At 44.3% G+C, this 144,179-nt stretch overlaps 2 long non-coding RNA genes across 3 annotated transcripts; one reads left to right on the top strand and one right to left on the bottom strand.

Moving 5' to 3' along the window:
• Nucleotides 1–78,883: 78,883 nt before the first annotated feature.
• LOC309376604 lies at nt 78,884–138,685 on the bottom strand. 2 transcript variants are annotated; one of them, XR_014171251.1, is made up of 3 exons: nt 138,565–138,685; nt 116,614–116,696; nt 78,884–79,148 (listed from the first exon to the last, which is right to left on the bottom strand). It is a non-coding gene; the product is annotated as an uncharacterized lncRNA (long non-coding RNA). The 2 variants fall into 2 exon arrangements; XR_014171252.1 differs by lacking the exon at nt 78,884–79,148 and adding an exon at nt 94,740–94,803.
• A 1,587-nt stretch (nt 138,686–140,272) lies between these two features.
• Nucleotides 140,273–142,319, top strand: LOC309375486. Its single transcript, XR_014170934.1, has 3 exons — nt 140,273–140,598; nt 140,719–140,858; nt 141,444–142,319. It is a non-coding gene; the product is annotated as an uncharacterized lncRNA (long non-coding RNA).
• The last annotated feature ends 1,860 nt before the right edge of the window (nt 142,320–144,179 follow it).

Genomic DNA, 144,179 nt, shown 5'->3' with positions numbered 1-144,179 from the left:
GCATGCAAAACAGAGAAGAGGGAGGTTCTTTGGACACACGTTGCTGATTTATGGCAGGCCGGGCTTGGTGGTACCAAAGGGAAATGCCGCAATCGCTTCCATGTGTGGAAGTTACACTGCTAAGGACATTCAAAGAAACCTGGAGCTCCAGCATCCCTTTGGAGGCTATGCAAGGCCTCTGCCCCAGTTCTAGAGGGAAAGACTTCTTGGGGAGAAAGTTCCCTCTGTCTGTTTCCTAAATAGGGATCTGTAGTTTTTGACCGCTTATCTTGAACCAGTATCAGAAATCCTGCTGGTTTCTCCTCTCATGTGACCTCCCTGGTGCATCATCTCCTAGTCCCTCTGACACCTTACCACTCTCTACACCTCCTGAGCTTATAGAATCATAGAATCATAGAATTGTAGAGTTGGAAGGGAACCAAGGGTCATGTAGTCCAACCCTCTGCAATGCTTATTCCTCAACCTCCTTGACCTTCCACTTATGTCACAGCCTGGATAACTCCAAGGTTGCAGGTTTGATCCCCATATGGGACAGCTGCATATTCCTGCATTGCAGGGGGTTGAACTAGATGATCCTCAGGGTCTCTTGCAACTATACATTTCTATGATTCTATGATTCTTTGTCACAGAAGCAGCATGCAAAGGGCCATAGCTCAGTAGCAGGACATCTGCTTTGCATGCAGAAGGTCCCGAGTTCAAGCCAATTTATCAGATGGAGGGTTGGGCACAGTGCTGCTACATGCTGACATTAGAGAACTTGAGTGTTGTAGTGAGTAGAATGTTGGACAAGGACCTGGGAGAGACCAGGGTTCAAATACTCACTCAGCCATGAAGCTCACTGAGAGACCTTGTATGCCAGTCACTGCCTCACTGCCTAAATATTCTCACAGGGGATTGAAAACAAGGCAAAGGAGAACCATCAATGCCAACTAGAGCTCCTTGAAGGAAAATATGAGATGTAAATGCAGTAGATAGATGATAGATAGATAGAGATAGATAGATGATAGATAGATAGATGATAGATAGATGATGATAGATAGATAGATGATAGATAGATGGCCTCTTCCCTCAGTACTTAACCATTTATTCACAGTTTGGGGGCTTCTTTCCTTCTCTCTCCCCCCTCGCCCATATTGACAGTACTGAGTTAGATGGTCTGACTCATACATTCCTATGGAAACAGCAGGGAATGGGCATTTGAAATCAAACTGGAAGTTGGTGATGGAGAGGTAGATCCTGTGCTCCTACCGATATAACTCTGAACTATAGAGGATAAAGTTGACGAAGCTTCTGGATCTGCCAGGAATATTCAGGACTTGCCTCGTTAGCCAACCAGGAGTGAGAAATGTCATTAGCTGCATTGCAGCTCTTAATGGAATGGAGGTGACAGGAGAACCCCCCTGAGCACCTTTCATATCCTGACAGGAACAGCCCTCTTTCAACTCTGCTGTATGAATTTATCATGGGGCATTTGATCAGCCATAGTTTTATTCTGGGCTCTCTAAAATAGGCCAAGTAACTAATGGCATTTAAGAGAAGTGTAGGGGTGTGTGTGTGTGTGTGTGTGAGAGAGAGAGAGAGAGAGAGAGAGAGAATGAATGAATGAATGAATGAGAACCTCTTTCCTGATCTGACTTTAAGTATGTTTCATCTCCTTTGATCTTAAAATAAGAAGAGAAATTGCACTCACCTTCACTTTGTGTCATCCTGACAAGCTGTTTAATAGGAGATGTGACATTTGCCAAACTTTGAAATGTCTTAGGCTACAGCAGAGGTGGAGAGCATCTGAGTCTGACGATACCTAGGTATTCTGGGATTCCATCAGTCCTAGCCAGCTTAGCCAATGGTCAAGGATGATAGGGGTCAATGTCCTGAGGACCACAGAGTCTTCAAACCGCATGAAGAGTCTAGACTAAACATTCCCAGACTTTTTGGGACACCACCCATGAACTCATCCCCAGTGCCCCTTACCCTATAAAATGCATTATTCAGAATGGTGGTTTGCATGACCCATTAAGGAAGATAACAACACAGTAAAAATCAAAACAGTAACAATTAATTGCCCAGTTATGCAAAATCCAATTGAAACCATTTAGCTTAATTAATTCAACAAAACTGATGAACTTGATCCAGTGATACCAGCTTTTCAAAGTCTGATAGTCATTTATACCTCCAGTACCCCCAGGGCACCTTCTTTCCTCTAAGCACCCCTAGGTAATCCCACCTGCATCTCAGAAGGCAGTACTGCCTACTTTGGGAACCACTGGTCTAGAGTCTAGACCCTCACATACATTTTTTTTTATGGCTTCACCTTCAAGTACAGTACTACAGATTTATGGGAGGGGGGCTAAATCCCCCAAAACTATTTTGGTTTGCATCTAAGATTGTGGTTCAAAAATACTAGGGTTTTTTATAGTGCAATTGTGTTGGGAAACCAGTTTAACCTTCCAAGCCTAGATTAAATTCTAACACTTACTGAATCTGAGGATTATTAGGAGTCTGGCATGCATAAACTCATACATATGTGATAGCATACAACTCACACATACAGAGGTTATAGTGATGCAAGATGATAGTGATGCAGCACCTTCAACATGTCTTGTGATTCATGAAAAATAACAGGATACATCCCTGCCTCCAGCAGCTGACATGATAAAATTATATACAGTACGATCATGATTTGCATAGGGGAAGGGGGTATGTTCTGGGGATTGTAAAGGTAAAGGGACCCCTGACCGTCAGGTCCAGTCATGGACGACTCTGGGGTTGCGGCGCTCATCTCGCTTTACTGGCCGAGAAGCTTCTGGGTCATGTGGCCAGCATGACTAAGCTGCTTCTGGCAAACCAGAGCAGCTCACGGAAACGCCGTTTACCTTCCCACCGGAGGTCCCTTCCCTTCCCTTCCCTATTTATCTATTATTTATCTATTTATCTATTTATCTATTTGCACTTTGACATGCTTTCGAACTGCTAAGTTGGCAGAAGCAGGGACCTCAGGGATGCTCTTGCTTGGGCTGGGAGGCTCTCAAGGGATCTTGTGGGGCTGTCCTAGTTCGCATAAGATCTTGCCAAAGCATTCCAGAACTTGCTTGAGAGCATCCCAGAGCCTGGTAGGCATTTAATTTGTGTGATTTCAACCAAACAGCCTTCAACCATGTAAGGCTGAAATCTTCACAACAGCCCTGTGAGGTGGGCTAAGCTGAGAGACAGGTTACAATACGTTGCTGTTTATTTATAAGCTGCCTTTCTTCCAAAAAGGCTCCCATGGTGGCTCCCAAAAATAAGTACAGACATACAAATGCAATAAGGCAAACACAAAATAATGAGAATGCAGACAATACAAAGGATGTAAACGAAAAAACATTTCAATAGCATTGAGAAGCAAACAGATTCCTGTTCCTGAAAAAAAGGCGAATAACATTTCGTACAAAAATGTTAATAGAAGACAAGAATTTATAAGCAACATTTTCGCCTTATCAGGTCTGAGTGACTGGCCCAAGGTCACCCAGTGACCTCCATGGTCAGGTGGGGATTTGAACCCTGGTCTCCCAGATCCTAGTTTGACATTCTAACTACTATGCCACTGCTGAACCTGTATAGCCCCTCTGGGCCTGTGTAGCACTCCTTCAGTTATAGCATTTGGGTCCCCAGGATTATAAACTCTGTTCCCAGCAGAGAAAATGTAAATTCTAGAAAAAACCCTTTAAAGTTACTAAATTTTAATTACTAAATTGCTTTTTAAAATTACAAAAGGTAATCTCATTCCACAAAGATAATTGCACCTATACACATAAAACATAAAATGAATGTCACAATACAAATAATACATAGCCAACTTAAAGCTCAGGAAGCATAAATTTGTGACTTACTAGGTATCCTTGGTTACTGTTATTACTCATAAGAGAAATGTCAAGTAACAGAAGTGGAAAAAATTGTATAAGATTGACCTTTATCTTGGAAGTTTATAATCTAATGATTAACAAACAAGCTCCATATTTGCAATAAATATATTTTGTGCTTGTCCTTCAGGTATCATTTGTGGAAAGTTTTGTAACAATGCTGTCCCAAACCTTCCCGCACCATTGCAATATGGTTCATCTGATATCCAATTCTTTATTAAGTTCTAGCTTAATTAAGTTTTATCCCCCATCGCCCTCCTTACGATTTAGGGGATGTCCTGCCTGAGTCCTCCCACTTTTGCCTTGCATCTGTCGACCTCAACTTTGTCTCCTGCCTTTTCGCCTCCCTTGGGCAAATGGATGCCCCAGAAACATTAAGGTTTATGACGCGTTTGTCAATAAAAGGAAAGGGAATGACAAATCTCCCCCAATGAAGTATGCTCTGAGCCGTATAAGAAGGGGTGTTGCACATAATGAAAGCGGACAGTTGATCAATAAGGAGTAACACAGAGGGAACCATTCATCTGGCAAAAGAGAGGCCAGAGTGGCCTTCTCAGAGCCAAAGCCATTTTCCTGTCCTTTGTCAGGACTTTTGACTTTTGTCTTGGCTTTTGCATAGGAACATAGGAAGAGCCCTGCATCTGCATCAGGACCATGACCCATCTTGTCCAGCATCCTCTTCTCGCAGTGGCCAACCAGATGTCTCAGTGGAAAGTGCCTTCTACCAACTGCGGTTGGTTTGGCAGCTCCGGCCCTTCCTGGACTGGGAAAGCCTGGCCATAGTAGTTCATGCCTTGGTTACTTCAAGATTGGATTACTGCGACATGCTCTATGTAGGGTTTCTCTTGGGCTTGACCAGGAAGCTGCTCTTTGTGCAGAATGCTGCAGCACGATTGCTGACAGGAGTGAGGCCTGTGCTCAGAGAGCTGCGTGGGTTGCCAATCTGCTATTGGGCCAGGTTCAAGGTGTTACTATTAGTATATAAAGCCGTTTACAACTTGGGACCAGTTTAACTGCAAGATTGCCTTAACTGCAAGAATTGGCACTGTCACAGATACCACATAATGCCCATTCCATATTTGTAATACATTTGTAAAGAACTTTTACTGTGGCAGCATCTACACTTTGGCAGCATCTACCCTTTGGGATACCAGGCAGGTGCCTTCGCTGTACTCTCTTCAGTGTCTGTTGAAAACCTTTTTGTTTAGACAAGCCTACCAAGATGTTTAGAAAGTTGTGTCCATTTTAATCTATTTTTAGTCTATTGCTTTTTTAAAAAAACTTTCTGAAAGTCTTAAATGATCATTGTTAACTTTTATTATGTTTTATCCTTTTCATAAACTGCTTTGGGTTTTTCTTTTTACAATCAAGTACTGGGTGAAAATTATGAAATAAATAATAATGGGAAACCTCCAACAGCGGAGGCACTGACATCATGGCTAGAAGCCAGTCATAGCCTTATATTCCATGAATTTATCTAAACCTCTTTTAAAGCTGTCCAAGTTGGGTGGCCATCACTACACCTTATAATAGCAAATTTCATAGTTTAGCTATGCACTGTGTTAATAAGTCCTCCCCCCATCCTGATATCACGAATGCAAATGTTTCTCTAAAGGCAGCTGTGGCTGGGAAGTGGCTTCGGTGGGCTCATCAGACCTCATCTTGCAGCAGCTCAGTGGCATCATTATTGCTAAAGGAATCGGGGGAAATTTTGTCGCTAAGAAACTTTGTCACTTCAGCACAACACAAAGCACGGCCTTAACATATCTGCCTGTCAGCAGAAAAAGGAGAGGGAGGGGAATTGAGGCAGAGGAGAGGAGGTAGCTTTTGAGGGAAGTCTGTAATGAAAAGGTTAGGTGATCTATTGAGGATAGAAGATAGGATGAGAGGACATCATGTACCGCTCAATTTTAGCGAAAGTTGCATTTAACAAGGTAACCTGGGGAACCAGACCTGAGGAGCTATCGTTTGCTGTGGATGAGCTATTGATTGCGGCAAATGAAGGACAGAAACAAACGAGGGACCAGTGGATGCTGGAGGTGACTTTGGGACCACAAAGAACATCCCAAACTGAGAAGATGCTAGTCTTGCAGAAGAGGGCGAGGTTGGCTTTGGGCTCTGTGAAATGAAATAATTCTGATCCCACTTATATAACTTCCTAGTGCCCTACCAAGCAGATTTAGGTAGATATACATGCAGTGTTTTGCTTCCGGGGAAAATATGCTTGTTATTACATGGAGTGGTTTGAGAAAGGAGGGTGGAAATCAGTGAATGCCCTGTGGATGGTGATTTGAAGTCCATGGAAAATCAAAATGAACACTTTATTTATTTATACTTGTCTCCCCAACCAGATGTTTTGGAAAACAATTCCCATCAGCCCTGGCTAGCAAATGCTGGAAGAATGGTGTTAAAGTCCAAAAGAAAGACTAGTTTGAGACAAATCTTGCTAACATTGCCAGGAGATGGGCCCTGAGACAGCTGATCTTGTCCATTCCACCCCAGCCTGACCACCGGCTGTTCTGATCAAACCTGGGAGAGGCTTCACCAATATCCTTTCTGTGCCACCACTGAGGGCACTTATCCCACCCTGGCTCCACAGAGGAGTGAATCCTTCCTTTGCTCCCTGGGAGTTTGCTGGCAGCTGCTCAGTTCAGACCAAGAGGGATGCAAACTCTGTTAGAACCAGTTCATCTCTAATTCTAATATAAATTCAAGAGGATTCCAGCAGGGCTGTGTTTGCTAATTTGAATGACTGACAGCCAAGTGTTAGCTGGAAATGCTCTTCGTTTCAATAAACTGTCACGCTGACTCTTGAAAGGAAAACAATTGTACCTGTCACATCACCTGAGATAACCTTCAGTGGCGAGAGTGTTCCTCTTTTGTCAGGGCGATAAAGCCGGTGTTGATATGTAATATACTGAGCCCGTCAAACAGCCTTGCGGATTGTCTCTCCATTTGCTAATTAATTTTATCAGGCTCGTCATCTTTTTTGCTCGAGCCCAGGCAATCCTAAGCCTTGCAGAATTGATTTTTTTTTTTTACTAGCTGAGGAATGGTGGAGAAACTTCTTTGTGCTAGGCAGGCAGCTGACAAGATTGCTGAGAGGCTGCTCTCTGTGTGCAAAGTTGTGGTGCAGCAGGAAACTCTCCAGAGCTCCCAGCACTCTACGCTTGTGTAATAGGGCACAGCCCCGTAAAGCAAAAGCATGGGTCCTTTGAGCGGGTGCTTGAGAGGTGGCCCTTTCCTTATCGCAGGGCTACCTGGACTCCAGATGGTGGCTGGAGCAGCATTCTGAGCTCATTGCTTTGTAGCCGACCTAGCAGAGAGCTCTCCATGGTCCTGACCATCAGCAAGTGAGCCTGCAGTGAGCTTCTGACTTGCCAGGACATCCCTGTGGGCTTCAGCTTGGAACTGGACAGTTTGGCAGCTTGACTTGTAGTCCAGGCAGGGAGGATTATCCTGGCCAGAAGCTGTCCCACAAAGCTGAGAAAGAGCCAACTATCTGTCAGCGTTTGGGCCTGTGAGGCATTCTGTAACCACATTGTCCAGGAAGGATGGTGGTGTTTTGGAGGCCCTGCTAGCTAACTTTAAATTAGCTCTCAGATTCTCCAGATGTGCTTCCTGCCTGCCTTCCAAATTTATCCATAAGCTCCTTAAAAAACACCATTGCTCTGGGACTCATCTGGATGACAGCTTTTTGGACTGTTGATTTGGCAGTGCAGCACACAAGCTGGAGCATTGCTGGCCCCAGCTGGGACACCTCTGTGGGGAGGACTGTGGAAAACTGCTCCCCTCTCAGCAGTGACCCTCAGTGAGCAGCGACAGCAGTGTGCTAATTCTTGGAACTAGATTCATCAGTCATCCCCCCCCCCTCCTTTCTTTCTGATTTCTGCTCCCAGGAAAGTTTTTGCCAGCTTTTCCTATTTGTTTTTTTTTTAAAGAAACTGTCCACTTGGAAGATTTATGGCTTCCAGGGTTTCACTCCCCCCTCCTACTTGTTCTTTCTTTGCTTTTGCATTGCACAAAACATCTGCTTCCATTCAGTCCTGTGTCAGCCTCCTGCGCATGTTGTTGTCGCAAAATGGTGCTTGCTGCCTTTTACAAAGCAGCTGGAGGCAGGATCCAGGAGGAGCACCTCATACCGCAGCAGAAGCAGATTCCTCATCCAGCTGGTGAAGCAGGCACTTTTGCTGTGCAATTGTCTACTCCACAATAAAGAGCGGGGGGTGGGTAAGACCACAAAATTGCTATGGTTACAGTTGCTAAATGTATCACTGGTCCTAAGAAGCAAAGATGTATTAAAAGTCGGCCGCAGGTGCATGAGACCTAGATGAGACAGAGGGACAAGTAGAATTGGTGGCTTGAGGATAGTTCAGAGGCAAAGGTGGAAGAGGTTCAGATGAGACTGGAAGGTGGTCCAGGAAAGGACTTGAAGCAGAGTAAATGACAAAGAGAGAATGAATGGAGGAAAGTCTCTCTCTCTCTCTCTCTCTCTCTCTCTCTCTCTCTCTCTCTCTCTCTCTCTCTCTCTTCTATCACTAGAACTTCTGGACATTGCAACAAAGCTGAATGTTTGAAGATTCAGGGCACATAAAAGAAGTACCACTGGAATGCTTATCAATACCAGTTGCTTAAAACCACAGGAGATCCTGCTTGCTGGTTTCCAATAGGCATCTGGCTGACCATTGTTAGAAGAGGATGCTGGACTAGATGGGCCATTGGCCTGAGACAGCAGGCTGTTCTTACATTCATGCATTCTTATGTTTTTAGAGGACTTAACTCTCAGGGGTCCTTTACCTTTATGTTCTTATAAAGGAGACTAATGCTGCCTATGATGGATCAGATGGAGGTGGGTCCAGATCATAGAATCGTAGAGTTGGAAGGGTCATCTAGTCTAATTCCCTGCAATGCAGGAATCTCAACTAAAGCATCCATGACAGATGACCATCTAACCTCACCTTAAAAACCTCCATTGAAGGAAAGTCCACAAACTTCTGAGGGAGTCTTTTCCACTGTTAAATAGCTCTTACTGTCAAAAAGTTATTCCTGTTTAGTTGTAATCTCCTTTCTGAGATTACTGAGTAATCTCCTTTCTGAGATTACTGAGAAACTTGCAAGTAAACCAACAAGGAGAAAGCCCTTCATTGTCACTTGCCCGTAGCACCTGGGGACCAGAAGTAGGGAAAGCTGCTGAAGATGGAGGTTGCGTTTTGATGACTAATAGTTTAGGTGACTAATGCATAGACCCATCACCCCAATATATGAAGGAAGGCCATTGTATCCCAGATATGAGGAGTGAAGGAGGCTTTGGAGGAAAGGGAGAGGAGGGTCCCTATGTTTGAGCAGGAAGGTAGGAGACAGAAGATGCACATGAGAAGTGGAAGAAAGGAAGCCAACACCAGTTGGGAAATCTGGAAAGCTAGGCCTGGGTCCATGATATCAATGCAAAGGCATCTTGGGCACAATGTGGCTCCTGTCCAACTGGTCACTGTGAGAACAGGATGCTGGACTGGATGGGCTATTGGCCTCATCCAGCAGGGCACTTCTTATGTTCTTACCACAGTGGTGGCCCTACCATTAGGGAGGGTGAAGCAGCCACTTCAGGTGGCAGATGCTGAGGGTGCGGAGGCAAGATGTTGGGAGGACAGAACTGGGTGGGCCATGGGCCCTTCCCTGCCCTGTTTCAGCTAACCTGTGCAGTGGAAGATGCTGACCAGAGCTCAGCATCAGAGGAAGACTCAGCTGACAGTCTGTTTGGAATGGAAGAGTGGTGCATCACTGTGTCCTTTGCCTTAGTCTGCAAAGCATATTGGGTCAGCTCCAGAATGCTGAGTCATGGCTGGGAGTGAGCCAGCTGACATCCTATTCCTCTCCCTCCCTCTCCCACCACTCCCCCAAACCATAGGGCTCGTCATGTGGCCTCTGGCACACAACCCAGGAGGGGCACATCCTGACCCTTGGTGTAATTACATTGATGGTGGCTGCTCCAGAGGACCCTGCTGGCTTGCAAAGGGGAGAGAAAACTCATTGCAATGACATGACGTTTCTGTCAGAAAGCTGAAACTTGATCAATAGCTGATTAATCTGGTGGAGAAATTAATGTATTAAAAGTTGTGATTGATGTCAAATACATTTTCTCTTGCCTATCGATCTTCCCTTACTTTTAGGCTAGACGTGCCAAAATGGTAGAGCCCAGAGACGGCAAGAGCCGCAAGTACATTCATCTCCTTAATTCTTATGGGTATAATTTACTAAGCACTGCAATGGACTGAGTTAAATGTGGTGCCATTGATCTGACTGCTGAATTGTCTGATTTGATTGGCGCTATGTCCAACTCAATAGAAAACACTACTGGGTCAATAAGTAATGCTAGTAATTGGATAGCTGTTTTCTGAAGAAAGATTGCCTGTGTTTAATGAAAGAGAGGCCACTCGCTCCCCTTATTCTCTCTCTACAGGGATTTCATGAATTTATTTTGGATTTGCTTGTGTGTCAGGAGAGATCTTAAAATGCATCAAAAGGCAGCTTGGTCTAACCCAGTGTTTCCCAACCTTTTTTGGGCAAAGGCACACTTGTTTCATGAAAAAAATCTCGAGGCACACCACCATTAGAAAATGTTTAAAAAATTAACTCTGTGCCTATATTGACTATATATAAAGTAACTCTCTTTAATAGGAATCAAATAAACACAAAGAAAGTATTTTATAATTACTTTATTATGAAATAGTAAGTAAACAGAAATATGAAAAATTATAAAATACTTTATTCAGTGCGCAACCTGGGCCACAGCCCCCCCTTCCTCCCGACCCAAATATTGTCTCTGTCGGGAAGCACTTTAAAATGACTGGCTGATTCCAAAAAGCCCCCCCCCCCTTCCCGCCAACAGCAAGCAGATGGGAAATTCCTGGGCCCCCGAAAGCAAGATCGTCCTTCAAACTACACCCCGCCCCGCAATCACCTTGGGTGCAACTTCCGTAATGCTTGTGCAAACCTCCTTTTCCTGGCCGTTTTGCCCGTCTAAACGGCGCACCTCTCCCCCTCCCGCGTCAGTGACACCAGTGACAAAACGGCAGCCCCTGGAAGCTGGCAGTCATCACGCACGCACGCACGGCGGAGGGAGGCAGGCGGGCGGGCGGCTGCCCCCTTTGGCTCCGAGGCGGCTAAGCGCCACCGTCCATCCCCCCACCCCGTCCGTTCCCGTGATCGGAGCCCAAGCGTGCGCACGGGGGGGGGGGAAGGAGGGCGCGGGGTGGGTGGAGGCGCTTCCCTGCTTCTCTCTCTCTCTCGCTCGCTCGCTCTGCTGCTCCCGCCGCCCGGGAAGGAATAGGTAACCTTCTGCCCATGAATTATGCACCGCGCGCAGAGATTCCTGCGGGCGGCCGCCGCGATCCACAGACACTCCCCCGCCCAGCTTAAGAACGAGCATGTCCCCCCCCATATTTTTTTGTTTTGTTTTCTAAGCGTCCGTGCAGATTGCGTTCTCCTCCTCCTCCTCGCGCGGATCCAGAGGGCTCCTCCGCTTCCCAGCCCAGCCTCTTCTCTCCTTTGCAGTTCGACGGGGGGGGGGGGAGATGGCGCCGTGTCCTACTTCGGAGTGAGTGTGTGTGGCCAGCGCCAGCGAGGAGACCCAAGTTAGGCAGAGGCTTTCCGCGGGGCGGAGGCAGAGAGAGAGAGAGAGACACCGAGGAGTGCGCTCTTCCCCCGGAGCTCCCGACCCACAAGCAAGGCGGCTCCGGCGTCCCCACGAGCGCACACACAAAACACGCCCGCGGCCAGAGACGTGTCTGCCCGCACAAGCCTTAGTGACTCACACGGCACACCAGGCAACGTCTCGCGGCACACTAGTGTGCCGCGGAACACCGGTTGGGAAACACTGGTCTAACCCCAGTGCTGAGTGTCTACCTCCTCCTCCATCACTAGGCCCACCTCCATGCACTCTGGAGATGGGGTTGTCATCTACTGGCTTTTACTCACCCACTGATATTAAGACCAGCACCATTATTTTCAATGGGTCTACTCTGAGTAAAACATAGCTGAAAACAACCTCCCCCCTTTTTGTTTTGTTAATAAAGTGTTAATAATAGTTAATAAAGTGTTTTTTTAAAATCATCATCATCATCATCACTATTCTATTTTGTCACTGGATGAAAAACTGGGAGGCTTAAATTTACCATACCATTCACTCCGGAAGCAGCACATCTGGGAGATCATTTTTATACCACTGTACAGTAAAAAGGAAAAAGGCAAGGCATAATGGACATCAAAGCCTGTTTCCATTTGCTGCTGCAGCATAGATGGCCCTATCAACACCACTTTCTAAATTATGATAAATTGGAACACTCTGGTGAGCAGCATGGGGTTGAGAAAACTGTGGGGAAATGGCATATCTGGGAGGTTTCTGCTTTTTAGTGGTGATGATTGTCACCTGCAGGTGAAGTGTGTTAATTATTTATTTCGGCTGATGGCTCTCCTTGCTCTCTAGCTTGAATGTGATGTTTTTAAGAAATCATAATGGACACTGATGGCACCAGTGACCTTTGGAGTGGGGTAGAGGGAAGTGAAGGCTCTTTTTAGCGCCCCCCCATACCTTCCAACGCACAGAGCCAGCTCATAGGCCCTGGTAGTGTTGGTCTGAAGCTGCCTGTCTCAAACAGCCCACAGCAGCCACTTAATTGGTGTTCAGACAATTGTGACAACGTGCCTGGTTGTGACAGCAAGAAAAAGCTCTTAGAGGTGTCACTCCCCTCTCTGGGCTGCCTCTTGCCAAGAGCTGAGGCCTTCATTTACCACCAGCAAGGCAGGCTCCTTGTCCGGGCCTGTGGAAATGTCAACTCTGGTCGAGCCTCTCAAAGGAAGGATTTCCCAAGAAAACACACAGTCTTGAAATCAATTTACTTCTTGGGCTTTTTGCAGTTTCTTCTTAAGCTGTTAGCTGGGTCCAGTTGGGAATTCATCCACCAGGCTTAAAGAACTGTCAGTCTGTAGCTTGTCGGGCTGCAGCAACCTCTCATTCCTTTCTGTCCTTGGCAGTCCAAATGGTGGCGTTGTTCCTGTTAGTGTCAGACAGCGGTGCCTGGGCTGAGTGTCACTACAACGACAACAGCGACAAATATGGTGCCTTAATTGCAAATAGAGAGCGGGATAGGGAGAAGGCTGTTACAGGCAGGCAAGGAAAAGAGCCACTCTCCCATAAAAATTACCTCCTCTGACACCCTCATTCAAACAAATGACTGGATTCCTCCTCCACCTCAGTCTGTTAAAAGTTACTTCTTCCTATTAAGGCTTACACAGGGTTGAAGAAGTAGAATTACAGAAACTGTTACCTATAATGTGTATTACAGCAATACCTATTTACACCTTACAGCAAGGAAAACTACCAACAACATTCATCTAGTTCTGGGTAAACATACCTAAAATGATTACATTTCCACACACCACCAGAGTGTTCCAGTGATGGGAGGACCTGACTGTAAAATCACAGTGGAACATCCCATGAAAATTAACTCTGTTCAGAAAGGAGTGTGCATAATCTGTTGATTTTGCTTCCTCTGAGATTCTCATTTCCTCAAGTTTTATTTCTGATTTCCACACTAGTTTGCAAATTATTATTATTATTATTATTATTATTATTATTATTATTATTATTGGGGAAAGTCATGGTGAAATTTCATCAGCATTTGCATTTACATTTCTCCTAAGACCACATCTGTACTATGCATTTTTATTGATTTAATACAGTAAAACTCATGGACATCCAGTGAAGGTGAAGGTTGGAAGATTCAGGAAATACTTTTTCATGCAGTGCATAGTTAAACTACGGAACTCATTTTCACAGGCAGTGATGGCGACCAAGTCAGATGCCTTTAAAAGACTATGAACAAATTTATGGAGGAGAAGGCTATCAATGGCTACTATCATAACTATAATCATCATGATTATATATTCCCTCCATTATCAGAGGTACCATTGCTCTGAACACCAGCTTCTAGGGAACACAAATGGGTGAGGGGAACTATTGTGCTCATGTCCTGTTTGTGGGCTTTGCAGGAGCACCTGGCTTGCTACTGTGAGAAAAGGACTATGCAGGTTTTGCTCTGGACCAGCAGCCTCTTATGTCTTCTTTATGAGATTGCCTGTCAAGAGGAAAAGCCAGGCTCAAAAGAGTCAAAAGACTCCGTTTGAGAGCAACAATGTCAGAAAACATGAATTTGTGAAATGCAGATTAAGCATATTCTCCTCTCTTTTCACCACAATGCTGCTCACTCATGAATGCTCATTTTCTGAGGGCTGGTTGTCTCCCATACACACACTCACTGCTTGACCGCTGCAACATGATGGCTTGCTTGTATGAGGGGCCACAAGGGAGTACTTTCATATCACTTCAAACCTGACACTGTTCAATAAGTCACTTTCCATGCTCAGCAGCTGCTCATAATGTTAGCAAGTACACAGCAATCAAGGGAAGAGATGTCAAGGATTGGACATGCATCATTTATTTATTTATTGCATTTATCTCCCTCATTTTTCTCCAAGGAACTCAAGGTGATATACATGGTCCCCCCCATTTAAACCCCACAACCACCCCTGTGAGGTAGGTTAGGTTGAGAGACAGTGATTGGCCCAAGGTGAGCTTCATGGCCAAGTGGGAATTTGAACCCTGATCTCTCCCAGCTCCTAGTCCGACACTCGGACCACCACACCACAGTGGCTCTGTGTGAACCACGCCCTAACTCTTGTCCCCATCACACCCCTGCTGCTGAAGTAACACGTGGATTGCCAGCAGTAGAAGATTTCTGTATCAGATGATGGTCAGGGGAACAGCTGGCTGGGCATCATCACCAAGGACCCTCTTCTGCCATAAGCTGCCTGTTATCAGTGGCGTAGCAAGGTCAGGTGTGGTACCCGGTGCGAAAAATTTATTGTCACTTATTAAAAGAAGGGAAAATAAGATACAGTTGCAAGTGCTATTATCTGGTTTATTTACTTAACATTGTGAGCATTAGCACTTAAAACATTTCCCCCTCCTAACTTTGTCCTCTGTGCTTGAGCAGGGCTGTGTGGGCACGGGTCTGGCTGTGGCTGAAGCCCGTGCTGGGCAGGTGCCTTGCTCGCCAAGCCCGCCTCACCTTTCCCTCACTAAGCCACCAGGGCGAGAGAGGGGTCTGCTGGCGTGCCTTTGCCCAGGCAGGAGCCACCGCAGCTGTGAGGCGCATATAGACAGGGAGGCAAGATGGTGCTCTGAGTGTTTGTCGCTTCCTTCTTGGGCTCCGCGGCAGTGAGTGGAGAAGAGGTGGAAAGGGACGGAGGATGGGAGGACGAATGAAGGCAGGTGGGAGCCACCTTGCGCTGCACTTCTGAGGGAACTTCCTTGGAGGAAGCCCCATGGGCGACTTGCAGCTGAGCCCAAGGGGGATGCTGCGTCCCCTCAGCTCGAAACCAGACGCACCAGAATTGCCGCCTTGTCTCTTTGCCCCGTAGGTGAGGAAGGAGGGAGGGGAATCCCAGAGAAAATAGGCTTGTGACACATATTTTTGCCATTTTGTCACCCTCCTCAGTGATGACACCTGGGGCGGCCTGCACCCACCGCACCCCTCTTCTTATGCCACTGCCTGTCATGGGTCCTATGGCACCAACTGGGATGAGGCAGGGCAGACGAGATATGGCAGAGAAGTAGAACCCAAAGCTGGGGGCAAGGAAAGCCCAAGCAGAAAGATGTCCACTGCTTTGTTGCCAGATAGCAGAGAAGGAGAGAGGGGCCTCTCTGAGTCAGCCTCTGTTCTGTCCCTTGAGAGTGATGTTCCCACAGTAGCCAAGGAGGAAGCTGGCCAATCAGCAGGGCTGGCTGAGTCAGAGGTTGATGGAGAGTTCAAAGGAATGACTCAGGTCCTGTCTCCTAGGATGCACCACTGATTGTCAGAGTTGAGGTAGAAATTCTGCAAACTCATTATCAGTGAGGCCAGTTTCAGCCTGACCACAAAACCCATTTTGGAGGAACCTAGTGCTGACTGTTAGAGTGAAAAACAACTCTAGATAAGGTGCAAGGAGGGCTCTGCATGTATAGTAAAAAAAAAAAAAAAGTTGAGTAAGTGTTTTCAAGGACTTTAGTTGGATGATAAATAGTGAGCTGCTAGGTGGTTGGCTACAGAATAAACAGCCAAGATGACATATTTTTCCCATATAGGGTTTGTGGTAATGGAAATGCTCTTGCAGGCTCTTTGAACCCTTTCTTGGAATGCATTAGTGAATAAAGTCTGAGTAATTGGGAATTTGGTGTGACCCTTAAAGGAAATTTTATCCCATGCTGTGAACAGACTTGCCCGCCCACCCAAAGCAGGGCATGCTAGCAAGCACAGTCTTCTTGCTAGGGGTGAGAATTGTGTGAAGGACTGAGCCCACCCTGCTCTTCAAAAGTCAAACAGGAGGGGAATGTCAAGTGCTAGGAATGTCTTAGCTCCCACCTAGCCATGAATCTGAGAACTTATATATCATGTACCCTGTACTTTGAACTAGTGCTCATGCTGAAGTCATGTGCTGATTTCTTGACTAAAGCTTTCTGGTTTTCTCAAGCTGAGAGCAAGAACTCCATGCCTAATGGAGGGAGCCAGGACATCACTTCACACCCTCAGAGGTGCTGCTGTCCCCCATGGACAGCCACATTCTCTCTCCTCCCTCAACTACCACATTCCCATTCAGAAGAAACCCACAACCGGCTTTCTAGGCATTTTTGCTGGGAAGAAAGCCTTCCCTCCCAGCCCTTGTCTCCTTTGATGGCATTCAGCTCGGAGGCAGAGGTGTCATTCTCATGCAAGAGATTTTTGCTGCTCTTCATAATGTTCTGTATTGCAATTGAAAGGGGAACAAGCCACAGCTTTGGCAGCAGAAAATTGAATTAGCTTGGCAGCACCATGACACAAAATAAGACAGATATTGTACAGAAATATAATTGAAGCCGTATTATTCAGCCATCCTGCGAGGTTATTTGTCAGCATACGGGCTGCACGTTACAAATTAAAATGGCTATTGATTCTAAAGTTGTTTTAAAGTATTTTCTACCTCCAGCTCCTTTGAAACAATTATCTTGAACTGTCACCAAAGAGCTGAATCTCGGTTTTAACCAGGCCCTGGGAAGATAATGTATTTTCACTACATCTTGGCGCTTGGCGGACAACTCAGATTATACGCTTTTAATAGGTTGCTTGTTCTGCTCGGGACAATGAGGAGAAATGAAGATGAAATGCCATGATATGGAGGGGGCTGGCTGAGGCTGGGAGGAAGCAGGGTGGAACGCTGCATAGTTTGCACTCAAGGCAACCCCCCACCTCCCGCCAAGCCAGAAACTATTGCTCTCTGCTCGTCTCCCTTTGTTCTGCTGAACAGGAACAGCAGGAAGATGGGGAGCTGCCTTACACTGAGTCAGACCCTTTGATCCATCTATCTCAGTACTGGCTGCAGCATCTCCGCAGGATTTCAGGCCAGGATTTCTCCCAGCCCAACTTAGAGATGCCGGGGGGGGGGTTTGAACCCAGGACATTCTGCATGCACAGCAGGTGCTTTGACACTGAGAGGCCCTTGTCAAAGTTTTGCAGGACTGTGGATTTTGTGGAAGCTTTTGCTCTCTTGATAACCACTCAGGGGTGGTGTTGTTGTTTTGTCGTTTAGTCGTGTCCGACTCTTCGTGACCCCATGGACCAGAGCACGCCAGGCACTCCTGTCTTCCATTGCCTCCTGCAGTTTGGTCATACTCATGCTGGTAGCTTCGTGAACACTATCCAACCATCTCATCCTCTGTCGTCCTCTTCTCCTTGTGCCCTCCATCTTTCCCAACATCAGGGTCTTTTCCAGGGAGTCTTCTCTTCTCATGAGGTGGCCAAAGTATGGGGTGTCTTGGTCTAATAAATCTCCAGGAGGCAGTAAGTTTCTTCAGGGTCTGCCCTAAAGATTTTGGTGCCTGAGATAAAAAACCTAAACTCACCGGAAGCAGGGGTGGATTATGGGGAGCGCAACCAGGTCAGTCAAACTGGACACAGAGCCTTGAGGGGTGCTACACGTATTATGTAGAATGGAAGGCGAGAGGCGGGGTGGGGGTACTGAATTTTGGTGTCACACAGGGTGCCGCTGAAATTTGAGATCCACCACTGCAGGAAGTCCCCCTATGCAAATTCTCCTATGGCAATGAGTTTGCTCTGTACCTCAGCTGGGTTCTTCCTCTGCTTCTGCCCCTCAAAATTCCCCCACCTCTAATTCACCATCTACACTTGAGCTGCATTTCTGGGGAGTTTCTTCCCACATGGGCATCTTACTTAAATTATCATTATTTATTACGTTTATACTCCCTTCCTCCCAGAAGGGTAGTTATTCCACTCTTTTAAGCTGTAATCAACCCTGTGAGGCAGGCTAGGCTGAGAGAAGATGGTGAGGGCTTGCCCAAGTCTAACCAATGTTCTTTGTGCCTTCAATCCTATACACTAGGTGGCTACACTGGCTACATTTTTCAAAAAGCAAAGGCTGAAAGTCTCACGAGGTCAGCCTTTCCCAACGCAGTACCCTCCAGATGTTGTTGACTACAACTCCCATCATTCCCTGTCGTCTGATGGGAGTAGCAGTCCAACAGCTGGAGGACACCAGATTGGCAAAGGCTGATGTGGATGAAAAGGTCTGTCCTTGTAGTGTTAAGACTATACAGAAGTCTAGCGTCCAGATCAAGAGAAATAATGGCATCACTCTATTCTGTTTTGGTCAGACTCCACCTGGAGTCCAGTGTCTAGTTCTTAAACCACAGTTCAAGAAGGATATTGACAAGTTGGAATGTGTGCAGAGGATGGCAACCAAGATGATAATGGATATGGAAAAGAAGTCTTATGAGAAACGGTTGGGGGAACTGGGTATGTTTAGCCTGGAGAAGAGAAGACAGAGGTGATATGAGAGCCACCTTCAAATATCTGAAGGGCTGTCGCATGGAAGATGGAGCAAGCTTGTTCCCTGCTGCTCCAGATGGTAGGACCAAATGAAAGGATTCAAATTACAAGGAAGGAGATTCCAACTAAACATTACGAAGAGCTTTCTGATGATAAGAGCTGTTCAACAGTGGAATGGACTACCTTGAAGGTGGTGGACTCTCCTTCGCTGGAGGTCTGGAGAGTTTGAATGACCATCTGCCAGGGATTCTTTAACTGTGATTCCTGTATTGCGGGGGGTTGGACTAGATGACCCTTGGGGACCGTTCCAACTCTACAATTCTATCATTCTATCTGTAGGGCACCAGCTTGGCAAAGGCTCATGTAGATGAAACGGTTTGTCAGTGTAGCTATAAGGGGGCTGATAGTGGACAGCTAAAAAAAAGGGGGGGAGGAGAGAACAAATCTTGTCCCCACTTCATGGTAACTGACTTTAATACATGCTCTTTCCGTCAGGATTTTGATTAGAGCCCCCTCCCACTTATTACTCTATAATTTACACACTGGGTTGAAGCAACAAAAGTGCTAACAGACATCATTAAACTTTTACCCATCTAATGGCACCTGAGATTTACTGCCCCCCCCCGGTTGGATTACCTTGCCCCATAAGAGGAAGAAAAAGGGAGAGAAGAGACAGGCCTTGCAGGATGCCAAATTAGTTTTTAGAAAGTATTAGAGCTGAGGATTTTAAAGGAAGATAAAGCTTGCAGATAGCAGCTGCTGGGTAGAAAATAATGGAGTTCCAGAGGCAGTTTCAGGGTTTGAGTGAGCGCGAGAGAAGCAGGTGGAATGTGTTCGACAGGCACGGGAGGACGGATAAAACAGGGCCCTGACAGGCTCTTTGAAGAAATAAATAGCATTTCAGAAGATGGACAGCAGCAGGCTCCACACCGGAATTGTTGGCCCCTGGATCCCTTTACAAGGGGAGGAAAGCTACCAAACTGCAAGCATGTGGGGTGTAGGGACCACAGCAGTAGCAAATGGTTAAAGCTGCCCCACATACGCACACTGGATCCCCATACAACTCATTCCCCAGTGCCACCTAGTTCTTTAAGAATAATTAACCAAGGAAGGGGTAAACATTGCAAATAACATCACATTTAGTTTAGGAATGAACAATTCTTGCCATTTAGGGTTTCTCTAAACATTTGCTATGATAGCCACCTTCAAATATCTAAAGGGCTGCCACATGGAAGATGGAACAAGATTGCTTTCTGCTGCTCCAGGGGGTAGAACCTGAACCATTGGATTGATTCAAATGACAAGGAAGGAGATTCCAACTCAATATTAGGAAGAACTTTGCTATGGCAAGAGCTGACAGTGGAAGAGACTCCCTCAGAAGGTCCCAATGGTCCCAAACAAACATCTGTCCAGCATCCCACCTAAACTGTCACATAGAACCCTACCTTTAGCCCCAATTTCTGTCTCCCTTTCTTGCCAAACATTGCAGAGGGTGGGGCTACAACTTCTGTTGCATGTAGAAGGTCATAGGTTCAATCTCTGCCATCTCCAGGTAAGTGCTGCCAATCAGCCTAGATACTGAGCTACCAGTAGTCTCGCTTGGTATACGGCAGCTATTTGTGTGTTCCTTTCAGCACCCAAGCTGTAGGCAGATGTAGCTCCAAGTATCTTCCATGATGGTTTGTTACTAGGTAAAGATTAGCCTACGCGGGTGACGCTGTGGACGCGGGTGGCGCTGTGGGTAAAACCTCAGTGCCTAGGACTTGCCAATCGTATGGTCGGCGGTTCAAATCCCCATGGCAGGGTGAGCTCCCGTCGTTCGGTCCCAGCTCCTGCCCACCTAGCAGTTCGAAAGCACCCTTAAGTGCAAGTAGATAAATAGGCACTGCTTTATAGCGGGAAGGTAAACAGCATTTCCATGTGCTGTGCTGGTGCAGACTCGCCAGAGCAGCTTTGTCACACTGGCCATGTGACCCGAAAGTGTCTTCAGACAGTGCTGGCCCCCGGCCTCTTAAGCGAGATGGGCGTGCAACCCCAGAGTTGGTCACGACTGGCCCGTAGGGGCAGGGGTACCTTTACCTTTATAGATTAGCCTGGTGGACCACTAGTCCGGGCAAGGCTGTACCAGAACTTGGAAACTGAGAAGACCATGCTTGGACTTGAATCAGGCATGTCCAAAGTCTGTTTCAGGGACCTAATCCAGCTTATCAGTTGGTTTAATCTGGCCCCTGTGGCAGTTTATTTCCTGGGGTAAAATCCTAAAAAAACCCCTCACCAACTTCAACCCTAATAAAAGCTCAACAAATCCTAAAAAGGTCAACAACTGTGGTTGGCCCTTTGGTTGGCCCTCACGGCCCTTCACTTCATCAAATCTGGCCCTCTTTGAAAAAAGTTTGGACACCACTGGACTAGATAGAACAATCTGCATGTAAGCAAACTGATAATCTTGAAGAAAACAATCCAGTCTCTTCTCCTCCAAGCTGTCGTCATAGCAGTTATAACCAAACCCTTCTCATCTGGAGCTCAGAAAGCCAGGTTGATAGTGATTAACTTTGGGTCTTGTTTCAATTGATGTCTTGCAAACTTTTAGCCACAAATAAACTCTTGTGATTAGCCAGGACTTAATTGTGCATTAATCCAACTCTCAACGTGCAGAGAACTAATGAAGTAATTAAAGGGACTTCATCACCTCTCACCAAGCCCGATCAATACCTTATCGTGTTTTTCCAGGGCAGGAGAAGAAAAAGGAAATGCTTCGGGAGGGAAGATCATGAAATCCAGAAAGCCCTGGGTGGGTTGCCTTTGAAGTTTGCTTTTTGAAAGGGTGAAGAAAAGTCTTAAGCATTCTGTGGGAAATGAAGCACCAGGAACAATTTGTAAATAGGAATGCCATATTTCTGGGCATTCAAAAAATAAAATTCACCTGTCTCATTACAATCATTTATTTCTGTTTTAGCAATCACCCTGGAAAACCTGTTGAAGTTTTTCTTTATTTATGAGACAGGTATCAAAGATATTTTCCTTTAACTGATGGGTGAATGACCCATAATATTCTTAGATACACATTCTGCATCATGGCACACACCTAAAAAACCCATGACGTGTGAAAGCAGCAGACATATATCATGCAGGTGCACTCGCTGATGGATAGGATTGGCTGCTGCTCTCTGCCAACAACATTTTACCAATTTCAAAGCCTTGTTTCAAATTCAACCCCTTGAAATGAACATCCTCACCATACTTGTGCCAGCAGTGGGTAGCCCTTCCTTCCTTCCTTCCTTCCTTCCTTCCTTCCTTCCTTCCTTCCTTCCTTCCTTCCTTCCTTCCTTCCTTCCTTCCTTCCTTCCTTCCTAGATCCAGTATAAAGCCTGTGATTCTTGTATGTGTCAAGTAAGCCCATAGGGTGTATTTGAGGGTGAGGAGGGCCCCCCTTTTCATTTACAAAATAAACTGGAGAGAGAGAGAGAGAGAGAGAGAGAGAGAGAGAGAGAGAGCGCCAACATCCAGACTCTGCCATGTTTCCACCATTCTTCTCGGGGTCCTCTGAGCCTCTTTTCCTTTGAGTTAAAGCTCCTTGCATAAAGTTTACGACTCCGGCTGGGGTATTTCCAGCAGATTACATTCAACCCAGCCAGCGTAGTGTGCACCAAGAGAAGCCAGTAAATCAGCGGCTGGCCTCATAATCGCCTCAATGGGTCTCTGCGCTGAAGCTGAGCCCCTTGTTAACAGCTGGCATCTGGTGAACAAAACAAAGATTTGGCTTTCCAGACACTTTGCACATCCGTAAAGAGGGAATGGTGGGCCCGCTCACTTTTGGAAAACCCTAGAGGGAGTTATCTTCCTAATTTCGAAAGGCTCCTATTTTTCCAAGTCCATATTGCAGATATTTTAATATCCTCACATCCCCAAAGGCCTTGAGATTATGGCACTGGCAGAGAAGAACTTTTGTAATGATTTTCAATGGAAACTTTGTTATTCACCAGCTTTTGAACTTCCTGGATGTTCCAATGCACCACTCAAAGCTGTTATGTTTAAACCTTTTTAATATATTCATTTTTTATCAATTTTATTGTTTTGCTGCTTTGGTATTTGCTTCCCTGGGCACCTTTGGGAGGAAGGTAGAAATTTAATAGTCAAATAACTGTGTACCAAAATGTGCTTGGAAATACATATTTTGTCAGTAAATATGTTTTGAAACATTTTAAATCTGTAGCAGGGTTTTGGGTTTTGTTTTTAGAAAACAGGCAGATTGTGCAACAGACTAATGGAAAAACACAAGGAGCATGGACCAGGGACAAACTCAACCCTCTTGTCAACTCATCTGAATTTTATTCTCCTTTAACCTAACCAAGGAGGTCTGTCCTTATTATCCAAGGGTGGTGGCTTCACTTTTTCACTGCATATTCATGATTTGTGCTTGTGATGGTACAGGGGCAGTTATGTGTGAGCCTGCTTTCAACACTGTTCTTGCAAAAGTTTTATGGCTGACACTCTGCTTTGCTTCAAATCAGTGCACATCCCATAACTTCTTGCTGAAACCCTGTGCCTTCTTATACCATAAATGTTCTAGTTTATTTTTCGTCCCACTTTTGTTGAGCTCTAGCACATCAGTTCCCTCCAGCTGGCAATAATGCAGCAACTCTGGGGAACCATCACAGAACAGCTAATAAAGTAGAACAAAGTGTGAGTGGTCCAATATAAACCCACCGCCAAGGCAACAATTGCTGCATCAGTGGTGTGTTGCAGAATATACCCACAATAGCCTCGACTGGAATGCTAATCTCTGTGCACTTTACAGGTCTCTGTGTGCTGAAGCTGCCTTCTTTCCCTTTCGGCAGAGATGTCTCCATCTTGAATTTGTCTGAGGAATTAAATACTGGATTGCAGAGATCACTTTATGTTTAAGCACCCCGCCTCCTATTACACAAGTGCAGAAAGAGAAGGAACCTGGTTCAGCGGCTCCGATTCTATTTAGTTTGAAGACAATGAAATAATTCTCTGGGTTTGTGGTTACAGTTGGCGTATGATTTGCAAAATGTGTCCTCGGTAAATCACCTTTCCACCAACATTTTTATATAAATCAACTGAACTCTGAGTTGTTTGCTGTGCTTTAATTACTGAAGAAAGAGAGCACGGCACTCTGATATTACCCAAATCCTTTGATTTATAATTACCACCGTTTGTGTACTTTGCATTTCAGTCCTGTGCGCCAGAACTCAGCTTTCCAGCCTCTTGAGCTAAGAACTTCAGCCTTAAATTAAATGTAAATAGACTGATATCTTGCTTTCTTTCTCTTTCTCCCCCCTCTGTCTCATTTTCCATTTCAATTCTCACTGCAAAGCCGGCTTAGAAGATGGAAAGGGGGACAATGTAGAACACCTCCTTTGAAAAGATGAAATCCTTTAATACAAAAATTCTTTTTCCCCCCTCTAAGGGTGTTTACTTGCAAACTCAATACTTTTTGAACTTCATGGAGGAGGGAATAATGCCAGATGTTGGAAGCAAATTTCTAAATTGGGACAGAGAGGGTTGCACACTGTTGTAGAGGGATCGGGGAGTTGGTCACAGTGCATCCTTGAAAACTCCAACAGTCCCTACCCGATGGTGTGAGTTAATAATTTCTGCACCATATGCTGGCTGGCTACTAGAGGAGGCAATGCAAACTATGAAATGACGAGCCTTCTTTGCAGCCTGCACTGCCACAGAGTAGGCACAATTAGGTGCACTAGTCAGTGCTAAGTTGGCTTCGGAGCAAGACTTGAATACCTGAAGGGGCATCTCCACCCCCATCATTCAGCCTGGTCACTGAGGTCCAGCACCGAGGGCCTTCTGGCGGTTCCCTCACTGCAAGAAGCGAGGTTACAGGGAACCAGGCAGAGTGCCTTCTCGGTAGTGGCACCCACCCTGTGGAACACCCTCCCATCAGATGTCAAGGAAATCAACAACTATCTGACTTTTAGAAGACAGTCCTGCTTAGGGAAGTTTTTAATGTTTGATGTTCTATCGTGTTTTTAATATTCTGTTGTGAGCTGCACAGAGTGGCTGGGGAAACCCAGCCAGAATGGGCGGGGTATAAATAAATAAATTATTCTTATTATCATCATCACTTGCACTCTAGTCTTCATCCAGCTTGCTTCATAGTTCATAGCTTCCCAGAATGCCAAGCAGCCACTCAGGCGCCACAGTGCCGGAGAGGACTCCCGAAGTGATCATGTCAGCCACTTGTTTCATCTTGCTAGATCAGGACAATGACAGGATTATCAGCTTTCTCTGCTGGAAAATCTCCCAGACATTCAGAAACACTCTAGGTTCCATCAGACTGAGGGCAGGCCATCCAAACAGGCCCACCACCCTTACAGGGGAGAATTGCAGCTACAAATTCCAGCATTCTTGCATTGCAGGGCATTGGACTAGATGATCATGGATCCCTTCCAACTCTACGATTTTATGCTTCTATAAAACCAAAACTCCACCAGATAATGGTCTGACCATGATAATTGAGGGCAGTGCCTTTGGTCCTGTTTCCTCATGGCAGGCAGAGCTGCAGCCTTTTCTGGCTGTCCCTCTCTGTCCCATGCAGTTGGACTAGGTGACCCTTGGTGTCTCATCCCGTTCTACAATTCCATGAAATAAATAAACGTGGGAGCTAGAGGAGTGCAATATAGCGGTCACACCCACACGCTGCCCTTGAGACGGGATCGTCCGCACATCTCAATAGACTTTGAAGTTCTGTCAAATGCTCAGCTGCAATTAGGATTTTTCTCACATCTGCAAGGTATTGGAGCACTTCAGCATCCGGATTTACCAAGACTTTATGGTTCTGACTCTAATCTTTCCCTGTCGATTTTGACAGCGGGGAATTTAGGAGGAGACGCAGCAGCCGTCTTGCACGTGGCTCTCCTTGATGAGGCTGGAGGCAGGTGGCTGGCTTGGCAGCCTTGGGCCGGCTAATCTGGGAGTTCATGACTCTGTGATGGCAGGTTCATTACGGAAATCCGTGAGTATGTGTATAAGAGCAGCACAAAACCTTCAGGATAAGGAAGAATAAAACACATTAGGTTGCAGTCAACTCAGTTTTACTCAGAATAGATCCATGGAAATGAACTAAGGCTGCAATGCTAATCCCTACTTTCCTGGAAATAGGCATCACTAAACTCAGTCTACTTCTGAGTAGACAAGGCCAGGATTGTGCTATTAGGAGGAAATGCTTCTGCAGACCAGTTTCTGGAAGCCACAGGAGTGAAGAATTTTCTTGCGCTCGACTCCTGCTTGCAGGTTTCCCTTGGGGCATATGGTTGGCTACTGTGTGAAGAGGATGTTGGAGTACATGAGCCCACTTTGGCCTGATCCAGGATGCTCTTATGTTCTTAGTCGTGTTCATTCTTTTCAATGGACATGTTCTGAGTAGAAGAAGAAGAATTTGGATTTGATATTCCGCTTTATCACTACCCAAAGGAGTCTCAAAGCGGCTAACATTCTCCTTTCCCTTCCTCCTCCACAACAAACACTCTGTGAGGTGAGTGGGGCTGAGAGACGTCAGAGAAGTGTGACTAGCCCAAGGTCACCCAGCAGCTGCATGTGGAGGAGCGGAGACGCGAACCCAGTTCACCAGATTACGAGTCCACCGCTCATAACCACTACACCACACTGGCTCTGGGGACCAGCATTTTGTGGGATGTAAAACACAGGAGCAGTCAATGACAACATTCCTAGAGTGTACATGTTAGAACATGGGGAGGGATGTCTGTCCAGCATGCAGGTAAACTTCCTGGGGACGGACTTCCTCCGCATGTGACCAGAGGTGGGTGTGGCCTCACCTGTGCAGGTAAATGATAAAAGCACAGGGCAGGCAGCCATCTCTCTCTTGCCTCTTGCCTCTCTCTCTTGCCTCTCGCTGCCATCTTCCTTCCATGAGGAACATCTAAGGATGCTCTCTTGGCTCCCAGCCAAGAGAGGAGATAAGGACTATCTTGCTACAAGATAGATTCTAAATGTATTTTACCTTTTTAAGTCTGTGTGCCTTCTGGGATCATATTGTGAACAGAACGTGAGTAAACTCTTTTATACTTTTATAAAGACTGTGTTGTGTCTTGTATTTTAAGAGGGAACAAAGGGGAAATTACCAGAGTAATTATTATAGAGGTTCTAGCGAACCTGTGCACACGTTACCGTTGCGAACTAAAAGGGGAATGTTTATAAACTCTGCTGATATTTTGGGAACTTGTTAGCACAAGTTGGATTAGGATATAATCTTACAATATATCCTCTCCTGCACCCCTGAACATTCCCACAAAGGGTTAGTGGCCCCAGTATTGCATATTTCTGCGTATTTTTGAAGGATTGCTTTGGATTGTGATTTTGAGTTGAGTAGTATTTTTCTGAGTTAACTTCCTGGTAAGCACATGGTCCTTTGTTCCATTGTGCAGTGGGGATTAAGCAACCCCCCCCCTTCCCTCAGAGTTCACAGTGACCCAAGGCAGTGAAGAATTATTTTGAGATTTTTGAGATTTTGATTTTAAAATTTTGAGAAATTTTGAAATTTTGAAGAATTTTCAAATTTTTGGATTTTAAGATGGCTAGAGCAGCTTTTGATAGTGATGCAAAGCTAGGAATGCCTGTGCTGAATGAACACAATTTCATACACTGGAAGCAGCGCTTGATAGCATGTTTAGATTATAAGCACATTTTGGAAGCTTTAAAGCCTCAGCCTACAGGATCGTCTGAGGAGGATTTAGCCAAGATAAGTGCTTGGAAACGCATGAACAGCGAAGCTAGACACATAATTTTGAGTGGACTTCGCGATGAGCAGCTATCATTAATAAATAGTACAGATGATGCATCTCAAATCTTAAGAGATATTGAGCGCGTGTATGGAGAATCTAGCATAAACTGCTTCAGAAACTTGGTGTGTAAATTAACCAGATTGAGGATGAATTCAAAAGAGGAATTCACAGAGCACATCAACAAGTTTACTGAGATTATTCAAAGAATTGATTTGACTCCCAAAGCTTTTGATGAAGATACAAAGATAGCATTTTTGTTATCATCACTTGGACCACGCTTTAGCGCATTTGTAAGTTTGATGGATCATAGACAAGGTCTGACTTTTAAAGACTTGATTGGTTATTTAAAAGAAGAATGCAGAGATAGAGCTGAATCTCCAGTGAGAAATGCTAGAAGCAAAGACAGTAGTTATGCATCTAGGCAATTTACAAAGTCGAAAGAGATGCCTAAGAAAGTGATTTGTTTCAATTGTAACAAAGAAGGACACATTGCAAAGAATTGCAGGGCTCCTAAAGCAAAGAAACCCCACCCCTTTCAGCCAAAAGGAGAAAAGAAGGGGAAATGTGAATGCACATGGCTACTGCAAGAAAGGAATTTAACAGTCCAGAATCGTGAGAATAGACGTAATAAATGGATTTTAGATTCAGGTGCCAGTTCACATTTTTCATATAAAAAGGACTATTTTAATGAGATAAATGATGAAGAAGGATCTGAAATTGAGATTGCAGATGGCAACATTGTTAAAGCAAAAGGTGCAGGTTCCATGAGTCTGAAATGCAATATAAACAATGAATGCATTGAGAACACAATCTCTAGAGTTTTGTATGTTCCAGAGCTGAGCTGCAATTTAATTAGCGTGTCCACATTGGACAAGAAAGGTTTCCAGATCACATTTGGAAATGGAGAATGTAAAGTGACTAGAAATGGCAAAGTGTTTGCTCAAGCAAAGCTAATCAATGGTGTATATGAGCTTGATCTTTCAGAGAATCAGTCTGCAAAAGTGGCACATTCCAGCCAGAAGGATGAAGCAGATCTGGACCTATGGCACAGAAGGCTTGGACATAGAGACACCAACGTCATTCTGGATCTACAGAAAAGAGATCTTGTAAGAGGTTTGCAGGTAAAGCAGAGCAACAAAGCTCCAGCAAAATGCATAAGCTGTATTACTGAGAAGGCTGTAAAACCTTCATTTCCACGTTGTGCAGAACAAAGAAGCAACAAAGTGCTTGACATAGTGCACACTGACATATGTGGACCCATGAATGTTCCCTCACTGGGAAAGAATAGATATATTTTAATATTTCTGGATGACTTTTCAAGATTTTGTGTTGTATATTTCCTCAAAGAGAAGAGTGAGACAGTGGACAAGCTCCAGGAATACATTGCCATGGTCAAGAATAAATTCCAAAGAGCTCCAGCTGTGCTAATGAGTGACAATGGAGGTGAGTACTGCTCAAATGAAACGCAGGCTCTCCTGGCCAAGGAAGGAATTGCACACGTAACCACAATTCCTTACACACCACAGCAGAATGCCATAGCTGAGAGAAAGTTTAGGTCCATTATGGACATGACAAGGTGCATGCTAAAGGATGCATGTTTGCCACAGAAGCTGTGGGCCGAAGGAGTGTACACGTCGGTCTATTTGCAGAATAGACTGCCAACTAAAGGTGCAGAGCGCACACCATTTGAACTTTGGCATGGGAAAGCTCCCAATCTTTCGCACATACGTGTGTTTGGAAGTCCGTGTTACTTCCACGTGCCCAAAGAACACAGACACAAGCTTGACTCCAGGGCAAAAGCAGGTATCCTTGTGGGATATGCCTCTGGAGGCAAAGGATACAGAATTCTGGACTTACAAACTGGTAAGACAAATGCATACCATGCGGTTTATTTTGATGAATATGGAAAAGTAGACACTAAGAACACTGTTGTGGATTCTTCAGATGAGTCAGAAAGGACTCAAGAGTTTGTATATTTCCCTTTTGAGACCCCACAAAGTAATAATCTGCCTTCGAGTGTTACAGCGCCCCCTACAGGCAACACACTAGAAGACGCAGAGGACCAGAACCCTGGCAGCACCAGAGACGAAGATGAGGACTCAGATGGGGACATGCCTGCATTGGAGGAGGATGAGGAAGCTGATGCGGTTGCAGAACCAGAGGTCAGACGCTCGTCCAGAACCAACAAAGGTGTCCCACCATTACGGTTGTCCTACTTTGCAGGGTCGGCGTTTCCACAGGAACCTTCCACTTGGGAAGAGATACAGGAGATGCCAGCTGCAGAAGCCAGTCTCTGGAGGAAGGCCGCGCAGGAGGAGATGGATGCACTGCATCAGAACAAGACCTGGACACTCACTGAGCTGCCTCCCGGTAAGAAGGCCATTGGCAGTAAATGGGTTTTCAAGGTTAAGAAGGGGTCAGAAGGAGAAGTGCAGCGCTACAAAGCTAGACTTGTAGCACAGGGATTTTCACAGCGTTTTGGTGAAGACTATGATGAAGTTTTTGCACCAACCGTGAGGTACAGCAGTGTAAGAATGCTTTTAAGCATTGCAGCCTCCAAGAAAATGAGAGTGAAACACATAGACATTGCTACCGCTTTTCTACATGGGCAGATTTCAGAAGAAATTTATATGAAACAGCCCAAAGGTTTTGTGAAACCACATGAGGCGCATTTAGTGTGCAAACTCCAGAAAGGACTTTATGGACTTAAACAGGCTGCTAGAGCCTGGAACCAGAAGTTGCATAAAATGCTGACGCAACTTGGGTACAAGCAAGGCGACGCTGACAAGTGCTTGTACAGTAAGTCAAATAATGGACAATTCTCATATATTCTAGCATTTGTTGATGACCTGATTATTGCCACAGCAAGTGAGAAAGACTATACACAGATAGTAAAACACCTTAGCAAAGAGGTGGAGGTCAAGGAGCTAGGAGATGTCCAGTACTACCTCGGGATCCAGGTGGAAAGAGAAGAGGACGGTTCATTTCTTCTCAGCCAAAGACAGAAGATCCACGAGCTAATTGAGCACATGCAGATGCAAGACGCACATCCAGTTGCTACACCGATGGCTACTGACTTCCTGAAGAATCAGCAGGATTCGAAGCAGTTGCCAGACAACAATGACTACAGGTCGGCGATTGGTAAACTTTTGTATTTAGTTACCACATGTAGACCTGACTTAGCTAATGCTGTGGGGATTCTTAGCAGAAAAGTGAATTCTCCCACTGAGCATGATTGGGCAGGTGTAAAGAGGGTGGTGCGATATTTGAAGGGTACCATGAATTGTAAATTAAGGTTACCAGCCGTCAGAGACCCTAAGTTGGTTGGGTATACTGATGCGGATTGGGCTGGGGATAATGCTGATTATAAATCAACAAGTGGTCATGTTTTCATGTTTGGTGATGGACCTGTTGCATGGGGCAGTTATAAACAGAGCTGTGTAGCATTATCTTCCACAGAATCAGAATACGTTGCAGCAACAGAAGCCTGCAGAGAGATCGCCTGGCTTGATCAACTCATAAAGGACTTTGGGTTGGTGAGAAAAGGGCCTGTCAGCTTGCTGGAGGACAATCAAAGTTGCCTGAAGCTGACACAGAGTGAGAAGTTCCTGGCCAGAACAAAACACATTGGGGTTAAATACCACTACATACGCCAGATGATCCAGGATGGACTTGTGGAGCTATCCTACTGCAGCACCCAAGAGATGACTGCTGACATCCTGACGAAACCCCTACCAAGAGAGAGTTTCCAGAATCTACGTGTCAAGCTGGGACTCTGGGTGGTTGAATAAAGTTGTTTATATTTTGTGTATGTTGTATTGCCTGAGAAGGGGTATGTGGGATGTAAAACACAGGAGCAGTCAATGACAACATTCCTAGAGTGTACATGTTAGAACATGGGGAGGGATGTCTGTCCAGCATGCAGGTAAACTTCCTGGGGACGGACTTCCTCCGCATGTGACCAGAGGTGGGTGTGGCCTCACCTGTGCAGGTAAATGATAAAAGCACAGGGCAGGCAGCCATCTCTCTCTTGCCTCTTGCCTCTCTCTCTTGCCTCTCGCTGCCATCTTCCTTCCATGAGGAACATCTAAGGATGCTCTCTTGGCTCCCAGCCAAGAGAGGAGATAAGGACTATCTTGCTACAAGATAGATTCTAAATGTATTTTACCTTTTTAAGTCTGTGTGCCTTCTGGGATCATATTGTGAACAGAACGTGAGTAAACTCTTTTATACTTTTATAAAGACTGTGTTGTGTCTTGTATTTTAAGAGGGAACAAAGGGGAAATTACCAGAGTAATTATTATAGAGGTTCTAGCGAACCTGTGCACACGTTACCGTTGCGAACTAAAAGGGGAATGTTTATAAACTCTGCTGATATTTTGGGAACTTGTTAGCACAAGTTGGATTAGGATATAATCTTACAATATATCCTCTCCTGCACCCCTGAACATTCCCACACATTTGATACAACCCCATTTGCAGTTGAATCTGGTCACTGGCTCAGCTATCTCAGCATAGTTTGATCTGATTGGTGATGGTTCTCCCGGGTTTATCAAAACTAGAAAGAATTTTTTTTGTATCTGGGAGGGTCTACATGCGGACTGCAGAATCTGTTGCACAAATCATACAGCATGTCTTTGCTGTCAAGATCAGGACATTTGTTCCTAGACAAGGATTTAGCACATCATCAACATCCTTTCTAACCCTCTGATGTCAAAGGAATGGTTTGTTCATCCTCTGGAAGAAAGTGATGAAGAGAGACACCACCAAACCCTTGATATTTTACGTTTACTTCAGTGAGCAAGTATTCAGTTTTATTTATCTGCATATTTTAAAAATCTGTATCCCACTTCCTTCCCATAAAAAGGCTGAAAGTGGCTTACAATAAAATGTACAAACTCTTCAACCCTAAAAGGGCTTCCAGAGCTCAAAACTGAAAACAGCAGCCAGCATGTTAAAGCAATAAAACAAAAATGCTCTGTGTGGCTCAACTGCCCAAAGGGGAATTTTTTTTATAGAAGTACAAGTCCCCAACAATTCTTATAGCAAAATTAGTGTGGTGCACACTTAGACTGGAATGAAAGCACAGCAAGAGCCTGGTTGCAGGATCAGGCTGGTGGCCCACCCAGCCCAGTGTTCTCACAGTGGCCAACCAGATGGCAGAAAGGAGTGAATCAACCCTTCCCAGCTTGTGGCAATATGAAGTTAGGGAAAGTATTTGCTTTTTTAAAACTCCCAAGTGATAAACCCTGCAATTATTTGTAGCCTAATAAATCATCTGTCTTTTTGTGCAAAAAGAAATAACAAACTAATTAAAAAAGTTTCGTCCTCCCCAAATGGGCAATCAATACCTTATCTTAGTTCTGTAGAGAGAAATTGGAAACATTTCACAGGATGGAGAGTCCCCCCCCCCCCAAGATTGTATTGTTATAAGTTGGGCAGGGGAAACTCCTCTAAAATATCTGGATTCAGTAAAGAGTTAGAATTTAAGCAAACCCCTGAGTTTCTGTGTCTAGTGTGGGCTGGTTTAGTTTTTATGTGTTCACGAATACACCTGGAAAGAACCATCAAGAAGTAATCAGTGGAATGGCTGAGCCATTATCCCATTAGAAAGGCCATTAACAGAGACTCTCTGGGTGGGATGGAAAATGGGGAAAGCCCCTCCCAGAGGTGAGAGATAGCAGAGACAAAAGGCCAGAGTTTCAGGAGGGAGGGGCAGAACTGCAGTGGGTGATGAGGTAAGCAAACAGGAAAAAAGTGTCTCTTTTGCAAATGGGGGGGGGGCAGAGCACAATGCGGACAGTTTGTTTTATACTGCAGAGAGAGTCAGATGTGATGATTGGAGCCTCTTGGAATCAGAATTTGTAGCAATAGCAGGAGCAGGACCCTCTTGGGATGTGACTGCTCTGTACTCTCTCCACCTAGATGCAGCTCGCATATAGGTGTAAATAAACCATATATCATGATGACCCCACAGACTCCATTGTGCCTCATTGTTCCAAAAAGAAACGCAGACCCTGGTAAGAATGTCTTGTACTTTTAGAATCTCATCCTGCTTGGAAAGGGGGGGTATGTACGGTATTGTGGGGATGGAGGGGCATAGTTTATATGGGGCAGAAAAGGCAGAAAATGTGGGAGAAATGGGGCAGAACAATCTAATGACGTCCCCTCCCACTAATTCATCTGGAGCACAATCCACCCTTCAGATCTCCTAGTGCTGCCTCATAGAAATGAATGGAAATTGTGCTGCTATGGTTTTTGCCGTGTAGGAGAAAGTCCTGGGATGGAGCCTGTGCCAGGGGAATGTGTTCTCTGTCTCCTGGGCTTCCGCCCTTCACAGAGCCAAACTTCCCTGCCAAATTCATACGTTGTTCTTTCCTCCTTTGACATACTGGAACTTAATGCATAAGTGCATTCCTTTCTCCAAATTGAGAAAGTTGAGTCTCTTTTCATGTATTTGAAATCCCTTTTGAACCTCGCCCAGCTCTTGGCTCCCTCCACCCTTCCTTTCCAGAACATTTTGTTCTCTCGCTCACAAAGATCTCAGGAGTGTTAATATTGTTGCTGCAGTGACTGACAGTTGCTGCAAATATGGCTGATGGAAAGTGAAATGACTGTGCTTTGGAAGCTGTACAAAGTCATGGTGCTCAGTCACATCTGCCAGGGAAAGGGCAGGATTTGAGAGGTGTCCACCAATTTCATGGAGAGCTTCTGATCTGCCCCTATACCAAGGGAGACTATTAAAAGGCAGCCTCTCCACCACCACCCCATTTCTTCTTTGGTGCTGACTGAGACATTTTCAATCCCCATTCTTTGTCCTCTGGCCTCTTCCCCCTCGTTTTCTCTCCAGTGGAGGTGAGTGTTGTAGCTTGGTTATCTTGCAAGAACAGCCATTGGGGAAATAAATGCAGGACACAGACGCCAGTGATGTACATCAGTTTGGTGTGAGGCATCCAGTCTGCAGTTCCTTATCTCATCTCTGCACCTTCTTCTGAAATGATGCTGCCGAAACTTTGTTGGGAAACTGTGATTAGCTTTGCTGGTGTTTGGCTGTCACAGAAGAAGAAACCGAAAGGGATGTGGGGAGGCACCGTATTAAGTAAACTAAGGCCACCCACACAATGTACTTTTATACCGCTTTAAAAGTCATGGTTTCCCCCAAAAAAACTCTGGAGAGAAGGCTTCAGGCACAAGGCCCACTGGCAGACCAGCTCTGCAGTACAAACTAGCAGTGGTGTGCAGCAAATTTTTTTTGTAGGGGGCCAGGGGTGCCAGCTTGCAAGGGAGATTGAGGAAAATGTCACATTCATGACGTTGTGACGTCCTGACATCTCATTCAAAGCCAGGCAGGTTTTGGGAAGGTGGAGGGTGGGCACTTGGACCCTTTAGGGGACTAGCCTAGCCCCCCTAGTTCACTGACCGAACACCACTGCAAACAAGTCTGCAAATGTGACACAAAGGCTGGCAACTTTGTTGTTGTTAGGAAAAATATTGGCAATTAAAATGAATGTGTTGTCAAAAATACTATTTCTTTTTCAGTCAATACCAGTCATCCTGAAATATGAATGTTTTAAAAAATGGCAGAAAGAGATTTCAAAATTTATCCTGGGGGTGGGGCAAAAGGCCAAGGATAAAACATAAAATACAGACGTAAAAGACAGAGGCAGGTTTGCCCTCCCAGACCTTAAATTGTATTATGAATCTGCTTCTTTGGTATGGATCAGGAACTGGATGAGATGGGATAAGCAAGAGGCATTAGAACTAGAAGGACATGACAACAGATTTGACTGGCATGCATACTTATGGTATGGGAAAGGGAAGGTACATAGAAGTTTTTATAACCATATAATCAGGAAATCACTAATGAGAGTATGGGAGAGATACAAAGACTTATTGGAGCAAAAGACCACCACATGAAGCATTACTGCTCAAACCACTTGGAAAGAAAGGAAAATGGCTCACATATGTTGATTTATTAGAGGACCATGAAATTAAGAGATTACGATGAGATCAAAGACCACTTTCAGAGTTGGTTGCATTATCGACAACTATATGAAACATATAAAGAAGACAGCAAGAAAGGATTCAGTTATACAAGATCTAGGTTTCAAACGGAAGTGATCGAAGTGAAAGTGAAATTACTGAAGGCCGCATACAGCATACTATTAGAATGGGAGACGAAAGATGAAGAGATAAAATCAGTTATGATTAAATGGGCACAAGATGTAGGTCACAACATTATGATGGAAGATTGGGAAAAATTATGGAAAACTTATTTAAAATTTACAGATTGCTCCCTACTGAAGGAGAATTACATGAAGATGATGTACAGATGGTACACGACACCAGTGCAGTTAGGGAAAATGTACAAAACTAGTTCAAATATATGTTGGAAGTGTAAGGAAAAGGAGGGGACATTTTATCATATGTGATGGGATTGCAATGTAATTTTAAAAAATTGGGAAATGATATACAATGAATTGAAGAAAATGTTCCATTTAACATTTGTTAAAAAACCTGAAGCATTTTGTTAGGGATTGTAGGGAAAGATCTGCCAAAAAGCTGAAAAACATCTTCATGTATGTGACAACGGCCACGAGAGTTCTAATAGCACAAGGATGGAAGACTGAAGAAACCCCAACTAAAGACTCATGGCAAGAAAAATTGATGGACTATGCAGAACTGGCAAAACTGATATATAAGCTATGGGGCAAGGATAACTGTGACTTTAAAGATGAATGGGAAGCCTTTACAAAGTATTTGAAGACGCAACAAAGCGAACTGGACTCCTTGGCTGGCTTTGAATAAACATTCACAAATTTTTATTGATAATAATCAGCTAAATAGTTTGAGGAGCTATAAAACTGTGTAACATGCAGAAAACAGCATTTTTAGAGAAACCAAAGACTGGAACTGAGGGAAGCTGGGGTGTGGGTGTGGGTGGGTTTCGTGTGGGAGGGTGGGGGGAGGGAGGAAAAATGGGGGGGGAATAAGGATGATATGTTTTTGGATAATATATTTTGTTTTAATTTTGAATAAAAAACAAAAACAAAGGCTGGCAACTTTTAACTCCTCCATGTGGGAATCCCTTGCAATGCCTGGAGAAGATCATTCAGGTCGTGTATCCACAGCAGTGGCCAGAGGAGGAGGAATGACTTCTGGGAGGAGTGCAGAAAGAAGAAACACCATAGTGTTCCTCTCTTCAGTTACAAACTTTATTGAAAGAAGGAAAACAATTACCAAGCATAAAGTGCTGTTTTTCAGGACAAATACATGTGCAGATGTTAAATTTCAGCTGAGAGGTGACAAATGATATTTTATTCGTTTGCTTGTTAAATTTCTATACCTCCCTTCATCTGAGGATCACAGGGTGGTTTGCAATATAAAAACACAAAAATACAGAACATAGTAACACACAAACACACCCAATTAAAAGCCCAAGGATTGTTGGCCAAAGGCCTGTGAGAAGAGGAATGTTTTTGCCTGGCGCCTAAAGATATATAACAAAGGCACCAGGTGAGCCTCTCTGAGGAGAGCATTGCACAAGCCTTCCTTGGGACACGTATGAAATCCTGGGAAGATCCCCCCTCCCTGTTTTTATATACATTTCTCTCCACCCTACCCCTGATCCTTCAAAATGTCCACAGATTTCATATCTCTAAACAGCCCTGAGAGGGATATGTTTTGCAATGTACTTCTAAATCACAATAATTGGCAAATGCCTTTTGGGAAACTGTGTAAGAAGAGGGACTACAAACAGAGTGGGGGCTGCTGCCGCTGCTGCTAAAAAGTCATATTTTTAATTAAATTGTGGGCATTTTTAACTGATAAGAGGCTCCTTTGGCTGGTGGTTAATGCCATTTAGCTGCATTAATTGGGATGTTTATACTTGGAGTTTTGCGGGAAGAAAAAGATACTAAAGCTGTGGAAATGGATCAGAGAGGCTTAAAAACCTGGCATTGGTCCAGCTCAGTTGTCCGCATTATGAAATAGAAACTATCTTATCAGCTTGCATAAAACAGCTTGTTTCGGGAAGATTGCAAGGACCACATTTAATTAACTGAGCTTTGGGAACAGTAGAGTCTTATTGTTGAGAAATGTGCCTTTGCAGGGAAAATAAAGGCGTTTTCATTTAAGGGAAACAAAAGCGGGGTTTATCAGAACATTGCTTAATTGTCAGGCAAGCTAAAGAGCTTTGCTTTTGCCATAATTTATGAACTCACATTTATCAGTGCACCAACAAACAGGTGCTTCTCTTTGGGCTGAGGAAAGGCAGGGAAGCCTTGCTGCAAATCGCAATAAAACAGGCCAAAATAAATGAGCGCTATTTCCCCATAAATCGTGTCCTCCCTAAAAGAGGGCATGTGTTGCAGTGAGACCTGGAGACTGACCTCCTGGTTGTGGGTGGGTCTATTGGATAGCCACAACACCCGATTGGTAGGTCCCTTGTTGCTGGGTTTAATCTGGCCAGTGGGGTGAAGTCTAAATGGATTGAGGGACCTATATAAACCCATGCATGTGTCCCAGAGCTTCCTCTTTCAGCTCGTGCATTGGAACACTCGTGTGTTGTCTGTCGTTGGGACAGGGGCACGGCAGGAATTCCCTCCACTTGGCTGATTGGCTGTAGCCATTTGGGTTTCACCTGCCGCGTAGCAATTCGTCACAACTTGTAAGGTTGCGGATAGGCACTAGTTCATGGGATAGGGATGGGAGAACGGTCTTGCCATCCCTATGTGAAGGGTATTCTGTTAAAGGAATCCAGGGACTCAACTTAGTTTGGTCAGCCCCCGGAAGGGAGTTGTACCCGTGCCTGAGTCCAGGGGAGCATCTGGGGAGTGAACAGAGTCTGTTCCCAGGCTTTTCACCTGCCTCAGGTATTCACCCTTGGCTGACCTATGATAGAGCTCTGGGTCAGAGCTACCTGCAAGGGTGTAGGGAGCTAGTCGAACCAGAGCCTATGTAACTACTCACTTTTCTGTAATCAATAAAGTTGTGGCCTAAATTCTGCCAAAACCCAAAACTAAAATTTGAGTCAAATGTGTCTTTATTTAGGGGGGAGGTCTCTGTGTCTGAACACACAAATGTTTCATGCCTGCCTTCAGGCAATACATGGGAAGCTGCTTTACTCCTCCAAGTGAGACTGCTGGTCCTTCAGCCTTGCTCCTTTCTCTCCTGTGACTTGGCCTGCACACATTTCTCTTTACTCTCTCCTCTGCACATCTTCCAGCTGGTCAATATCCTTTTTAAACAGTAGTGCCCAGAACTAGACACGGGACTCAAGGCAGGGTCTGACCAAGCCAGCTTCAATGTAACTTGAGCACAGTTTCTTTAATTAAGTTGCATCAAATCCCAGGTGTATACTGTACACTTGCAAAGCCTTCCATTCTGCCTGGGTTTCTGGGGGTCGGGGACAGGGTGGGGGAAGCAACCAGGCAATTCCATCACCTCCTGGTCTCTGCCCATTGGCAGGGACCCACAGTGGGTGACTTCGATGCACTTCAACCTGTGCTGATATGTACTGCAGTGGGCAAATTTGCAATGGGCAGCAAGAAATTGTATGTTTGCAACAAATAGCGACAGTGTATGCAGTTGTGAGATGGCTAGAACATCACTATCAATGATCCTGATAAATAATTGCATGAGGTGTAAAATGTGGGTGGAAGGGTGTGTGAGAGAGCTGTCTCTTGATCTCTCATATCTATAGCCTGGGATGCATGTGCAGCTGAACCCAAGGACAGCAACACTCTGAGATAGCAAAACATAATACCTATATTGGCTACCAGTACGTTTCCGAGCACAATTCAAAGTGTTGGTGCTGACCTTTAAAGCCCTAAACAGCCTTGGCCCTGTAGACCTGAAGGAGCGTCTCCACCCCCATCGTTCAACCTGGACACTGAGGTAAACCTCCGAGGGTCTTCTGGCAGTTCCCTCCCTGTGAGAAGTGAGATTACAGGGAACCAGGCAGAGGGCCTTCTGGGTAGTGGTGCCCACCCTGTGGACTGCCCTCCCACCAGATGTCAAGGAAATAAGCAACTACTGTATCTGACTTTTAGAAGACATCTGAAGGCAGCCCTGTTTAGGGAAGCTTTTTATGTTTGAAGTTTTATTCTGTTTTTAATCCTCTGTTGGGAGCTGTCCAGAGTGGCTGGGGAAACCCAGCCAGATGGGCGGGGTATAATATTATTATTATTATTATTATTATTATTATTATTATTATTATTAGTAGTAGTAGTAGTATAGAAGGGGCCCCAATTATTCATGTTTTCCTCTTGCAGGCAGATGTTTATTTGTCTTAAATGTAGGGCACCATTACAAAGTTGTGATCTTTCACCAGCAGTCTGAAACTGTACAGTCCACCTCACTTCCATGATGTCACTGTACTCCACAGGGGCGTGCATGCATTTTGGAACAAGAAAAGCCAATAGGGTCAATTTTCATTTGATCCTAAATTAATGTGCATGGATAGGAATGAGGCTCCCATCTGTTCCCATTCATGTCTCTAGAGGTGGCGGCGGCAGCAGCAGCAGCAGCAGGGCTAATTTCTCTCGCTGTTCCTCCTGCTTGCCATTTTATTTACCCACAATGTGCCGGATGTGGTGCATTGTTCCAGGGTCTACAAGGCGAAAAATACCCGGCCTCTCAGTTGCATACATTGAAAGGCAACCCCGTTGGTATTCATTTTTTGCTGTGTGGTAGCCACCATTTCTCAGAGCAAGGAAATATTTCAGAATAAATAAAAGGATGCCGTCTCTCCCCATGGGACAACTTTTGCTATAACTTCCAAACACAGTCCCCTGTAAACAATTGGGTTAAAAAAAATAGAACATGAGCATGGATGTCATAAAACAAATCTAATTTGTGAAAATGACTAATGAAATGATGTGCTGCTTAATAACAAAAATGATCTAAATAAATAACTGGTGCAAACACCTCTGCTGTTATGTGAGTAGATAACAGCCAACAGTGGTGATCCCTTTCCTGAATTCACCCAGACCTGGACTATGAGATCCTTTTCAGGTGTGACTTTTAGGGGCCGAAATTTGAGTTTCAAATGCCCAGGATTTGTACACACTTTGTGATTTTCACCTCATTTTTTTCTGGTTTCTGAAGAGCAATACCACCACCTCATTCAAGTCCCTGGAACGAGATGGGCTGTCCTGAAATTTAACAAGCAAACCAGAGACGAAATAATTGCAAGTTTAAAATAAGCAGTAATAAGCCTTCTTCTTCTTTGCTAAAGGAGGAAAGTGGCATAATGTGCGTGAAGCATTTTGAAGGTTTGAAATGCTCTACATAAATGCTCTGATTATTATTAATTTGCAGAAGCTCATTTCAAGTTGCTACGTTTAAATATATTACTTGAATGCATCCATGTGTTTCTAAAGCGAGGTAGGAGCGGAGGCTGCCTGCCTGATCCCTCGAACAAAAGGCTGTTCATGTTTTCAATGAGTTCATTTTGTTTGGATCTCAAGTGTGATTTGATCAGCAAATTGTCCTTGGCATTTGACATGCCTGTCACCACCACCAAACGCCGTGATTCCTGCCTCTGGGAAATTAATTTCCCAGCCAATCTCCTGAGCAGCCTAGGCTTTTCTCTTTACAATCGCTCCTCTTACTAGCTGCCCACTTCATTCTCCCGCAGAAAAATATGTATTCCAGGCGGTTTATTAACCAGCGGCGAAGACTGCCAAGCTTTCACAATCCTCCTGCCGTAAGAAAATACAGGGCTGTAGTGTATCAGAGATCAGCATGAGCTGTTGTGAACAATAACAGTTCGTGGAAAATTCCAGCTGGGAGGAGCATTGAGAAATGTTCAAGGGCAGTTTCCCCCTCATGCGATGATTGTCAAGGAGGAAAGAGACCTGGGATGTGAATGGGAGGTAAAATCTGTTATCAAGGGAGGCCATTATGATACGCCAGGAGGAGAGAGAGAGAGAGAGAGAGAGAGAGAGAGAGAGAGAGAGAGAGAGAGAGAGAGAGAGAGAGAGAATTGGATTTCAGAAGAAATAGAGGCAAGCCAGATGTCCCACCGAAGCAAACTTTCTGAAATAGAGGAAATTGCAAATTTTCCCAGAGGGAAAGTTGGCAGGCAAGAAGGAGGGAGCCTGGAGGCACTCTGCAGACAAGAGAAACCAGCTTGCCCCTTTGAGGCAGCTCATTTGGGGGAAATATTCTCTGGGGCTTAATCTCATCTTAATTTCAGCATACTGAATTGTACTTGTAAAAAACGATGCCTTATTTCTTTAGACAGCTGGGAGTGACCAATAAACATGCCACCAGTGCACCAAGTTTATTCCCTATTGGAGGGAGGGAGGGAGGGGAATATATATTGCTCCTTTGGAACTCTCTTCCACAGTTCACCCAGATCTAAGGGTCTGTACACATTACTGCCCTAGGGCAGAGTGAAGTTGCATTTCATAGCTCTTCCCCACTGGCTGCTCACAACAGCATGGCTTCATTAGTGTCAGATTCATTTCTGTTTGCATGCATACCCAGGTGCATTGATGGAGCAGGGATGTCTTTACTCTGTGCAATGGTGTTTGCACCTTGGCTAGAGATGAATGAGGAATGGCTTAAAGGACTCCAGCTGGTTTGAGAAACAATAGCAAGTACAATAGAAACTATAGGATACACCTGCATTTTGGATAAAATGTGAACACAGATTGAAAACCCAGCCCTGGAAAAAATCACTGTGGGTGCCCAGTCAGCAGGAATGCGGACACAGAACTTTCTTTAAAAAGTGTTCCCATTGGGGCACAGATTTCGAGGTTGTAGTTTCACTACCTAGATACTTCACTTATTGTGTGGCATATAACAGACCCTCCAAGTGTCCCTATTTTCCAGGGATGTTCCTGATTTGGAGAAGCTGTCCTGGTTTCTGATTTGATCCCAGAAAGCCCCACTTTTCCTTAGCCTGTCCCTATTTTATTGGAGAAATGTTGAAGGGTATGGAATTATTCCACCCCCCGAGCCGTCTGAAGGCAATCCTGTCTAGAAAAGCTTTTTTTAAAAAAAAATAGTATTATTTTTATATGTTGGAAGCTAACCAGAGTGGCTGGCGCGACCCAGTAAGATGTGTGGAGTATAAATAGTAAAATTATCATTATGGAATGGAACGTCCCTATTTTCTTCGGACTAATGTTGGAGGGTATTCACATAAGCACATGAAATAAATAAGTATATAATGAAACTAATCTACATCTGTTGGGCTGTTGGTCACTTTGGTCTGTTGGTCACGCTGAACTTCCAGAATGATCAATGTGACCAGGGGATAGACAAAAGGGGCCAATCACTCTCTTGGGGCTCCCATTCTGTGAGGAAGTACAATTCCAGTGAAGCTGTCAATGGCGCTGGTGCTGCAGCCAGAAGCAGGTGAGCTACCTGCCCCCCTCCTTTGGCTCTACCTGGAAGGAATGTAATCCATAAAGTTGTGTGATTCATGTTTAAAGATCCTTTTGGCTCTAATCTCTTTAGCCACATTGCTTTCTCCCTGAGCTCCACAGTAGTATCAGAGAGCCTTTGCTGCTCCCTTTCATCCTGCCTCTGGATTCCTGTCCCTCTCCTTGTAAGCCTCCCACATCCCTCTGATGTAGCCCCCTCCCCCTCCCACACTGGTGGGGATTTAACTCCCCTCTGAAGCCTGTGGCTGAGATTGCCTCTTCTGCCTCCAGGATGGAAGGTCTGGAGAAGGTTTTTTTTGTTGTTGCTGTTATTGAAGAGAATCCTTGCTTTGTTCATCTGTGTTGGCCCACAAAGGGTTAATAATCTCCCCCACGAAGGAGGGGTCGGTGGGTGGGGGGACGTGGAGCAGCTCCATTTATCTACTTTGGTAATTGAAATCAATTCCAGGGCCTTATCTTTAGGAAACCTATAGAGGCAGACACTAATCTGCAGTCTGTGGCATTTTTAAAGGAGAAATCTATTTGAAAGAGAGAGAAGGGGGAAGCATTATCCCCTCTCCCCACCTCCCTCCTAAAACCAATCTCCTGCTTTTCCTTTGCAGGAAAGAATACGCCTCCCCTCCCTGCCCCATGCAAGAGAGTTTCTTTTCAAATGTTAACACAAAGTATTGTTCAGGGCTTGGAGCAGCGGAGACAAAAAAATTGCTTAGATTTGCCCTCTCTCGGCCTCCTGCGATCAATTAGCTGATATCTTTGGATTTGCTCAGGCAGGGAAGGTGTGGGGGGAGGCGGGGTGGCAAAAGTTTGGATTTGTGGGTGGAGGAGAAAGGATTGCTGAACAGCCTGCCCAGAAACCTGGAGTCCAGGTGAAGGAAGATGAGAAGAGAGAACATCAGACGAGCCCTGCAGATGGATCAGGGCAATGGAGTCCTGTTCTTACCTAATAACCCTAATATAACCCTAATAACCCAGGCATCCAAATGGAAGAAGAGAAGAAGAGTTTGGATTTGATATCCCACTTTATCCCTACCCGAAGGAGTCTCAAAGTGGCTAACATTCTCCTTTCCCTCCCTTCCCCAAAACAAACACTCTATGAGGTGAGTGGGGCTGAGAGATTTCAGAGAAGTGTGACTAGCCCAAGGTCACCCAGCAGCTGCATGTGGAGGAGCGGAGACGTGAACCCGGTTCACCAGATTACGAGTCCACCGCTCTTAACCACTACACCACACTGGCTCTGCTTCTGGACCTAGAAGTTCCACAAGAACTTAAGAAGAGCCTGGCTGCTAGATCAGGCTGCTAGATCTAGGCCAGCATCCTGTTCTTACGGTGGCCAACCAGATGCCCCAATGGGAAGCCTGACAGCAAAGAAGTCAGATATGGAGGAGAGGGCTATTGATGACTACTAGCCATGATGGTTATGATCTGCCTCCACAGTTGGAGGCAGCAATGCTTCTGAATACCAGTTGTTAGAAACCGCAGGAGGGGAGAGGGCTCTTGTGCTGGGATCCTTTTCTGTGACTCCTCTCCACTTAGCACATGTTCCTGAAGGATGGATTTCAAAGAGTCCTAAAAAGTTTCCATCAGTTTGATAGGATGAACCCGTAAATGCTAAACCATGTTCTCCCAAGAAGAGTACGACCTCAATGGCGCACTTGTACAGGCAATGACCATTTCTCACGGTGTTGTGTTCCTGACCCCCACGGGCATCGGTGGAACACATGTAAACCCACTGTACCCCATTGCACACCCACTCCATCCCCTTTTCCAGACACTTCTGGGGTGCAGTGATGCCCACGTGCAAGATCACACATTTTTTGAATCTTGAATGCTTGAATCTTGTGAAACAACACATTTTGCTTGAGAGGCAATCTGCAAAGTACTTTGCAGTAATAGTAGATTCCACACCAGATTCTTCCCATATTGAACAAGCAACATTTCTTTGGAGATACATACTTTTGAAAGAAACGCTGCATGAGAGTCAAGACAGATTTCTCAAGTTTGCAGATCGTGGCGACAAAAGCGGGGAAGAAATTGCTCATTTGATAAATGATAGATTGAAAGAACATGCTATTCCTGTCAGTGATTGTAGAGCTCAGCCCTATGATAATGAGGCAAATATGACCGGGAAAATGCAATGATCCATAAGCAAAAATGCAAGAACAATACCAAACAGCATTTTTTTCACCTTGCAGTTGTCACACACTCAACTTATGTGGAAACGGTGATGCTTAATCCATTCCTGCTGCAATAACCTTTTTCAGAACAATTCAAACTGTGTACCACCTGTTCAGTTCCAGTCCTAAGCAGTGGGAATTACTACAAAACCATATTGGTTGTTCTCTTCAAGGTATGTCTGAAACAGGATGGTCAGATTGTGTTGAATGTGCCTTTTGCAGCTCCCTTGCCTGGCATTAAATTAGCACTGGAAGACCTAGAACTAAATGTGATGGTCAAAACGACAAATGAAGTCCATGAAATTTCATTAAATGTGACATCTTTTGTCTCTGTGTTAATGTCAGCCTTGTGGTACAAAATACTAGCTGGCTTAGATATTTGCAACACAGTCATCCAGGCTAGAGATGCCACAATGGATGCTGAAGTAGCAAACCTAGAAACTTCTCATACAGCTGACAAAATGTTGAAACAACTGGAAATGCATGTGGAATAAAGCCAAATTGGTTGCGTCAAACCTAGATATAGAAATAAAACTCTCCCATAGATGTGATGGAGTTAGGGTAAGGCTGCAAGACACCTGATTTGGCTAGCTTGGAAGAAGTGAATGATACAGATGATACTCCAGAAGAGGTCTACTTCAGAAATTGTGTGTTTTATGTTTCTGCAGAAATGTTGCAGCAGGATTAACTGTCCACTTCAATGCTACTAAGCAGTAGGCAGAAAAAAATTGATTTCTTGTGGAAATATCTCACCATGTACGAAAGTGATGTGGAGAGAAAAGCTTTATCTTAATCAGAGCAGCATTCCTTTTGACCTTAATAGTGATGATTTTGGAAAAGAAATGCAACATTTACCCTCAGTACATAAAGCAAATTTTGTAAATGCACGGTTAAAGCCATGGGATCTGTTGAATTTGTTAACACGGTACTGACTTGGTGACCTGTTTTCAAATGTTTGTGTTAGCTTAAGAATACTATTAACAATTCCAGCAACAGTAGCTGCTGGGGAGAGGTCATTTAGCAAACTTCAGCTAATTAAGAATTATTTAAGGTCTACAACGTCTCAGGAGCATCTTGGGGCTTTGGCCAGGCTAAGTACTGAATCAAACATTGCCAGAACAATTAATTTTCATGCTGTGAATTGAAGTTTTTCATGAAAAACATTAGAAAAGCTCTTCTTGGAAAGCAAATAGTAAGTTTATCTACCTTATTTTTAACTAATGACTATTGTTTTACTATTGTTTTATTGTTTTCATGGGACGCGGGTGGCGCTGTGGGTAAAACCTCAGCGCCTAGGACTTGCCGATCGCATGGTCGGCGGTTCGAATCCCCGCGGCAGGGTGCGCTCCTGTTGCTCGGTCCCAGCGTCTGCCAACCTAGCAGTTCGAAAGCACCCCCGGGTGCAAGTAGATAAATAGGGACTGCTTTATAGCGGGAAGGTAAAAGGCGTTCCGTGTGCTGCTCTAGTGCCGGTTCGCCGGATCAGCTTCGTCACGCTGGCCATGTGACCCGGAAGTGTCTGCAGACAGCGCTGGCTCCCGGCGTCTAGAGTGAGATGAGCGCACCACCCTAGAGTCTGTCAAGACTGGCCCATACCTTTATTGTTCTGCTAATACTAATGGTGATCTGAGCTGTACTGCAGCAGAAAAGTATGTTTTGATATGAATTCTTTCTCATTTTCTGTATTGTAGCAAAAACAAAAATGTTCAAATCAAATGTGCAATCCTCTTTTATTTCTTTATTTTTATTGTGGAGGGAGTATAAGAGCCCATGAGGTCTTAAATGCAGAGAATGAACAGAGTGCTGCACTGCACTCTTCTCTTGTCTTCCATACCCTTTAAGACCTTACAGGCTACAGCTCATGGCATAAAACTGTTGTGGATAAAAACAGAATGATTAATGGAGAAGGGAAAGAAACTTCGTATCCCCTGATAAAATTCCTCTCAGAGGTCCGGTTCCTGAGTTGCTTCCTTCGTATGCCCTACAACTCTGAGGAGGCAAGATGGATTAGCCCCAAAGGTGATCCAATGGCTCCCAGAGAGCAGCAGTGGAGACTGGCCCATGAACCTCAGTCTGCCCTTAGTCACCCTTTGCCCTTTCCTGATTACAACCAGCCTGCCAGTCAGCTTCCTTCTCCTTAGCCTCCATCTTGCCCTTGTAGGACTCAGCGGGGAAGGGGATGGGGACAAAAACAAAATTATTTTTTTTTTTATGTGCGGAATTAGTTGCCTGCCCTTCACCACAAGGTCCCAGGGCGGATTGCAGAAAGAGAAAATGCAATTATGAAAACAGATAAAAGCATTACAATAATAGCATACGGAAAACAGTTCCGACTGGAGCAGAACAAGATCTAGTCTGAGAAAGAGGCAGGTTCCACAAAACAAAAACAAAATGAAACAAAATGAAACAAAACACACCTTAGCCGTCAAAGGACAAGGAAAAAAAGGTGCATCTTCAGGGTAGGAGCTGTACAATGAAAATGCTAGATCTACCTCTGTGAAGAGAGGATTCCACAACTGAGGGGCCGCCCCCTCGTGGGCTGCCCTTCCTTGCACTTCTGAGGGTGGGCGGCAGAACTAGCCAGAGATTCCCCAGCTCTGCAAATCGTAATACCTAACCAGGTCAGCAGGTTAGTTCTTGGTATGAGCTTTCGTGTGCATGCACACTTCTTCAGATACACACTTCAGATACACTGTGTATCTGAAGAAGTGTGCATGCACACGAAAGCTCATACCAAGAACTAACTTAGTTGGTCTTTAAGGTGCTACTGGAAGGAATTTTTTTTGTTTTGACTATGGCAGATCAACACGGCTACCTATCTGTAACAGGTCAGCAGGGATGGAGATGGCATTTCTGCTCACCATTGTTGTGTATAAGCTACTTGGACTTCTTGAAGGCATTGTGTTCCCCTGTATCCCTAGCATGAGGGCCACATGGATGGACTTTGTAAGGATCCACCTTCATGTCTTTCCCAGGCTCCCCCAAAGTCATGTTCTCTTCAGAGAGCTTGTAAGGCCTTGGAAATCCTGGATGACTTCAGTTGAAATGCCCATGTGACTGATGATGATGGGGAAGAGGCATGTGAGCATGTGGGATGGACATCCACATGACTCAGCAAGGGAAGTGGCAGTGCTCAGGATCTGGTCCTGACCCCCTGACACCTACATTCACTCACACTTCTATGGAACTAATTCATCCTCCCAATCATGACCTTCTCTGTCTCTGTCATTGGAAGGAAGTGGACACCAGCCACCACTGTCAGATGGCCATCCATCAGGGCTGGATTTAGGTTTGATGAGGCCCTAAGCTACTGAAGGTAATGGGGCCCTTTATATGTCCAGCTGTCCTTTGTCAACAACAAATTGTCACTGTTTCTTTGTCTTGAATATATGCTATATGGTAATTTATGGACCTAAAGGTAAAGGTACCCCTGCCCATTAGGTTCAGTCGTGACCGACTCTGGGGTTGTGGCTCTCATCTCGCTCTATGGGCCAAGCTTCCGGGTCATGTGGCCAGCATGATTAAGCCGCTTCTGGTGAACCAGAGCAGCGCACAGAAATGCCGTTTACCTTCCCGCCAGAGCGGTTCCTATTTATCTACTTGCACTTTGAATTTATGGACCTAATAGGTATCTAAAGCCATTTGCACATAACAAACAGGAGCCTACACAACACAAAACACTGCCACTGTATGTAGCTTTTATTTTATTTGCTTTTTATCTTATATTTTGGAACTGTACATCTAGGTTTTTTTCCCTTTAAATTTTTGGGGGGGCCCTAAGAGAGTGGGGCCTTAAGCTATAGCTTGTTTAGCTTATACGTAAATCTGGCACTGCCATCCATGCAAGATGGTGCAACACTTGTCTGGCATGTTGAGGCACCCCTTTTCAGAGCTCTACTAAGAAAGAGGAATCCTGAAGGACCAGCTCCCCCACCTCCCACCTTAGCCAGGAAAGATGGGGCAGTCAGACTGACTTTATAAACCTTCAGTTGCTGATGCAATGACTTCCTAGCCCAGCACAGAGTTCTAGAAAGTTCCAGGATTTGGCACTCTAAAGTTCCCATAACCTTTGGGAAAACCAATGATATATCAAACCAAACCACCACACCCAGCATCTGGGTGCGTAGAAAAATGATTGCTTGGTTTACAGCAGTGTTTCCCAACCTTGTGCCTCCAGATGTTTTTGGCCTACAACTCCCATCATCCCTAGCTAGCAAGACCAGTGGTCAGGGATGATGGGAATTGTAGTTCAAAAACAGCTGGAGGCACAAGGTTGGGAAACACTGGTTTACAGTTTCCTGCTTTAATATACAGTATGCACTCCTGGAACTGACAATAGCAGCAAGAAGAAGGACATGGATCTAGGCATGTGCTCTGTGGCTCACATGACATCTCACATGTGTCATGCGTAAAGCACATGTACCCAAGGTACCACATCCTATGGGCTCATGGGAGGCAAAGCCCTTGGTCTGACTGATCCTTGTAGTTTCTGAAAAAAATAATTGCACCCAAAGGAAAGTAAACAAGAAAACCAGACACAACAATGTTCCCCCATAATCGCTTGAAGTGAGAGTCCAACAAAGGGAATGGATTTCTAATTTGAAGCCAATCAGGCTTGAAATCCCGGCTGTTCTGATTGTAATTACATAGATCAGGTAATCGATAAAGAGTTATAATGCACAGGCCCTATAAATGCAAAGTGAAAAAGGGAGCGAAAGAAAGGAAAAAATGGGGAAGAGCCTTTGCATCCTTGCAAGCAGGTGGAGGGCGGAATGGGAGCTGAGATGGGTTGAAGATGTCAGCCATTCAAGAGGAATTCAGGATGACACAGGGGAGATAAAGGCAAAGGCATGCAGCCAATTCAGCCTCCTTTGATCTGAGGCAAGGTCCTAGGAAAGGTTTGTGCCAACAATTTTCACGGTATTTGCACGTAGCTGGTGCAGTTTGTACCTAAGCACTGAATTATGACAGCCTTCCCCAACCTGGTGCCCTCAAGATGTTTTCGACTACAACTTCCACCATTCCTGATCATTGGGCTGTTTGACCTGGGGCTTATTGGATCTGGAGTCCAACAACATTTGGAAGGTACCAGATTTACCTTTCAGGCTGAATTATTTGGAGCCAGATACAAATAACCCAGAGGGCTAGCAGAAGCCAGCTCAGGGGTTTCCACTACACACACACACACACTGGGTGCCCCAAAGGAAAAGGTTGTGGGCAGATCCATAAGTGGGGTGAAAACCCTTTTGGGAGTGAAATAGCTCATAAGCAAAGCGTGCAATAAGGAATACGTTCTTCTTAAAGTGATGAACCTGCTTCTCCTCATTTGCACTCATTAGCAGTACAACAATTGCTACCTTGAGGAAATATTCTTAAATTGTGATGCCATCCCTTTGAGCAAGACAGAGTCACTCAAATGTTGCCGCCTTCCCTAAGTCAGTTGTTTCCCCATCACTTCTTCCTCTTGTGAATCAATTTATCTGTCAATTTTGGTCTCTCTCAGTTTCCACATCTTAAATTCAGTTCTCCACATTTCCACATCAGTTGGCATTTTTTTTAAACCCCCCCCCCCATTATTATTTTTACAGAATTTGGGTGCAAATTTGTCTTAATATGCACTTTTTAAATGCAGTTTTTCATAATGTAGACTTTTGAAAACATTTTCCTGAGCATAATGCATCTTTATACATGTTATTTGGTTGAAGAAATGCATCACACAAGTCAGAGAAGTGCAAATCCTGAAGGACAAGTGCATTTCGCTTTCCAAATGGTTTGGGGAAATTTGAATTGCAGAAGAAACCAAATTTCTCCCCCTATCTGTACTCTCTTCACTTTATCAATCTCCCTTATCTTTTTTAAAAAAAAATATTTTGCTCTGCTTGAGCAAGTCTTCACTCCCATCCAAATCTTCACTAATAGAGATCTCTTGACTGATGGCAGAGTAGGATTTCTCCCTCTCAAATCTCCTATTTCCCTGTAAAAAGTTAACAATTCATAGTTTCCTCCAAACTTCTTCTGCAAGACAATATAATTAAATGAGGCACATTAATAGCATGAGATAAGCCTCACTGGTCACATTTATGACAATATAAAAAAAGAAAGATGGGGGGAGACTAGGAGCAAAGAACAGAACCCTCTTAGACGCGATAAATCAATGCATTTTGATGCATAAAATTTGGAAATACAACTCTATGAATTGTAATAGAGCGTGACGAATTCTCATCAACAGAAGTAAATATTAAAACTGCAATGACAAATCGGCGCCTTGCATCCCGATGTTGGAGTGTTTTCTTGACACGCAAACCTCCAGCGTGGCAGCTCCTCGAACTTCATTCCTTTTTAATATAGATAATTTGCTTAAGTGCTCATCACGGCTCACAACTGACAATTGCCCTTTTAATATTCTGCTAATATGAATCTGCATTTCTGGTGCTTGATGAGGCTAGTTCCCTTGTATTTGAGCCTGGCACTTCCACTGCAAGAAGGAAACGGAGACCAAAATGACAAACTGGGAGGGCAAAGAGTGAGGTGGAAGAAGGTAGGCTTGAGTCTCAGGGTTGTCTATGGCTACATTCACACTATATCTTTACAGCACAGTTGTGAGGTGGGGGTGGGGGTCTGCATGACGCCCTGAGTCCCTTGCAATTCTTGGATTCCTGTATCTGTTGGGGTAGAAGGTATGAGAGCAAGCCTGACAAACCAGTCTCAGTGTCTAGGCCAGTGGTTTTCAACCAGTGTGCTGTGGCACCCTGAGGTACCTTGAATGATAGTCAGGAGTGCCGTGGGCAACACTGGCCTCTGTCCCTCTTTCCCTCCCTCCCTTCTCTGATGCCCTCTTGTGTCTCTGCGTCCCAAAGGCGTGCACAGCTGTTTGTTGCAGCAGACCTGGCTACAAGCTCACCAGGCAAATAGGGCCTCTGGGTCTAGCCTGGGCGTGCTTCCCAGGCCCCTGTGGGGCAGTGGGAGGAGGCACTTCTCTTTGGGGCAGGGAGGCAGCTCAGAGACCAGGGGCAGTGGCAGCGACTGCCCAGAGGACTCCCAAGGAGTGAAGAGAGCAGGCTGAGGAAAAACTCCACAAGGGAGGGTGTTTGAAAAAGGCTGAGAGGCTTTCAGCTTGGCAGGCAAGGGGTGACATAACTGGGCTCCTGAGCCCCACAGGGTGCCGCAGAAAGAATGTAGTTGGTCAAGGAGCCATGGACTCTGGTCTAGGCAATGGTTTTGGCTGACTAGTTAAGCACCGCAATCAGCATAACCAAAGAAGCTGCTCTGTGCCATAGAACAAATGGGTGGAGGAACAACAGCTAGAGAGTTGTGTGTGAGTAAACTGGAAAGCAGGCTGGAAGCTGGACACAGAAACATGCTTGTTCTGTGTGGATACAAAGCTGGGACTAATGGAGAAGCAAGATCTGTTGGGGTGTTACATCCAGGTTGTCTATATGTATCAATAAAACCATATATCCTAAAGACACCAGCATCTTTGCTGACCTTAATTCCAAGGAAACCATACCTGGGTAAGTGCTAGGACCCCTGGAATTTTTCGCTGCTCAGAGATTGGGGTATCTATAGGATATATGGTTTTATTATACACCCCATTCTTGTTGCGAGCTAGGGAGGTATAGCAGTTAAAGTGTCAGACTAGGATCTGGGAGAGCTCCTTGAGCTCCTTGGAGAAAAAAGTGGGATATAAACACAGAAAGAAAGAAAGAAAGAAAGAAAGAAAGAAAGAAAGAAAGAAAGAAAGAAAGAAGTGAATTGGCTTCAGTTTTCTAGTCTTGAGAAAAAACACAATGTCAAGAGTTGACAGGGTTGATATGTCATGTATATGGAGCTTCAAAAACTAACAATAGGAGGAAATTGGACACAAGATTGGTCATGCAAAGACCAAGTCATTCTTTATAGCTTAGAAAGTGCCTAAAGGTGCTTGGAGAAAGATGCAGAAGATTGTGGACTTCTGCCAGCAGCAGCATCTTGTGCAGGACTGGCCAGCTCCGTCATGCAAGCTTCACCTGCTGAAATCCTGCTTCTGCTCAACTCTTACAGAGCCCATCCTCTTTTGCGTTTGACTACCCTAAGGTAGAATAAAGATCTGAGCATCCGTGAGGGAGGGTGGATCACCTGATATGACCCAAACCAGACGGGCTCATCTGCTTTCTGACCCTCCCCTCCCGCCCTCCCCAATCATTTTTGATAAAACAACCACCTCTCTTCCCATTCATGCGGGCCCATTAGCATACCGTCACGCTTCTCTTGGTCCAAGGAAGTGGAGGCTATAATTGGACCCTTTTAACAAGGTACACAAGGCATTTTCAATGCAACTGCTTTCCTCAAATCGTGTTAACCTTTTCAGCGTTGTGCAAAGGAAATTAATTACTCGTATCAGAATACGTGACCTTTTCACGGCAAATGGGATTAGTGGCTGCTGTTCCTTTCTTTCTCTCTCTCTCTCTCTCTCTCTCTCTCTCTCTCCTCCCCTTCCTTCCCTCCCTCCCCTCCCCTTCCCCTGCCCTTTTTTTGAGAGGTTTCAAGCTTGCATTGTGTCCAAAGCCAAGTTTGGTGTTTGCACACAGGTTTAACTAACTGCAATTATTTTTTTAATCATCTCCATGAAGGAAACAGCCCTCATTTGCTTCTTTCTCCATCTTTTACATTTCTCTTTCTGTGCTTCCATGACAGAGGCAGAAGGGCAAATTGTTTGTTTGTTTGCTTGATTGTTTATTTCAAGTATTTGAAAACCTGCCCGTCACCAGATGATCCCAGGGCAGGAAATGCTTAGATGTTAAAAACTCAATTAAACAATATTTCAAAACCAAAGCAGACGATACAGAAACCACACTTAAAACATCCTGGACATCCTGACTTAGAATCATAGAATTGTAAAGTTGGAAGGAACCCAAAGGGGTGTCTAGTCTAAGGTTACCAGACATCCCCGTTTCCCAGGGACAGTCCCTGGATTTACAAATCAGTCTCCATACAAAATCCATTGAAGTTGAAAAATGTCCCTAGATTCATTGAAAAAGATCTGGGAACCATCCCTGCAATGGAGGAAAAGTGACTTGAAAGTGATGTGTTAGTAATACTCACTTTTGCTGCCCCAACCACTTTTTTACTCCAACCTTACCTGTTGTGTTGTGGTTGTTGTTGCATTCACATACTTTTTCTTCCAATGAGCTCAAGGTCGTTCTCCATCCCATTTCATCCTCATAGCAACCTTGTGAGGGAGGTTAGGCAGAGAGACAGTGACTAGCCCAACACTTTATGGCTGAGTGGGGATTCGAACCCTGTCCTCCCAGGTATTAGGTCAACATTCTAACCCTTACACCACACTGGCTCTCTTTTATCCTCTGTGTGAATCCATACAGCATGAATGCACATTCGGTGTAACCTAAGAACAGACCTTGATTGCCTGTTCTCAAATTACCGTAAGCTAATACCCCACTGGAAAGAGTAATCCCATGGATTCTGTTCTTCCACCCTGCAGATCTTTGCCTCTCTTTTGGAAGTACGAAGTCCTTCCATTCCATTCATCTGTAGAGCTGCTGAGCTACAGAAAAGGGCGATGATGAATATGCTTTTGGGATGTGGACTGTCCCATCAATCACCTGGGCAAGCTCATTAACAAGAAAGATGCAGAAAACCTCAAAGTCCTTCAGAGAAGATGGCTTAATGTGTTTTCTCTGGTTGAGAAAACTTGCTTAACAGAACACCCAAGAGAACAAATTTTGATTACTAATTTTCTGTGTCCCGGGCACACAGCTCACAGCAACCATCTTTTTTCTTTTATTTGAGGGCAGAGAGAGAAAGATGAAACTCCTATTGCTTTGGCAAACTTAGTGACTGGTGGCAGAATTAAAATTATAGTGAATCTGGAAATAAATCAGCAGTCTGAGACTGTAGATTACCTTCAGCATCATTGTAATGGGGAGGGAACTATGGAGGTGCAAGATGGGGCAGAATTAAGGCACCAGAGTTTTCCAATAGCCCAATGAAACCATACCTCGAATAGCTGGATATATGTACATGAATATGGTACCTATGAAATGGCTAATCATGACTCATTGCAAAGATAAAATTAGTTTAACGACCTGGCTTTGTCTGTTTCCAAGAGGATGCAAGATGTAATCAGGGCAGAACAAGTATAAATACAATACCAAAGAGTAATTTCAGACATTCTACTGATGTCCTATTTATCAGGGCTGTATATTATTCTTTGGATGTATCCCCAATCCAAAAATATTAAGTTCCATTTCTTTGCCTATTAACATCACTAAACCCTTTTAGATACCTCCTAAAGACATCTTTATAATTTCATGATTCTGTTGATTTTATCTGCATATTAGTGGTAAATGATTTTCTATTGTTTTGATACTTACTTAAATTTTTAAAAATAAGGTGGTTCCTAATTTTTCCTAAACAAACAAACAAACAGACCAAAAGCCACAATGCTGCTTTTGATGCTCTTTTGTTTTTTACTTTGAAGTTGGTGACTTCCTGCCAAGTCAGGTTCTTGCTGAGCTAAGTTAGGGACTGAGATACTCCAGGCATATCCTGGAAGGCTCTTTCTGTGTTGCAGGAAAGTCCAAACCGGTTTTTAATTATCTATGGATTTTGGGACATGCAGGTCACCAAAGTGCATTCTTGAAGTGTGCGTAATATGGTGATTTTCCCCAAATCTACACATCACAGCATCATACATTACAACACACTTTCTCCTGATTGATTGATTCCATGTGAGCTTTGCTTATTTTAGTCAAGTGACACGGAGGCAGAAGCAGCAACTTTAAAGCCTACTGGGGTTTTTTTGTTTCGTTATGTTTAACTAAAGGATTAAAGTGAAATCGTTCTGCACTCAAGTGGGAAGTTTTCATTTTCTTTTGGAAGTGAAGGCTTGCAGCAATGAACACTGTTAAAACTGCAGAGTTTGGATCATCGGTCCTGAAGACCACACAAGTGCAGAAAATATAAATTAACTCCTAATCATTTTTGTTTTGAATAACAAAAAATATTAGCTTTCGGTGGAATGTAGCCAGGGCTTGTTTTATATTTGGGAATTATGAACCTTATAGGGTCAACCTATGAGGGTTGAATTTTTGGAGTCACTATTGTGTATTTAAATGCAGTTTTTCTTGATAACCAATTAACACTTTAGAATTCACAATTGAATGTGGAAATATGACAGAGATGACCTATGGGTGAAAGTGAGATGTGAAAGTGATAAGGACTGGAAAGAGGGTGATGATTGGGCCATCCAGGCTTCCTGGCTAGACAAGAAACCACTCCCACTCTTCCCTGTGGGCTGCCTGGGGATAAGATTCCTGAGCACTGGGACATACTTTCCTTCACTGCTGTTTTGAGAACCAAGAGAGGAGGGGCCCCTCACACCCTACTTCCTGTTCTCTCTGCTGTGTTTCTTTCCCCCCTCCAAATGATTGTTTTTATTATGGCTTACCACCCACCTTATATCTGAGGGCACCCACAGTCTTCTTCCCAACCCAGCCAAATAAATCTACTACTTTTTACTGTAGATCGTATTTTTCAACTTTTCTTTAATTTCCTTCAATTGCTCCTCGAGTTGCTGAACTCATCACAATCAAAATGCTAGAGTCAGCTCTATGTCGGGACTACATTTCAAATGGTGCAATATCACTGTGCCTTTCACTTTTTAAAAGAGAGAGAAAGTGGGAACCCTTAAAATGGTTAATTGTCATTCCTCCTCATCTGCGCCATTTATTTATTTTTGCCCTTGCTTCAGTGATGCAGATATCAAAAGCCTAATGTTAAAAATCCAATTTAAAAAGCATGGAAACAAACAACAGGTACCCAGGTGCTGATTAACTGTGCTTTTTGTTAAGAGAGGAAAACAGCATTAAAAAGAACAGTCTTTGAGAGAGGTCACAGTGATTTATTGCAAAGCGGTCTCATTCATTCAGAATAAAAGAATGTTTCATTCAGAATAAAAGAATGCAGAATGGAGGCAGTTAAGAGCTCTAAGCAAAAACAGGCTTGGCTTTATCCAGGGAGGTGCCCCACACTCATCCTCGGGTGCGAGTGTGCAGGTAGTTTTTCTTGGTGAGCCAGCTCTACAATGCAAATGCTATGAAGAATGAAAAAACCCACATTGTAATAAACAGGGTCTCAGAACTGTTGGTGGGGCTATAAAAAAAAGAGGCATTTTTCCCATCTATGGTGGGACTGCCCAAAGATATTCATGATCTGGACAATGGTTTGTCAATACATGACAGAAATCCTAAAACATTCCATCCCAGCTTCAACACAGCTTTGTTTACTAAATATATGGGATGATCAGCTGAAAGTTTTCAGCTCTCAGGAGCTCTTGAGATAGATGTCAGTGGCTGCCAGAACCTCAGTTGCCTCTGAATGGAAAGCACTATGCTGTTGGGTGGGATTTTATCTTGTAAACAACAAATACAGGCACTCAGGACTGCCTCTCTGCAGTGCAATGTGAAATTTGGCTTTTCTAATCACAGAATCATAGCATCGTAGAGTTGGAAGGGGTGGTCTTAAGTACTCTACCAATTGAATGGTCACCCATACCCCCCTCAAAGTCCCATTTCTCCCCTCTACCACAATTCCTGAATATGGACCAGTCTAATATATGCTGCAGAATCCCAGGGAATGAAGGAGATCTCAGTGGCAGAACACTTACTCTGCATGCTGAAGATCAAGCCCTGGCATCATAACTCAGAAAGGGTTTAGATCCACCACCAGCCACAGCAGACACTCCTACAGTAGATGGAGCTCAAGCCACTTCATACATTCAACCAAGATCTTTCCTCTCACTTTCATCATGGAAAAAAGCTGGTTGCAGTATCTTGCAGGGAATGTCCATTTTTATAAACTCCTTCTCCATGCATGTTTACCACAGTCATACCTTGGTTCTCGAATGCCTTGTGACTCGAACATTTTCGCTCCCGAACGCCGCAAATCCGGAAGTGCGTGTTCTGGTTTGCAAACTTTTTTTGGAAGCCGAACATCCAATGTGGCTTCTGAGGCTTCCGACTGAGTGCAGGAAGCTCCTGCAGCCAATCGGAAGCCGTGCCTTGGTTTTTGAATGTTTTTGTAAGTCTAACGGACGTTCGGAATGGATTCTGTTTGAGAACCAAGGTACGACTGTATTTGAAATGATGTTTCCATTCCTGAGAGCAAAATCATGAAGGATCCACTCCAAAGTTAATCCATGAAATATCTCCAGTTCCAAATTGTTCTGTCCAGCTGCCAGGGTTTGTTTGGGAGCAGTGGTGCCCGGCTAAACAACATGACACATTGAACAGGTGGAACAATGGAGTCAGGCCCATTACCAGCTGTGAATGTTAAATGAGCTATTTCTTGCAACGAGTAACAGACATGAAACACTGTCATTTTGTGGACAGTTTGAAATGATTGCAAAGAAGAGAAGGCAGAAAAAAGAGAACAGCCAGGGAGAGAGAATGAAACACAAGAAGAATGAGGCAGGTAAAGAGTAGAAAATGTCTGGCCTATTGATTTAAAAATAGCATTTTTGTCAACCTGAAATTGTTTTAAGAATTGATCATGTTCCTTCAGTTTGCCAGCATTCTTACTCAAATGATGAAGTCCCTCTATCTTTTTCCTAAAAGCAAAATAGCTCTCCCATTTATATGCAGATACTGTTGTCAAAATGTGAGATACAAATATGTTCCTTTTAAAACTGAGAAATAATGGGGAAATTTCAGCAGAATATTTTATTAGTGGCATAAGTATCCTTCCCCTGGTGATTTTTGGTGCAGGGCACTGTAAAGGAAGGTAAAAGTTTCTACCTGTTCTGAGTGAGGGAAATGACTCCCAAAGCAATGCTCTCACTCTGTGTTGTCTGTCCGATATTGCCAAGCCACATCTGTGTAGTGTCATGATGACAATGCACCATCTGATCTCTAATTGGCTGGGCTTATTCTCCTGGCAGAAGATGATCCAGTGGCACCACAGCAAAGTCTACCTGCGGAATGAGCCGCCAGAAAGTGGGGTAAGAAAAGAGCAGGGGAGCTGGGCAGAGGGGGGGGGTATCCCCACCATCACCATGAAAGCACTATAAGCCTGTTGCCAAAATATAAATGGATCACTGTGTTTGGCACAGTGTGGATCTGTTTCTTTCAACAGATGGGCCTCCCCAAAGCATTCAAAAAATATGGGGGGGGGGTGGGACCATGGGATCACATGCACTAACCCTCCCTTCCATCTGTGTGTTCAGCATGTGACAAAGGATTATACCCTTTGGATAAGCAGATACAGGAGAATTGTTATATAAGTCCCCTATCATTATTAGTACTCTGGTCGGCATCATTGGCTGTTTCCTTTCTGCTCACAGTTCTTTGGGTATAGCTCCATAGTTTGAATCCAAAGTATTATATTGTTATAGGTGTGAAGGTAGAATGCATAAGAGGGAACCTGGTTAGCCAGTCAAACCAGCTCCTTTCTGCCCCTAGCTGGCCAACCAAGCACTGCCATATACAAGTCCCAAGAGGTTGCCATAGAGTCTTTTCCTACTTTCCCTGGCTGGATTCCACATCCACAGAGAGCAATAGGCAAAGGGAGTCTGTATATGAAAAGATTGTGTGGTTGAGAGAAAGATTTTAGTTGGTCTGGAAGTTAGAGACACAGAGTCATGTCTGCCAGGGCCGTCTTTACCTGGGGGTACAAGGGGTGTGGTGCACCCGGGCACCGAATTCTGGGGGGTGCCCGCCGCTAAAGCTGCCTAAGCTCTTAACTGCGACCCCTGGGTGATTGCAGTCAATGGGTCATTTCTGTTCTCATTTGCAGAAGAGCTGCAGAATCAACGTATCTGGTGGCGCCCGCTACTGGTGTCTTTCATTTTCACATGATCGCAAAAACAGAAAGACCGAGATATCACTGCCACTTTTAATTTTTTTCATGTAAGCAGTTTCTGCTGCTCCTCTCCTTAAAAGTTCAACAACTTTGAGCTGCCCCTGTAAAAAAAGCTCAACAACCTTGACCTGGCCTCCCTAAAAATTTGAGGGGCGCTGGGTGGATCTTTGCACCCTGATGCCGCATATGCTAAAGACGGCCCTGATGTCTGATCTTCACCGAGCCCAAAGCTGTAAATTGGGAATCTTATTGGGAAACCTAATTGAGAAGCAAGGGCAGCTGTAGTGTTAATGGGGTGAGCCTTTAAATCCTATGCTTAGGTTGCATGGATGTGTCAATAAAACCACATACCCTAAACTAAAGACATCTTCCACTGACCTTCATTCCAAGGAAACTGAACCATGGAGGTGCAGTGGAACCCCTAAAGTCCCTTGCCGTTTGGAGGTTGGAGTGTGTGTAGAAATACATTATACATCTAATTAGTCATAACAAATACATTTTACTGCATTGGCTTAAACACTGCTGTTGCTTTTAGCTGACACTGACTGCCAGTTGCTGTGGCTCCAATTAACAACTGGAGGGCAAAATGTCCAGAGGCTTCACTTCATTGGCAAGAGGAGTTGCAGAGCAACTGAGACACCCCTTTTCTAGAAGTCACAGCGGGCAAACACTGCAGGGCTGGCCTGCAAGAAGCAGGCTGGTGTTGATGGTGTTGCTATGGTTACAGTGAGCTATAAACAGTTCAACCCAATAAATGGAGCTTAATATTACAGTTGTGAGTTTTTGGGTTGGTTGTGTGTGTGTGTGTAATGTTGCCTTGAGTTCCTTCCAATTCTTGGGATCCTGTGTCTGTTGGGGTAGAGTTTGTGAGAGCAAGCATGCCAAACCAGTCCCTTTGTCTAGGGCTAGGCAATGGTTGTGACTGACTAGTTTAAGCATCCTGCTTTGCATAACCAAAGAAGTTGCTCTGTGCCATAGAATAAATAGGTGGGCCTCCTCCCCTCCCCTAGCTGCTAGGTAAGAGAACAATAGCCAGAGTGGTGTGTGAGAGCTGAGCTAGAAGCAGGCTGGGAGCTGGACACTCTGAGACATGCTTGCTCTGTGCTGAATCCAAAGCTGTGACTAATGGAGAAGCAAGATCGGTTAGGGTGTTAGGGCTGTGAGCTCTTCCATCATATGCTTGTGGGATGTGTTACATCAGTACAGTCAATTACAACATGCTTTACTTCCTAGAGTGGATGTAACTTCCTGTTCCTGCTGTGACTCAACAGATGAGTGTGACACTATAAAAGCAGAGTCACGCAGCCATTTTGGTTCTGTTCGATTCAACTCTCAGTTAAGTCTCATCCATTTTGTTGTCTGCTGGCTCTCAGCCAGCAGCTCTTGGGCCCATCCTCACAAAGGATGTAAGCCACGTTATATCTTTGTAACCAGAAGCTTAAAGCCTGCCTTCTAGGATGCGTACTGTGAACAACTTGTGAGTAAACTTATTGTTATGCTTTTAAAGACAGACTCGTGAGTCTTTATTGTATTTTAAGAGGGAGAAAAGGGGACACCAGAGATAAACCATCTGGGCAAACCAGATTGGATTAGTCATTTTGTAGAGAGTCAAACGAATCTGTCAACTAGCTTCCGTGAATATAGAGGGGATTTGCTCTGCTACATCACTCACTTGTGTGAGTGAAGGAAGGATAATACTTAACAAATATTTCCTTGCCTATTATCCTAAACATCTCCACAATGCTCAGGTTGTAGAGATGTGTAATTAAAACCATATATCCTAAAGATACCACTGTCTCCATTGACCTTCGTTCCAGGGAAACGGATCCTGGATAAGTTTTTAATGTTTGATGTTTTATTGCTTGATGATGATGTTGGTGGGGTATAAATAAATAAAATAATAATAATAATAATAATAATAATAATAATAATAATAATAATAATAATAATTAGTTCCTGGAACCCCTGGAGTCTCTCATCGCTCAAAGATTGGGGTGGCATCATGTAACTTCACTTTTGCTTCTGTTTGATGAAGTTTATGCCATAATAAAATCTGTTAGTTTTTCAGGCACTCTGCAAAATGATTCATTGATTTCACTGCAGCAGACTAGAACAGGGCTGTCCACCTGGGATTCTTTTTTTGAAGTGTGATTATAGGCATATTAGGAATTACTTCTCCTTCTCTTTCCTCTGCTAAAACTTAAAAGCACATCCTTATTTGGATTCTCTTCCCCCCCCCCCAGTAAAACGAGTGGCAATTTGCAGTAACCCTGCCCACCTCTTGCTTATTTCAATAGGGCTTGTGTAAGGGAATCTATCAGGATACTGTGTCCTTCAGTGGTCATCTATCGAATGCAGTAGCTGAAAATGTAGATTGCCGCCAGTGTTGTGCAACCTGAGGAAGGCGAAGATCCTAGCATCTCTTTCTGCCCACCCTGAATCCTGCCAAAGGCAGCAGGAAATAATGGAAATGCTTCAGTCAGAGCCACAGAGAAGATGCATACAAAACCAATGCGATGCCTCAGACGGGCTGGTTTTGTTTGAAGAGTTTCATCTGTCTCAATTCAGTTCTTCCAGATGTCACCCCAATACTTTATTCACTGCTACAAATCACACAAACAAATGAAAAATTAAAGCTATTGTTATCCAGATAATCCATCAGGGGGGTTGCTTCCCCCCTCCACATTCTTTGCATATTTATAATGCCTCTGTAGGCAGAATGTCCAATTAGAACAGATGGTTGATGGGTTGCATTGACTTACCTATCCAGAGAAACTGGGCAGGTAGCCACAGAGACTTGATGAATGTATTCCAGAGTTGTATTTTTAAATGTGGATTTTAACCCATATGATGCTATGGTTGCCGACCAACCAACCAGAAATATCCACATCTATCCATCTATATCCCAGCCTGCTTTGCAAGCCCTTGCCAGCAGCGTGAGTGGTGAGGCTGTTCAATTGCAAAATAAACAAATCTGTGCATGTGCACCTCTGGTGAATAGACAGCTTTTGGGCTAGACTTCACCCACTCAAATCCACAAAACTCCTTCTGGGAACCACTCCTGGCTCTGGCCCTGGAAAAGAGGACTCCACCCCAACCCAGATGGTACAAGAGTGCTTTACTGAACTATTTCCCCCAAAGAGCTGCCAACCTTGTCCTAAGTCCAGCAGCTGCAGAAGGACAACATGTAAAAATGGTGATCCATCATTTGAAGGACTTGAATATGAAACAGAATCACAGAATTGTAGTGTTAGAAGGGACTGAAAGGGTCTTCTAGTGCAACCTCCTGCAATGCAGGAATCACACCTAAAGAGTCCTGGACAGGTGGCCACACAACCTCTGTAAGAAAACTTCCAGTTAAGGAAAGTCCACCACTTTCCAATGCTGTGTGTTCCACTTCAAAAAGCTCCTGCCATCTGAAAGTTCTTCCTGATGTTCAGTTGGAATCTCCTTTCTTGTAACTTGAATTCATTGGTTCAGGTTTCAGCCTCTGGAGCAGAAGAAAACAAGCCTGCTCCCTCTTCCATGTGACAACCCTTTAGATAGTTGAAGATGACTGTCATATAATCTCTCACTCTTCTCTTTTCCAGGCTGAACATATCCAGCTCCATCAAGCATTCATCCTAAGGCTTTGCTTCCGGATCCTTGATCCTCTTGGTTGCCCACATCTTCACATGTTCCATGCCACCTATGGGCTCTGGAAAAGAATCCCAGGGCCCTAATCTCAGAGAAGGATAGTTGATATCAGATTTCCCCTCCCTGTCCCCACAGCAGCCCTGATTTTCCCAATGGCCGAGCTCTGATGGTGGAGCAGAAACACGTTTATCTCAGGGAAAGACCAGGGAAAGGTCTTGGGTGCAAAGTATCCATCAGGGTTAGTAACCACTGAGTTTCTGTATCTTCCATGAATTTGTCTACTCTTCTTTTTAGATTCATAAGATAGCTCTGTCTGTGTGTTGCCATCCATACTGCGTGTGTTTTTTTTTTTTTGCTGTTTGTGGTTTGTTTTCTTATTGATTTGTAAAACTTAATTTAAAAACAAAAAACCCAGCTTTGGGTGGGGGCAGTGGAACATGCTGCTCCCTAGTAACAACCTTGTGTAAACCCTGGCTTTCCCCCTTGTTTTCTATGGGCAGGGATCACTTCTATTCTGGGGGAGAGAAAAAATGCAAGCTGGACAGATTTTGTGAGGTAAGCCTACAGCTGAAACACAGAATATCCACTGAGATTAAACGGGAAATGGAAATGCAGAGGGAACGGAGTTATTGCTTTACCATGTTATTATGAAATTGTTTTGTAGTGTTGACTTTGAAATACTTTCCTGTTTCCTTTGTTGTAAGCTACTTTGAGAATGATTTGTGTGTGTGTGGAAAAGTGGCATACAAATAATGGATGAATGCGGCTAGCTGAAACCCCTGGGTATTTATAGTATTTCCTGCTATATTCCCCTCCTTTTGAGGAAAGGCAGGATCTCTCAGTAGTACAACATCTGCACTGCCTGCAGAATGACCCAGGCTTAGTCTCCAGGCAGGGCTCGGGGAGACCCCCTCTCTGAAATCTTAAATAGCTATTGCTAGTCAGAGTAGACAGTGCTGAACAATGGTCTGACTCAGTATAAGGCAGCTTCTTATGTTCCTATTGCTACAGTAAAAAACTCTGATTTAGGGCTGATAGCTATGCCCTTTAGCACTAAATAATATAGAGGTTTGAGGCTTCAGGATGAGTGTCCTCTGCAAGCTCCAAACAGTCTTACAGGACCCCTATTCCAAGCTGGCTGAACATGGAATGAACCCTCGTGTGATGTTTGCACCAATGATATAATAACATAAATGTTTCAAAGTTATTTCAAATATGCAACAGACAAGGTCTGCCATTTAAAAAAGGTCTTGAAGATCCCCAGCTCAAAATAAACCCCTCACCTTGACTTGACATTAGACTTATTTCCAGAAATCTAATGTATTAATTGCTGAAAGTTACCTCCTGCTCTCTGTTTTGTCCCTCGTGATCTCTCAACCCTTCACAATTTTGTACCAGTTTTGAAATTAAAATGGCACCAGAATTAAATCTATTTGCCTGACGATAATGAAGCCCTGGTATACGTGTGACTGTATGTGTCCGTTTACGTATGATTTATGGGTTTTTCCTCAAACAAAAACGTCTTTCGAACAATTGAATTTCTCTTTTGTCTTCTGTATTTAATTTTCCTGTTAAACTTAAAAAATTAAATAATAAAATGATTTACAATGTACGACAACAGAGGCCCACATTATTCCGCTCATGGTCCTGTCTAATTTAAATTCTTTCAGCACACTTTGCAAGAGCTGATTTAAAATGAAAGGGCAGAGAAAATAGACCAGCGCTACAATTGACAAAGGGGAATTTGCATTAAGGTTGGAAGTCCCCTGGGTCTGCAAACAAGAAAAGAGAGAAAAAAAGATGATGAACTAAAATGAGAACTAATTTTCTTATTGTAGCTTCGGGGTCTTGGGATGGGGGATATTAGCAAACACATTTCTGCATAGAAATTGGGTATCTGGTCATCTGGCAGCTGAAACAAGCAAGGAAGCCATGGCTTAATTTGACTCAGGGCTTTCCCTGGTACCTATTTCCAGCACTAACGATTAGCTAAAAATAATAAGGAAGACAGTATAGTCGTATCTTGGATGCCGAACAGAATCCGTTCGACTTCCAAAACGTTCGGAAACATTTCAAAAATAGTTCTCAAACTGTAACAGTCACTTCTGGGTTTGCGGCTTTTGGGAGCCAAAACGTTCTGGAACTAAGCTGTTTGGAAACCAAGGTATGATTGTATATCCCAGAGTGTGTACAAAGTAACATGTACTTTGTGGAGAAAAGCCCTGATCTCTTGCCCTCCATCTCACCTGAGTGAGCCACATATGTTCTTCTGCTGAGCTCCAAGAGCCACAAGCATAGCTGCATCTGCATCAAGAAGTCCTGGTGATAATTGATACTGAGATCAAGGCCACTGAGTGCTGGATCAGGGCCCCCAGCAAGGGCGGACCGGCTAAAAATCTTTATATAGGATATTTATTTATTTCATAGAATTTATATGCCACTTGATTGTAAAAAGCCTCAAAGTAGTTTACAAAAGATAAAAGAGTGCAGAAGCATCATAGCCAGACACTGGAGAGACCCGTCGGGATTAAGCACAGGTCAAATAGTATAAGAAACAGCCTTGCTAGAAAAACTAACCAACAAACTGAAACTGACATGGGGACAAATAGAAGAAGATGCCTTCACCCCAATATGGTTACCCTTTATCACATACACAGCCCAACAAGACAACAACAAGAACCCACCAATAGCATTCGAATCAAACTGGCTAACCTGATCCAAAATCTGGCTAACCTGATCCAAAATCTGGCTAACCTGATCATGTCTCGGTAGCAGAACAGCAACCAGTGCAGATCTCTGAGCCCAGGTGTTATATGCTGACAAGGCCTCCTTCTCAGCAGTGATCATGCTGCGGCATTGTGCTTTAACTACAGCTTTTGGATCAAGTACCAGAGAAGCCCAGTTAGAGCGCATTGCAGTACAGTGGTACCTCGGGTTAAAGACACTTCAGGTTACAGACTCTTCGGGTTACAGACTCCGCTAACCCAGAAATAGTACCTCAGGTTAAGAACTTTGCTTAAGGATGAGAACAGAAATCGTGCTCTGGTGGCATGGCGGCAGTGGGAGGCCCCATTAGCTAAAGTGGTGCCTCAGGTTAAGAACAGTTTCAGGTTAAGAACGGACCTCCAGAATGAATTAAGTTCTTATCTCGAGGTACTACTGTAATCCAGTCTTGAAGTAAGTAACACATGAATTACTTCAGGGAAGTTTTTAACGTGTGATATTTTACTGTATTTTTGGTTTTTATGGAAGCCGCCCAGAGTGGCTGGGGAGGCCCAGCCAGATGGGCGGGGTATAAATAATAAATTATTATTATTATTATTATTATTATTATTATTATTATTATTATTACTGTTGCAAGGCTTTCCTGTTCCAGGAATGGGCGTAGCTGTCGAATCAGTCCCAGTTGGTAAAAGGCAGTTCTAGCCATGGAGGGTACCTGAGTCTCCAGTGACGAAGCTGAATCCAGAAGCATCTGCAAACTGTGAACCTGCTCCTTTGGTGCAACCCTATCCATGGTAAACAACTGACCAATTTCTCAGACATGGGAACTATTCACCCCCAGTGCCTCCATCTTGCCAGTATTCAAGCTCAGCTCCCCCCCTCAACCTTTTCACCACTGCATCCAGGCAATGCTTCAGGATTGTGTATCCTCTTCTGATTTAGATGCTAAGGAAAAACAGAGCTGAGTGTCATCAGCATATTGATGGCCCCTTGTCCCGATACTCCTAATGACCACTCCCAATGGCTTCATGTAGATGTTAGATAGCACTGGAGATAAGCTAGTCCCCTGTGGCATCCTATAATGTAGTCTTCAGGGGAGTGAAAGGCACTCTCCCAATGCTCCTGGAGGAGACTGCTTTTAGACTGGCTGTCACATGAGAGCAGCACCCAATGAGCTAAAGCTGTGGTGGGCGAGAAGAGTGTAGCAGACTTGGAGCCTGCAGCCCATCTTGCTGGCACAAATCTCACTTGAAACATACAAGCCCCCTTCGTGGAAGAGAAAATCTAACCGCAGGCAGGAGCAAAAAAGGTCAATGGGAATATTAATTGGATATTATTTCATAGTAGGATTTATGCTTAAAATATACCTTTAGCTGGAAGATCTCACTCAATGGCCTGCTGTGTGTCCCCCCTCAAGCCCCATCCCCCCCCAACCAGGCACCAGCATTCTGTCGGTTTTATAGGCATAATTCTTTTCTTTTATGGAGAATCCATTTTAATCTATTTTATTTTTAATGCCACCCCACTGAATGCATAAATCCATTTAAATGTCAGATTAAACAACAGTTGCGCAAACCCTGCAGGATGTTCAGACAGCAACATTATTTTAAAAGAGGAGGCTTGGCGAGATGCGAAGAGGTTGTGCTTCCTATATGGATGGGATCAAAAGGAGATTTTCTTTCCTGATCGTTGAGCAGAGCATGTTGAGTCAGGTGTATTTGGACAGTATTTGTTGAAGGAGCACTTGGCACTTCATGAGATACCTTATCAGAAAGATAAACACTCTGCAGGAGAAGAGATCACATACAGCCAAGAAAAAAAGAGAAAAGAGAAAGCTGGAAAAAGCAACTTGCGTGTGGTGGGTGGACACTTGTACAGCCTTCCTCACTAAGCGAGATCAGCCCTTTCCCAACATGACGTCAATCCCTTTCCTTCTCCTTCCTCACTAATAAATGTCCAGTCTTGTTAAGAGGATAAGAAGAGTCCTGTTGGACCAGGCCAATGGCCCATCTAGTCCAGCATCCCGTTCTCACAGTGGCTAACCTCTATTATATATTGTTTATATAGGACAGTGGCAAAGTGTGAGTTGCCAGTGCCCAGGGTAAGGCAAGTATTGTGCCCTCTAACCTGTGGAGAGAAGCAATCCTGCGTCACAGACAGGATAAAGTCTGGGGAGCCCACCATGCAAGAGTTGGTCCCTACTCTGCTCTTCAGGGTTTGGGGGTATCTAGGACCAACCACTGACATCACAGTTTATGGTGGGCACAGAGTAATCCTTCAGAAAGGAAAAGTGCTCTGATTATGCTTTCTTTAAATCAGCATGCGCTCCGCACAAGCTCTGTGGCTCCTTCCTATTTGCACATGCGAGAAGAGCCCCACGCTTGGAGAAAAAGGTGGCAGAAGATTTGGTTTGGGAGAGTGGTGCATGGCAGCGGAGTTCCCTCCTTGGGGGACTCAACTTTCTCCATTTCTCCATTTGGAAAACTGTCCATTTATTCCTACTCTCTGCTTCCTGCTACTTAACCAATTCCTGATCCTAACCAACTTATTCTGTGACTGTTAAGCTTACTCAGGAGTCTTTGGAGAGGGTGTCACGAATTCCTCGCAGCGCTTTTAGCAGAATGCTCAGAGTCCCAGGTTCTTTAGTGCAGTATTGTTTAATGTGAGCTAAATATATATACAAATATTTACAGAAGCAATTCAGACAGAGTACCTGCACCTTGAGGCAAAAGAAGACTCCACACTCATCTACACCACTCCACCACACCACCACCATTACTGTAGAACAGGCTCTACCTTTAAACCGGTGACAGCCAATCACATTACTGCTGAGTCATTCCACAGAATTGCATCAGCCTGTTGCAAACTGAAGCCTGCAGACTTACTTACACGGCATCCTGTGAATCCCAACAGAGGAACCCTGTGGAAAGCATTTTGAAAGCCCAAGTACACTATGTCAACCAGATCACCCCAGTTTATATATTTGTTGCCACTCTCCAATAACTCCCAATAGGTTTGTGACATAGGACTTACATTTGTAGAAGCCATGCTGGTTCTTTTTTAGCAAGGCTTGTTTCTCTATATGCTTTGTTATTTTATCTTTAACAATACTTTCCACCAGATTTCTTGGGACAGACCTTAAGATAACCAGCCTGTAATTTCCAGGATCCCTCCTGGATCCCTTCTGTTTGTTCTTTTAAAATGGTGATACATTGGCCACTTTCCAGTCCTTGGGTGAAGTATAATGGCTGATACAGCAGTTTCACATTTGAATGCTATAAAAAATGGGCTTGTTGATTTGCCAGTTTTTAATTTGTCAGTAAGGCCTGGAACTTTGTCTCTTGCCACCACTCTTGCCTCAGTTCCTTTGTTTCTCCCTTTGCTTCCTCCCAAAGCAAGTTCTGCTCTTGTTCTGCTTGAACCTCCTTTGTTAAGGCCAACCATCTCCCCATTACTAAGTTCAGCTCATAGGTCTCCTTTCCCACTCAGGAGGTTTAGTCCCCTTTTTCTTCAGTTAGGGGTGAAGTAGAAATAGAGGTGATGCTACTTCAAGTGAGTGGGAAGGAGAGAAAAAAGACAAAAGCTATTTCTGTTGAGGACTTCTCAGAAAGATGGGCTGAAGCCACTTCTTGTGAGGCCAGAGGAGAAAGACAAGTGTGACTACCTCAACATAAAAGGGATATTATTTTAATGGTGAGTTCATTGGAAATTTCATATTTCACATAAAAAAGCATTTGATGCAATAGGTGAGCGCAAAAAGCATTCAATTCAGCCGAACTGGACGTCTGATTGAATGCCAACAAGACTGAAACCGGAATGAATCAGTTGCTCAGCCCATCCCTAAAATACAGGGGAAGCTTCTTGTGAAGGTGAAGCAGAAACACTGGCTGAAGCCAGTTGAGAACAAAAGGCTACCAGGGGAAGAGAGGATATTGTGCCCTGGTGTTCCCACCAAGTGGAGGCAGCCTGTCTGAAGTGACAGAGTCTGCACACAGACTATATGCTTTGTGACAGAGTCTGCACACAGACACAGGCAGCCCCCACCTGAACCGGAAGCTGCAGAAGGTTGGGGCTGGAGATTAAAGCCAATCTCACATTTGCATTGGATCCCTGCAAAAAAGGGAAAGTGGTGACACCACAGCTCTAATTAAAAGGTTCCTCATGCATTCTGTTCTATCTGCCCAAAGCCAGGTGTCTCCAGGGGAAAGCAGTACCTGGAAGCTTTGGGTAAATTTCAGACAAACATCTGAACCTGCCTCCGTTTGAAATGAACCTTTGAACTACCAGAGTTTGCCCGCCAGCAGCTGACGAACCTGCCTTTCCCTGGAAATCCGAGCTACGGGGACCAGCCGATGTCAGCGCAGGAAGAGAATAAAAATGTAAATTTGATTCTTCCGAAATTGCCTTCATGTTCCTCTAAGTGTTTTTCCTGGATAAGGCAATGTATTTAACTAATTGATCCTGAACATGGCTGTGCGCTTCGAAAGCGCTCCCCACCAGTCACAGATGATGCATTATACAAAAGCATCAACGGACTCTTTGGTCTCTCATTGAGAGACTTCATGCATTTTGTTATTTACATGCATATAAATTAACCACTTTGATCTGAGGTTGTTAATAAAACAACTAAGCCTTGAAGTCTCCCGGAAGGAAAGCGAGGCGGGCTTGCGCTAAGATGCTTTTAATTAATAAATCTGCAAGTGTTGAGGAAAATGTACACACTGAGCATTGGGGCTAGGTGGGGGGGGGACAGCAGAGGCAATCCTGGCCCATTACCATTTAAAAAGCACTGTAATTGCATGCCCTTTGGAATATGGGAGCTCTAAGCTGGTTGGATAACCCAGGCATTTAAGCACAAAGGAGCAGAAAAAAAGGGAATTCTAGGTGAGCCAAATCCCATCAGTGAATTAAAGGATGACTGTCTGGCTTTGGAAAACAGAGCCTGAGAGGGGCTAATGAATTGTCATACTGAGATTGCAAGCACAAGCAGAGCTACCAGGATCTGGTCCAATCCCTCCCCTGCAATCAGAGCCACCTCAATACATTTTGCTGCCTGAGGCAAAGAACAATATGGTTCCCTGCTTCCATGTCCAGAAGGTGACTAGACTAAGAGCTGACTCAAACGTCAATGCTGGCAACAGGATAGCAGCAATTCCCAGCACACCTGGGGGCTGCTGGGTAGTTTGAGGGGTGTGCAGGGAAGGCCACCAACACACCTGCTTCTGCCCTCAACAGAGGGGAACAGTCAAGGAGGTAGTTTTGCTGCCACCCATCAGCAACTGCCACCTGAGGCAGTTGCCTCCCTCTGCCCAATGGTTGTGCCAGCCTTGCCCCCAATTAAAACCACGAACCTGAAAAAAGGATGGAAAGAACCCAGGCTGCCAGATTAAGATTCAAGTGACACAACTGATGCACCAAAGAAGGCAGAATCAGATCACCAGAAAGGAAGTTGGAGAATTCTGGTGACCTGCATCTGGGCAAGGTCCAAGAAAGAAGAGAACTTCAGGGCTTGGATGGTTGCACAGCTCAGGCTGTGTTGCTAGTTTAGGCTGCAGACACATTTCCCATCCATCAGAGAAACCTGGGAACTGTAATTTGCTAAGGGTGATATGAATTGTAACTCTCTGAGGCATAAGCTTCCCGTTTTTTGGGGGCGGAGCGGAAAGGAATATGCTTTAAATATATGGTGTCTCTGTGTGTGTGTGTAGCCTATATAAGGGAGGCACCATCAGATGAAGGTGTAGTTTGACATGCAATCTGCTGGAATCTGCTGACTATTAAAGGTACAGGAGCCCTATCCTCTTTTTCTTCTGCCACCCAAGGGAAGGCCTGCCAGCCCTCCATTTCTATCATTTCTTGCTTATGTTTGAGAGTTTGATTTAAGCATGAAACTTTAATGGCTAGTATAGCAAAGGCTGTTTCCATGCTAACCCTCTCAGCCCTGGAATTTCTAATTTTTGTTCGTTCATTCTTCAAACTCCAGCTGCTGCTGTCAAAAGAATTGATGCACCCCAGTGTTTTCTGTGTTTTTAAATACCCTGATATGTGTTAAAGATTTTTGAGATTTCTATGAACTCCTGTGCCTTTAATTAAACACTTTCTGTTTGCTTGTTTTCATACATCTGTGCTCCACCTTGGATAACCCCTTATAAAGTGGCTTGCAATTTTTTTAAAACAAGGACGCATCACATAATCAATAACACACCATAAGCTCACAATAATGTAAAATAACATAAAACATATCATACCAGCCAATCCAAATGATAAAAGTGTTTACTAATAAAAGCATTTTCAAAGCATATGTGAATGTATATAGAGAGGAGGCTTGCTAAATTTCTCTAGATGTGAGGTTTGCAGGTGCAGTCCAGTTTATTGCTTCCTGATGATTTGCGGAATAAGCAATGTGTGACCTATGTCAGTTTCTGCTGCTGTGGGAGGGGAAGGCTTTAATAATTGATTTCCACTTCTTATTTTTTTATTTTTCACCATAAAAAATGAAGAGGAAAAATAGGCATGTAACCTGTAATTAAAGCTTCACTCAGCTGAAGCAGATGCTGACATCAGGGCAATTAAGAGAGGCTTTTTAAAATCAGTAACCATTCACCAATGCTCATCAGAAAATAAGACTACGGAAGGAAAGCTTTGAGCAATGCTACTGGAACCTTTGCTGAATGGGACTGATGTGTGAACAAAAAATATAATAGATTAATAATACTATTTTTATATTGTTTTTAATTCTATTAGTGTTTAATTACTTTTCAACAATTATTATTAATATAATATAATATAATATAATATATAATTATAATATAATATAATATAATATATAATTATAATATAATATAATATAATATATAATTATAATATAACATAATATAATATATAATATAAATATGTCATAATATACTATAATTCTTTTTTGAATTTGTCAGTCACTTTCTCTTGCCCAGGGCAACCCAAAGCAACTTACAACCAAATAAACAGAAAATAAACCTCACATTAAAACCAAGGGGAAAGAAAAATAGATTAAAAACATCCTGCCCAAAAGGGTTTTTTTTTAGCTTTTTGTATTTTGTCTCTTTTGTTTTTAATTTGTGTAAGCCGCCTTGAGTCCCAGTCTAGGGAAAAGGTGGGATATAAATAAATATAACAACAAAACCACCACTATTATGGGGGTATATTATTCCCAGGAAAGGTATGGTATAATAGCATCATTGTAGAGTATAACTGAATAAATCAGGAATCGTCATCAACCCAGAACCTGGGTGTCCCCAGGATGAACCACAACCCCCAGATTCAAAGCCTTCATTTGTTTTAATTTAAGAAAGAGTAGGTTTTTAGCAGCCAGGGATATAAGCAATCAACAGCCCCAATGCTAGTTTCTATTCCTGAGAAGCAGGGGTGAGAGGCATTAATTACTCGTTTCCTCTTTTGAATTTTCTTTTCTTTTAATATTTAATGGACATATTTAGATATGAAACTGAAAATACCTTTGCTAAATGGAGCTTGTTGTGGGTATACATTATTGAAGTTTCTAGGCTCTGAGAGTAGGGATGGCCACATAATGCTTTGCAATATTAAGCACTGTTTGGAACTTCCATTATAATGTCACAATTCCAAGTAATTGTGGGGAAGCAATGCCTCAGCCGTGTTAAAGAGCTCTAGTTTTGTAGGAAACCCGGTTGAGCAAAGGGGCAACGGTCCATGCAAAAAAGAAGCTTCACAGCTCAAGATAAAGTTTGGGTGTGTGTGTTGCAATTCCGTGCCATTCTCACTGCAAGCCGCCCCCGAAGAGGGTTATCTGCACGCTGCACAAACGAAGGCTGCTCTTACCATAGGCAGATTGCTGCCTTCCCAACCTGCAACGCAACCCTCTGTGGACACAGAAGATGGAGAGCAATTTCATTGTAAAATATTCATAGACAGCTGCTCTATCGCGTTTCATCTCAGTGTCGGTATAAACCGGAGCTGGTCTATAATTAAATCATTTATGTTTCAGATGCTTAACAGGGTGTTTTAAATGTTTGGGTCTTGTAAATGATGTTTATTTATGGGGAGCTAATTAAGCACTCAGCCAATGGATCTCCGAGCCAGTCCAAAGGGCCAGTCACGGACTCTTCCTGCTGTGACTGCTGCTCCTTTCAGTGAGGAGCAAGGAAAATGGTCACTGCATTGTGACAAAGTCAAAAGAGGGGCAAATGATCCAGGATGAACACAATCCTGAAACTGGGGGTGAAGGGACAGATCTGGAGAGCATCACTAAGACCTTGATGCAGCACCAGCCCAGAGGGTCAGGGAGGAGGTGTCACCATTGCCCATAGGCAGGGCCGTCTTAAGAATATCCGGCGCTGTGGTGCAAAGATCCCTCCAGCGCCTCCCTCCCCCCGTTTCCCAGAGTTGTCGCAGTGGTGGTGGAAGCCTGTTGAGACAGGACAGCACTGCCAGCAACACACCCAGCTTTGTGGGGCTGGAGGAGGTGGGCAGCGGCTGGAGGGCGGAGGGAAGAGGCAGAGGCTAGACTTTGTCCTGTTTCTTTGTCCTGATTTATGTTTAATAAATCTGTAGTTATAGTATGACTTCACAAGCCTCACACCTATTCTGTGTGCACAGTACACTCTGCTAATAGTGTGCCCTGGCTCTTGAAGTCCGGGTCGCTGATTTACGTCGGAGCACGGGCTGATGGACGGATACAGCACAGCTGGGGCTTGCCAGCTGGCCTCCCAGCCCTCTGCATGTCGGCATGGACATCCAATGAAGCTACATGTTGGAAGAGTCAGGACAGATAAAATGAGGTCCTCCTTCATGAGGTGCATAGTTAAACTCTGGAAATCACATCTATAGGAGACAGTGATGACAACCAACCTAGGTGGCTTTAAGGAAGGATTGGGCAAATTCGTGGAGGGGAGGGCTATCAATGGCTGCTAGCCACAATGACTCTGCCTCCATGGTTGGAGGCAGTAATGCTTCTGAATACCAGCTGCTAGAAGCCACAGGAGGGGGAGAGGAGTCTTGTGCTCAGGTCCTGTTTGTGGGTGTTCCTTTGGGGTTGCCGTCTCTGAAAAGAAGATGCTGGACTAGATGACCATTAGCCTGATCCAGCAGGCTCTTCTTATCTTCTACGGTTCTGATAATCAGGTGATGGTGGACTGCAAACTGAATAAAAAAGTAAATTAAATTCTGCGTGCATTTCTGCTAGTGCAAAATAAACTGAATTGCATGGTTTCTGTTCTACACCCCCCCGAAAGACAGAGAGTTCTAAAGTGAACTTTCTTCCACTTCCTGAGAAATTATAAGTTAGACTAGCCTTTACCAACCCGGTGCCGTTCAGCTGTTTTGGAGGACAATTTACATCAGCCTCAGTCACCTGATGGGAATTGTAGTCCAAAACAGCTGAAGGGCACCTAGTTGGCTAAGGCTTAGTTGGACTCATGAGGGTGCTCTACAATCACCTGCAAACTCCAGCTCCATGAGCCTCCAAACACTGGAAGAGCCAGGATCCAGATGGCATTGTCCTTTGCCAAATGTGGCACTTGAATCCATGACATTATCTGTGCCCCAGGAAGCTTTAAGTCACATCAGTCTAGCGTACAGCTCAGCATTATTTGAACATTTTGCAAATAGGTGCATTTAAAAATCCAATGAATGGAAAAGAACATTTCATGGGCTGGTGCAAGCTGGTGGTCGATTCCCAGAGTTCAGCAACTTCTGATCTCCTCTAGAATGTAACTTTGTTCACAGTGATTCTGAAAGGGAAGATGCAGTAGAAATGTGACACATTACCGTACTTTTCTGTGTATAAGATAAGGGATAAGAAGAGAACTAGGAAAGGTGGTGTAACGTAGAGATTCTGACCTGATTGAGCCAGCATGGTGTAGTGGTTAAGAGCGGTGGACTCGTAATCCGGTGAACCAGGTTCGCTTCCCTGCTCCTCCACATGCAACTGCTGGGTGATCTTGGGCTAGTCACACTTCTCTGAAGTCTCTCAGCCTCACTCACCTCACAGAGTGTTTGTTGTGGGGGAGGAAGGGAAAGGAGAATGTTAGCCGCTTTGAGACTCCTTAAGGGGAGTGAAAGGCAGGATATCAAGTCCAAACTCCAACTCCTCCTTCCCCTCCTCTTCCTCCTCCTCTTCTTCTTCCTGTAACTTTCTCCTCTCTATAACTTCTATTCCTGAATCTGTGCATGTCTCAAATAAACACACCTGACTTAAATATCGAGTGAATGCAGCTTAAATTTTCTAGTTGGATTGAAGCTGCTTTGTGAAATGAAACACAACAGTGGCATTTCATTTCTGAAGAAACTATAGGACTGATGAATTGCATGGTTGATGTTGTATGTGGAGTGCACAGAATGTTAAGAAAATGCTCTTGCATAATACCCTAAGATCCTGAGAATCCTTGGTTCAAATCCCAGCGTTGCAAAGAACTTGCTTCCACAAGCCCCTCCTAACCTTCCCTGCAAGCTCATGGCCCGATAACTTCAGTTATGGGTACAAAATGTTACAATGAGAGAACGATTTACAGGAAGAGCCTCAGTAAACTGTAAGTGGCAGTATAATGACTTATTTGAGGTCCAAATGGTGGAGCAACAGCTATTTAGAAACTGTTGCCCTTAGAAGTGACCTTGAGGCGGCCCTTGAAAAAATCCTGAGTTATTCTTCGTAACACCCCATTTTCACTCTCCTTCTCTTGCCATCTAGAAACTTTGCCATTGTTGCTCAAAAGGGTAAGTGTAATTCTCAGGTGGGTTTTTATTGTTTTTAGTCTTGACATTTTGATGTTGTTTTTCACTGCCTTGGGCATTATTGAGAGCAGAAAGGCAGGGTAAGCATGCCTTAATAAGCCAATGCATTAAAAATTACTACATCCAATATAATGATTTAATATTGATCTCAGGAAAAGCCTGGATTGGTTAGATGGACATATGTGGGGAGACCTGGAAATCCTGCCCATTCCTCCACATCAAGGGTTGGGCTGGATGGCCTTCATTTCCCTTTTGCCTGCTTTCTAACTTTTTGAGCCTCAGGAGGAAAACTGAAACTAACACAGGCAATTCTGGTATGCTCTTTGCTCCCCTCCCAGTGCCATCGCAAAAGCAGCTTTACAGCAAAGTTAACAATGTGGAAAATATAGGACAGGCACATTCAACAATGAATGGCTTCCATTTGCTTAAAAGGGATTTAGCCCTTTATGGGCTCTAATGCTTCCTTACTGTCCTCTTTAAAAAGTTGCTGTAATCTGTTCCACACATTTCCCCTAAATCACAATTAGGTGCCATGGGTCAGTGGATGACATGGGCCACTTGGTGGTATCATGATTACCCTCTGGTTGGCCCAACCATGGCTTTTAGGGACATATTGCCTGGGGGTTATTTTCTCCTTTTTCAGAAAGATGGTAAGCAGAGGGTGAAGAGGCAGCTCCAGGAGTCTTCCTTCCTTCCTTCCTTCCTTCCTTCCTTCCTTCCTTCCTTCCTTCCTTCCTTCCTTCCTTCCTTCCTATTCCACTTTTTTTCTCCAAGAGCTCAAGGTGGCATACATAGTTCTCCCCCATCTCATTTAATCCACACAACAGCCCTGTGAGGAAGGTTAGGCTGAGACCCAGTGAAGGTCTTGCCCAAGTGGTGAGGATTCGAACTCTGGTCGCCTTGGTCCTGGTCTGACACTCTAACTGCTGCTCCACGCTGGCTCTCTTCCCTGAGGGCAGCAGCAGCAGCAGCAGCACTTCAGCCATATAGCACCCTTCACCCTCCAGATTTTTTGGATTACAACTCCCATGAGCCCCAAAGGCACCTTCCAACATTTGGCTGACTCAGCTCTTTTCTGGGCAGGAAGGAGTATTAAAGGCTTCTTGTGGCAGTTGAGTCTTGCTTGAGCAATAAGCTCTGACTTGTTCCTCCATTCTTGGTTACTGTTTGGTTCTGACTTCTGGCTGGTCTCGCCAGAGCTCTGGGTTGAACCCACACTGCTGTCCATGGTCCTGACAAAGCTTGGGCAGCCTGGACACCTCTTTGCTTAGGAGATGCTTACTTCCTATGGAAGGCAGCATAGGGGGAAGAGGCAAGTCACCAAAAGCCTCACATGAACATGAAGATTTCATTCTGTTCATTCCCTGAAATGGGGTAGACCTCATGGAATTTATTGGCAAGTAAGGAGACTGAGGTACACAGAGGGGAGGGACAAAAGGATAAAGGCACAATGTCAGGGAGTTAAAGAAGCCAAGGGGAAGCCAATAATTTGCTTTTGGGGAAGGCATAGGAAGGGAAAGGGGGAACTTCCACTGCAATTTTCTCTCGAGATCACAGGAAGGAACTGATCTAGGCACAACTGGCTGCAGGGTTTCTTGGACTGGACCGTCTTGATGCCTCCCTGCCCCCTTGGGACATGGTTGTGGACTTCGTTGGAGAGAAGAAGATGGCCTCTCTCTAAAAAAAGAAAGGAAAAAGGGGGGCCATAAAATGTGTTTTAATTTGGTTTTTATCTTATCCTTTATTTTAATGATTTCTGAATGTTTTAAATAGTCTGTTTTAACTTTCCCTCTCTTACAGTTTCATTGTTTTATTTACTTTGTAAATTGCTTGTAAATATTGGCCCATCTCCAGATGTATCTCTCATAGGATTAACTGCTCCAAAGCTTTGCTCCTTAACGTGAAACTGCTGATATTGATTCCTGATCTAGATGGTCATGATTTCCTGGGCCCACATCAAGGGGCTGGCGGGGAAGTGTGCTGTTGCCATCTATCTTCTGGTCATTGCCGAGCTCACCTGTAGGAGAATGGAGAACAAGCTCTCAATTGATATTAATGCGGCAGTGCAGTGGTTCAGAACACTCTATGGGGAATTTGGAAATGTGAGTTGTAATCCTGTTTTAGGGGATTTTCCTCTTTCTAGTTCCAACCCTCTCACAAATTGAATTATATTCAATAAAATACAATGCATACTACTTGTATGATTTTCGGTTTTGCATTTTGAGGAGGATGCTGGGGAGCAGCGATTCAGAGTCTCTCTGAATGTAAGAACCCCTAAGAAACATAGTTCTGTTCATTAATCCTACCTCGAAGAGGTTCGGGGCAGGGGGGGGGGTGTTCCTATGAGGGACTAGTAGTGGAGGCATTAAAGCCAATTTTTCACCTCAGCAAAATCACCAGGAGGTGGCAGGAGAAGGAGCTGTAAGGCTGTTGTTGCTGTTGTTATTTATTAAATTTGTATTCTGCCTTTCATCCAAAGTTCCCTGGATGGTTCACAACAGAAAAATACAAAATGTCCGCTGGCCTCCTGCTTCCCTGCTCTGTCATGAAGCTCACTGGGTGACCTTGGGCCAGTCACAGTCTCCCAGCCTAATCTATTTTGTTGTGAGGATAAAATGATTTAGAATATGTAGCTCTGCTGATCTTTCAAGCCACATAGGTATTTAAATTTACTAAGCAATAGTAATGACAAAGCCCATGTAATGCAAGCTGAGGGGAATCTGCTCACCTCTCCAAGTAAGTGCTGAGGCAAGAGGGAATCCCCCAGCATCGCTTGCACACACTTGCTCTTGCCAAGGCATCTGCATAGGCAGGAATGGCCGGCCTTAGGCACTTAGAGTTGGGCTGCTTCAGCAACTGATTGATCCTGGGATCTGTGGCGCCAGCCATTTGTGTTGGTGTTAAGTGCGGGAGGACAACATTTTGCAAATGAAAATGCAAGACATAAAGGGCAAGTTTGAAATGCAACTTTTCTTTCCCTGGTGGCAGGCAGAGTGAAGCAAAATAATTAGAAGGGAGGGGGCAGGAACGGAAAGGCGCCAAGGAAACTTTACAGCACTAAAACCACATGGCAATATATGGAAATGTTGTCAATTACTGTAAAGCAAAGAAATCCAGGATTGAATTTTCCATAAAGTGTTTAATACAGTCTTTCTAGTGATCCTCAGAAAGAAGTCTCCGAAATGTCAGTGAACCAGAATTGATTTTGGATGTACCATATCCATTAAAGCAGGAACATTTTCTTTAAACTGCTTATTAATCTAACCTTGCCTTATAGGTTTTCCATGTGAATCCTTCCCTTCAGCCTTTACAAATCAGGGAAGTGTCACCCCTTGATTTACTGACAAAGCCGATGAGTGACATAATTTACCTCGCTTGAGATCAGTTCATCAAACTGAGGAGTGCTTTAGTGGCCATAAAAACCCAGGCATTAGATACAATTGCGCCTGTTTAAAATGCAAAAGGGGTAACCTACATTTTGAAAATGCGGTAAAAGAGAACAAGAAGCGATGCCAGGATGAAAATTTATGAGGCACGGAAAGCCTGCATATGAATTCAGCAATTGCTGTGTGGGGTGGAATTGGCTTGAAAACTCGGCTCCCGCTATCTAGTTTCCACAGGCTCTTTGTTGAAGAGGAGCATTGTTAATGGATACTTCCAAGCAAGAGGGGCTGAGATGTTAGCATTCAGGCTGGCGGTATTATCTGGCCTCATGCTGCATGGGTCTTTTAAAAACACACACATTTTCCCCTTAGCATCACACTGGGGTGTTGCAACAGGGCTGTCTTGTTAGCGATACTGTGTAATAGCGAGGAACAAGCCTCCCGACGTATCAAGTGGCAAAGGTAGGCAGAACACAGAAAAATGTGGATCTCACTGAGAAGAGATACTGAAACTCCTGGCCAGTTGGCTTTGACAGAAAGGGAAAGACTTCCACTATTTCCTTAAGGGGAAACTGCAGTGCTTCTCAAGTGCTCAGAACCTCCGATGTCGTATAAAGGTTCAAATTAAAATGCAAAGCTGGCTTTTCTCTAGTTAGTCAGGATTCCTCCATTTAGTCATGGAATACTTTCTGTCTGCAGTTCCATCTTTATGACCAGGACAGCAAGATATGAATGGGAGATCTGGGCGTTGCTTCCATTTCATCTGCTACCAGTGATGTTCTGCCTTCAGAGGCATATCTATGCCCCCTTATGCTGTTGACAAGGGGATGTATTGGTACCTCCAAAGCTGGGAAAGATCATGGACCAGAAATGCAAAATGTTTGCTTTTTGTTACCTTTTGTGCTCCATCAGTGACTTCCATCAGCCATCAGGGTTGGATTGGGCCTGTTCTTCTCCTTCTCCTTCTCCTTCTCCTTCTCCTTCTCCTTCTCCTTCTCCTTCTCCTTCTCCTTCTCCTTCTCCTTCTCCTCCTTCATCTGTTGTCTGTCTGCCTGCCTTCCTCCTTCCTTCTGCTCACTGCTTTCTCCTTCCACCTCCTCCCTCCCTCCTTTCCTTTTTCCTCCTCTTGCAACTCTCACCTGCTCTCTCCATCTTTCTTCCCTCCAAGCCCTACTGGGCACTCCCTCTCCTCTAAAAGCACTGCTGGCTGACTGGGCAGCCACCCCTCCAGGGCTGCTGCAATGGCTCAGGGACTGGCCCCCAAGGTCACACCCAGTGAGCTTCATGGCAGAGTGAGGATTTGGACACCTTGCAATGTAGCAATGTGCCAAAAATGCATATACTAGGAAAATTTGCCTAAAGATGAATATATTATGGAAGATAACCTATAAAAAAATAGGGGAAATTTGATTGCAAAACGTGTACATTGGGCAAAATTGCATACACTTAAATTGCTGGGGGCTGCAACATTTAGGCCAATCTTTATTTGAACTGTCCTCCTTGCTTGCCACAGAAAAAACTGCCTCAGATGAATCACGGAAGAAATCCTTCCTGTTTGGGTTCAGAAAGTGGTAGAAATGCCCAAGTTCAACCTCAATCAAGTTTCCAAATAATATTTATCAGATGTTCTATGGTGTGCTCAGGGCAGTTCAATTTCCTGTTATCTGTCAAAAGTGTTGCATCTTGGAAGGCAGTGCTTTGATAGCCTCTATTGGCTGGGATGGGAGGCAGAACTATTCCTAGTAGCTTAGCAGGAAGGACTTCTCTCTAAAAGGCTTCTTTAGAAACACAGTGACACCACAGTGTGGCTCCTGTTTGACTACCCGCTTCCTTTTCAGTGGAAACAGCCAATCTATTTATGTACATATAGAGCGGAGAGTTTCTTCTTCCTCTAATCACAGAAACTGAAGGCACTGGCATGTGTTTTTCTAAAAACATTTTCTCTCTCTCCCTGAGATGCCCAACCTTCAGACATAGTGGCAGGCTGAGCAGTCAGTGATATGTCACCCTTCACCTGAGTAGACAGGATACATTCTTCACAATTTGCTTCTCCCAGTTCTCAACAAACCTAATATATTGTTGCCAAGGTTCACTTTCATCACCTGTTTCAGCCTCCAGAACTCTGTTTGCAGTGTGAAGGCTTCCAGAGCGTGTAGGAACAAGAGTGCTTCTGAGTACATGCAGACTGCTTCCCCCTTTTCACTGGCAGCTTTTCTCCTTGAGTGGTGAGTCTCACTTCCAAGCAGGTTTGAAGAAGAAGAAGAAGAAGAGGAGGAGGAGGAGTTTGGATTTGATATACCGCTTTATCACTACTCAAAGGAGTCTCAAAGTAGCAAACATTCTCCTTTCCCTTCCTCCCCCACAACAAACACTCTGTGAGGTGAGTGAGGCTGAGAGACTTCAAAGAAGTGTGACTAGCCCAAGGTCACCCAGCAGCTGCATGTGGAGGAGCGGAGACGCGAACCTGGTTCACCAGATTACGAGTCTATCACCCTTAACCACTACACCACACTGGCTCTCAAGAGAGGCTGTATCATCAGAGCTGTGCCATTGGTAAGGAGCTGTATTGGTGCCTCCCCTTGTCCCTTGTGCTCTTCTCGAGGAGATGTGTCCGCCATCCCATCTCCAGAAAAAAACAATATAATTGAGTCATCACAAACAACTCTTAAACTGGGCGTTTAGCAACACACTAATAGAATAATAGAATTTTGGAGTTGGAAGAGACCCTGAGAGTCATCTAGTCCAACTGCCTGCAATGCAGGAATCTTTTTGCCCAACATGGGAGTTTGAACCCACAAGCCTGAGATTACTCCTAAGAAAGTGGGTACACAGCGCTGCAGCCTAAATCTGGCAAGCCAGAGGCAGGAACGTCTGGCAATACCACACTTGCCTTTTCGTTACTTCCAACAAGGCGCCAATAGGAAGGCACTAACCTGGAGGTTATGGCCCAGTGCACCCTTTACTTGGAAGTAAGCCCTGCTTAAGTCAATGGTAAACATGCTGTGGCACATACACAGGAAATTGGTCCTGACAGGAAAGAAACCAGGGAAAAGCAACTTGGCTGCACATCCAGCAAAATAAAAATGGGTTGAGTAAGTATTTTCAAGGACTCTGATTGGATGAGCACTGGTGGGTCAAAGGAGTGGCAGAATGTGGTTGGGGAGATCAGTAGAAAGGTCTCTATGAACTGAAAGCAGAGACACTGTATGTACTTTTGTTACCCAAGAAAAATCTTCAATAAAAACATTTTTTTTTAAAAAAACAGCCTATATTACATATATCATAATGGATATGCTCTCACAGACTCTTTTGGACTCTGTCCAGTAATGCATTACTGAATAAAAGTCTGACCAGTTAGGAATCTGGTTTGTGCATCCATACTGAACCCACAAAGGGAGTTTTCTCCCACCACTGCAACTGACAGATTGTTACCAAGTATGTCCTTTATGGGTGCCGTGCTCTTGCAAACAACTAAGGTGCATTTGCAGACTTGTGGGCTGCGACGGTGCATCCACTTACCCAGGAGTAGGTCCTGAGTAGGCACGTGTACTGTTATATACACCAAACATGTCCAGATCTTGTGCTTTTGAAGAAAAAAACAAAGAAGCCTGTTATTTACTTAAGCCCAGAAACTGACCCAGGATGTAATAAGAATTTTTAAAAAACATTTTTTTAAAAAATGCCTGAGGTAAACAAGAGGCACCTCTCAAAGCCATCTAATATTTTAATGCATCACTGCTAATAACTTCCGTTATGCATCATCAAGATATGGGATGCATTAAGAAGAAGATTAGAAAAAGGAGCTAGGAAGCAAGATTCCATTTTAGATGCATGCATGGCGGCAGCGGGAGGCGGGAGGAGAATTCCAGGAACCAAATCACTGACACATGGCAGCTGTCACTCCAACTTATATGATTAAGGCACAAAAATTACATGTTCTTGCAGTGGAAAATAGGGAGGGTTGATAAGAGGAACAGCTGGAGTTCAGCTTTCTTATCTGTATTTTACACACATCCCCTTGCATTTCACCTTCCTCCTCAGAATCCCAAGGGTTTAAAAATTCTCAGCCTCCACCCCAAGAATGTTTCTGTTTCTTACATGCAGTTGTGTTATTGGTGTGTGTGTGTGTGTGTGTGTGTGTGTGTGTGTGTGTGTAGCATCCTTCACCAACTTTCTGCCCTCCAAATGCTTTTGGACTACAACTCCCATCAGCCCCAGTCCATGTGGGTTTGCTAGGGCTGATTAATGGGATTCAGGTGAGGGTCAGATGCCTTGTCAATCCCAGCAGGTATATAAGAGGACGATGCGGCCTGCCCAGGCCGTAGGTTGCACTGACTGGATGTCCCCCGCCTGTGCTCACTCTAGGGAAATAAGGAATGTTGCATTTGACTGTACCCAGCGCCAGATTTAGATGAAGAGAGGCCCTAGGCTACTCCACTTGCGAGGCCCCTCCTCATCCCTCATCCTCACAACTAGAAGAAACTGGAAGAGTGTTATAAACAAAATTGAGCGAAGCCAAGTATGATGAAGGGTATTTAAAACTCTACAATTCACAATTTCTCCCCAAAAACACATAGGGTATTATTGTTAAATACCATGGTGATGGGCCGGGTCGTCTTCTTATATAACTGCTGGAATTAACAAGGCATCTGACCCTCACCTGAATCTCATCGCTTTCCTGTAGCTGCCTCTGAATAGTTATCATTTAACTCTGGGGGAAAAGAATTAGCATCATTAGTGCCACTTTGTTTTGTACGATTCCTTGCAAATGAAGGAAAACAACTTTTCTGCTTGAATATGTTTATAATATAATTTTGGTTACTGAGGACAAACAAGATTGTACAAAAACAAGATTGAGTGCAGGCCTGGCCAGGACATAGGCGTCCTGACTGTGACAAAGGTGACCTGTGTGCGTGTTTGCTTGATTAACAGCTGTTGGGAACTTCCCTGCTCTCCCTTCTTATGCTCTTTGTACTGGATCTGGAGACTCCAATAGAGAGTATTCCATGTCAAGAAGGAGGGCAGGTGGGCACTCTATCAAATGACAGGGCAGGAGTTACACGGAGCAGGGGCTTTTCACTGGTGGTGCCCATTGTATGCCTCGCTCTTCCCAGACCTGCTCTCTTTTGGCCTGTATTTTGGAGCTTTATAATTTAGGAAGACTTTGGAAGAACTGGTTGACAAGTCTTATCAGTTGCTGACGTATGAGCAGATTTTATTTGCTGCTATTCTGTGCTTCTGGTGCACCAGGGTTTACACCAGTGTAATAGAGTTGGCCAGGATGCCAGAAGGGATACAATTTATGACCTTTCTCCAATTTTGGGAGAGGGGAGACTGCCCCCTGGGGAGCGGGAGGGCTGGTGAGGCCCCCTAGATTTAGAGGCCCTAGGCTTCAGCCTACTTAGCCGATACATAAATCCAGCACTGACTGTACCAGTGGATTAAAGGTAAAGGGACCCCTGGCCATTAGGTCCAGTCGTGGACAACTCTGGGGTTGCAGTGCTCATCTCACTTTATTGGCTGAGGGAGCCGGCGTACAGCTTCTGGGTCATTTGGCCAGAATGACTAAGCCACTTCTGGTGAACCAGAGCAGCGCACGGAAGCACCATTTACCTTCCCACCGGAGCAGTACCTATTTATCTACTTGCACTTTGATGTGCATTCAAACTGCTGGATTGGCAGGAGACCAGTGGATTACATCCCACATATAGTTAGCAGCAGAGTGGAGAAATACCAGGGAAATCTGCTGGTTGAAAACTTAAGGTGTACTACTGCTGGGGAGCAAAGTCATTCTGAGTACAGGCTTTCCTGTGGCCATTATGGAGGTATGAGGTTAACACTAACACCAGCTCACTGGAGAAAAAAAGAGGAAGGAGGTAAAGCCTTAGAAACAACCCGTATGCCAACAGTTGCTTAAGAAGGAATAGGCAAGGGAGTATCGGTTGCCTTTCTGTCTATCGCCCCCACAGTTCAGATAAGGTATTACAAGCATTTCTGCTTTACTCCCAACACCAGTATGAGAAAGGGTTAGGGATTTCTGCTTCTGCTTCCAGATAGCTCTATCTTGGCCTGTGCATTTTACTACTCTTCTCCTGCAAACCCTATTCTCCAGTTGCAAAGCACAGCTGGTTTCTGGGCCTGTTACTTTTCTGGAAAATTCACTTTGCACCAAGTGAAGATATGGAAAACAATTTCCTCCAGAGAGATCCCTGTTTGGGATTAGTGCATAATTTTAACCCAGTATGTATTGCTTTCACAGACATCTCTAGAAACAAAGAAAAAAAATCAACTCTATAAACCCATTATTTTAAAAAGCTGCATGATTTGTCATCTCTATAACGGAATCAACAATGGGCAGAACTGCGAGCTTAGTATCCAAGCTAGGAGGACACTGCAGTCCAGCATTATACATCTCCCTTGGCTATATAACAGAACCTTATCTGGTGGAACTCACACAAGCCCAGCCTGGAGCATCCATCAGTTTATTTCAGCCCTTTGATAAATAGTTCTTTCAAAGTTTAGGCAGAGCCCTTTGCTTCTGCTTTGCCAAGTCCTTTAATTTTTAAAATCAGTTAGCCAAGGTGCATTGATTAGGCCCATCTGCCCTGGAGATAAAGTGCCAGGACACCCTTGTTTTTCCCCTTTATTCAGCCTTTGGGCTCATTCAGTTAGTCACATGCAGACAAAGATACAGATAGGAGAATTAATCCAAGCCAGTGCCCAAAGACTGAATGAACTGGGCATGGCACCCAGGAACAGGGCTCAGGAACTGTCCCTCGGGGCAAACGGCAAGCCTACTATCAAGACAGGGGGAGATTATGGTAATTTGCAGATCAGGGATGGGGAGACCTGTGTTTTTGGACTACAGCTTTCATCATTCCTGACCATTGGCCATGCTAGCTGCATGGGCTGATGGGAGCTGGAGTATCACTACGTCTGAAGAACTGCCACAGGTACCAATTCTCTGTTGGAGTCCATGCTTGAGGCTGACTATGCAACATTATTTTCTGTATCCATGGCCTGGTCTGCATGTCACACTAAGCCAAGCCATGGCTTAGCATGAACATAAGAACCTAAGGAGAGCTTGTTGGATCATGCACCAAGTTGACTGAGCACATCATCTGAAACCTGGACTTGTGGTTTGGCTCTGTCCTGACTACCCATGAGCTTGAACCAAGGTTTTAGGCTCATGGTTCATTAAGGAGGACTAAAGCATGAGCCAAGGTTTGGCAATGGCTTAACTCAGCATGGTAACAGAATGGCTGGGAAGAGTCAGAGCAGCCACCATTTCTTTTCTCAGAGCCTGTCCACTTGTGCATCTAGCATGATTTGCAAACCAGGTCACAGAAAGGAGATTTTCTGGAGCCAGTTAGAAGCAGCATTAGGCTGGAATGAGCAACATTTCAAATGGGATATTGCTGGCCCAGGCCACCTTCTAGAATAGAGAGAGTGGGAGAGAATAACTCCTTGGTCCCTGCTGGCACTTCCTATGCACAGGCAGACAGGAAGAAGCAACAGGGTTTGGCAATTGACTGGCAGCAGGAGGGACGGACAAGATGAGTCATAATCATCAGGGCCATTGAGATGCCAAGCAGAGTGGAGCAACTGCTGCTTATAGCATTGATGGGTCCCAGAACATCTGGGAGGAAACGAGTCAGACCTCTGGTTCCCAGCATGCATAACAGAACTGACATGATGAGATCCCAGGGACAAGGAACAGCACCAAAATGGGATTTGTGCCCTATCTGGTTATAATTCCAAATCAGACAGCTAGAAACACCAAAGGAGAAAGCAAAGGGGAATAAAACACCAATCCAGTCTTCACCTTTTCAAAACAGGCAAGGGATCATTGCAGGGAGGGGGCAGGCTTACACACTGCCAAGGAAAAGCTGTTGATCCCATGAGCTTAGTTTAGATCCCACATGTACATATGTGCAATTAAGGTTTGTTTTTGCCCTGACAAGCATCACTTTACAGTTCTTTACCATGAATTGCAATTGCTATTTTACCACCCATTCATTCAGTTTGGAGACGTCCTTCTGGAGCTCATCACAATCTCTTTTTGTCTGACTTATGTCATAAAAAGAATCACTAGGGCCACGCTGCATATACTTCAGGATTGTGGTGGGCTATTCTTAAAAGAAACTGTGCAAATACCCCCTTGGTTGATGTCATATTCCTGTCTGGCCTGTGCTCTTTATGCCTTTTGGAAGTACTCCCATAACAGATCCTAGCCAATCAGGGATCAAAAAGCAAACAGGGTGATGCCACATTGCTACATAGATTTGGTTCTGCTATGTAAATGAATACATAATGTACATGAATGTCACTGAGGAAAACAAAATCAGTTGAGAATGAATTCCAGAAAGGCCAACATAAATAAACTGATGAGTATTTCGGCAAGTGGCGCTGCAAAAAAAATCACCAACAGTACTGAAAATGTTCATGAAGTCGATTTAGAGTCGATTTGGCTCAGCCCCAGTAAGCATTTATTTCTCCACCAGTTCTGTTTTGTTGCTAGGGAAAGTTTCTTTTTAGAGGACAGAGAGAAGCTGTTCTATCAGAGTGTCCCTGTGCACGCACGCACACACAACACACCCTTTCTCCTGGGGAACACTGTGATTGAAATGGGCCACAGTGCCTTCCCAGAGCAGGTAACCAGAACCCATTTCCTCTCCCCTCCCTCCCCTCCTGGGATCTGTCCCAGCTCCTCTTCACATGCTTGGCAAACCCGGCATTAAATGTCCTGAAGCTGTGAATTAAGTGGCAAGATGCTGGTGCTGATGCATCTAACGATGCTCTTATCTGGAGACATCAGCCGAGAGCCAGCTTTGCCGGAGAGTTTCAAGCCATTAAACTCAGGCTTCCTTCCATTATCGGGTTAGCATTGTTGATTAGAAACAGCCTCTTCTTTTCCTCCTGACTAGCTGAGCTGTTTAATGATAGGCCTGCTTTCTCTGCTTCATTTAGCCATGGGGACAGGAGCAGGGGATGTGTTCCAGTAACCCTTGCCTGACTGGCTCTGTTTGCCAGAAGAATTCCAGGACATTTTTCTCACAGCCTGGGGCTAAATGGGAATTTCTGGCCTTGATCGCAGACCCTGCCTGGTGGACCCACAGGAAGCAGTGAACACCTTTTCCAATGCCCAGGAACACCCTTCCCCCGGATGAAGCTAATATCTCTTGGCTGTGCTTTTGGTTTAAGTTTGTTGTGTGGATAAGTGACCACCCTGTAGATTTTGTAACGTGGCAGGAAAAAAAAAATGAAGGTAGAGAATTTGGGAAGATGAAGCTTTTCCATTGGAATTTCTGCTCTACACACAGCTCAGGCTGGTTTCATTAATAAACCAACTGTAAGGCCCAACATGGTGTGTATACCTGAGGAAAGTTTGCGTGGCAAGTTCCCACCCCCCACCAGGATAAAGACACAAGACACCATAATTAAGGTTAATTGGGTGAATTAGGCCACAACTTTATTGAATTCAGGAATGAGAGGCATTGGCTTAGGCATTGGTCCTATCGACTATCCGGCTCCAGCCCATTTGCTGGAGACACGGGGAAGGGTTAACACTTTATCGGGGGAGTCTCCTGCCAAGGCACGTCGACTACGAGCTCCCCTGGGTCACCGCTCTGGGGCATGCCTTTGGCCCACACCTCCATAGGCTTCGGACAGGGCCACGCCCCCCGGAGTCCTTTAACGGACCACCCTTCGCTCACTGGGGGGAGGTGATGGCGTTCCTCCCCCCCCACATCCTCTTAACCCCTTCTTACCAATGCCTACCGCCAATGCAGAAAAGTTGTGACGAGTTGCTACAAGGTAGGCGAAAAACAAAAAGGCCAGAAATTGCCAATTGGGAAAAATTCCTACCATGCCCCTTGCGGCGACAGACCGAAGTCCATAGCAAAGTCAAAGACCTACCTAAAGCATACCTAAAGGGAGGGAGGGTGGGAAAACGTGAGGGCTAGCCGGCGAAAGAGGGCGAGCCCCCTCTGAGCGGCCCTAAATAGGGCAGATCTGGCCGGGATTCCTCTGTTCTCACGGGGGCTGAAATCAGCCCCCGCTCACGTGGGGGTGGGCGTGAAGCCCGCAACCCCACCTCCTGGGCAGGCTGGAAGTGGCTTTGCAGAATCTTCTGGAAGGTGTAGGTCTTTGGCTAGAAAGTGTGAAAAACAAACACTGTTCAGACACTAACTGGAGCGGCCTGAGAAGTAGTCATCCGAACAGCAGCTGGGCACTCCTAAAATGCAAGCTACCTACAAATATCCTCAGCAATGGCCCAGTTCTCTCAAAGTGGACTGACATAGTTGTGCATCCTCCCTCCCTGCAAAACCACCCACACTGTCTCTTTCCTCCTGCCCCTCTCCGAATGCTGGATTTAGCATCCAACTTCTTCAGGTCAAGTTCTGTCACTGGGAAAAAACACCCAGCATTAGTTACGGCTGTGAGCAAAGTGTAGAAGCCACACCCTGGGCCCCCACCTCCATCCCAGCTGCTGCCAGGAGGCTGCCCCTCCCTGAGGAATCAATTCCGCGTTTGTGGACTAGAAGGGAAGCATCAGTGCTGCTCAGGTATTTAATGCAAGAGGTCCCCCCCCCCTTCTTCAGTGTAAGAGCCCTGGGAAGATTTTGTGTGCAGTGACCTGTAATCTTGTTACTTTCTGCCAACCTGCTAGGAGCAGGAGTTCTTGTTTTCACACACGGGAGCGTAATAGAAAAGCGGCACTGGTGGGGCCGAGATTTTGCTAAACTCTTTTTCATTTTTGTAACGCTCGACTGAGCTCTTTTTATCTTGTTGAAGTGGGTGGATTGTTGAAATCCTGAGTGTCTCCCCCCCCTTCACCCACAATTTTGCCTGCTCACAAAGACATCTCAGCACAGAAAGTTCCACATCCGCTAACAAAAAAAACCTGAGATATTGTTTTGAAGTTTGCTTTCCAGCAGAACTTGATTGAACATAAGAAAAGCAGGCTGGATCAGGCCTGTGACCCATCTAGTACAGCTTCCTCTTCTCACAGTGGCCAATCAAACGCCTGGTATTACAAACCCACAAATAGGATTCGAGCACATGCAGAGAGCACAGCCATCACGGCTAGTAGCAATTAGTAGCCCTCTCCTCCATGAATTTGACCAATCCTCTTTTAAATCCATCTGGTGGATCATCACTGCCTTCTGTGGGAGCGACTTCCATAGTTTAGCTATGAGTGTGTGAAGAAGTCTTTTCTTTTACCTCTGTTGAATCTTCCAAAATTCAGCTTCATTGGGTGTCCACAAGTTCTACTGTTATGAAAGAGGGAGAAAAACTTTTCTCTAGCCACAGTTTTCTTCCATCCCTCCTTCCCTGCTGTTCCTTAAACCACCATTTTCCTCTGTGTCCCTCCTTTCCTAAGTGGCCTTTGCCCCCCCAACCTGACTTCAGGCAAGTCAAGGATTTTTATGTGGCACTACAAATGCTCCAGTTGGGCTGCGTGATGATAGCCTTACATTTTCATGTATATAGGAGGATATATTTTTACATGAATGTTATTTTGTATTTGTTTTTCACTATTTTATATTGATTTCGCACTACGCTATCGTTTTCTTAACTTTATCGTTGGTCCCTGCCTTGACTACTTCATAGCAGCCTCTGACTGACCAGAAATAGCAAATAAGCTCTCTTTCTTTCTGCAGTTTGAATGTTTATTTTCATTCCCAGTTCTCCTGGTCAGATGAGTTCCTTTGCTTAATGCAGCAGCAATGGTGGACCACAGCCCTGACTCTGCTTGCGTCCAGCTCTGATTGGCTATCTTTTTGGGTGTTTGTTTTGCAAAGCTTGGTGATGGCAGTGGGGGGGGGGGAGGGGAGGGTCCAGCCTGCCAGTCACTCTGCTAAATCACACGCTGTGAATTCTTGTCTTTCCAGTTGCCGTACCAGGCTAATTCAAAATCTTTTCATACAGACTACACATTTGGCATGGTAATTTCCAGTTGCTGTTGAGAGCCAAACCGTACACACAAAGGGAGAAAAGGTTTTTATTTATTTTAAAAAACAGCATTTTATACTGCCTGACTATGATTTTATGAGGCTTCATTGAAGCATATCAAAGGGCCTCTTCTAGGAAAATATATCTACCTCTATCGATACATGTTTTTTAAAGTCTTGTGCAGTTTTATTTTTCTCTTCACAAAACAGAGAGACAGGTTGCCGTTGGCATCATGCCAGCACTCAGCCAGCTGTAAAGTTGGCAAGTGAATTAATTTTTAGTGCTTCCATGTGTTTTCCACTGTGTCCACTCATTGCCCATGGCAACCTCCCAAGAATTGTGAAACGTATTTTCCTACCCTGCCACTGCAAAATACTTCTGACTGACCACCACAGAGTAGGATCATGCCAGGAAGGTCAAGTGGCCCTCTCCTGTTGTGAAATGTTGTTTGACCTACTAGCTATATGTGTGGGGTTAGAATGCATTGCATGAGAATAAGAGAGAACCAGGTTCAAATCCCGATGGAGCCACGAAGCTCACTGGGAGACCTTGGGCCAGTCATTATCTGTCAGCTTACTTTGCAGGACTGTTGTGTACAGAAAGCAGGTGGGGTGGTAAACTGCTGTAGCCCCTTGGAGGTGCGGGGCAGGGCTCAAATTGAAATACATAAATAAAAGGTACATGCAGGCTTTTATTCAGCTGGAGCTCACCGGAGTTCAGCTCCGGCACCTCTTAGATGGGCACCATTGCCATTCTAAGAGAAGAAGGGAGAAGTTCATGGTGAGCTCTGGCACCTCTTTTTCTAGAAAAATAACACTGGGCACATGTAAATGTAAATGTTACATGTTATGTGTCGCCTGCATGTATTCTGATTCACATCTTCACTTCTTTAATTAGATTGGGAACTTGTCTGTTCTAGTTTTAATTTTGGAAAAGCACCTCATGGTTTGGAGTATTTTAAATAATAACCCCCTTATTCATTTATTTTATTTAGTTCTCACAGAGTGACCCAAAGCAATTTACGTGAAAGCCAACTAGAACATCCAATTAAAAAAATCTAAAAGCACAGTTAAAAGAGCTAAAACAGATCAGGATTTACTGACCCCATCTCACCAAAAGAAGCCACATGCCACTCTTCAAATTAAGGGCCAAAAGTCTGGGTAAAGAGAAAAGTCTTTGCTTTGTTGAAAAATGGATAAAGGCATGCCTCCCTGGAGAGAGCATTCCACACATTGGGAGCCATCACTGAAAAGACCTGATCTCATGTTGCCACCCTCTGAACCTCACAAGCTGGGGACACATGAGGAAGGGTCTCAGGTGATGATTGCAGGATCTGGGTTGGTTCATGTGAGGAGAGGCGGTCTCTGAGGTATTGGGGTCCTGAGCTGCATAAGGCTTTATAGGTCAAAACAAGCCCTCTGGATTGAGCCTAGAAACAAATTGGTATGGAGTGCAGTCATGCCAGAATTGGTGTTATATGTTCAGACCCTCTTGCCATGATAAAATCTGGGCACCAGATTCTGCATCATCTGTAGTTTCTAAACCATCTTCAAAGGCAGCATGACATACAACTCATTGTACTGGTCCAACCTAGATGTTACCTAAGTTGTGGTTATTTCATTCACATAACATCTCCATGAGGCTGAGTGAGCATCCCTCACCCAGCAAGCTTCATAGCTCTGAGGACTTTCATCTCGGGCCTCCCTGCTCCAAGATCTCTATTGCTATGCTGGATTTATTTGCAGGGCACTTGGATGGAGGTCTAAGAGTCATGGTATTGATAGTGCATGCATTATCTTAAAGCACCTGGGAGAGGCGGCAGCTTGGGATTCAACTGGCTCTTCCTATGCTCTTAAAGAGGCCACTACAAGGTACTGGTAATGTCAGGCATGAGCCAGCTCCCAGTGAAGGTTTCCAGCCAACAGAAGAGAGCAGCCAGGAACAGAGAGAGTTAACTTTCAGGCAGGATGAACAGCAGCTTCTGGGGTGTGAAACACAGAGCAGTCAGATACAACATTCCTAGATTGGACATGTTTAGACATGAAGATTGATGTTTGTCCAGCCAGTAGATAAACTTCCTGTTTCCTCCTGGGCTGGGACAAACTTCCTCTGCATGTGACCAGAGATGGGCATGACCTCACCTGTGCAGGTAACAAAAGCACAGGGCTGGCCACCATATATCTCTCTTCTTCATTTTGCTTTCGTTATAGAAGCTTCAGCCTGAGATGCTCTCTTGGCTTCCAACCAAGAGAGCACAAAGGAACTATCTCCTTATGGGATAGATTCCAAGTGTATTTATTTTGTAACTGAAGTCTGCCTTCTGGGATCCATCTGTGAACAGAATGTGTGAGTAAACTATTCTATACCTTTTATACAAGATTGTGTCGTGTCTATTCCTTTTAGGAGGGAATAAAGGGGAATTACCAGGAAACTTATTTTAGAGGCATAAGCAAGCCTGGCAAATCTATCTGCTGTGTAAATTTAAAAGGGGAATGTTACTCTGCTAAATTATAGAACTTGTTAATGCAAGTTGGAAAGGATATAATTAAACAATATATCCTCTCCTGCCTCCCTGAACATTCCCACACAGGTAGTGCCAACTCCCCCACCCCTTGGAATGCTGGGGGATAAGGGAACGGCTGAGAGCAGGCTGGAACCCACCCAAAGCTCTTGGGAAGTTCAAACAGGAGTGAATGGAGAAATAAGTAGTTTGTCAGAAAGGGAGGAGGGGCAACCTGATCCAATCCTTCCTCAGAGTCAACTAAGGAGAGGGCTGTTAGACCAGAAACAAAGCAAGAGATGTAAGACACAAAAGTTCTCTATCTTCTGTAGAAACCGGAAGGCGTCTTCAGAAGGGTCATTTTGATTGATGATGTCAGAGGCTGTGTTAAAGCTGTCCGGAGCTGTTTGTTTTGACAATAAACCATCCTTTTTAAATAGCTACGCTTACTGTGTTGCTGGGAGCCTGGACTCCTGATAGGTAATCCCATACCCCTTGCTCTAGCTGACATGCAGACAAGGGATGGCAGGAAGGAACAAGACTAGGACAGATCCCACAGGCCTACTAGGTTGGTGATGGAGCAGAGGACCACCCTATTGTTAGAAAGGCTCTGTAATTTCTGATGATATTACAAAGAATGGGAACATAATTAATTTATTAATTATTTGGTGCTGACCTTTAAAGCCTAAACAGCCTCGGTCTTGTATACCCGAAGGAGCGTCTCCACCCCCATCATTCAGCCCAGACACTGAGGTCCAGCACCCAGGGCCTTCTGGCAGTTCCCTTGCTGTGAGAAGTGAGGTTACAGGGAACCAGGCAGAGGGTCGTCTTGGTGTTGCCCTCACAGTGGAATGCCCTCCCATCAGATGTCAAGGAAATAAACAACTACAGTGGTACCTCGGGTTAAGAACTTAATTCATTCCGGAGATCTGTTCTTAACCTGAAACTGTTCTTAACCTGAAGCACTACTTTAGCTAATGGGGCCTCCTGCTGCCGCTGCACCGCCGCTGCACAATTTCTGTTCTCATCCTGAAGCAAAGTTCTTAACGCAAGGTAATATTTCTGGGCTAGCGGAGTCTGTAACCTGAAGTGTATGTAACCTAAAGCGTATGTAACCCGAGGTACCACTGTATCTGACTTTTAGAAGACATCTCAAGGCAGCCCTATTTAGGGAAGTTTTTAATGTTTCGTCTTTTATTGCATTTTTAATATTCTGTTGGAAGCCGCCCAGAGTGGCTGGGGAAACCCAACCAGATGGGTGGGGTATAAATAATAACAATATTAATAATAATAATAATAATTCTCCTTGAAGTATCAGTAGGCTGGATAATGGTGCAATATAGAGAGATAGATATTATACCCATTATTGTCTTTATAGAGCTTCAAGCAAATAGAGGGTATGTTTTTGGGGGTCTTTGAGCACCTTGTGGTCCAAAATGTACCAGGGTTTGTGAGAGGTGAATGAACTGCCTCCATGTTGTGGGTGGCCCGCTTTAAAACAACTATTGTGACTTCCTGCTTTTCTTCCAGCAATGGAAAAGTATCTTCACATAATCTGTTTCTGTGCGTATCTTGCAGGACTGTCGATTATTCTTAAGCAACGTACGGAGTAGGAAACTTGGGAGAAGGCATGGGTTGCAAATGATAGCTTGTTTTGTTCCAAGCAATTTAGACAAATATGATAGATCACTTAACAGATGGATTACAAGCATCTCTCTCAGTGGAGATGACAAAACTTCAGTATGTTTGATGAATAAATAGAGCTGGGTTCTTTTTTTTTTTTGTCTTCTCTGTTGACTTGCGAAATGAGGTGTGCTTAAGTGGAATGTTCCATCAATACATAGACATGATTTGTTTAATGGACGTCTCATCCAACATTCCTTCTGCAGGTCTTTGCTGTTCACCTACAACAGCCTTCCCCAACCTGGTGCTCTCCAGATGTTACAACTCCCTCCAGACTCAGTAGGCATGGCCATCACTCCTCCTTCTGGCCCTCATGCATGACGCTACCAGTGTCCTAAAGAAACTGATTAGCCCAGCAAGGCAGGCAGTGGCTGTTCAGCCTGAATATGAGATTTCCTGCCGTTTCCTGAGGCCTTGTGAATAAGCAAAGGTCTGCCTGCCTTCTGAGGAGGGGCCATGAAGTGGATAGAACAAAACTTCTAAATTTAGCAAATGAAACTATAAATGTCTCCAGGCCTTTATAATCTCCACATCAGCAGGACAAGATGCTTACTCAATAAAAGAGTTGAGCTAAGTGTTCGCAGCGTGTAATTCCATAAGGATTTTTTTTCCAGAGGAAAATGCTATCATTTTCCATCTCTGTTTAATGAATCATGTGAATTATAGGAACATTTACAAATGACTTTCTCTGCAGCCTATTAGTTTGTTTCTGTAGGGTTCTAATGGAAGACATGCCTCATTTAGAGCTCGCCTTGCCCCGAAGCCATAAAGAATAAATTGTATTATTATAAGCAGTTACCTTTGAAAATGATCTTGTAAAAAAAGAAAAAAAGTACATTGCATTATTGGCAAAATGGGTCGGGTGGAGGGGGGTGGGTGAAGTACTGTCGTTTTAGACCAAACGCTGCAGGCGGTGGCTTGAGTGAGGTTTTATTTTTGTGGCTGTTACCAGGCACTAAAGGAAGGCAGCTGGAAGAGGAATGGAAAATGCAATCTGAAGAAGGTCATTTGGCCCAATAATGACCCAGGGGCTGGCAGGGATAGGTGCCAACTCCTGCAGGCCCAGCTCTTTTGCCTCCCCCCAATATTTTTGAGGGAGCAGTCACCCAATGTTCAAAAAAATCAGGGGGCAGAGAAGGCTGAGCATGGAGCTGAGAGCACCACAACTTCAGCGGCTGGCTCCTCCTCCTCCTGCCATGGGGCAGGATGGGGGGGGAGGAGCAGTACTTGGCTGAGAATCCTCTGGAAAAAAAATCTCTCAAAGGACCTGTTGATGGCATTTTACCATTGTACTGTTGAGAGTGTTTTAACTTATGGTCTGTCTGTGTGGTTTGGGAGCTGCATGGTCAGGGGAAAAACAATGCTGTCCAGGGTTGTAAAGACTGTGGAGAGAATAACTGGGTGCACTCTTCCCACCTTGGATCAAATCTATGCTTCCAGGTGCCATAAGAAAGCTGCAGAGATAGCGCAGGATAGTATGCAGGACAGATCTCTTTCAGCTTCTGCCTTCTGGAAGAAGGTACAGGGTTATAAAGACTAGGACTAGCCGCCTGAGAAACAGTTTCTATTCAAATGCAATTTTGATTTTAAACGCAGTGTAAGGAGTCTCTATGGGAGTATATTGGATTTAAAAATGGGGTATCAGAGTTTTTAGGGGGCTAACCAGGTTGGGATAGCTGGGATAGCAGGCTTGTTGGTTTTTGAATTTCTTATGTAGATTTTTCAATTTCGTTGTTCTGTATGGGACAATGACAATAAAGATTATTGTATTGTATTGTATTGTATTGTATTGTATTGTATTGTATTGTGGTAGTGGTGGCAGGAGAAGGAAGAGGAGACTGATCATGGAGCCAAAGACAGTGCAGGGTGGCTTAAGTGGCCAGCGGCTCCTCCTTCTCCTGATACTTAAGGGAAAGATGGGGGAAGCAGTCCTCGGCTGGTCATGGTGGCAGGAGGAGGAGGCCAAGCGAGAGAGAAGAGGAGTTGCCAACCATTGAAGCCATGCTGCTGCCATGTTTGGCTCCACCCTGGCTCCTCCCAACATCCTGATGTTGCATCCTGACGTCATGCACGGAATGTCCTGATGCCATGTGTATGTCATCAGCCCCCCAATCTTCTGCACACATTGGTGCCTCAGCTAGCAGGGATGATTGAAGTCCAGGCAGGAAAGCCAAGCACCTGCCTTGGGTGCTGGGCTTCAGAGCTGCTTCTTTACTCAATTGTTCACTCAAAGGAAAACAGTAGGAGCAGCCCATCTTCAGTTGTCAAGCTGGCAGCCCTGGCCTGGTTGGCCAGCATTATGGTAAAGGCACATGCTTTTGTGCTTCAGTCATAGGGATACTAATTTCAGTGCCAGCATAAATATGAGAGTGCATGAGAATGACTGTGATTAAATCCGGGTGTGCAAATTTAGCCTCTTCTACAGCAGGGATAAATGTTCACGCAAGTTGTGCAACAAACGCAAGGAAGTGAAATACAGTGGATTTGCAACTGATGTGTGCTTAACTTGCATGATTTCAACTTTATGTGGTTGATGGCTGACTGGCTGAAATCACACAAACTAAATGCTTGGAAAATGGGGAGCTTAAAAGCTCATCTTGGGCAAGGTTTTCCTGCTATGGAAATAACTTTTCAGCTCTCAGACTTGCTTACTGGGCTCTGGCAAGCTCTGGCAAGCTCTCACAGGACCTTGGATGGCCCTGTGAGATCTTGTGACATCTTGTGAGAGCCTTCCAAAGGCTGGTAAGCTTGGGATTTTTTGGGGGGGGGGGTTAAAACCCTGCTCAGTGTGACAGTTGCAACAGTTACTCATGTAGGGGCAGTTCTAAGGGGGTGATTTGACTATATGAAAGTTTTACCCAGGGCAAAAGAACCCAGATAGCCCCCCCATAAATACAGCTCTGACCAGCCTTAACCTTAAAAAATATGAAAATGGAACCATGACAGATTCCTAAAGCATTATTTCCACTTCATAAACAAAGGCAATTTGGGATTAAGGAATCTGGTGAGAAATACAGATGAAGTGAATCTCAGAAGCAACTCACACTGGAAGTGGAAAGACCAGAAGAGAGGCTCTTTTATCTTATCCATCAGTTTTCTGTGAAGAACCTAAAGTTTATCATGACAAGCAAAGCTGATCCAACATCTGTGTGATAAAATCCAAATAGCTTTTCTCCCTGTTCTAGTACTAAAATAAATAAACAACAGCAGTAATAGCAGAGCTAACCACTTGTCACAGGTCAAATTTTCCTCCAAACACGTTTGTACCTTCATGGCAGATCTGATGCTGACGCCAGATGGAGAAATCTCTCTCCCTTTGGAAGCCCTGTGCAGAAAGAAATTCTCTCTCCTACTCTAAGAGAATCACAGAATTCCAGAGCTGGAAGGTACCCAAGGGTCATCTAGTCCAAGCCACTGCAATGCGAGAACCACAGCTAAGGAATCCCTGACAGATGGCCATCCAAGTTCTCTTTAAAAACCTCCAATGAATCACAGAATTGTAGAGTTGGGAGGGATCCCAAAAGGGGCATCTAGTCCAACCCTTCACAATGCAGCAATCCCAATGAAAGAATCCTTGACAGATGGTCATCAGACCTCTGTTGAAAAATCTCCAATGAAGGAGAGTCCACCGCCTTCTGAAGCAGTCCGCTCCACTGTCGAACAGCTCTTACAATCATGAAGTTCTTCCTATTCTTTAGTCAGAGTCTCCTTCCTTGTAATTTGAATCCATTGGTTTAGGTCCTACCATTTGGAGCATCAGAAAACAAGCTAGCTTCACCTTCCATGTGACAGCCCTTTAGAGTCCTTGTAACCCACACTGGCAGCTTGTTCCATGAGCTGCTCTTCACAGGGTTTCTCGGGATACAAGACAGATCTACCTTAGACACTGAAAGGCTGCAGGAATTCAGAAAGCTATTGATTATAATAATTAGGTAGTGGAGGGACATTGACCTGTGTGTCTGAGCTGCTGGAAGTGAGAGAGGAGGCGAAATTTCATGGTGGATTATGCTATTTGACTATTTCTCCCCCATTATGCCACACAATGAGCAATTTCCCAGCTTTTGAGTGGCTGTATGTCAGGATAATTTGCACTTTATAGCTCTTCTCCCCTTCCCCCATTGAGGAGATGAAGGGGAGCAGTGTTACCTTTTCAGTGCAATTGCATGGAATGGCCGGCCTCATTCACCACCGGGAATGAGAACGATGAACAGGCTCTCATTGACAGAGGCAGTGAGATGTAATTTGAAAGAAGGTGGAATGGTCACATTGGATGTAAGATGTGACGAATGTGTGCAGGTGGGATGAACCAATTGCTCTGCAATCCTCTGGAATGGCCCTATCTGTCAGAGGATCCCAGATCTGGTAGCAGGACTCATCAATCCAACTAAATCCAGTTTAAATGCAGAGTGCAAGCATCACACATTAAGCCAATTTAGTCACGGGGTTGATGCCACTGCTGTTATCTAATCATCTTCTTAAAATGTTAAGATGCAAATGTGGTCAGTGGCTCCCAAACCTGCCCCGCCCCCAAATACCCCAAACTGCTTGAGAATTGAAAAATTAGCCTGATATGATAGCTCCCTTGCAATATCTGAAGGGCTGTCTCATGAAGGATGGAGCAAGCTTGTTTTCTGCTGCTCCAGAGGACAGGATCCAAACCAATGGATTCAAATAATAAGGAAGGAGATTCCAACTAAACATCAGGAAGAACTTCCTGTTTCTAAGAGCTGTTTGAAAGCAGAATGGACTCCCTCGGAAGGTGTGGACTCTCCTTCACTGTTGGTTTTTAAGCAGAAGTTGGATGGCCATTTACCAGGGATTCTTTAGCTATGAGTCCTACAATGAAGGGGATTGGACCAGATGGCTTCCGGGATCCCTTCTAATAAATTACAATTCTATGATCCTATGCTGATGGTCTTGGCGGACCATTTAATGATTTTTCAGCCTATTGTAACAACTGTAAGTACTAGATGCTGTACAATTTTCAATGTTGTTTTTATTGCTTACTTTCGTTTCTTATATTGTATTTTATTTCAATGTGTAATCCATAAAATTCTAATTTTAATACAATAAAAGATGATATAGGAAACAGAATAAGCAATAAGAAGCAATTAAAAATCAATAGGAATATTTCATGCAGAAATGGATTACATTCGCAAACCGCTGGTGGTCCATGAACCACAGCTTGGGAGTGAGCTCAGCATTTCAGGATGAGGCCTATTTTAGAAAATGTCCAAGAGGATCAGCATAAAAGAAGGCGGCAACAACCGCCTGTGTGGGCAGGCACAATGGCACTCCACTTTTCTATGCAAACTCCTAAGTGTAAAGGACACTGATACACTCAGCAACATCTCCCCTTCTGAATAACAAAAGCCACAATGAATGCAAGCCTGAAGTAGCCTTTTAACTGAAGTGTGTGGGGATAATTGCTTGCTGGGGAGAAAGGATTTTTCAACATGTTGTTGAAACCATTTCTTCATTGTTGCTATCAAGCAACTTCTTGAACATCTGGTGTGGGCCTTGCTTTTCCTCTGCAGTCCCCTCCCCGTGCCTGTCACTGATTTTCCAAGAATTGTTTGAAAGGCAGGATGTAGGAATATACCAAGTCAGAATGCTGACTGCTATGGGTGGTGGTGGCTCTTTGGGTTCTGGAGCTCTTTTCCATCACTTGATGTCTGATCCTTTACTTGCAGAGCAGTAGTTCCCAAATTGGGTGGTTCAAACCCCCCCTGGGGGGGCAGTGGAATTATGGTGTGTGTGTTAAGAGGCAACGGGGCAGCAGGAGGGCAATGGAGCTGTAAATGACTATCAGACTTTGAAAAGCTAATATCCCTGGATCAAGTTCATCAATTTATTCATTCATTGCATTTATACCTCACTCTTTCCTCTCCATGGAACTTGTGGTGGTTCTCCCATTCATGATTCAATCGCCACAAAAATCCTGTGAGGTTGGTTAGGCTGCGAGGCAGTGATTGGCCCGCAAGGTCAGCCAGTGAGATTTGTGGCCAAGTGGAGAATTAAGCCCTACCCTCCCAGGTCCTAGTCCAGCACTCTATCCACTATATGACATTGGGAGGGAACATGGTTCCAGGGGGCAAACCCTAATCTTCACAGCCTCCAAAGGCTCTCGGCAGGTCACATAGCTGAGAATACAGACTACAGAGGCAGCAAATGCATTACAAAGTTTAGTATGTAGTATTAATGACGACAAGCTGTGTTAGGGGCCATGAATAATGGTTCACTAAACAGGCAAAAGAAAAAACGCCTGCCTGCCTAGAGAATCAGTGTTCATAGTTACTAATAAATGCGTCTGCTTTACTGGAACGCAAAAGCAACATCTTACAATTTCAGGAAATTAGAAACCATCATATCTATGAACATTATTTACAGTTACTAAAAGCAGAAATGATCAAGCAGAAATGTGCCAAGAGCACAGTTATGCCCTGTGGTAAATTTTACGTCGTTACCATCATTTGTGTGTGTGGTGTGGGTGTGTGTGCCTGGCCTACAGGTTGGACCCAGCCCATAATGGTATAAGAGGCTGCTAGGGGGCCACCAACCTAAATGGCTTTAAAAGTGGATTAGACAAATTCAGGGAGGAGAGGGCTATTGATGGCTACTAGCCACGGTTGGAGGCAGCCGTGCTTCTGAATACCAGTTGCTGGAAACCAGAGGAGAAGCAGGAGCCCTGTATCTTGGAACGCCATGAAAATTGCACCCATTTACTGTTGTGCACCAAATTCCAGTAGTATGTTATGCATAAAGAAATTGGTCCACTTGTGGTGGAAAAATTCTGAGATATATAATGCACACGGTCTCCAGCACTGCCTTTTGTCTTCTAGTGCAGGGCTGGGGCAACACTGGTCCTACTGTGGGATCCAGTCTCTCCTATTTTGGGGCCATCAATTATTGCAAAGAATTCAACAAAGGGAATAAATACGGCACAATCTCTTTTGCATGAGCCTGCTATAAGCCTTTATAGGGCCTTTATCTACCCAATATAACAAGGTGCTGATAACACGGCTGCTTTTAAACTTATCTTGTAGGTTTAACTGTTCGGCTATTCAGTGCTTGTAACTTGTTGCTAAGTAACTATCTGTTAAAAGCGAAACAAAGCCTTCTGAAAGTGGGAGAGGAATGCTAATGCTGGTGTGCTTGTTGGCGCAATTCTGTCCGATGGAAGAGGTAAATGTGGGCAGCTCAGCCCAGCCGCCTCCGATGGAAAATGGCTGACAGCTCTCCTTGGCCCCCCAAGACAAGCAATTCATGCTGTTATAATGATTTTAAGCTCCACTTCATCTTGCCCATAGTATTTGGAGTCTGCTCATGCCACCCTAGTTATGTTGCTTGCAGGCAGGTATGCATGTGTTCCTTCTTGTTATTAGATAACAAAAGCATCATTGTGTTAGGGAAAAAAAATCAATATTGTGATATCCACAATCTGGATCAGCAGAACATAGACGGCTTCCAGGAGTAAGCCTGAGGTTGTTGAGTGTGTGCTTGTGGGCTGTGAGACTCAGAATTTAAGAGACATACATATAATCTGGACACATAGAAGGGAAGAATGGGGTAAGGGAGTTGTATGTTAATCCAATCTGGTTCTGTACGTAATTTGTTTTCTTTGTTGCAACATAGAAATTTCTAATCTCAGGTGAAGGGGTAAAATATATTATGATGGTTAACTTTTGAAGTGTGCATTATCTGTTCACCTCTATGGGATTCAAGCTCTACATCTGATAGTGCAATTATATATGCACATCTATTCAGAAGTAAGGTCCAATGAGTTTCTCCCAGATATGTGTATAGATGTTACCTTTACAGATGACCGAAAATAAAAGGGCAACTAGTGAAATAGTAAAGTTTGTGTTTTTCTTTGACAATAAGGCATTACCATATAGATCAAAATGTATTTTAATTGGTGGGGTTAAGAGGAAGGGGATGGCTTGAAGAAGAAAAGCAGAATGCATGGGCTCACTGATACATGGTGCCCAAGAGCACACAGAAACCAGCAGCTGACTCTGACTCAGGTACAAGAGCATAGAATCATAGAATTGTAAGGTGAGAAGAGACCACAAGAGCAATCTAGTCCAACCTCATGCAATGAAGGAATCACAGCTCAAGAATCCCTGACAGATAGCCATCCAACCTCTGCTTAAAAATCTTCAGTCAGCGGTAGGCAACCTAAGGCCCATGGGCCACAAGCAACCCACGGGGCATTGTTTAACCGGCCCACGAGCTGCCCCCGAACCAAGCCACCAGCTCAGCGAGTCCCCATGCACTGTGCTAAACTGGCACAGTGTAGCGTGGGGACTTGCTTCCGTGGTGCCAGAAATCTCAGCTGCGGATGCGCAGGTGCTGGAAATCGCGTCTGTGCAGATGCCAGAAATCGTAGGCATGCGTGTGATCTGGCTCATGGTGGGATCTCCACTGGAGTGAACCAGCCCAGACGAGATAAACCTTGCCGACCCCTGCCTTAAGTGAAGAAGACTCTACCACCTTCCAAGGGAGTCTATTCCACTCTTACTGCCAGAAAGTTCTTCCTATTGTTTAGATGAATCTTCTTTCTTGTTATTTGGATCCATTGGTTCAGGTCCCACCCTCTGAAGCAGCAAAAAACATAAAGAGGAACAGGACGGAAAAGACTGAAAGAAGCTCACCCAAAATGAATCAGAAGCTCCTCTTCGTCATGATCAAAGGCAATGCATGGAGGTTCTAGTCTCACTTCACTAGAGGCTAAATTCAAAATGCAGACACTTGATTATCTGAAGTTCTCTCCCCACATCCTGCTGTCCCAACCCCAAAACTTCCCCTTCTCTTCCTAAACTGAAGACCATCCTTTCCAGGGCCTCAAATCTCTTTAAAAGATCACTTAACTAGATCCAGCAATAGAGGGGCTGTGAAAAATATTCATTGGAGTGACCCCTCCCAAGAGATTCTGTGGTAAACAAAAGTTCAGTTCAGCCTGAAGAGCACTCAGGGCCCCTGATCACTCATGTGTTCTTGAGGTGTCTTTAGAAGGAAACTTTGGTGGCCTTTGCCAGCCATCAAACCAACCACTGTCTGTTTGGAGAAACAGAATAATTATCTAGGAATGAATAGACACCCCCCCCCCGCTACTTTCGCACATGCTCTATTTGCAGGTGGCAATTTTGGGGTGTTGGTCAATGGGTGTTTTAGAGAGTGTGGAACAGAAAGGTGTGTGTGTGAGAGAGAGAGAGAGACTCACTGGCATTGCTCCTCGCAGAACCTGACCGGCAGTCACCACGTTTGCATCTTGGAACCCCCTTGGTACACCTTGTGACAGCCTTCGGAGGAGCACAGGAAAATGGTAGCCCTCACAAATTTTGCAATGGTGTGGGGGAAAGGTGCAGTCACTTTGCCTACCCTTTTGCCTCTGAAACTACCCCATATTTTTGGCAAACGTTTTCTCTGGAGAACCTTTGTCTCTACACTAAAGTGACCACTCCTGTAGCTGGAGAAAGTCCTTTTAGGGGATCCTTCTTTAGCAAAATCTTCTTTTCAAAGCAGAAGGAGTTGAAAATATCATTTAGACTTTATAAATTTTGCTCCTCCTGTTAGACATCCTTTGTGGCTTTACTTAGTCATCCTATTACACCAAAAGACCTCAAAATAATCTGGGTTCAGCACCTGGAGGCACATGACCAATGTCATGGACAACTCTCCCCCGTCCTCCTAATAATAAATCTGTCCTTTTCAGAAATCTAGGAATTTCAGACATGTCAGAGCTTGTCAGCCAAATGAAATGATGCTGATCAGACCATCATTTCCACAACCCTGCAAAATAATTATCTGGGATTACAGTCCCTGGCGTGTCACCAGCATGGAGCTTGAGGGAAAGGCCAGAAACATGGTCAAGGTTTGTAGGTCAAGGGGAAAGCCACTGTTTTGTCTCTCCTAAGGGAAGAAAAACATTTTAAAAAGCAGTGCTGGAGAAAAAGAGGATAGATTCACAATGACACTAAGATATAGGAGGAAGTTTAACAATAATGTCTCCTGCCTGAAGCATTTGGTGGAAAACTTTTGCAGGAGCACTGAAAGGATAACATGTTTTCTTTCTTTCTGTTATTATTTATGTTACATCCCAGAATAACAGAGAAAACATGGGTATTAACACAACATAAGCAACCATCAACAGAGGCCTGGAACAATTGCTAGATTCTGGCAGCATTTTACAAATTCCCTTGGAATTGCTGATCCATTTCCTTTATGTTCTTACATCTTAACATTTGAAAACAATTTGCCAGAAGTAACAGAATATGTTCAACTGAGAGAGAAAAAGGAGCACACAGGCTCATTTAGAACAAAAACAGGTTGTTGTTTTTTCATCAAATGCATGAAAGATATAATTTGGATACTGATAGATTTAGGAGTTTTGCAGTGACTTAACGCTATATGAATAGGTTGCAATAGACAACAAGAAGTTGAGTTACTTAAGAGAACAAGCTACAGTGATTTTGTGCTGTTTGTTATATTGTTGTGGGGTTGGGGGGGGGGCTCAGTCTGCTGAAGCCCTGAGTCCCTTCCAATTTCTGTAGAAAGTATGAAAACAAACTTGCCAAACCAGCTCCATTGTCCAGGCAATGGTTGTGACTAACTAGCTAAGCACCCTGATGAGATGTCAGGGATTGGCAGGGCGTTGATGAGTGTGTGATGGATACAGGGGGGCTGGAGACTCACCCAGGAGAGGGGGCCAGTGATTTTTGGAGTTTGGTGCCACCCATGAGGCAGGAGCCAGGGTGGGAGGAAAGGGAATGGTCTGAGAAGTCAAAGATGGAAGAGGGAGAGCAGGACATATCAGAAGCAGAGGAAGAGATTGTTCAGGTGAGGGGCAGTCCAGTTGGATCCCCATCATTCCCTGCCCCACCATCTCCTAGAACGAGGAGGGGCTTGAAGAGGGAAGCACAGTGACATCTTCAGAGCAGGAGAAGTCTCAGGTTACATGTGCACACTCCATCAAATGAAGGTGCATAGTCCTAGGGGGTATGTGTGACCCCACTGTTGGTTCAGCTGCTCTGCTGGGCACAAATGTGGAAAAGTTAATGCCAGGAAAGCAGATGCCAGAAGCATGTGTGCATGTGTATCTGGTGCACCTTCGGAGCTGCTGTAAGCATGTGTTTTGGGCAATAAAGAATTAATTATCAGCTGTTTGTCTTCTTTGGCTGTTTGTGTGAGCAGGACAGATCAAGGCAACCTCAACCTCTTCCAGCCATCAATCATATAATATGAGGAGCCAACTCCTCATGGCTCATCTAGTCCAGGATCCTCTTCTCACATTGGCCAAGCAGATGTCTCTGAGCATAAGAGCCCACTCCCCTCCTGCATTTTCTAACAACCGGTATGAAGAAGCACTGCTGTCTCCAGAAGCAGCAGCCGAGCATAGCCTCCATCACGGATGATAGTCACTGATAGCCTTCTCCTCCTTGAATTTGTCTAATCCTCTTTTTAAAGCCATCTAGGTTGGTGGCCATCACTACCTCTTGTGGGACTGACTTCCAGAATATGTGCTGTCTGAAGAAGCACTTCCTTTTATCTGCCCTGAATCTTTCAACACTTGGCTTCACTGGATGTCTATGAGTTCTAGTGTTATGAGAGAGGGAGAATAAACTTTTCTCTATCCACTTCCTACCACGTGAAGTTCACGTCTAAGGAAATAGCCTCAGACCCAACACCAGTTCCTTGGACTGTAGTATTCCCAGAGGATCAGCCAAACTGATGGCTGCAGGCTTGGATCCTCACATATCAGTGAGTTTGATTCCACCTACAGCTGGCCAGGTTTAAGGAGGGCTGGGTGAGAGGAGTGTGATCAGTGTAATGCAGGGGAGAAAGTGTTAATTTCACTTGCCACAGGCATAGGATGCTATACTGGCTGGTAATCCATCTTCTTCACCACCTTCATTTCTTTTAAGTCTATAGCTCGCTTTCTAGCCCTCTTGGGGATTTCATGTTTTGAAATGTAAAATGATTTAGCATCACAATGGATATGGTTGCATTAGTTACAGAAGAACTGCTACTCAGACACATTCTGCAAACTTCATTTCTTGAAGAGGGAGTGGTTAGAGGGGGTGAGGTGGAGGGGATCCTAGGACCCTTTAGAAGCATGCACACACAGAAAAAGCAAAATTGGGGCCACCTTTTATCAGGGACAATTGACATGTCTGGCTTAGAGGGAGGAATGGAGCCAAAAGTCCAGCCATATGTAGGATGACAGGAATTGGAAAAACTGCCACAGAGTCAACCCTCTGAAGAGCAGCTGATGAATGTTGCAAGCCCCGCCATTAGAGGCGAGATTTGTGAGGGTTGCCTTGGTCCAGGGCAGAGCGCAGTAAGTGACTTGAAACAAATTATTTAAAGCTTGAGAGAGACAGAGCAAAGCCTTTCTGGGGTTTCTGACGGCATGTCAAAGTTCTGAGGCTTGCATTTAGAATCCCCTCCTGAGTGCCCGCATGTGTGAAAGAGAGGGGGGCAGTCACTCTTCCCTGCAATTTGTTTGTCAGCTGATGCTTCTAAGTATTCTGGCCCATCTCCTCTGGTCCCGGCACGCTCTCCTCTCCCCAAAGTTTTTCCGACACTCCTTGTCATGTCAAATCCCATCTTAAAACCACTCTATTTCCATAATCCTCCTTCCAGGGCCTTCAAAGGCCCTCTTAGCCTCCCCCCTCCCCTCCTATGTTCCACCTCCCCCATGTGTCCTCCGTGTAGGTGAAACCAACATTAAATGCAGGAATTACGTTGTCACTCTGTGATAACTTTTCTACCATTCTGTAGCGTCTTGAAGATGAAAGGCTTTATGTTGGCAAGAGGAGCTTTCACACACAGTGAGTCAGAACCCTGATTCAAATCTGCCATCCTGCTAATTTTTCCATTGAGACACCTGCTTCACCCTGGTTCACTTTAGAGCTGGCCCTGGTGCAGTGTCCCTATCTCCCCAACCTTGCAGAAGTAAAAAACTGCCTTTCAGGGGTTGGACTAGATGACGTTTTGGGTCCCTTCCAACTCTACAGTTCTATGATTCTATGTAATAAGGCAAAGCCCCTTTATCTAGTTAGCCATATCTTCCAGAGAAGTGGATCTCACCCTACTCCATGACTGGCCTGCCTACTACATAAGACTTTAGTTGGCTATACAGTAGCTACCTCCAGAGATTACCGCTTCTATGGCTAGCTTAGATGGGCTTGTTGGAGCTGTCCAAGGTCCTGAATGCTCTTGCTCTCGTGAGCCTCAAGCACCCACTGAACTGTTATGTTCTTGGGCAAGATACAGTCCCCTGGTGAGTCCACCACTTCTTCGTCACTATCACCAGCTGCTCTTGCTCCTCCTCCTTCTCCTCCACCTCCTCCACCACCACCACCATTTGCTTGTTTGCTAAGCAGAGAACCAGTGAGCAAGCATGTCTACGGTTCCTCCTTTGCCTCCTGCTCCACCATTGTCTGGGCTAGAGTGAGAGATGGGAGAAGACTTTTGGAGAGCCACCTCTAATCAGAGTATGCCAGACTTCCCCAGCCTACTGGCCTCCAAACTTTGGTGGATGACATCTCTCACCATCCTCGATGGCCATGCTGGCTGGGGCTGATGGGAGTTGGAATCCAACAAACAACAAAAGCTATAAGCTAAGCCATAGGAAAGGAAAAAAGAGTTGAGCCACAAATCTGGCTCTTAATTTCCTGGCAGCCAAATACAGAAACAAGCAAGGCAATGTACTTCTCCCCACATAAAGCAACACACAAACCCATTTGATGTAACGCCCCCCCCCCGGAAGCTTAACTCAGGCAGAATCCAAGGTAAGAAAATAAGAAAAGCCTGCTGGTTCAGAACAATGGTCCATCTAGTTCAGTATCCTGTTCTCACATTGGCTAGCCAGATGCCCCAGTGGGAAACCCACAAGCAGGACCTGAGCACAAGAGTTCCACCCCCTCTTGTGGTTTCATTGGGAGGGCACCAGATTAGGAAAGGCTGACATATGCAATTTCGGGATGGATGGGCAAGTGCTCTGGTTCATTTTTGTTGTACATTTCCACTGCAACCTATACAGCCCCTGAGCAGCTCTGGGATTTGCATACTTTTGAGACCACTCCTTTGTTCCAGACAGATCCCTACAATAACCTATAAGTAGCCTCTAGGCAGCAAAGGCATTTTAAAACCCAACCTCGACACCACCGAGGTTATTTTGCTTGTTGAAATCACCCCATGCTCGATTATGCTTGCAACTGCTGACTCTAAGGCATCTTTGCGGTTCAGAACATCTGTCTGCAAAGCCACGCAATAAGAAGCGACGTCGCTAAGCCGTTTGATGGAAAACGGCCATTTTTCATCCTTGGCATTAGCGTTCTTAATGTGACACCTCTTCTGTCGAGAAGCCCCCCTTGAGCTCCCACAAACAGCTCCCTGGCTGAGCAATCTTGCTCTCTAATTTAGAGTTTAAGTGTATTTACTAGGAGATCACCCCTAAAGAATACCATTTACCAAGCTGACAACCCCCAAATTGAATTTCAGCTTCCGCTACTGTACGTCAGTGACAGAAGTAGCAATCAGAATAAAGACTGCTGAGGCTGCATTTAACACACACACACACACACACACACACACACACACACACACACAGACACACACACGTCAGCCATGGCTGGGTTCAAATTTCTTTTCTCTTCAGTTCAAAAAGTTTAAAATTGCAATTGGTTTTGCCCCACCCTCTGGCCCTGGGACTCCTTATAAGGAAGCTGTGCCTGGAGGAAGAACTGTGAGGGGAGAGACTCCATCAGGCAAGGCCTTCTTCCACCTGCCTTGTCCCACCGTCTTGTCTCTGCTTCTCAGTTTGTATTGTATTATTTTATGTACTTTGGCTTGCCATTGTTTTATTGATTATAGTTTAGAAATTATTTATTGTAACTGCTGAGTGGATTTCTGCTTAACTTTTATATTATTATTATTATTATTATTATTATTATTATTATTATTATATACTATTCTAATGATTGTTGAATGTTACTTTTTTGATGTAGGTTGCCTATTTTAAAGTTATGTTTTATTATCACATTTTTGTATTGCATTAGATTGTTATAAGATGTACATTTTTTGTTTCTTCAGCTTGTAAACCGCCTTGAGTATTGTAAGATAGAAAGACGGTATACAAATTAAAAATGATGATGAAAAAATTGTTTTCCAATTTGTTGCTGCTAACATGGCATATTTTTAGGACATATTACATACATGTTGTGATTGTCATTTGTTTTAAACTGCTTTTAATATTGTGCTTTAATGTTGTAACCTGCCCTGGGACCTTAGGGTAAAGGGCTGGCTATTGATTGATTGACTGATTGCATTTATAACCCACCCTTTTCTCCAAGAAGCTCAAGCTGGCTGTCAGGAGTCCAGGTTCCCAGCTTGATAACACAGTAAGCGTAGCTAATTAAAAAAGGAGATTTTATTGCAAAAACAAACAGATAGCTCTGGACGGCTCTGACAAAGCCACCACCATCATTACTCAAGATGACCCTTCTGAAGATCCCTTCCAGGTTTTGTGGAATATATTGAACTTGCGTAGCTTACATTTCTTGTTTTGCTTCCTGTCTAACAGCTGTCCCTTTAGCCGACTCTTAGGAGGGATTGGATCAGCTCCAATCTCTTCCCGTTTGGACAGACTACTTCCTTCTCTGTCTCCGCCTGTTGGAACTTCCTGAGAGCTTGGGCTGGGTTCCCTCCCACTCTCAGCCATTCCTTTATCAATCAGCATCCCAAGGGGCGGGGGAGTTGGCAATAGCCAATGTTCATCCTGCATGACAGTTAACTCTCTCTGTTCCTGGCTGCTTTCTTCGGTTGGCTGCAAACCTTCACTGGGAGCTGTCTCATTCATGACACTGGCTCATATGGTTCTTCTCCCCCCTCCTCATTTATAATCCCCACAACAATCCTGCAAGGCAGGTTAGGCTGAGAGGCAGTGACTGGCCCAAGGTCACACCCAGTAAGCATTATATGGTGGAATGGAGATTTCAACCCTGGTCTCCCGGGTCCTAGTCTGACACCCTCACCGCTGTGCCACACTGGCTCGCTATATAGAATATAAATGAATAATTCAATTTGGATACATAATGCTGCAAATATTCTTCCTCTGTGTTCCAAGCGGTCTTCTCCTCTTGAACTTTTGGTTTAGTTTGGATCTCAATGGGCAGCAATAAATGGTTCTCATTTATGGCCATGGATTGATCTTGCCACAATGCTTCATTAAAACTAAAAATGTTAAAATTGTCTACCTGCCCCTCAGCCACCTCATCTAATCCTGTCCTCAGACACTTAGATAGGCCACCACCAGGAAAAAAACCTCCAGGAAAATGTCACCACCTCCCTCCATTTGTCTGCCTTTCCTTCCACTATTGTCCCAACACAAGGTCCTTTAGACCTAATGTGCCCTTGCAGGTGTGTCAGGGCAGGTGTGTGGGTTTGTTGTTGTTGTTGTGCAATCTTGAATTTGGCTAGAGAAGGGGAAATCATTTGAGTAGATCTGGTTGGAGAAGGTGCTTTAACTGGTTTCTGGCTGGCTGACTAAACTTGCTGGACTCTTCAGGCACTGAAAGGCAAATCAGGAAGAGAAATCAATCATATCAAAGGTAGAAGATGGATTGAAAAGAAGAAGAATGGGCAAGAGGCTGTATGTGATTTAGCCAGGAGATCATTAGTGGGGACAGGCACAGTCAGGAGAATGGAAAGAACAGAAGCCGGGATGAAAAGGAGCAAGACAAGAAAATTAATAGACTGGAATAAGCAATATGCAATCAAGGAGCTTCGAAAAGGAAAGTGATGGGGTGGTAATTACTCAGAGCCTTGCATCTGGGGAAGTTGCATTTTACATAAAGGGGAGAGAATTGCCTGCTTTGAAATGAGAAGGAACAAGAGGAGAGAAAAGGGAGGTGGAATCCTATTGCCGTGTATACAGAAGCAAGACCCATTGGGGTCAATAGGACTTACAAGCATAACATTGCAGCTGGAGAATACAAACCAAAAGGAACAACAGAAAGGAAGGTGGAATAAAGGGATAAACTAGGAGGGTGAATGGGTGGTTAGATTTTACACACCACCCAATCTCCAAAATGTGAGAGATTCTAGCGGTTCCAGAATCGGTTTCCTTGGAATGAAGGTCAGCAGAGACTGTGGTGACTTTAGGATATGTGGTTTATTTACACATATATAAAGCCTGAACCTAAGCACCACAGCAGAATTTGCTTCTCCCTTCATCACAGCCTTAGATTCCAGCACAAATCAAGCCTGCATCTGTATTCAGTTTACTTTCCTAAAACAACAATTTAACATGAATTTTACTCTCTACCAAGACCATTGAGCCATAAAGTGAAAGCAATAATCAATGTACTGTACTATAAAATAAATACAGTATTGTAGATGATAAAAATTAAAAATAAATAAATTATTACTTGCTCTGATGATAGTCATTTTTGGAGGGGGGAACTTTTATCCATTTCTGCAGTCACACAATCAATCAGTCAGCTGAACTGGGTTCCACACAGTCACAAAAACAAATTAACCAAAAAAGCCTCTAAAACAAAAACGCAAAATAAATAGCAAAACCAAAAGCGCCAACTACAGTGGTACCTTGGTTCTTGAACTTAATCTGTTCTGGAAGTCCATTTGACTTCCGAAATGCTTGAAAACCAAGGAGCATCTTCTGATTGGTGCAGGCACCCTGGAAACAATAGCTAACAGCTGCATCAGACGTTCGGCTTCCGAAAATGTTTGAAAACTGGAACACTTACTTCTGGGTTTTCAGTGTTTGGGAACCAAGGCATTTGAGAACCAAAGTACCACTGTACTGTAGTTGTGGTTTTGTCATGGCTTTGGCTAGAACAATAAATATATATTGAAACTTAGTTTTTGGTGAGGCTGAGTCAGAACTAATTTCCCTATTAACTGCCCTTTATTTAGTCAGCCTTTGTCCTCCCCAGGGCCAAAAATATTGCTATTTCTCTATAATAGAATGGGTAGGAAGGAGGGGGGGGAAAAACAAAATAAGTGAGTAATTTTGTACCTCTTCCTTGCAGGGGACAAAAACAGACTAAGTGAGGGGCAATTCTGCACTAATCCCACAGCCCAAATGACCAAGAGTGAAAGTGCCTGAAGCTTTGTGCAGTAAGCTTTCTACTTAAAAGGAAGCATTTCCTCTTGAAAGCCCTAATGGTACACCATGAACAAGCTGTTGCTACAACTGAGTTTCATTGCAGGTATGATAATCATGATAACACCAGAAAATTGTGGAAGGATGGCATTGAAAACACTGGAGTGCTGCACCTTAACAATGCTGCCATGTGGATTGACTTCCTGTTAACAGGTGCAAGGACAAAGGAAGTTGTCTTCTGCTGAGTCAGTCTTAAATAATGTCTACACACTGACTGGCAACAGCCCTCCCGGAGATGAACCTGGGAGCTTTGACATGTGAAGCAGGTGCTTTATGCTTTGAGAAGAAGGGCTGTATGGAAGCAACCCTAGTTTAAGCCAACACCTGTGACTCATGTCTTTATTCTGGGTGAAGGCAACCAAAATGTCAGAAGCAAAAAGAAAGAGAGAGACGAGAAGCCAGGTGTACCACCTTGCCCTCATGACAGTAGGTGCCCAAGGCATGCAGACATCACAGCAGTGTGTATGCGTGCGTGTCATGTTGGCACGCACCGTGACATGCTGATGTCACTCGCACATGCCACGGGGACCCAAGCCAATGGATTCAAATTACAACAAAGGGATTTTGACTATATATTAGGAAGAATTTTCTGGTGATGAGGGTTGTTCGGTAGTGGAATGGATTACATCAGAAGGTGGTGGGCTTTCCTTCATTGGAGGTTTTTAAACAGAGGTTAAAAACACCTGTCAGGAGTGGAATCCACACACATATAAAAAAACGCTGTGAAAATGCTTTTTAAAAAAAGTTTTGAAAAAAATACATTGAATTTGGCATAGCTCACTCTCACCGTCTAGTGTCACATTTGTATATTGCACTTAACAACACATTTAAAACATTTTATTTGCAGCTGTGTAGCTGAGTTCGGGGTTTCCTTAGCTGTGTTTCCTGCATTGCAGGGGTTTGGACTAGATTACCCTTGGTTATCCCTTCCAACTCTACCATTCTATGAATCATACACCCACCCTCCTAACTCTTCACCCCCCCGAGGAGTATTTCCTCTGACCAGAGGGGAAGGAATGTAGCCCAGTGGTGGAGCATCTGCCTTGGATGCAGATGGTCCCACATTAAATCCTTGGCATCTCCAGAGAGGACTAGAAGACACCCTTGCCTGAAATGCTGGAGAGCCACTGTCAGTGTAGACAATACTGAGCTAGATGCTTCCTATGCTGCTTTGCCGAGCGCCCCTGAACACTGCCCTCTGCCCAGTGTCCAATGCATCATGTGCTGCCTTGCATGGACCAGCTTCTCATCTCCTCCCCACCTGACAGTTGACCCTTCTGGAGAGCTGCCTGCCCTTGCCATGTTCTTCCTTGCGGCTTCTGCTGTCTCTGGCTGCCCTTTACCTGCTCCAACCTAACTGTGATGAATTTCAAGCCCAGCCTTTCAGACCGTTTCTTAAACAGCACCAGATGGTTTCGCAGCCACCTAGGTGTACTCCAGAAGGCAGCCAGATCAGTTTGGAAGCCTGACATAAGAAGCATGACCGACTAGGTGAGGGAAAGGAGCAGAATCAGGACCTCGGAGAAGCAGGAGGCATTTGACACAGATCAAGACGTCTGGTGGGGCTGATATCCCTGGTGGGGATTTACTGAAGTCTGGGGCAAAGATGCCTGCCTGAAACACACAGCTACCCCATGTTCTGTTTCTTGCAAACCAACCCTTCATGGTTAAATATGTGCATGCAAAACAGCGTTCCAATAGCTAAGAAATTGCAGCATTGGATTTTCTGTTTGTTTATTCATTAGGTGCATCTCTTTCTTACCTGTTCTGCACGTGTGGGTCTCAGAGCAGGGTATAATAGTTCTATTATCATTTCAGGATGCTCTTAGAGGAAGCAATTAATAACTGAAATTAATAAATAAAACAGTAAAATAACAATTATAATTTCAATTAGACAATAAACGAGATAGATGACGATGGGTTGTAGTCAATGCTAGTCTTAATTGAGAGTAGACTGGCTGAAATTAATGAACCTAAGTTAGCCATGTTTGTTAGCCTTAATGGGTCTACTCTGAGTAAGACCAGTGATGGATGCCAACAAATTACATCATAAAACAAAATACCATCATACATTAAGTGAAGATGTCTGTAAAAGTTCACCTCCTTCTTGGCTCCATACTTATTGGGCCATCTGCAATTCACCTAAATAAATACTATCCTTGAACCTGGTCTGAATAGAGACATTGGATTCTTATCTCATTATACATAATAAAGCTATTTTTAGCCATCTCACCCCTTGCTTTTTCCTGTAAGACCAATTGCAGTCGTTAACAGTTGTCAACAGGTTTACCACACCTATCAGCCAATCACCCATTCCCACCACCCTTCTGAGTAATACCCCTCCCCACCTTCTCACTATATAGAAGGGACTGGTGACTTCTGTTTCAGTGTATCTGAAGAAGTGTGCATACACACAAAAGCTCATACCAATAACAAACTTAGTTGGTCTCTAAGGTGCTGCTGGAAAGGATTTTTTTTATTTTGTTTCGACTATGGCAGACCAACACGGCTACCTATCTGTAACTATCCTTGAACTATTAGGGCTATAAGTTGTCTCTCCCCCCCTTTTTTTACATTGTGGTTTTTTTTCTTCACCATTCCCATATTTTTTAAAAAGTGTAATTTTTAAATATCAGATTACGTTTACTGTCTTTAAGCCACTTTGTTGGAAGGTAAAGTTTATATTGGCATCAATCTGTTATACATCCTTTCGTCTTACTGATGAGTGCATATATAATACTGTTAATTGCCTTTTGGCAAATTCTGCTAAGCTTCATGAATGGAAATTAATAACAATCTATTCTCCTCTCTGCAGCTCAGCACTTTGCAACAACTAACGTTACAACATGGCTTAATTATATATATTTTTTAATGTAATCTTTGCCATAAATTGATTTCTTGTTTTCTTGTGTCGGAACAAAGGCTTTAAACAACTCCTCCCCTGCATGAGATTCTGGGTCACATTTGAGATTCAAAGAGGTCTTGAGATTCAAAGAGGTCCTTAAAGAAATCAATGGCTGCTAGTTCCATGCCAAAAATATCTCCTTCACATTATTATTTTTATTTATTTTACCATCCTCTATCCATTAGTGAGAAAAGAAAAGTCACTGGAAAAATTCAGTCAAATTTTTGGGGTTTCTCTGTGGTGCAGCTGTTTGCTGGGCTCACTTTACTTTTGAAGTGGCCGAGGGGTGTTCCTGAAATTCTGCAAATCATCTTTTAAGCAGTCTATGCTCTGCAGCTTTCCATTGTGCCCCAATGTTTCCTAAAAAAACCACAATATTCATGTGAAACTGGAGAGGCTGCCTACCATCCACATGACAACTGTCTATTGTTAGTGGTTTTTAAAGTTATGATGGTGGTGGTGGTGGTGGTGATGATGATTGTTTTACATAGGGGTAAAAGGAACAAATTTAGCAAACAGGCTGGTCTTGGGTGCTCACTATTAAGCCTTCCTGACTTTTTTTTTTTTAAAATTTTATACCACCCTTCATCCATAAACCTCTGGGCAGTTCAAAGCATAAAAAGCATCAATCAGGGGCAGATGTAATGAGATTTATTTATTTGGTTAATAAAAGTAATATACTGCTTGGTTGCAGGAAAAAAAACCACACACCTCGGAGCAGTTTACAAGATAAAACAATAACATTATTGCATATATATATATATATGCAATATATATGCATGCAGGTTTTGGTGTCCTCGGGTGTCTTCCCGTGTAAAAGTTGGGGTGTCTAGGCGACGTTTCGACGAGGTCTCACTCGTCATCTTCAGGCTGGTGCTTTCGGCTTCTTGTTACTGGAACAGAGCAGGATCTCAGTGTTTGAGTTCCTATAAATACTGTTGAGGGGGTGTGGTGTATAGCCTCCAATGTTCTGGGCAGAGGGGAAGTTCCCAGGCTAGTGTGCCTTTTCTTCTTTTGTTCCTTAATTACGTCGCCTAGACACCCCAACTTTTACACGGGAAGACACCCGAGGACACCAAAACCTGCATTCCTGTACCCGTGAAAATCTACGAAAGCAAATATATATGCATATATATATATATATGCAACACATGAAAGAAACAGGACACGAAATTAATTTTGCAGATTCCAAATTGCTCTTTAACATGGAACATCACCACAAGAGAATAATCATGGAAGCCATCGAGATAGAGAAACACCCTCACAACATGAACAAGCGTGACGACACATCCCGCTTGCCAGACATCTGGAAATTAGCCCTCCCCACAAAAACTGACACCAGATCCAGAGGCACACAGAACGCTATCACCAATCAACCACACCAGACCCAAACCCAGACCCTCTCCACAGATAAATTACAGACACCATCCAGTAGCCAAACCATGGTGGCACCTCCGGATGCTGCACCCCCCTGCAATCCCTACACAGATCTGGCTGACACAGGCCACAAAACCACAGCTCGCCCCTATACACGAAGCCAAGCCAGAGCACAACTAAGTGCAGTACAGCCATCTTCTCAGAAAAACTCTTCACAAAGTTCAAGAGGTCAAGACACAAAGACTTTAGCAACTAATCCACACCTAATGACCCACCTAAGTGGTACTCAGGATATCACTCAAGAAATCACTCAAGATATCCCTCAAGTAATTAAGGAACAAAAGAAGAAAAGGCACACTAGCCTGGGAACTTCCTCTCTGCCCAGAACATTGGAGGCTATACACCACACCCCCTCAACAGTATTTATAGGAACTCAAACACTGAGATCCTGCTCTGTTCCAGTAACAAGAAGCCGAAAGCACCAGCCTAAAGATGACGAGTGAGACCTCGTCGAAACGTCGCCTAGACACCCCAACTTTTACACGGGAAGACACCCGAGGACACCAAAACCTGCATTCCTGTACCCGTGAAAATCTACGAAAGCATATATATATATATATATATATATATATATATGAAACCAAAGTACTCTCCAAAGGTTTCAACTTTGCAGTCGCCCCGAGACGCATCCCCACGGAAAACATCATATGCGGAGTCGAAGCTAGCCTAACCAAAATCAACCCAGATGAAGCCAATAAAATCAGACTTGAAGTCACCAACATCCTCTGCTCCAGCAAACCACCCAGAAGCAATTTACACAAAGAAGAACAGAAAGCACTCACCAACCTGAGGAAAGACAACAACATAATCATTCTCCCAGCAGACAAAGGTAATGCCACTGTTGTGATGAACACATCGGACTACCAAGCAAAACTATCAAATCTACTCCAAGATCCTACCTACCAACCTATAAAAACAGATCCCACCACCTATCTGGAAAAAACCACCAAATCCAAAATAAAAGCCTCTCCTATCAGTGAAGAAATCCAGCTAAGAATCATCCCCAGAGAAAAATCATCCAGATGCCCCAAACTCTACGGCCTCCCCAAGATACACAAAGAAGGAACACCACTCAGACCAATAGTCAGCTCCATAGGCTCACCTCTACAAAATCTCGCTAAATTTCTCGCCAAGCAACTTCAGCCCTATGCAGAATCCATCTCTTCACACGTTCCAAACTCCTTCCAGTTCATAGAAACAATAAAGAAGCAAAACCTACATCCTAATGACCTACTTGTGAGCTTCGATGTTGTATCTCTCTTCACACAAGTGCCCATTAATGAAGCCTTGACAGCCATTCAAAACAAATACAATCCCCCCGAATACATCTTGGACCTGACCAACCACTGCCTAACCAACACGTACTTCATCCACAATGGACAAAGATACAAACAGATAGAAGGAGCACCTATGGGATCACCCCTCTCACCGGTCATCGCAAACCTGTACATGGAACACTTTGAAACCAATGCTTTAGACAAGTCAGAACACAAACCCAAACTTTGGCTCAGATATGTTGACGACACCTTTGTAATTTGGCCACACGGGAAGGAAAAACTGGATAGCTTCCTCACACATCTCAACAGCCTACACCCCAAAATACAATTCACTATGGAAATAGAAGCCAACAACCAACTTCCCTTCCTTGACGTCCTAATCTACAAAAAACCTGATGGCTCCCTAGGACACACTATCTACCGGAAAAAAACACACACCAACCGCTACTTACATGCACAATCACACCACCACCCTGCACAAATAAACTCCGTAGCCAAGACTCTCATCTCCAGAACCAAACGCCTGGCTGACAAAGACCACTTGACAACTGAGTTACAGAATCTCTCAAATGTGTTAATTGCCAATGGATACCAGCAAAACAGGGTTACGAAGCTAATCCAAAAAGAAACACCCCCCAAAAACCAAGACACAGAAGAAAACAATGGCATGGCCCTCCTTCCTTATATCAAGGGCACTACAGATAAAATTAGCAAAATCCTCCATAAACACAATATCAAAACAGCCTTTTGCACCAACCAAAAAATAGCCAATATCCTCAGAAACCCCAAGGATAAAATCCAGTTGGAAAACCAAGGGGTCTATGAAATACCCTGCAAAGTCTGCCCAGCCACGTACATTGGACAAACAAACAGATGAATAAATGCACGTATCGCAGAACACAAGAATGCCATCAAAAAAGAAGAAAAAACTTCCTCTCTTTTCCAACACATGAAAGAAACAGGACACGAAATTAATTTTGCAGATTCCAAATTGCTCTTTAACATGGAACATCACCACAAGAGAATAATCATGGAAGCCATCGAGATAGAGAAACACCCTCACAACATGAACAAGCGTGACGACACATCCCGCTTGCCAGACATCTGGAAATTAGCCCTCCCCACAAAAACTGACACCAGATCCAGAGGCACACAGAACGCCATCACCAATCAACCACACCAGACCCAAACCCAGACCCTCTCCACAGATAAATTACAGACACCATCCAGTAGCCAAACCATGGTGGCACCTCCGGATGCTGCACCCCCCTGCAATCCCTACACAGATCTGGCTGACACAGGCCACAAAACCACAGCTCGCCCCTATACACGAAGCCAAGCCAGAGCACAACTAAGTGCAGTACAGCCATCTTCTCAGAAAAACTCTTCACAAAGTTCAAGAGGTCAAGACACAAAGACTTTAGCAACTAATCCACACCTAATGACCCACCTAAGTGGTACTCAGGATATCACTCAAGAAATCACTCAAGATATCCCTCAAGTAATCAAGGAACAAAAGAAGAAAAGGCACACTAGCCTGGGAACTTCCCCTCTGCCCAGAACATTGGAGGCTATACACCACACCCCCTCAACAGTATTTATAGGAACTCAAACACTGAGATCCTGCTCTGTTCCAGTAACAAGAAGCCGAAAGCACCAGCCTGAAGATGACGAGTGAGACCTCGTCGAAACGTCGCCTAGACACCCCAACTTTTACACGGGAAGACACCCGAGGACACCAAAACCTGCATATATATATATATATATATATATATATATATATATATATATATTACAGCTGTAATTTAAACATGCAGGAGATTTAAACTGCAATAAAACAGACTAAAACAAATGAAAACTCCTACAAACTTTCTAAACATTGGAGTAGGCTTATCTAAACAAGAATTGTGGTATGTAATCCACCGGGAGAAGTCAAATACAACATTCCTTGTTTTGCTAGAGTGGACATGCAAGGGAATGTTTGGTCCAGCCATTCAAAACTTCCTGTTCCTCCTGGCGTGGAGCATCCTTCCTTGCATGTGACTAGTGGGTGGGCGTGACCTTTCCTGACCTGGTAAAAGGCCAAGGCAAGCTGCCACTCTCTCTTTTCCATCTTCCTTTTGTCCTGTGAACTTCCTGGACTGAACTGCTGGCTGCCAGCTGAGCAGTCCCCCAGGTCATCTCCCTTATGGGGTAAACCTGTCTGTACATGTTTGTAACTTTAAGCCTAAAGCCTGCCTTCAGGGGTTACACTGTGCTCTGCCTGGTCATGAGTAAACTTTCTTTTTATTGCTTATGAATAAGACTATGGTGTCTTTATTCTTTTAGGAGGGATTCAAGGGGTCTTACCAGGAAAATATTAGAACACATTTCAATCTGGACAAGCCAGACTGAATTACGTATTGTCTTAAGAAACTCACACGAGTTTGCAACTAGTTTTCTGCTGTGTAAAGGGGAATGCACTCTGCTAAGTAAAGGAACTAAAGTAAAGGAACTTGCTAGCGCAAGTTAGGAAAGATATTAATAAACAATATATCCTCTCCTGCCACCCTGAACATTCCCACAAGAATGTCTTCAGGAAGCACAACAACAACAACAACAACAACAACAACAACAAAACAACCAGTGGAGGTGCCTGCCTCGTATCATTATGCATGGAGTTCCAAATTGAGTCCTCTGCTAGGGCTTGTTCAGCTCAGGAAGCCCAGGCAGCTGAGGAGAGTGCAAGAGACTGAAGAAACGTTCAATAGGAAGAAAGCAGCACACTTTAAAGGCCTCCAGCCCCCTTACGAGATAAGCTCAACCCCCACAGCTACTGAAATTATGAAGTGCCCTATGGATTTCAACAAAGCAATCATTTCAACTAATCGTAAACAAATTCCTTTTTTTTTAATATATAATTTTTATTAAATTTTCTGTTTTACAGTTTAGAATACTCATTTAAACATCCTTAAAATATCAATGACTTCCCTTCTTTACTTTCCATGGTTCATTTTCCATATCATAAATCCTTGCATATTTTACATTAACTAAACCATTCAGTATTTCATTATTACATCCATCAAAACTTATTTACACTGTTGAATTTATCTTAATGCTGGCAACATTTTCAAGTGTACACAATTCCCCCCATATATTCAATAAACATTTTCCAATCTTCTCTAAATGTATGTTGTCCTTGTTCCTTTAAAATGGCACTCCAGAACAATCCACCAACTATTATTTCATTGATAATGCCAGATTTTCAAAGCTCTGGTGCTCAAATCCTGCTTGCAGGTTTCACACAGGAACCTGGTTGGGCACTGAGAGAACAGGATGCTGAACTCGTTGGCCCACTGGCTTGACCCACCAGCAGGCTCTTCTGCTGTTCTTATGGCTGTCACATGATGAAAGACGTCTTAGTCAATCACATCAGTTTTAGTACATCAATCAATTATCAAATGAATCCTCTAGGGGAATCAAATGAAACCTCTAGGGTAATTTTTCATTTCTGGATGACACATAAATGTTGCATATCCTGCTCTTGAACTTGCAATTGGTTGCATTACAACTAAATACAATATTCACCATGTGCAATCTGATTTAGTTAATCCGAATGTTTTTAAAGGTAATACTGTGATTGATCAAGGAAACGCTGCAGATCTACTGGGGTGGCTTAGGGACACTAGTGGTGCTGGGTATTGAGCGTTAGTCACCAAAAAGGTGCCAAGGAGAACATCATTGGCATTAGTATCCCTGCTCATTACAAAGGCATCCTGGTGGGCTACCTGGGCAGCTGGACTGAACACAATTGATACCTCTCCATCGCTAAACTGTGCTGAAATAGAAGCTGAAATTGGTTTTCTGCTTCAGGTGGCTTCCTTGGTTATGTGTATGCTCTCTGGGTTCCATTCATGGAGGATAAAGCCCAGGACTGCCCAAAATCAGGGAAAGTATTCATCTTATACCCAAGTCATTACTTTTCTCAATGATGTTCCAACAAAAGATGATGTTGGGAATTACAAAGGGTTGCAGAACAAATCCAGATCCTTCGTTATACGGGTATGCAAACAAATCTCCACTGAACTATAGAGATAGGCTGTCAAAAGTGGTACTGGTTTTTTGTTTTAAATTCAACCTGGGACTTTCTTGATGGTTTGTGTCTTTATTAGCATTTAAAGGAAAAGAAAATTAAAGGGTTGTAGAGGTTTGAAAGCATCTCTTTATTTGAAAATGGCAGAGGAGTTGGGTTTAGGCCAAGTAATTAGGCACCAAACTTGAAATGAAATGTCTCTCTTGAAATGAGAATTTAAATGAATTAGCTGTATCTATCTCTGGGCTTTGAAAGAGCTGCTTAATTTGAGGGAGGGGGAGAGGAGTTAGGTATAATCCCAGTTTGGCATTGTACAACTTAATTATAGGCAGGCTTGACAACAAACAAAAACGCCGAGCCACGCATGTGGGTTCTGGCCTGCTCGACTTGGTGGCTCCGTTAATTATTTTACAAGTATTGGAATTGCTTCCTAATTAATTTTCTGTGTTCGACCCGATTGTAGGTCTGAGGAAATGAGGTTAGTTGGCTTGATCCTTTTCATCGAATTATGCAATTTCAAGTTTAAACTGCTTAGCCATTAAGGTTACGTTAGGATTTATCGCTGTTGACAAGTTCCTGCCGCATCGGCTGGATATGAACAAGCTCTGAGCCAGATGGAAAACTTTTGGCCTTCTCAGCCATAAGGGGGAGCAAAAGCATTTGCACAGAAGAAATGGTGCCAATGACTTTAGAAAGGAGAGTAAACTTTTTATTTTATTTTTATTCGAATATTTAGCCTTTTTCTTCAAAGGCAGTAAATACATTTAGAAACAGAAGCACACAAACATTGTTTTAAAGCTCTCTTTGGCCAAGTTTGAACACCATACCAAACCACAGCTAAAAAGAAGACTATGGTTTCATTTGAACAAGCAGCATGCTTAAAAGTTTCTTTAATGCTACTCAGTGACACTTGCTGCCCTGCTCAGAAACAAGAGCAAATAAAGCTAATGCAATTCTATGCTGCATTAATGGAAGTATAGTGTTCAGAAAGGGAAGTAAAAGTATCACTCTATTCTGCCTTGATCAGACCCCAACCGGAGTCCAGTATCCAGTTCTGGGCACCACAGTTTAAGAAGGATATAGACAAGCTAGAAGGTGTGCAGAGTAGGGCAACCAAGATGATCAAGGGCCTGGAAACCAAGCCATGTGAGGAATGGTTGAGGGAGATGGGTATGTTTAGCATAGAGAAGAGAAGATGTGATGTGACAACTAAGGTTACCAGATGTCCCCGTTTCCCAGGGACAGTCCCCGGATTTGCAAATCAGTCCCTTGACAAAATCCATCTATTTAGTAGAAAGTTGAAAAGTCTTCCCAGACTCATTGAAAAAAATCTGGTAACTTTAGTGATAACCATCTTCAGTATCTAAAGGGCTGTTATGTGGGAAATGGAGTAAGCTTGTTTTCTGCTGCTCCAGAGGGGAGGACCTGATCTAATGGATTCAATGACAAGAAATGAGATCCCAGCTAAACACTGGGAAGAACTTCCTGATGGTAAGAGCTGTTCAATTGTAGAACAAACTGCCTCAGAAAATGGTGGACTCTCCTCCACTGGAGGTCTTGGATGCCCATCTGTCAGGGCTTCTTTAGCTGTGATTTCTGCATTGCAGGAAGTTGCACTAGATGACCCATGGGGATCTCTTCCAGCTGTGCAGTTCTGTGCTTCTATGAAAACTTGGGGATTTCTTCCAACTCTGCAGTTCTGTGCGTCTATGAAAGCAGGGTATAACAGCAGCAGCAGCAGCAGCAGCAGCAACAACAACAACAATGCTGCGCTTAGTGTGTCCTGACATCCAAATTTGGGGTCCTGGATGTTTTTCTTCCAAACAAGCCATGAATGTAAAAGGAGAGAGGAAGCCTTGAAGGAGTGTGAATATCAGCTGATAGGAAAGGGCTGCCCAAATCTCTGAGCAAATGGCTCCTTTGAACAAAGGATATGCAGCATGCATAATTATGATATTTATCAGGATTGGCCATGGGCTCAACTGGATGTCCTTGGGCAAGCCTTTCTCTCAGCCTCATTTTGCCACTTGTAAAATGGGAGGACAACAATTCATTTGCTGGAAGTTTAGCATTTCCCAAACTTAAAATGACTATGTACACCATGGTTCCCTCATCTCAACATCAAGTTATCTGAAGAAGCAGAAATGAACAAGATACATTCTGGCCTAGCAAAACAAAGCTCCCATAAAAACGCCCTGGCAAAACTGTTCAAATGTGTGAAATATTATTAGAAAGGGTATGCAGATTGGCTTTTCTGCATGTGGAAAAGGACAAGAGGGAACTGGCCTGTACTTCAAAAAGGTAAATTTAAATGTCAGAAGGAAGCCATATGCTTAATTGGGTTGGAGAACTGATTCCCACAAGGGATGTGCAGGCGTCCCCAGCCTGGATGTAAATCTATTTTTTAGTATAATTAATCCTGGCTTCTGTGTCAGGAGATGTAAATGGCATTTAAGATCTCTTTTATAACTTTTCATCTATGTTACTAAATTGATGCCAAGCTTGGGAGGGGTGTGGGGGAGCATGTATGCCTCCAATTTTAATGTGTGGATTATCCCAACTGTTTGTTTCCCCAAATTATTTTTATTAAATATTTTCTTGGTTTACAAAAGTACACGTGTTGTCTCTTATTTTCAGGTTGTACAGGCTTTCTTACAAATCAGTTACATTTGTTGTGAGACATTAGTGTTGAGTACAGTATAAGGTTGGGGAAGAAGAGGGGTGCGGTGGTGAGGTTTATATTCTCTTGTATAGTGTACGTGTGGGGTTTTATGTACCCGTCAGCTGGGTAGGTTCTCTTTCTATTCATTTATTACATTTTCTTGGTAGTGAGAGGTGTTGGGGGGCAGGGTGTTGGTTGTCTTGGCTGGCTGCATTGGGGTTTGTTTGCATTTGTGAGGGAAGGAGGGCTTGTTGGGTTAGGTAAGCCAGATTGATTTGTATGCTATTGGTAGATTTTTATTGTCTTGTTGGGCTGTGTATGTGATAAAGGGGAGCCATACTGGGGTGAAGGCAGTCTCTTCTATTTGTCCCAGGGTAAGTTTCAGTTTATTGATTAGCTTTTCTAGTAAGGCCGTTTCCCATACTATTTGATACCATTAGTCCATGTTTACTCCTGACAGGTTTCTCCAGTGTTTGGCTACGAGGCTTCTGGCTGCTGAGAGTAGGTGGGTTATAAGCTCTGTATAATGTGAATGGTCATTATGATCTTGAAAGCTGTTCAGTAGGGCCAGTTTTGGGGTGAGTTCTAATATCGGATTAGTTATTTTGCATATTTCTAGTAGGTCTGCTGTCCAGAAGGGTTGGATTTTAGGGCATTCCCACCACATGTGGAGGTATGTGCCTGTGGAGGTGCAGCATCTCCAACATCTTGGTGAGGTTCCTGGGCGCATCAGTGCTAATTTCCATGGTGTTAAGTACCACCTGTAGGTGAGTTTTGGAGTGAGGTCCCTTCTTTGGGCTGATATGGACTTAATGTGAGGTTTAGACCACTTTCTAGTCCATTGGGTGGAGTTAATTTCATAGTCTATGTCATGGTCCCATTGTTCTTTGATTGTGTCAAGGGGGTTTGTGGGATTTTGGAGTAGTATTTTGTATATTGTGGATACCATCTGTTTGCCATGTCCCTCTGCTGTCAGGAGAAGGTTTTCGAAGGTGTTCAAGGGCCTAGCGGCTGCTGATTTTACTGCTGGATTGTTTAAGAAGGCATGTGGTTGATGGTATGTTAGCGAAGGTATTTGGGTGTCCCCTAGTTTGACATGTATTCCTTGTGTTGGAATGGGTTTGTTGTTGTTGTAGAAGTCTTTTAGAGAGTGTAGGCCTTTGGCTTGTCAGGTTTTTATCTGGAGGTTTTGTGCTGCGCGTTGGAATAGTGGGTGACAGGCTGGGGGCTTATTGGGGATGGGGATAGTTTGCCTACTTTCCCATTTCATGCTTTAATCATGGACTGTGTGAACTTGTTCAGTGTTGTGGGAATTTTCTTTTGTTTGTTTTGGCGAAATGGGTATGCTGTTGTGGGGATGTTTTCAATGGTGTCTCTCCAAGTAGACCCAGTGTTTCATCTCTTCTTCCAGAATATACAGGACTATGTGGCATACCTGGTTGGTGATGTGATACGATTCTATGTTGGGGATTCCCCATTCTCCTTCTGAGGAGGGGAGGTGCAGGTATTTGGGGCTTATTTTTGGCTTTTTGTGTGAGAAAATAAACGAGTGTAGTTTTTTTCTGCCACTTCTGGCACTGGGTCAGGGGAATTGGAAGGGTTTGGAATAAATAGGTTAGTTCTGGTAAGGTCCTAATGTCAGCCTACCATTTACAGAGGGTTGTTGCATTTGCATTTCTCCAGTCGTCTGCTACAGATATATGTGCCTCGACCAAATCCACCCTCCCACAATCCTCACAGCTGTAAGTTCCATCCGGAGCACTTCCAGAGCTTTGGTATCCCTGGAGACATCTGACAGCAGGACCAGAAGATGAGGAAGCTTATCTACTTCAGACTCCATCATTTTCACTTGCCTGTGTTGTCCTTTCTGCAGCCCTGTGTCCCAGGATGGCTTATCAGCCTGAAGTGGAAGAGGCACAATAAGAAGGTAGCAGCAAAAGTTGTCCAAGAAGTGTGGGTAAGCAGCTCTAATGGCCTGGAAAGAAGGTCGGGAAAGTGGTTCAAAGAAAGCCCCTTGCTACCAGTTAGCCCGGGAGTGCTGGGAACCCTAAGCAAAAGAATGAAGAGTAGGCTTTGTATCTGTATCTGAGATGCCATTCAGCCTCTGTGAAAGCAGCGGCAAAGGTTAGTGTAAAACCCAATACCTTTCCCAACTGCTGAGGTGTTCAGAAGGAGAATTTCTGTGATGCGATGCTAAGCCAGAAAGCAAAAGTCGCATCTTGTTAGCCTTGTAATTTTGCATGCAATATTTACTTAACAATCAAAAGTGTTATTGTCACATTTTGAAAAACACATCATTAACTCCCTTATTTGTGCCATTACCACAGCCCATCATGCATACAAGCCCACCAGAACTCAGCTTGCAGACCAAACTGGTTTCCCGGAGCAAGACTCAATGCTCTCAGCCCTGATTATAAACCAGAGATGGCAAAACAGAGAGTGATTTAATGAAGTTTTGATACAGCTCATCAAATACTGAAATGGGAAGTTGCAATATTAATTTAGAAACTCATTATCATTTCAATTCCACTCATTCTAAACTGCATTAATAACGGGGCAGATCGGGGCATTTCTGAAGGATGATGTATCATTCAAAGGGCAAAAATATCATTCAAAATTACATTTCATTTGACACCCAAACATCAAGCATATTCTTCTTATAACCATGTAATCATTATTTTTTTTGCCATGTGCTTCTTCCCACCTAAGTGTGGGGGAAATCATGGAGACGTCTTTCAGGAGGCTGTGACGATCTTTCGAATGAGGCCACAAAGGAAAAGCTTCTGTGATTGGAGAGAAAGAAGTGGAGAGGAAGTGACCAGCTGTGGCTTGCCATGGTTCTTCAGCCTTTCAGGAAGCAGGAAGAGCTTTTTTAAAATAGAATAATAGAATTGTAGAGTTGAAAAGGACCCCAAAAGTGACCTAGTTCAAGCTCTCTGTTCTCGTTCTGCTTCCTGGAGATACACTGGACTAGACCCAGAACCTTCCATGTGCAAAGCATTTGCTCTGCCACTTGGTGGGAGACTTAGAGCTCTTATGAAACAATTTCTAAACTAGAATCATGGTTAGCTTGGTAGGCAGGTTCAGAATTATCGGAGCAGGAGGCATTGTACAAAAGAGGCCAGAGAAACCAACCAACTGATGAAAATGAACAAGAAACAAATTGTTATTACAGAGACCACAATGGTTAAAAACAGCAATGGAATGAACTCAGCTACTTTGATTAGTAATGAGGCACAGGAATTAAAATTATGAATTGCAATCTGGATGTAGTGGGCATCCTCTCCAGTGTCGAACAACTGTAAGCCTTGCTGCCATCATCAGGTAAGTTATGAAGTCCTTCAAAAAATCATGGAATTGTAGCATTGGGTAGGATCCCCAAAAGGTAATTTAGTTTAACCCCCTGAAATGCAGGAATCACAGCTAAAGAATCCCTGACAGGTGGCTATCCAACCTCTGCTTAAAATTCTCCAGTGAAGAGATCTCCTGGTCCATCACCTTCTAAGGTAGTCAGTTCTATAGCTGAGCAGCTCTTACCACCAGTAAGTTTTTCCAAATGTTTAGTCAGAATTTCTTTTCTTGTCAGTTGAATCCATTGGTTCAGGTTGTATCTTCTGGAGCAGCAGAGAAATATGCTTGCTCCTTCTTTCATGTGACAGTCCTTTAGATATCTGAAGATTGGTGAGGTCCTGGCAGGGTTGGCCCACCCATGAGGCAAGGTTAGGTGACTGCCTCAGGTGGCAGAATCCACAGCAGATCCCAATGTAGATCTTTATCCTGCCGCCTTGTTTCTGATGTAGATCTTCACTTACCCCTTCTTCCATGGTGAGGAGGGAGACATGTGGTTTGCCTCAGGAGCCAAAATATCTTGGACATTTATAGAGTAGATGGGAAAAGACCAAAGGGGTGTACTCATGGGCAGGACCGCCACATATGAACAAAAGACCCCAAGTTGCCACAATTTCTCCAGCATTGTGACAAGACACTTTTGATAACTTTACCTAAGCAGAGAGGGATATAAATACCATCTATGTCTTAATATGAGTGCATTTCATCTTTCACCAAGGATGATCAGAAAGGATGCTTATCCCAAATCTGACTCCAACAAATATAACCATTGAGCTCACCCAGGTCTCTCTCCTAAAGGTGCTTTAATGTTATCAAGGTCTCTGAGGATTTGCTTACTTATGTATTCTGCTGGATGTAACTCTTCATTCAGGGAGACCCTTCTAATGTTGCTTGAAGGCAACACCCAGGAAGCAGAAAGGCTTCAAAATACAGTCACAAGCTGTATTAAACCCTGGGCTGATGTTGTGCATCCCAACATTTTTCCTACGTCTTACACTTTGTCTTTTTATTCAGATGCCAAGGGGCATTTCGCAGTCAACATTCTGACCATGTTTTAAGTGTATTTGTCAATCAAGTAATTCCCAGGCAAGTCTACTCAGAGTCCAAAGCAGGTGGTGTTTGCTTCTAGCATCATCAAGAACACACACACACAAAAACAGTTAACACCCTGGGAAGCTTTTGCACATGCTCCATTCGTCATCTTTGACTTGTTGCATTTTAATCTAATTATTCTCTCATGGCTTTTTAATAAACCTACCGCTGGCACCTGGCTTGATGCTGACAGGTTCCCTGGGACTGCAGCTGTTTGGCTCTGAAGCCGTTTCTGTCAAGCAATGGGGCAGGCAACAGAGCATCCACCCAAAGGCTCTGCCTCGCTCTGTCTTTCTGTCACTCCTCAAGAAGGTTCCCAGAACCCATTTCCTTCTTCCTTCAGAAAGGGGGACCAAGTGATTGATGGCCATTCACGGCCTCCAAGGAAAGAGAATTGGTTCCAGCAATGCGTTGATGTGGACTTTGTAATGCCAGATTTAACTTTCTCTCTCTTTAGAGAGACTCCACTTACTTTACACCATGGAAATAAAAAAACGCAGCCACACAACCTATGTGTTTATGTGAGTTTTGTTTTTTCCAGGGTATGAAGGAGCGTCTCCACCCCCATCATTCTGCCCGGACACTGAGGTCCAGTGCCGAGGGCCTTCTGGTGGTTCCCTCGCTGTGAGAAGTTACAGGGAACCAGGCAGAGGGCCCTCTTGGTAGTGGCACCTGTCCTGTGGAATACCCTCCCACCAGATCTCAAAGAGAAAAACAACTACCAGACTTTTAGAAGACATCTGAAGGCACCCCTGTTTAGGGAAGCTTTTAATGTTTAACAGACTATTGTATTTTAATATTTTGTTGGAAGCCGCCCAGAGTGGCTGGGGAAACCCAGCCAGATGGGCGGGGTATAAATAAATTATTATTATTATTATTATTATTATTATTATTATTATTATTATTATTTGGCCCATTCCCAGATTTGGCCCAATCCCAGACCAAATTGGGCCAATTCAGGACCTGGGCTGAATTAGATTAGCCCTGGAGTAGCCCTGGATTGCCCTGGGTCAGTTCAGCCCACCTGGAGCAACCCAGAGCTGTCAATCTCACTGGGACTTCCTTTCAAGTAAGTGGCTGGTGGGATGGCATGGGAATGGTGTTGTTGCTTAGCTGACTTCCCAATACCATGAATTTCTGCCCATTACCGAGAGGGGGAGGCAGTAGGCAGTGGAAATCTCTGATGCTCCTATCACTGTGCCCATGCCATACGGATCTCCCCACCGTGCAGTGCTGGGAGGCCAGGTGAGCAACACCACACTCCCTGCACTGCCCCACCAGCCACTACTGCTCCCCACACCCCAACCACATGAGCTAATGCAATTCTAGGTTACATCCTCAGAAGTATAGTGTCCAGATCAAGGGAAGTAATAGTGTCACTCTATTTTGCCTTGGTCAGACTCCACCTGGAATCCCATGTCCAGTTCTGGGCACCACAGTTTAATAGGAATATTGACAGGGTGGAATGTGTGCAGTAAAGATTGACTAAGATGATCAAGGGTCTGGAAAACAAGCCTTATGAGGAGCAGTTGAGGGAGCTGGGTATGGTTAGTCATCTTCAAGTATCTGAAGGGCTGTCCCATCGAAGATGAAGCTTGTTCTCTGCTGCATTACAGGGAACTGGAATAAATGACCCTTTGGGTCCCTTCCAACTCTACAATCCTATGATTCTGTAATGAAGAGGGAAATGGAATTGAAAGGTAGAGTTACAGCGGGAGATGGATGAATGTGCCAGTCTGAGTTTCTCTCAGTTTCTCATTTTTACCATCTTAAATCCAGTTGTTCACATTTATAATAATAATAATAATAATAATTTATTATTTGTACCCCGCCCATCTGGCTGGGTTTCCCCAGCCAACAAAGATGAAAGATACACTAAAATGTCACATATTAAAAACTTCCCTAAACAGGGCTGCCTTCAGATGTCTTCTGAATGTCAGGTAGTTGTTTATCGCTTTGACATCTGCTGGAAGGGCGCTCCACAGGGCGGTCGCCACTACCAAGAAGGCCCTCTGCCTGGTTCCCTGTAGCTTGGCCTCTCGCAGTGAGGGAACTGCCAGAAGGCCCTCGGAGCTGGACCTCAGTGTCCGGGCAGAACGATGGGGGAGGAGACATTCCTTCAGATATACTGGACCGAGGCCGTTTAGGGCTTTAAAGGTCAGCACCAACACATTTCCACATCAATTATCTATTTTTTTCAAAAAAAAAACCTCATGAAAATTCTTTAGCATTTTGATGCAAATTTCCCCTGATATACATGCTATTGTATGCAGTTTTGACTAATATACACATTTTTGTATGCACTTTCCCCAAACAGAATGCGTTTTTGTATGTTATTTTGACCAATGGATACATTCCAATGCAAGCTTTCCCCAAATATATGCAATTTTAAAAATACATTGGTTGGTTCAAGTACTGAATTGCAAAATTCAGAGAATTGCACATTTCTTAGAAGAATCATATTTTGGTTTCTGTATTGGGTGGAAAAGTGTCACTTGGATCATTTCTCATTAAAAGGCAAACAAAACTGAATTCCTCCTCCACCCCTCACTGCAGCACTAAGACCTGTCAAAGTACCAGGTTTGTGTCTTGTGGTGGAGGGAACAGGGTCTTTAGGTATTTTTTGAGATGCCAAGGGGGAAACAAGGATGCAAAACCAGCAGGACCGAGTTCCTGCCAAAGCAAAGGCTGGGTGACAGCTGCCTTCTTGGACAGAAAGATCCCAACAGCAGTCCTCCAATCCAAGCGGGTCTAATTATGGGGCACCAGCTCATACAATCCTCTTTGAAGGAGATCTGCCTAGAAATCCCCTCCTGTTTGCAAGGTGAGCACAGCAATTTGCAGGCTGAGCAGCGCCAGCAGGTTTGAGAAAAGGTCGAGGGCCTGGGAATCCACACCCCTTGCCTTCTGGGATTCATGACATGAAACAGTGGAAGACGCTGCTGACGCAGGAACTGCCCTTTCGCAAAGGTCATGCCTCCACCTGATTTTACTACAGAGCCCCCAGAGAAAATGGAGAGGAGGCAGGCTACTGTGGAAGTCAGAGAGATCATGCTCTGCTCTTACCCAAATAGCATCAGAGAAAGACATAGGCAAGAGAGGAATCTGCATGCTTCAGGAGGTGATTTCTTCCTCCTTTCCCCCTCTCTCCTTCTGAGAAAGGGCTGTGAACAGTTTTGTTTAGAAACAGGTGTGGAATAGTGGTAAGCAGTGCTCCCCCCCCTGAGAAACAGGTGCCACCATGAAGTTGTTACAATAATTGCCACACTTTTTAACCACAAAAAATGCCAGTACTGTGTACCCTTAAGTACCCCCTGGGGGAAAAAGCACCGGTGTTAAGAGTGTCACACTGGGATCTGGCAGACCAGGGTTTAAAGCCCCACTTCAGCCATGAAACTCACACAGGTGACCCTGCACCAGTCACAGTCTCTACTACTAACTTACCTCACAGTGCTGGGTTTATGTATAAGCTAAACAAGCTATAGCTTAGGGCCCCACTCTCTTGCGGGCCCCAAAAAAATTTAAAGGGGAAAAAACCTAGATGTACATTTCCAAAATATAAGATAAAACACAAATAAAATAAAACCTACATACAGCAATGGTGTTTTGTGTTGTGTAGGCTCCTATGATGTAAATAATGGTCTCCGCCTGCTGGGCTTTTGTTATGTGCAGATGGCTTTAGATTCCTAGTAGGTCCATAAATTACCATATAGCATATATTCAACACAAAAAAACAGTGGCAATTTGTTGTTGACAAAGGACAGCTGGACATATAAAGGGCCCCATTACCTTCAGTAGCTTAGGGCCCCATCAGACCTAAATCTGGCCCTGCTCAAAGGTTATTGTGAGGATAAAGTGCATACCACCCTGAGCTCCCTGGAGGTAGAGGGTGGGGTATAAATGCGATTTTTAAAACACGTTCCCTGAGCTCATTCTTATCAATTTGATTTGTACAAGACACTAGGAAACTATTTGCATCTAGCAAGGAAACAGAAGAGGTGTGAGAGCTGTCACTGCTCAGTGGCAGAGCGTAAGCTCAGTCTGCAGAAGGAGCCCAGGTTTGTTGCTTGACTTCTCCAGTTCAAAGCTCTCAAATGGCAAGGGCTCCACCTTAGAAAGCCAACACCTATCCAAGCAGATAATGCAAACCTAGATCGACAACTTCATGTGTTTCAATCGGCTAGAGATGGAGAAACTCACACCACTAGAGGGTAGCAGAGCACATGTGTGGGATTGCTGACTTCAGAAGACAAGGCCTCAGGGTCCACCATGTTTTTCTACAGCAATGGACATGCACCAGTCTCTTCTAGGGGGACAATATACTGTGCCAAAACTGTTTGCATGCAGATCTCATTTCATTATATTTCATTTCCAGTTCCATTAATCTCATTTTATTGTATTTTATTTTTACACCCAACTCCATTAAACAGCACAGCTGCTCAAGCAGCTAAGTGAATATAGCTAATGAACAGGCATGGCAAAAGCTAGATGGTTCAAGAACTAAATTGCTTTTGGAGTGAGCAAAGCAGAATGAGGGAAGGAACTTGTTTTGCAAATGATTTAAAAACTTGCATAAATCGTGGGAGTCTCTTTTTTTTAAAGTGTACAATACGTAGTGTTAAGTGGGTACACTTGTTGCAATTAAGTTAGCAAGGGAGGGGGGAAGTCCATGGTCAATAATGTACTTTAAGCACATTTTCTATATGGATATTGATACAGACCACTTGTGACAAGAAACTGATACACTATAGCACAAACAGGAACAGAGCAGAGCAGCTTAACAAGACCAACACCGCTAAGGGGAATAGCAAGGAGGGGGCCAAGTAAGCAAAGGAGGGGGCTATGCTCATGAGGTGATTGGGAAATATGAGTATGGATGTATGAAAGCCTCAGGCAGAATCATACAGAAAATTCTGTGCACCTTCTCTTAAAAAAACCATGCATACTCCAGTCTTGATTCTGCCTCGACTCAACATAAGAAGAGCCTCTTGGATCAGGCCAGTGACCCATTTAGTTCAACATTGTGTTCACACAGTGGCCAGCCTGATGCCTGTAGGAAACCTGCAAGCAGGATTTGAGAACAAGAGCCCTCTCCCCTCCTGTGATTTCCAGCAACTGGTATTCAAAAGCATTGCTGCATCCAACTGTGGAGGCAGAGTCAAGCCATCATGACTAAGAGCCATCAATAGCCTTCTCATTTATGAATTTGTCTAATCCTCTTTTAAAGTCATCTAGGTTGGTGGCCAACTGGAGAGATCAGCTAGAGAGAGGATCCTTGGTGTGGCCCAGTATGGCAGGTCTGAGGTCACTCTGTGCTGTCAGCCTTAAGCCTAGAATGGATCCACCAAAACGAACCAGCTCTCTTGAGTGGAAATGTGCATGACTTGACTCCCTGACCCCATTTTCTTCCATATGGTGCCCTGTAAGAGAGAAATGTCCCGTCCAGATCTTTTGGATCTTTTTTTTTGCTGTCAATTTAATCCGACTGCCTTGCCTGGGACTGTCTATTTCAGCTCAGTGCAGCTCTGACGGAACAGCAAATTCATGAAGGAAAAAATAAACCCACACAAGTTACAATAATTTAAATAATTGGGTGTTTTTGTGTGTGTATGTGACAGCAGCAGGAATACACAATGCTCATCCACTGTAAAATCCTGAGGGACTGCAGAAAACAGGAGCAGATGAATCCTTGTGAAAGAAAAATGCTATTTTCATGCAAATATCCCTCCGTAATAAAATACCCAGGGAATATAAAATGGCAAGGAAATGCATGAGATACATACTGCCTGGTTTTCAAAACACAAGTGTGCCTCTCCTTAAAAAAAATAGCACTGATTGTATTAACCGTAATGAATGAAGGAGCATTTTAACAACAGAGCAACAAGGAGGGCAAAGAAGGCAGGGGTGTGTGGAGGACGATGATGACACACTGTCTGGTTTTTATTGTGAAAGACAAAGAGAGGCCAGGTCTTTGGGAATAAGAGAAGCCAGGGAGATTTGTAGAACCAGAGGAGGCATTCTTTAAGAACATGCCACACCAGGCAGTCTCCTGCCCCCATTATATACTACACAGTTCCACAAAAGCATCAGGGAAGGGGGCAGCCAGAATTCAGCTGCAGAGGAGACTAGTTCATCTGTCTGTGCTTCTCATGAGTCCTCTCCAATTCCCAAACATCTGGGCCCACCACAGTCTTCCCATCAGATATTCTGCAGCAGACTTCCAAGTGCAATATCTTGCAAGCTATTAACAAGCTCTTAACCTGTTTGTGTGTGTGTGTGTGGGAATCCAGTGCACTGCTTTTTGGAGCTTTCCAAATTAGGTTTATTAATGTCAGATTATAGGAACGGTTTGAAAACAAACGATGGGCTGGGAGATTTCTCAGCACTAAAACCAAGCAAAACAAAAGCACCCCAGGCCCTATTAATCTTGCCGCTAATAAAAATGAAATAGACCCATGGCCCTTTTCTGGAGATGAAGTTCACTGTGATTATTTCTCTGCACCAGCCGTGAAGTGCTCGACTCCAACCCTCCAGAATACATCGGCTGTTTGGAGAGAGATCATTAGCTCGGACAGCGGGGGAGGTGTCACAGTACGGTAATTTATCAGTTGCCTATGGAGAAGTGAACAGCTTTCTCTGGATCATCTGAAAACGCCAAGAACATTTTCTCTCTCGAGACCAGCAGCGAGGGGAGATCTTAAAGCTGGGATTTTTATCTGCTAAAATAGACTTTCGTCTTCTACAACTGGGCGTATTATGCAGTGCATTTAAAACAGCAACAGCAACCATTTTTAAAAAACCTCCACGCTCTGAAACATCACTTGAAGCCGTGCATTTTAGAAATACCATTAGCCTGTTTTATAACTGATGCCAGAGAAGGGGAGGCACTTCAAACCTGGATAAGAAAATGCCAAATTTACCTGTTGCTTTTCAGAGATGCAAATATATTGGTGCATCATCCTTTAGCTGGATCGTGCAACCATTATAGTAACCACAGAAGCCCTAGCACTCAGCTGAGCAGAAGCAGGTGATGAAATCCATGCCGCCAAATCAAAGTCTCAAGCCATGTGATGTCTTCTTGTAAAGGCCAGCGCTGGCACTTTTCCAGGGTGGTGGTGCAGCTCACCCACTTGAATACTTTCCACGTATCCCACAACCCCCTTCTTCTAAGCTGGTGCCCCTTCTGCCCTCAGATCACTGAGTGCTTTTGAAGCGTTGTTTTCCCTCAGTCAGCTGGGAGAAGAATAAAAATAGCATTTCCTATAGAGTTATGTTTAATGGCAATTCCCTTCTCCATGGATAAGATTCTTCTATAAAGCTTAAAGGTAAAGGGACCCCTGACTGTTAGGTCCAGTCGCGGATGATTCTGGGGTTGCGGCGCTCATCTTGCTTTACTGGCCGAGGGAGCCACTGTACAGCTTCTGGGTCATGTGGCCAGGATGACTAAGCCGCTTCTGGTAAACCAGAGCAGCACACGGAAACACCGTTTACCTTCCTGCTGGAGCGGTACCTATTTATCTACTTGCACTTTGACATGCTTTCGAACTGCTAGGTCTATAAAGCTTACTTGGAGGGAAGTCTATGTCAGCAGAGGTGTCCTGAAGCTTTAATTAGATGCTCCCTTCTTGCAGTTTTTGCTCCTGCCATTGCTTCCTGTTCAGCATAGCCATTACGGATGCATAGACTCTCAGCATAGCCATTACGGATGCATAGACTCTTAATTGGCCCTTAATTAAACCATTCTTGTTCCTGGGGCACTGAGGCAGGGGACTACTGCTTTCCTCTCTTTGTTGTAATTATGAAATAGCATTATTTAATGACAAAGGGGGACATGCTATTGGTCTATGCGGTTCTTCTCCTGATTGGCTCAGGTGTGTTTGGCAGGGACTCCTTCCTATCATAGTGTGGCATTTTGCCCTCCATTCATACCATGGACCCTCAGCTGGTAAAAATATGAGCTGTTGTACCACATCAGAGCCCCTGTAATCCTGGGATGCGATATCCCATGGCGTGTATGGCTGATGCATGCAGTTCTCATTGAGAGTTCAGGAGCTATTCTGAAATATTTGCAGTGCAGATTTGCATCTCAGAAACTCCTCATCTCTCCCCCCCCCATGACATTCCTTTTTTGGTCTGGGCATGCAAAAGGGGACTGGAGGTGTTTTCCCCTCCTGCAGGGGTGGCTCCAACTGCTGTCTTCAGTGTCAGGAGTGTGTGCAGGCCCTGTGGCCAGTAGGGCTTCGCAGGACTGGGGCCTTCCTAAGTTTGATCTGGAGAGGCAAGGCGCAGCCGTACAGGTAAGGCCACTTGGTAATTCACTGCACCTGGTGGCAAGAGCCGGGAAGGGATATAAGGTCAGCATTTCCCTTTTGTTCTTTGCCACAGCAACACGTTTCTTGCCTTGCTGTGTTTGGCTTCTTGCTTCCTGATCCTCAAACCTCGGCTTCTTGACTCCTTGCTTCTGGACTCTCGGACCCTTGACTTCGTGACTCCCTGTTTCCTGACCCTCGGACCCCTGGCTTCTGGACTCTCGTTCCTGCTCCCACCCTGCCATCTTGTCCCCGGTCCCGACGTCCTCAGCTGGGACTTCGATCGCCCGTAGACCGCACCGTGACATTCAGCTTCCTAGCACCATGCCCTGTGGAAGGCACCACTGTGACTGTTGGAGTGAGGAGGTTGCGGTGGAGTGATGTCCTGGCAAAGGCAAATGTAGCGGAGCACAACCGGTTCAGTTGCACCAGATGCAAAGCTTCTGGGGTGTCACAGTAGGCACCTCAACTGACATCCGACAGAAGGTGAGAGGCCAGGTGGGGGCAGATTTTGGTGTTGCATGGGACCCCACTGAAATATAAGACTGGTCCTGGATCATCACAACAGAGGGGTGGATGTGAACCAAAGGATTCAAATGACAAGAAAGGAGATTCCAACCAAACAGTAGGAAGAACTTTCAGGAGGTAAGAGTCATGGAATGGACTACTTCAGAACATGGTGGACTCTTCTTCCTTGAAGATTTCTCAGCTGAGGTTGGAGGTCCACCTGTCAGGGAGTCTTTAGCTTTGATTCCTGTGTTGCAGGGGGCCATACTTGATGACCTTTGGATTCCTTTCCAACTCTGCAGTTCTATGAGTCTAACATCACTGGCTGTCTCCATTTCCAGGTGACATGTCGGTATCATTGCCAGCTCTGTTCCCGACTGCTCGCTCTGGTGCACCAGGTAAGGGGAGGTCACTTGCATCTAGTCAGTTGCACCAGGTAGGTGGGTGTCTGTCAATTACCCCCTCTCTCTGCGTATGTGTATATTCTCCTTTTCTGGGCTGAGAAGGCATAGCATACAACATACCTTCTGGTGATGTGGTGGCAGCATAACTTCAATGTAGTGTGAACCTAGGATCTCTCTATCTAGCTCCATACTATTGCATTTTATTGTGAAGCGTTCCTCAGTGGTAGAGCATTAACTTTGAAAGCAGAAGGGCCCAGGTTCAATTTCCAGCATTTCCTGGTAGGGTTGGGAAGGATTTATGTTTAAAATCCTGGGGAGCTGGTGCCAGTCAGTGCCAGCAATACTAGGCTCAATGGAATCAATGACTTGGGTTCCTGAGTTGTTGATGATGATTCCATTGTTATTTTCTTCTTAACCTTTGTAAGCCTTTTAGGACATTCTGTAAATATCCACAACTTTTATATTGATTCTATGCCTGCTTAACTATGATGGCTCCTGGGAGTTTTAATTTTGAGGAGGCTGCCAAATATTCTTCACTAAAGATCTCAACGCTTGCCTTCTTCCTTCACATAACTGCAGTTCTCAAAGTGAGAAGACTAAGAATGATTTTATTGAGCCTGTTTAAGAGGAGTCCAGTTCATCACCACTCCTGAATTCTACGAGACTTCTCCTTGCAACTAAAACTTGACAAATGTCATGTCCCCTTCTTCAGGAAATTTGAGGCTGGCAGCTTTCTCCCTTTTCAGAATGTTCCAAAACAGTTGCAAAACTGTCAGGTGGAAATTGCCACAACAGAAATCATATCGAGCAACATTTTGACAAAACCTCTTTTTTATTTTGCTCTAAATTTTCTCTGCTGATGGGATTTCAACCCAGCTCACGTGAATCAAGGTTTACTCGGAGCATCGTCCGGGAGCCTCAACACTCACTCTTGTTTTGTGTGTCGGCATAAAGATAGATATAATTTTGAAAATTGCAGCGGAAAAAGAAAGACATAGAAAATTACCTCTTTCAACAACGTTAAGCCATTCTGTTCCATTAATATATTTCTGAACCTGAATATTGCAAAGGGAAAAGTACATTATCTCAGAGGACGAAGCAACCTGGTAATGTATTCTGGCCATAATGCGGTCTCATTCAGGATGCAAAATGCAGGGTGTTGGAAAATGTAAAAAAACCACAGAGACTTGCTTAATGTGGGGTTTGAAAAACAACTAAATCAGATGGATGCATTATCCGTAAACTTCCCAACCTTCCACTGGCTTATGTTAATTTCTTTTTTCTTTCTTTTATTTTGAGGAAGGGTTCGCAATGTTTATTCTTCCTGTAATTGAAAGCCCTTTCGGTCACAAGTCATATCACAGCCATTAGTCACTGCATTTCCTCATTGGAGGAATATGTAAGCAATGAGAATGGCGGGTGGAGCAAGATCCTGCACCACATTGTCTTACCCAATATATGTTCCAATCAGCAGAACACACACTGCTACAGATGCCACATAACACCTGTTTTGCATTTGTAAGGGCTAGATCTTTTAGTGTGCCAGCCTACACTTTGGAACTCCCTGCCTATCGATACCAGGCAGGCACCCTCACTGTACTCTTTTTCAGTGCCTGCTAAAAACATTTTTGTTTAAAGAAGCCTCCTCAAATGTTTAGAAAGCCGATGTGAGTTTTAATCTGTTTTTAAGTCTATTGCTATTTTAGCTTTTCAAAAGTATTGATAATTTTTCATATGGATAATAGTATTATGTAACCTTTTCGGTAAACTGCATCGAGTGCTGGCTTGTCTTTCGTTTCATTTTTACGATTAAATAGTGTATAAATTTTAAGGGGAAAACAAACAAACATCCTGCCCTCTGCCCTGAACCATCTCTGAGGAAGGGAGGAAAGCAAATGGCATTGGAGGGAGAGGCTGGGATCAATTCACTTGGACATTCTTCTGAGTCACAGCAGAATGGGGGGAGGGAGCAACAGTATCTAGAGTTCCCTCCCCCCAAAGGAGAGTTGCTTCCTTCTCCCCAACAAGCCCCTTCCTCCAATTTATCCCGAACATGGGAGAGGGTTGAGGGAAGAGTTTCCCCAGGTTGGGTATATTTCTCAAGGGGCTACACACCCCTGGGCAGCTCCAAATCATGTCAGTAGGGCTTTCAGTGGGGATGGATAAGAACCTAAGAAGAGCTTGCCAATGGGGCATCAAGTCCAGTATCCTGTTCTCACAGTGGCTCTGGGAAACCAGCAAGCAGGATCTGAGGGCAAAAGCCCTCTCCTCTCCCGTGGTTTCCAACAACTGGTATTCAGAAGCATTGCATTCTCCAACTGTGGATGCACAGCGTAGCCATCGTGGCTACTAGCCACCGACTGCCCTTTCCTCCATGAACGTGTCTAATCTTATTTTAAAGCCATCTAGGTTGGTAGGATTGTGCCCCATGGGTGAGACCTGGCTATCCCTCTCTAAGCCTCAGCAGTCACACCTGCCACCTCTCAGGGGCCACCTAATGGTCAGTTTGCCTGTACTTGAAAGGGCAAGGGTGTGGTATTTAATGAGAGAGGACATGGGGGCAACGCAAAGCATCTCAACTGGTTGAGGGTCGCAGGATCTGTGTGGCCTTGAGTCCTGGTTGCATTTCTGCATACATATAATTCTCGCCGCCTAGGAGAGGTTTGCTGCAGTGGCTGGAGGCAGCAACTGCAAGCTGCCTCGCTGTTAATCAATGCTTTCTCTGCTGTTATCTTGAGCATTGCGAGCCCAGATCTTAAGTTTCGATGAAATTAAATTAAATTAATGTATACATTAATTACCCTCAAACATCCTCCTCCCCGTCTTACACTTTGCCTCAGAGGCCACATTGGCAAGGGAGAAATGAGCGGCGCCCCCGCCCCAAATGAAAAACCTCAATTATATTTTGCAAATAATGGGATGATTACAGTTTTTATGTTTGCATTAAATTGAGGGGAATTATGAGATATTTAACTGACATTTTATCCCGATAGCCCACAGCAAGCTAGGTAGCAGTTACATGCTGTAATAAATGTCACCATTTAAAAATTAATTGCTACACTATCTAACTTGCTGTGGGCTGTCTTGTTAAATATTAATGGGATGTCTTGGGAAAAAAAGTGTTGTGACTTGAAAGAATTATTTAGATGCAGACGGAGTGGCTGAGGAAAAGCCACCAGCTTGTTGAGTTGAAAGCGTGGCGCTAATGACATAGGGACTTTCCTTTCTTAATGCTGCCTCATCCCCACACCCATCAGCCAGGATTATCTTTGGCAAGGCCTTGCAGGTAGTGTAAGGCACCTCCTGAACTCCTGT

The sequence above is a fragment of the Podarcis melisellensis genome (genome assembly GCF_964234715.1).
Source record: "Podarcis melisellensis genome assembly, chromosome: 8".
Taxonomy (NCBI): Eukaryota; Metazoa; Chordata; class Lepidosauria; order Squamata; family Lacertidae; genus Podarcis; species Podarcis melisellensis.
Note: the sequence above shows the minus strand (reverse complement) of the source record. Positions and strands in the feature narration are given on the sequence as shown.